The sequence below is a fragment of the Micromys minutus genome (genome assembly GCF_963924665.1).
Source record: "Micromys minutus genome assembly, chromosome: 25".
NCBI classification, from domain to species: Eukaryota; Metazoa; Chordata; class Mammalia; order Rodentia; family Muridae; genus Micromys; species Micromys minutus.
In genome coordinates, this window is record NC_137960.1 from 1,831,569 (window position 1) to 1,953,753 (window position 122,185).

The following is a 122,185-nucleotide window of genomic DNA, read 5'->3' on the forward strand; positions in this document are numbered from 1 at the left end:
TGTGACCATTCTCCACTGTACGGAGAGAAATGGGGCATGGAAGAAATGCAATCCCCAAAGACAGGGAAGGATCTGCAAGAATGTATTCTCTGGAAAGTTCTAGAAACTGGAGAAACCAGTCTTATGTAGTGCAGCCCATGTCTCCTATCAGAGAAAGGAGACTTCCGGTCCTGAGGTGTAACACACTCAGCAGGACAGGAGTCAGTGTCCACACACAGCTGTGGGGAGAGAAGCTGGCCTGGGAGAGGCCATGGTTGACAGCAGGGAGCCCCCGCTGTTCTGTCAGGAAACTCTCTCCTTCCCCCTGAGACAGACTTGAACTCTGCAGGGAGAAGGCTGAGCCCTGGGAATCAGTGCAGTCACTGAGAGGAGGGATCAGGAGACCCAGGGACACTCTTTCCCTCTGAGACAGGGGCATCACCCCAGCTGAGGGTTTCTTCTTCCCCAGGACTGAGCCCCAGCCCGAGGGCAGAGGGAGGAGCTGCCCGCGGCCCCAGCACCTGAGCGCAGCAGCGTCTCCTTCCCGAGCTCCAGGTATCTGCGGAGCGACTGCACGCACTCGCCCTCCAGGTAGGCCTTGTAATAATCTGCATAACCAGCCTGCTCCCACTTGCGTCGGGTGATGAGCGCCGCCGTGTCCGCCGCCGTCCACGTTTTCAGGTCTCCGTTCAGGGCGATGTAATCGAGGCCGTCGTAGGCGAACTGATTATACCCGCGGAGGAAACGCTCTTCCGACCCCAACTCACAGCCAGTCATCCACTGGAGTGTGTGAGAACCTGTGGGACCCCGCGGTCAGCCCCGCCCACCCGCCCCGCCCCGCCCATCAACTTTGGTAAAACGAAAGGAAAACGGGTCCGGGTCAGTTCTGCTCTTGAACCTCGGACTTGGGACCCCGGACGTCTTTGTCCTGTGTGTTGGGACGTGGAGGGGTCGTGACCTCCGACCCGGGGTCACTCACCGCCCTCGCTCTGGTTGTAGTAGCCGAGCAGGGTCTTCAGGTTCCCTCGGAACCACTGCTCATTGCTCTTGGCTCTCTGAGTCTCCCGCTCCCAATACTCCGGCTCCACCTGCTCCATCCACTGCGCGCGCGGCTCGTATCTCGGATTCTCCGCGTCGCTGTCGAAGCGCACGAACTCCGTGTCGTCCACGTAGCCGACTTCCATGTACCGGGGCTCCCCGAGGCCGGGCCGGGACACGGCGGTTTCGAAATACCGCATCCAGTGTGAGCCTGGGGGCGTCGCGCGGTGAGACCCCGACCTCCTCCCGGGACCCCGGGCGGTGCGCGGGCCGGGAGGGGAGCAGGGCGCGGGGTCGGGACGCGGGTGGAGAAGGGCGGAGGGTCAGGTGGGCGACGTGGGGACGCGGCTTCCCCGGTGCCGCCCCCGCCCCTCCCCGCAGAGGCCGTTTCCCTCCCGACCCCGCACTCACCCGCGCGGCTCTGGGTCGGGGCCAGGGCGGCCGCCAGCAGCAGGAGCAGCGTGCGCGGCGCCATCGCCCACATCGGTGATCACCCGCGTCTGAGTCCCGTGGGCTGCGGGGAACTTTATAGTCAGTGCCCGTGGAGATCCTGATTGGTTTCCCGGGATCTCACCACCCAATAGGTATGAGAGGAGCCTTCGCATCATCAGTGTCCGGGCAGAAGGGCTTGACACCTGTTAGGAGCAGAAGTGAAACTGAGGAGATGGGGAATCCCCAGCCCTGAGCTTCCCTGCCCCTGACCTCACTGCCTGGTGACTGAGACTTTGCCTGAATCCTGTGCTGTGGACAGAGCACTGTTTGTCATGGTGTCTGTCTTTCTAACCCAGAAACTGTCAGACGACAGGAGAGACCCGCAGGCCAGACTCTGTCTGTCCTCTCCTCCACCCTTCCTCTTCCTTCTTCTCTTCAGAGTCAGACCCTGGAGTCTTCTAGAATAAAAACCACTTCCGGGTATACCATGGCTACACAAGCCCCACAAGGACCCCACAGAGACCAAGCTCTGTTCTCCTCAGAGGGCGGCTCACACTTCCAAGCTTGAGTGCAGGACCTCCATCTGTAAAGAGGAGACTTTGCCTCTTCCCCCAGGATCTGTCTTCTCACCCTTGGGCTTAGACCCAGACTCCTGTTTATTCACAGAAGAAGCTTCTGTAGCTCCAGATGGGTGTTTGATTTACAAGGATCTTCATTCCCGGTCCTGAGATTGTCTGTGTGGACTTGGGTCATTGTCTCTGCACAGTAGACCCCCTTGTCTTCTGGGAAGAGGATTTGGTATCAAAGGGAACATAAATTTTATGAATCCCCCCCCCCATTCTTCACAGTTTGTTCCAAGGTTCTCCACTGTTTATCCAAACATGGTTACCATCAGGAATGTAGGGTTGTGTACATCTGTCCTGTGGTATGTCCCATGCTCCGTTTTTTAACCTACCTGACCAATAGGGACATCCTCCATAGGTATTAACGTTCCTAAGACATGGCTTGTCTGGTTGTCAAGGAAACAAGCAAAGGAATCAGCAGTGGCATTGGTGTACAGGGGTCATGATGGGTTTCTGACATCTGCTAGTGAGCAGTCTCCAGTCCTGAGTATCTGGTTCCTCCCAGGAGGCTTCCCTGACATTAAACAAGCATCAGGAGGGGTGCAGCTAGCCATGGAGGTCAGCAGGGTAACAACAGTCATGAGAATGGCGGAGAAGGAGTGTCTCGGGGGTTTAGGGGGAACAGCTACATCGAGCAGTTTTCAACAAAAGATCTGCAGGCAAATGATGACCAGTAAGAAATGGCCAGGTACCAATATCTGCTTCTTCCACCGTCTGATGGGTCACATTTATATTCCTTCTTAATTAACGTTGTGGGTCCTTTCACATGCTTGCTTTAGGAAAACATCCTCTCACCTGTGTCTGCTGTGGTGAAACATTCCTTCACGTGTCGGCTTTAGGAAGCACAGGCACCAGAAGAGCCTGTTCCAGTCACTGCACCAAAATGTAAGTGTTTCTACTCAGATGGAGAATGTCCCAGGAGTCAGAAGCCCAGGATCACACAGCTCTGAGGGAGAAGGTATCCCAGTGGAAGGGCACCAGAGACACAGGACCTCAGGAACCTCATAGCCCCAAGAGGAAGCCTCCATGGGTGACAATGGATAGCTCTTCCCAGATGTCACCAGCCTTTCTGAGGTGACATGAAGTTGAAACTTCAGGTTTCTTTAGAAAGTCACTTGTGTTCAATGGTGTTTTGTTGTGACAACATGTGAAGGAATGTTTTCCTGGAGCAAACACAGTGGAAGGATGTTCTGCTAAAGCAAGCCTGTGAAAGAACTTATGATCAAGGGTTATTTGATGAAGACACACAGGTATTGCCTCACCTTACATTGTTTTGTGGAACTCTGTTTGTTGGCCCTCCATAGAGAGACAAGCACCATTATCTACATGGGTGCTGTTGTCTCCTTGCTGCCTCTGTGGACTCAGGCTGAATGGCAGAGTGACATCAATCTGTGGGTGATACAGACTTGTGTGGAGTTTTACTAAGACAGACTCACATGCTGAGGCAGGGCACGTGGTAAGACAGGACCCGTGGAGACCTGTGATGTTTGCAGGGAGTATAAATAGGACCCAGTGGACAGAGACGGGAGGCTGGGCTTGCTTGCATAGCTTGCTTTTCAATGCTTCTTGGTCTCCTGTCTTCACTGATTTTCACTTCCATGAGAGAGGCATGGCAAAGAACCTCTAGTGTGTCTGCTGGTCCTAATCCCTCTGCTGACTCATGCCGATTCAGCTGACTTGTTCCTGCTCCTGTCCCAACACCGATGACCTGGAGTGCAGGTGTATCCACGGAGTCATCGGGAGTGGATCAAGCTGCCGCTGCTGACCTGTGAACAGAACTGCTGAGTTCCTGACAACACAGATGGGATTTGCTGCAAAGAACAATTCCTAAACAGATCCACATGCCCCCTTTCCAGGCAGATGCCAAAAAAAATCTGTTTCTCCTACAGCAAAAACATCCTCTCATAAGACAGTTTCCAGAAACCATCAGACGACTGAACAGGGTCCACAACGAATTCAGAAATATCCACTACAGGTCTGCTTCTCTGAGATTAGGTCCTCAGATCTAATTGGCTGCTTGGCCAAGTGCTTCTTGTAGTCCACCATGTCTTTCTCTAACAGGTAGTCTCTAATTCCATCTCTAGACAAAAGCTTTAGTACTGGCCTTTGAAATAACAGAAAACCCTTGTCTTCTGACTGGTTTTCAAACATTGGAAATATTGCTCGGTGACTAGAATTCCCAACTTGTACACCACAGGCCCTGGGTTCAAATTCTCAACACCTCCATAAAGTTGTCTTCTGGCTCCCTCTGCCCCGAACACATACCCCACAGCTGGGGAGTGCCCTTCTTCACACACTGTACACATACAGCGACAGTTTACACACACTACACATAAAATAGTTTAAAATCATGTGATTTTCCTTGCTCGGATTGCCCTTCAAATCCTTCTGGAAGCTTCTCATCACAATGTGGGTTTTGGACACAGGAAAATTTGCACATTGGAAAGTCTGGAGGCAAATTGGACACAACTTACACATATGTGTTTCTATGTCCTTCAACATGAAGCCATCATGGTTTGTTTTTATTTTTATTACAACAATTTAATAATTATGTGTAAGGATGTGTGTGATGCTCGTGTGAGGCTCAGAGGAGAACTTATGGGAGTCAGGTCTCTCCATTCACCATGTAGCTTCTGTGGATCAAACTCAGGGAGCCAAGCATGGTGGCAAGAACGTTTACCCTCTGAGCCATCACAGTGGTCCCCTTGGAGAGGATGGATTTGAAGTTTCCTTTGGAAAGTTTCTTTATTCCTGTGCCAACCATGACATTAGTTAGCATTTTGGCCAGTTGGGTACAGGCATTGCCATGGGAGACTCTGGAGAACCAAGCCTTCCTGCCCAGGTTCCTCATGTGGCAGTGTCAGCCAGATGCTGCCTGTGAGAGGCCAAAGTTAAATTCAGACTCCATTTTACAGAACTGAACTCAGGCAAACTGACAGAAAGCTTCTGAGAATTAGTTCCAAAGTTACCTCTCAACAACTCCTGAGCATGACTCTCTAGGTTAAACCCAAACAGGACCTGTATTTCCAAATTACACCCCCCAACAAACCTGCACCCCAAGATTACAAGCCCACCTCTGTCTAATGACCACCAATGAAGACGGAAACAGAAATTAAGTTTATAATATGACCCCCAGCTCCAGTGAATTATGTTAAAGGCCCTAGCAACTTCCCAATTTGATGATTATGCACTTACCCCCCACTTGTTGCTTACTATACAACCTTCCCCGATACATATTTGGGCTCCTCATCTCTAAAACACTCCTGCATGACTACGGTGCATTGATGGGCCCGAGACAGATCAAATAAAAAGGCTCTACTGTGATCACATCAGATCAGCTCCTGTCTGGGTTTGGGGGATCACTAACATTTCCCTGGCACTACACCTGGAAGATCCCATGTTTGCACTGCGAGCTTGGGGGTCACTGTATTAGTTACTGTGCTCCTTTGAATAAGATGAACCCTGTATTCATGGTCATTTGAATACTTAGTTCCCAGTTGGCTCTGTTTGGGCAAGCTTAGGGTGTGTGGCCTTGCTGGAGGAAGTGTGTCACTGGGGACATGGTTGGAGGTGTGAGCTCTCAGCGTTGCTGATGTCATGCCTGGTGCCTGCTGTCATGATGCTGATGGACTCTTAACTCTTTGGGACCCTAATCCCCAGATGAACCTTCTATAAGTTATCTTGGACATGTGTTTAATCACAGCAATAGGAAAGTAACCAATACTGTTTCATTTTCCATTGCTGTAGCTTAATACCTGACAAGACACAGCTCAGGGAAAGTTTCTCCTTGGTCACTGTGGTCTCTAAAGCTAAAGACCTCAAAGTGGTGGCAGGCCCTTACTTCATGCTCCAGCCTAGAGGCCACCTCAGTAAAATGTGCCACAGGAGCTGTCCAAAATGGGGGCACCAGTTAAAATGGCGGCTCCATGATATCTCCTCAGCCTGCAGGCAAAACAGGAGCAGTCCATGGTGGGACACCTTCTTTCTGCTGCCCTGGAAACAGAAACACCTCAGGAGCTGTCCACAGTGGTGACACCTCTCCAGTCCCCTCCAGTCCTCACAGAAAGGGCACCTCAGCAAAAGCCAGCTGCATCTGGAAGTTCTTCCCACTCTAATCCATAGCTCTGATGCCAGGAAAAAGGAGATGAAAAAAGCCACCAATCCCGGAACAAAAAAATCCCATACCAGTGTCATTGGTCAGCCTGCCAAGGGTGTATAGTCGGAGCTAGACTTCTTTATAAACATCTCTTTCTCTCTCTCTCTCTCTCTCTCTCTCTCTCTCTCTCTCTCTCTCTCTCTCTCTTTCTCTTCTCAGCCTTGAGAAGAATCTCTATGGAAGGAGCTCCAGGTAAGTGATAGCAGTTCCTCTCAGCCCTTGCAGGAACCACAGAGAAGCATAAAAGTTTCAGGGGTGGTACCCAAGTTACAGGAGAGAGAAGCATCTCTGTTTTTGAAGTGGAAACTTCTTGTTTCTTTGGAAAGTCTGTTGTGTCGATGAGGTTTTGCTGAAGCAGACACAGGATGTTGTGTCAAAGCAAACACGTGAAAGGGCAAATGATGTTTGAAGGAATATAAATAAAACCCAAGAGACAGTACACACGGTGCCTTAATATGGTTTATTGATCGCAGTTTCCTGTAATTCCATAGAGAAATGTAGCAAAAAGTTCTGGTGATGTTCTGGTGGCTTCTTGCTTCTCTGCGGTGGGCTGATGGGCAGACTCTGGATATGTCAGCTCATACAGACCCAAGTGGAGTTTGGCTGAGACAGTCTCACATGGTGTTTTGCAGAGACAAGGCTTGTGGAAGGCAAGACTCATGTGAGGACAGGTGACGTTTGGAGGGAGAATAAATAGGACACAGTGGGCAGCGATGGTGGCTTGCTTAGGTGGCTTTGTAACAGTGTGTGGGTCTTGAGTCTTCACCTTCACTGATTTTCATTGTATTGAGAGTCATGGCAGAGAACTTCTCCTGGTTTCCCTGCTGGTCCTGGTCATTCCTGCTGACTCATGCTGATTTGGTGAAGGCCTGGCTGTTTCTGCTGGGTTGTGTCACAGCTGCTGACTCATGGTTGCTATCCTGACACTACTGACGTAACTGCGGGTGTCCTGTCAATTGGAGACTGAAATCACCCCAAAAACCTACTTCTAAACAGCAAACAGCTGAGCCTCCTGACTTCTTCTGAACTCACCAGTGATTGCTTACCTGACCAATAGGGACATCCTCCATAGGTATTAACATTCCTAAGACATGGCGGGTTTGGTTGTCAAGGAAACAAGCAAAGGAATCAGCAGTGGCATTGGTGCACAGGGGTCATGATGGGTTTCTGACATCTGCTACTGAGCAGTCAGTCTCCAGTCCCGAGGATCTGGTTCCTCCCAGGATGTTTCCCTGACATTAAATAAGCATCAGGAGGGGTGCGGCTAGCCATGGAGGTCAGCAGGGTAACAACAGTCATGAGAATGGTGGAGAAGGTTTGTCTGGTGGGTTGAGGCGGAACAGCTACATCGAGCTGTATCCATGAGGACAGGAGCGTCCTTCCAGGTGATTGATGTAGAAAACAAAGTTTTAAGGGGCTCTGAGACTTTTCTAAAACACCTCATTCTTAGAATGTGAGACTCCAAAGACACAGAAATGGCTGAAGTCAGATGCAGAGACTTTCTAGTCATCCCAAGGCTATGAGATCCTGCCTGTGCCTGACAAATAAAAACAATGGCCCAGAGTAATTCTCAGAAAAACCACAGAATATACCGACTGATAGACACCTGGCCTCTAGAAAGCCCTAGATAAGGTCCTGACACATGTCATAAATTAGCTCATGCTCCAATCACCCAATTCTGAGAAACAAAACAAGGACACAACCCCTCAAAGTTTTGAAATATATAAACAAGGTTCTGAAAATGTAAAAACAAAGTTTTAGTGGACAGATCAGGCTATGCTGAGCAAGTTGAGTTAAGACAAAACAAAAATGACTGCTTTAGGAACAGCTCCCCTACCCCTCCCTGTACTGAATTCCAAGGAGAATGCAAACTGTCAACAACCTTACTGCCAAAGTTTCTCCCCCTTTTCCTCCCCCGTCCTCTCCTCTTTCTAAAATTTATACTGCTGACCAATGGTAAAATAGTAGTTCACTCTCCTCACAAAAAAGTATTAAAGATGTGTACTTTTTGAGTTCGGGGTTGACTCTCCGTGTGAGGATGAGCAACCCCATGTACATGGAATAAAAACCTGTTGTTATTACAGCAGTCTGTTGTCTAATTGTGTTCTGTGGGTCGAGCTCCTGAGCTAAGACTCCACAGGGTCTAACAACATGACCTGGTTGTGTGCCCTTGGGTGCCTGCATGGTCTCCTCTTTGTTTTCTCTGTGATTCCTCAGGTGCTCCGTCCTTCTGACTGAAGGGTTCTCATCGGACATTGCAGGCAGGGACCCAGACAGGGTGATGTTGGACCTGTGGAAAGATACAAACAAATGCCCTTCCTGTAGTCAATAGGGAATCTGTCCCCTCCAATACCTGTCAAATGGGTTTGTATTGGTATATGTGGTGGTGGACTCCTGTAGATTGTTCTGAAGCTGTTTGTATTTTAATGTTAATTCCACTTCCCCAAGAAGGGCTGCCCAGTCACCTACTCAAGAGGTGACTATCTGAACCTTTCCATTTTAATTAGTAAAATAAAGGAAAGCCAGTGACTGGCAGGGGAGAGAGAGGTGGAGAGAAGGGAGGACTAAGAAGTCAGAGGACAAGAGGTTAGAGGACAAGAAGTGGTCGTGGTAAGATGGAGGTTCCCAAGGACGAGCTAGACCCAGGTGATATTGATTGGTGTTAAATACCTATGAACATTAAAGATTGTATAGGTCTAATATCTCATAAAGAAAGACAATTTGTTTTTTTTCTATTTGATGCAATGTTGTTGTGTAGAGGATTTGTGGATTGAGAGTTGAATATATAAACCTGTATGAAAAGCTATTGGGCTGTAGAGTTGTGTTTGTGAGATTTTGGGGTACCGAAGCACCCCAGAACAGAGGCGGAGAACAGACGGTAGTAAACCACCAAGGGAAGGGAGTTGTGAGAATGGAGTGAGATCCAGGTGGTGACTACCAGGTGTGCACACTCCATATCAGGGCGGGGCCTGAGGAGTGAGACCTCAGGCCTGATAAACAGATAAACAATTCTTTATGTTTTAATATTTACTACAACAAACTCCCGTGACAGACAAGGGGAGGTTTGTCTTTGGCATAGATGTTGAACACATTCAGTGTGAATAGTGCAAGGTTTAATTCAGTATTTGGTGGTAGGAAGCCTTGTGTTTAATTAATTACTTTTTTAAGTGTTTGATTTCTTCTTTCAATGACAGCTTGGCCCTGAGGGTTGTGAGGAACACCAGTATGGTCGACAATTTTCCACGTCTTGCAGAAATTTTATAATATAATATAATATAAAATTGAATGCCGGTCCAATATCAGTTTTGCTATGGAGAGGGACCCCATGATACAAAAGTGGAAAATGTTATTAATTACGTTTTGTTGGGATGGGTACCAATGGTAACAAATACAAATTTTTGTGTACCAACTGATGGGATGTGGGCAACATCATTCTTGGAAGGGAGCATTAGCCTTAGGGCTTCTGGGTTTGGTGCCCAGTTGTATAGCAAGGGTGGGAATTAGGGAGGCACAGAAGGAGCAAGTTCTGAAGATGCATTTGAGGTATTTCATGAAGGAATTGGGGAACTGAGCTGAAGGTCTTTCAGGTAAATATGGGTCAGCGGATGGGAGTTCGTTAGCGGTCTTACTTTCAGGTTAACATGGGTCAGCTGATGGGAGTTCGTTAGCGGTCTTACTGGCTGATGTGTTGCCATCAGAGAGGAGTCTGATGAGGGATGAGTGTGACCACACATGGCTGATTAAAAATGGATATGTTCTAGTTTATAGTATTTTTGAAATCTTAATGAATAATAGGGAAAGATGGTTCCCACCAAGTCTGACATGGGAGCAGGCTAGCCACGGGAGGAAGTTGACCGCATAAGTGTCGTCTGAATATAGATTAGATGGTTCTTTCAGGTGTGTTAGGACCAGGATGATGAAATACAGTTCTTTAAAGTGGGGAGATTTATCTGTAAGAGGGAAAACTGTGACTCAGAGCCGGTGTGTCTTTGGTATGCTGTGTAGACAGCATCCTGTGGTTCTCCATCTGTAAAAGCTGTGGGGCCCATGGGATAGAGACCAAGAGGAAGCCAACCAAAGACTGGTGTGTTGGAAGGAATTTATCTTGTGAATAACGGTTGTTTGTCTGTCCTGGAAAGCCAATGAGGCTATTAGGAAAAGAGGTGTGGTTTCTCAGGAGTCATTGGATGTCAGGGAGTGGGGGAGGGTAAAACACCTACATCAGGTTCTTTACCTTTAATTTTTAAGGTACACTCTCTTAATAGTTGAGGTCCTCCCACTATTAGCACATGGAGCTGTTCTAGGTTCCCCTGAGACTGAGACTCCACCCACTGTGGGGAAGAACTGAATGTAAGGACCTGGATTAGGTGGTGAGGATCAGAACAAGCCAGGTGCTTCTATACTGTGATTTTTATTACAACAAAGGGTCTCTCTGCCTCTGGCATCAGGAAGAGAGGAGAGAGGGGATCCTTGTCACCCTGTAATAAATCAAATAGAGGCTGTTATTTCCTGGTTGTATGGGAGCCAAGACCTACAGCAATTAACATTGCCTAAGAAGCTTTGAAGGGTATTTAGAGTTAGTGGGTTGGGAAGTCACCGACAAGTCTAGCTTCCAGCCTGAGGATACGCTAATTTCTTTCCCTAAAAATGGGAGGAACAAGTTGAATCTTTTTTTAGATTTATTTTATTTTATGAGTACACTGTAGTTCTCTTCAGAGACACCAGAGTAGAGTATTGGATCCCGTTAAATATGGTTTTTACCCACCGTTTGATTTCTGGGAATTGAACTCAGGAAGAGCAGTCAGTGCTCTAACCACTGAGACATCTTTCCATCCCAAAGAAATTGAATCTTAACTTTGGATAATAATCAGCCTCTTTCTGTTAGGGCTTTTATGGCTTGTTGTTTAAGATTCTCTGAGGTAAGTTGTTGGTCTTGCCTTTTATCTCGTCATATTAACTGGTCCTCCATTTAATGAACTATACGAAGGCCTGAGTTAAAAGGGGTTTTAATGCACATGTACAGCTTTACAGCTTCTTAACAAATGGTGGAGCTGTTAACCAGGCCTCCTGCAAGTGCCCTTCACTCAAACCTACCAGCTAGTTCTGGGGTATTGACTTTAGGTGCTGAGAAGGCAAAGCTCTTGCAATCTTGTTCATGTGGTGACACTGAAAAGAAGCATCTTTAGTGACTAATAGCGAGGTATTTACAGCTATGGCAGAGGCAAGGGGAAGATCACATCGAGGTGAGCCCCAAATTTTTATGGCTTTATGAATTGCTCTTACATCCTCAGGAGCCTCCATGTCCCAGGCTTCTTTTTCAATTTAAAATCCTGGACATTCCAGGGGCTCCTAGAGGGATGACTGATCCTCATGTCTCACTGGTGTTTAACTAATGGTGAAATTGTTCAATTTCTCCCCATTTTAAAGGCCATTGTTCAGTCAGGATTCTTCAGTCATCCCTTCCAGTCAGGGGGTAAAGAATCAACAGCAGCTCTTAGAATTTGGGATGCTTTTGATTTTAATATATTTGATTGTCTTCTATTTGGAGACATTCTTTTTCCTCTCCACTAGCAAGGACCACATTTAGATCCTCTAAGATATCTCTGCTGAGCAAATTTGAGGCCCATTGGCCACCAGGGGTCCAATGGTCGCATTTGGTCCATCTGGGTTTTACCCTGTGTAAGTCTTGAGTAATAAAGGCTCAAGACCATCAGGTGAGGCCCTGGTAGGATTTGCAGTTGAAGGGACTGAGGTAGCAGAATAAACTCCATTTTGTTCTTAGGACTCCATTGGATGTTACCTTGCCCTGGGAGAGGCATGGCCACCACCCTTCAGGTCTGAGAAAATCATGAAATGTCCCTGGCATTAGTAAAAATAGGCACAGCAGCTGCCGCTGGCTGATAACAGCAGAGTGGGATAAGAAATCTTAAGTCTTTCCCAGGTCAAGATGCTCCTTTTTGATGTGTGCTCCCTCCTTGTGATTTAACCAGGTGCCGGTACCAATTAGCTTAAAGACCAACATGCCTTTACCTCTCCTGCAATGCCAAGGCTTGGGAACCTTGCAGCTTTTTCCCATTTCTGTGAAGCAGGACTAGTGAAGGACTTCCCCAGCTTGCCTTGGCAAAGCTCACCAGTCATCTTCCTGCGTGTTCTGTGTGTCCACTGTTAGGACAACATGCTGTGTGCAGGAGAAGAAGGGCAGGTTTGGCTGGTGCCTGGCTTTGCCACATTTGAAGCAAACTCCACATGGAGGTTCTTTGAAGCCCATCATCCTCTCTGAAGTAGAACAGGGGTGTGGCCAGGTCAGTCATGTCTCACTGTTATGGAAAGCCTCGTGTTAATGAAACGTTTTGAATGCCATACCCTGTAGATCTCTGGAATTTTGAAGACCACCCATCTATCTGTAGTATATCAGAATAGGCAAAGGCTGCTTGTGTCTAGCCATCTGCTATCTCTTCAACTTTGGAAACCTCCACGAGAGGCTAAAGAAAACCTCTTTCTGTAATTAACACAACTAGTATCTAACAGGTCCATAGATTGACTGACCGTCTACCAACCTGCATTTATTTCTTAATTATCTTGCACTGTTTGCCACAGCTTTTTCAAGCACTAGAACTTTGCGATACATTTTAAAATGAGTTCCACAGGTGCAATACCTTTTTTAAAAAGGTTTTTAGACTTTGTTTTATGGTATTTGACATTGACCTGGAGTTAGTAACAACATACTGTGCAGCTCCCTTTAACCTTGGATCACCAACACTGGGTAACATTGGGTCTTTGATGGATGAAGGTTTAATGAAGGGCCCCCTCAAACCCAACAGCCCCCTCCTGCTCAGGGACACAGTTATCATCTATAACACATTAATTACACACAAACAGGTCCTAGAAATGGCCCAGGAGACCCAATGGACCAATACAAGTGGACAGGTAACAACATACAGTGCAAGGGGCAGAGGCACGGTACCTTAGGCAGAGGAGTGTGTCCTAAGGTCATCTTCGAAGGCCAGGGCTCTCGGTGCTATGGTCTACTTGAGTCCCTCAGCACCACTTTGTCTCTGCAGCACAGCTGCCTGGATGGAAAGGAGGCCAGGACAGCCGTCGATCTGGACAACATGCAGTCAAGAAAATCATATAAAAATGCAACATGTTTACAAAAATAGAGGATAATTACAGTAGGGAAGACGGCAACTCAGGGAGAGAGGCAGGGTCTTAGCTCTGGTTTGGTGACAGCGACCTCCAGCAGATGCAGCTGCAGACAGCCCACAAAACATGTGCTTGGGGTGAGCCTGCCCCACAGGAAGCTTCTGCAGGCCTTCAAGCCACAGAGCTCCATCTGTGTCCAACTGTGTGGCACCCAATGGGGAAGAGCCAGTCACAGGGGTTTTATTGCCAACATGAAGGGAACCTTCCCTGTGCTCCCTGTGAGCCCTGACTCGAAGTCACCAGATGGTGTTGATCTTCTGACTGGGATGCTACGTTATAGCTCAGTTGTAGGTGCCCATCCACAATGGCCAGAGCCATGTTTTCTGCAGGTTCTGTGGCCTTGCCAAGACAATCCCCGAGTGGCCTCCATGTGTAAGCTCAGTTCAAAGTGGTTGCTCTGCAGCGCCTTCTGACTCTCAATCCCAGCATTGAGGTATTCAGTGTAGCTCTGCCCATCAAAGGCCAGTGTTTCTAGGTCCCCCACTGACTTTTCAACTAGCCCCTTCTCACAGTGCAGCACAGAGAAGCCCCCAGGTCACAGGCATTCATAAGTGGCTTCCCTCGGGACACATGAGCTCCCATTAAGACAGGGGTTGCCCAAGGTCTGGGGACAAGGGTGGTCTGCAGAAGGTGAGACATCTACTGCCCACAACACATGCTCCGAGTCAGCAGTTGATGGCCGCTTAGGGAGTCAGAGAAGCCATTATGTCAGCTAGGAAGGGCCCAGGACTGTCTGACAGAAGGTACCACTGCGTCCCAGGGACACTCACACTTGACTCCACCTCTGGAAAGCACACGGCAGGGGCTGCTCCATGACAGGGATTTGGCTGGCAGGGGCTCTTTTTATCTGCACAAGTTGTGCCAAAGCGGTCAGGTGGGCAGACAGAGGAACATGCCAGCCTCCCGTGCCTGGCATAGGGCCCCACCATGGCAGGGATTAGGTAAGCACGGATGGTCTCCATATTCTCCCACACCAGAGCTTTGAACCACAGCCCTCTGCCCGTTGCTAAGCTCAGGCTGCTGGTTGTTGATGTCCAGCATAGGAATGTATCCTTCAGGCCGATGACCACAGAGGTCTGATCAAGGACCCTGAACTGCACATGCCCATCCAACAGAGTCAGAGCCAGGAAGTCTGCCACGTGCATTGCCATTGTAGAGTAGCAGTCCCTCTGTCTCCAACACCCGGAATCTAGGTACAATACCTTAAACAAGAGTTGAAGCATGTATACAGTATGTTGTAGCAAAATATAAGCTTAAATTTCTCTCAATATCCAAAAATCTAAACTAATGTAAAATATAGAGACATAAGTATATATTATGTCTAAACGTAGATTCAACAATCTATCCATTTATCCTATCATTCCCTTCTAGTCCTGACGTGGAAACTTCCAGTTTATTTGAAAGTCAGTTATGGCAAATGATGGTTGGCTGGAGCACACACGTGAAAGAGTGTTTCCCTGAAGAAGACACAGGGGAAGCATGTCTTGCTAAAGCACATATGTGAAAGAATGTTTTCCTGCAGCAGACACAGGTGAAAGGATGCTGTGCTATAGCAGACACATGGAAGGACCTGTGATGAATAGAATGAATGTGACCCCACAGACAGGCGGGATGAGCACTGAGCTTCCGTCTGGTTTGCTCAGCCTTGCTGTTCCTCACGAATGACAGGAGTGTATTGTTTTTTTTTTTTTTTTCTTACATCATTGTGTTGAGATCCACTTGTGGTGATGCTGCCATTGAGAGAAACTCTCCAAGACCTGCTTGTGAGGTTCCTGCAGCTTCTTGGTTGGTGAGCCTTGCAGTTTCTTCGGGATTGATCTATAGTTGCTGTTTCAGGCATGGTGTCTGTCTGCCGAGAGGACAGGATTGTAGCTGCTGGTTCCTGTGTGGGGACTGCCGGCCGAGAACATTGTAGTGCAGCTGTTAATTTGTATTTGGTGTTTGCTTTAGGACTGAACTCCTGACAAGAAGACTGGGCTTGTCACCAAAGAACTATGATGAAACAGGTCTGCTTCCCCCATATTTTAATAACTTTTCTCTTTCACCACCTCTTCTGAGTGGTGGGCAAAAGGAGAGGCTGTACACATATTTAATGTTCATTATTATTAAACATTTATTAAGTAGGTTGGATAATTTATGTTTGTATTGCTTGCTTTTTCTTTTCATCCCTTCTCAAGCTTCAACCCTAACATCAGAGAGTAGAGAAAGACAGAAGAAAGAAAAGGAGAGGAAGAAATTCCTGAATCCAGTCTCCTTTCCTTTGTTTGCTCTCTGACCAGGACCTTTAAGGACTTGTGAAAAACCACACTTTCACAACAACGAACATTCATCACCCACTCGATAACCAAATACCTATCGCCCCAAACCTTGGGAGTGAGGACTTAGTGTTCTTTATTTTACATTTGATATGCTTTGTTGGAAGGTGACAAGCAGAGCAGATAAACACAGGGACAGTGGGACATGCGCAGAACAACCTGTGCAACCTAAACAATAGTTACCTTCCTCTATTGTACAAATTCACTACACTACATACACAAATATACAACAAGCGAAACAACCTTCATATAGGACAGCCTAGGTCCCAGCTACCTGCCACCCTTGTGTCTCTAACAGTTTTGTGTCTTCTGGTGTTTCTGAAAAGAGGGACAGTACTGTAGTGTTCTGTAAGCTTTGGTGACAGTTGTCGGTTTTGTAAAAGGACTGCACCTCCCCCCTGCAGTCTTGTTTCTGGCCTCTCAAGTTCTCTGAAGGGAAGGAGAGGAGTCCACGAGATCCAGGAGCGGCCCACTTACTGAGCCCCAGAGCTCTTGGAAGCAGGGTGGGAGGCTGGGGAGGGTCGAAAAGGCACACAGTGCCTCAGCGTCAATTAAACCATTCCTCAGACATCTGCCTCGTGGTACAGAGTACATCCACGCCCACTCTGATAAAACCTTAAATTCACTCAACTAGTATATTTCTTCATGCCAAAAGCATTATGAGTGCTTAATACTGGGGAGAAAGCAAGAACAGCATGTGTGAGTCTCACGTCTCTCGTAGACAGCAATGAAATGGGTGACTGTGGAGGTGGCTTCTCACTAGCACATCTCTTTGTCTGTCCAGTTCAGACAGCAGCAGCCAGTTCTGTTGGGGCATAGCAGGCTATGCCGTTGATCCTGAGCCCTGGGATGCTGGCTGTTCGGGGGTGGGGTGGGGAGAGGAAGGCTGTGTGGTCCCCTGTGGCTGTGTGGTGGCCGGAGGGGAGCCAGTCTGCAGCTGTCCTGAAACTGGGCGAGCTGCTCTGGACTGGCCCGTGTCTTCAGCAGATTGTTCTCCTGCTCCAGCGGGGAGTTTTTCTCTGTTAGTTCTTTGATCTGCTCCCTCAGCACCTCCACTTCCTCTCTAACTGCACACATCCACTGACTTTTCACCAGATTCATAGCTTGCTCTATTTTGGTGTCGATGGCTACCATGCTTGCACCAGAGCTATTGTCAAGTCTCACGGAAGCGTTTTCAGTTCCCAGCAAAGACAAGAAAGAAATTGAGAAATGTCCTAGTTGGTAAACTCCTAGATGCATCTGTGAAAACACAAATTTTTACAAGTAATATGCATATCTGGATTAACACGTGCATGGAATACACAGTGTGCACAGATCTGTTACAGCTGATTCTCTTCTATGTGTGAGAAGGAAAGGCATTAGTCTCTATAAGTCTGTTTGTGCTATATACCCAAGCTGCACTGTGAATCCACCCACGCCATATGCAAGGGTGGCCGGAGAAGCCATGAGGACTTTGTAGCCAATAAGATTTACTGGTTATGAGTAGCTGACATCCTGGCTGGAAACATTTGTGTCTCAGCCAGTCTCAGAGCCGTATGCTGTAGAGGGACAAGAATTCATGCTTTGTCTGGTTCTTCTTTTCTTTCTTCTTTTGTGCATGAGGTCTCCCCTGGTCAAATGTAAGGTTTACTAACTTTGAAGGAATTTATAGCTTTTCTTCACTTGTTGAAACAAAGGCAAAGCATCTCCCTGAACTCGACACATTTCCTGCCTTCCTCTCTGAGGTTCTCACGTATGTCTGCCGGTCTGTCCAGCAGTCCTTTCTCACTCCAGTGTTTTTCAGCAGCTCTGTTATCTGACTCCAGACCTGAAACCAGACTTCAGACAAAGTAGATTCCAGGAGGGAAGGAAGAACGTGTAGTCCACGAGGAGGAGCCCTACACTTCTGTGCACACATGTAAGGAGCTAGATGAGTTTGCTAATTCATTAAGCAGAAGTCTGGGGAGTGAGTGGGAATGGACTTTGTGGGTGTGGGATATTTGAAAGAACATAAAACTGGGGCAGACTGTGTTTTGGGATATGGTGCTGCTGCATGGATATTGTAGCTTTCCTGTGGAAGATATTACATTTAAAAAGGTGTCAAGACTATGTTTGAAACATGGCTGAAATATTTATCAGGAGATGGTCTACTGAGAAGGAGTAGAAGATGCCTAATATAAGTGGAAAAATGGTCAACAATGAGATGAAGGCTACATAATTGCGGTAAAAGAACATCTCGGCCCATGAATCAGTTTCTAGACTTGAGCAGTTTACAGACCCAGATCCCTGAATGAACAAATAGCCAGGTTCCCCTGAGTAAGTACCTTATAAAATACCTAAAATATTTACTGCTAACCTTTCTCCAGTCCTATTCTAGTTTGACCTAAAGGATTTCTCCAGGGTATCCATATGCTGTGGGAAAAAAAATAATCAGAATTTCCAGGGTCTACTGGATACTGGTGCAAATTAATGGGGATTGTTTGAGATCCTAAGAAACATTATGGCCCTTCCGTTAAAGCAGGCTCTTATGTAGGGCTTGTGATTAATGATGTTTTGGCAGAAGTCTGATTCACATTAGGTCCAGTGAGTTCCGGAACTCATCAGAGGTTCTTTTCCAGTCCCAGAATGTAGAAATGGGACAGATAGAGGTTAGCAGAATTCTCACATTGGTTCTGTGGCCCGTGGAGTGAAGATGTAATCAGAACCAGTTTGGACTCTGGTAACACATATGTGCTTCAGAGGGTGGGAAATAAAACCAAACAAACATTCAAGATCCTTCTAAATCAGTGAAATTAAGGAATGCAGAGGTATAGGGCATGCAGAGATGTTCCATCCAAGATGAAGGAGAAGTTACTGACCTGTATCCTCCTACAAACAAGAACAGAACACGGTGCTTAGTTTTAGACCATGTGACCTGTGCTGTCTGCAGTGAGTTTATCTGATGTATGAAGTCATAACGTAGGACACACACAGCACTAACCAATCATTACATAGAAAAGGTATATAAGGAATAGGCCTGCACAGGTCCTATAGGTACAAGGAAGTAACATGAAGACTTTGCTCAAATGCCTACAGTGTCTACTGTTACAGTGTCATCTGCTGACAATCATGCACCTACAGCCTCATGAGGTGTGCCTTATATTGGAAGACTAAGGAAGAAGAGACTGGGCCTGTCGTGCTGATGGTCCTGCGTGTCCTGCAGGCATCACCAGAAGAGGACAGCTCGGCATTCCAGCTCCTTCCTTGGACAAACCTGAAAGACTCTTGTGAAGGGAAATCTTCATGGTGGGTAGGAGTTCAGGCCATACATATGTTAATGTATTTGATCAGGAAGGGGAAATGCCTGGACCTATGACTGTTCTCTAATTCAGGACTAGTCAGTGGTTTGGCTGGATGGTCAGGGACTTGGAAAGAGCATGATTGGAATCATCTGGGAAGAGCATGCACATAGAGCTCTTCAAACAGGGGAAAGGCGTGAAGATATTCGTGCTCCACTTACATGCTCATCAAAAGGTGAGGTCAGCTGTGGAGAAGGCCAATAATCAGGTAGATAGGTGACCCGTCCTATGGACAGTCAATCTCTTTATCAGCCATCTCTGTCATTATCCAATAGGTACAAGAACAAAGTGGCCATGGCGACAGAGATGGGGGCTATGGTTGCTCTTGATAATATGGATTTTCCCTCACTAAGGCTGACTGACTATAGCTGCTCCTGAAAGCCAGATCTGCCAACAGCAGAGGCCAACACTGATGCCCAGGTGTGGCACCTATCCTCGAGGTGACCAGTTAGCATCCTGCTGGTGGATTGATCACATTGATCCAGATCCTTCACGGGAAGGACAACACTTGGCACTAACTTCAGTGGATTCTCATTCTGACTGTGGATTTGCTGTTCCTGCATTTGATGCTACTGCTGAAGCCACCATCAGGGACCTTACACGCCTTGTCCACCATCATGCTATTCCACACAGAGCTCCACGTGGTATTCTGACCGAGGAACTCACTTCACAGCAGGGGAAGTGTGACGGTGGGCACACGGCCACGGAGTCCTCTAGTCTTTCCATGTTCCCACCAACCTCAGGCCCCTGGCTTGACAGAAAGATGGGGTGACTGTCTGAAGACTCAGTTTCAGTGCTAATTGTGACAGCAGCCTGGAGGCCTTCGTCGGGTACAGCAGGACATTCTTGCTTCTGACTTGCAGAAGAGCATCCTGAGACACAGGCAGCTTTGACTGAGGTGCCTTCTCTGAAATTGATGTGGAGGATGGAAAGGTGTTGCTGCCACCACGGACAGCTCCTGTGGGACAGTTCCTGTGGAGTTGTTTCACCAATACTGTAGATCAAGGCAGGAAAGGTGATGCCAATGCCCCTGTGGGACAGCTCCTGTGGGACAGCTCCTGTGGTGCTGTTTCACCAATACTGTAGACTGAGGCAGGAAAGGTGATGCCATTGCCCCTGTGGACAGCTCTTGAGGGGCAGCTCCTGCTGAGACTGGGAAGGTGACGCTGCACTGTGGACAGCTGTTGTGATCCTGCAGGCTGAAGAGATGTCCAGGTGCTGCCATTTTCACAGGAACCACCATTTCGACAGCTCCTATGAGGGCAGCTCTCTGGAGTGGATAAATTTCATCTAAATTGTTGATATTAGGGCTGTGGGGACCTTTGAGAAGCTTTGGACCACTTCTTTATCATATCTGCACCCAGAGGCTGAGAGTGGAGAGTGTACCCTCTGTACTTTCATTGTGTCTGATGGGGACTGTGGGAAATGCTGTGCTCAAATTTATCAGCGACCCCATCTCCCATCTGGTGACATGCGTCATAATTACAATATAAGAGATTTTTGGGTCATTTGTTTGGGCAGTGACAGAAGGTGCCATTACTGAAAATCAGGCATGAATATTTCAGGCCTTTGAACTACAATCTGAGTCAGTGGAGGAAGAGAGAAAGGGCCGCAGAATGAACTGGGAGGAGTTTCTACAGGCATATTCTAAATTTGGAACCAAGTATGGTAGGTGGCAGAGGCCAGCAGAGACACATGATCTGTCAGTCCGTATTTGACTTAGTTTGTAAAATTTAGGGGTGGGCACAGGTGAAGGCTAACAGTGGGTGAATAAAATGTTAACTCTCTCTCTCTCTGTTAAAGATTTTTTTCTTTATTTTATTTATTTGAGTGCACTGTAGCTAGTGCGTCTAGCACACCTGAAAGAGGCATTAGAGCCCTTCACAGATGGCTGTGAGCCACCATGTGTTGCTGGGATTTGAACTCAGGACCTCTGGAAGAGCAGTCAGTGCTTTTCACTGCTGAGCCATGTCTCCAGCCCCCAAAGCTTAACCCTCTCGATCTGCATTGAGGAAGTTCAGCTGCAGCCGGAGTGTGCAGACAAGGAGCCTATTCCTGTGTATCACTGTCTCATTTGGGGGGGCACAAAGGAAGATCCCAGATGGTGACCCCAGACTCTGAGAGAATATCCCTCTATTTCAGTGGCACCGAGAGAGAAGGTGCAAATTAAGTTTGGAAGGTGTAGGGCTGGAGCCTCAGGGGAGCCTAGTGGAGTGTAGCCAAGGACTTGGTAATGGGAAAAGGAGTGGCTCAGGACAGGGGCCATTGGCAATGAGGCTTTCTCCCTGGGGGTCCCGAGGAAAATATAAGACACCTAAAAGTTCCTGGACCTAGAGGAGCTGTGGGATAGGCAGCTCTGACGGGAGGGTGAGCTAAGGGAAGGTGGGGGTGTGGAAAATATTTTAAAAAGGGGAGCCTGGGAGAGGGACCCATGTAGGAAGGGCAGGGAGCAAGTCTGGGAGCCACGGTCATGAAGCATTTTTAAATCTTTAACCGCCTCCGCGGTTCCCACGTTGGAGTTCAGTTCCTTCCCTATCCCAGGCTCAGCGCCAGGATCAGCCCGATAGCTGGGCCAGAAGACGCGGCCGGCACTGAGGCCAGAGCCCGTGGGTCCATCGGAACTTTGTGCTGTCCCATGCAGCCTCTGGTGGCTGGTGCCTGGTGGCTGCCTAGACCATGAGGATCCACTGGAAAGCACCTCTCCCGGGTGGCATCCAAGACAAAAATGAAAAGAATAGGCCATCCTTGAAATCCCTGAAAGCTGATAGTAGACTGGGAAAACTGCTTTAAGGCAAATATTTTAGCTTGACTTGCCTTCTATCACCATTTGTGGAAAACTACAAAAAGATATAAAGGAACTTGGAGGGTGAGTTGAGGAATTTCTCAGCAAATTTATCAGTTACCTGGTTTCCAATAAAAAGGAAGCACCGTGTGCACAAACATTGGGTCGGACTTCTCCTGTACCAAGTCCAGGATCCGCACAGGCTGCGGAAACCACCTGTCCTCATCCCAGCCATGATGGAAGTTCCTTTAAGTCTCCAGACAGTGTTCAAGACCAGGAAAATTGTTAGCTGAAAAAGCTGTCAAGGATCATGATTTTATTCCTGCCAATAGTATATTATCGAATGCCTTATCATGGGGAGTAAAGATTCTTCATATTGATGACAGTCAATACTCCATTGAACAGAAGAAGAAAGCATCGGGTGCACTCAAGAAATCAAGTACTTCTGGCAGGGATGGGGGAGGGAAGCTGGTGCTGGAACACAAAAGGCAAGAACAGGGAGACTCAAGAAGCCTTTTTTAGAGTTGGGGGGGGGAACCCGAGTAGCCCACGGCCTGTGGAGCAACACGCCTAAGGTTTATTGCGACTACTGTGATATGTATCTTACCCACGATTCTCCATCTGTGAGGAAGACACACTGCAGTGGTTGGAAACACAAAGAGAATGTGAAAGACTATTACCAGAAACGGATGGAAGAGCAGGTCCAGGGCCTGACTGATCAAACAACGGCTGCTTTTCAACAAGGAAAGACCCCTCCAGCTCCATTCTCAGCACGTCCACCTGCAGGGGCCATGATTCCACCTCCCCCAAGTCTCCCCCGTCCTCCTCAGCCTGGCATGATGCCTGCACCCCACGTGGGAGGCCCTCCCATGATGCCAATGATGGGCCCTCCTCCTCCTCCTGGGATGATGCCTGTGGGACCAGCTCCTGGGATGAGACCACCCATGGGAGGCCACATGCCCATGATGCCCGGGCCTCCAATGATGAGACCTCCCGCCCGCCCTATGATGGTGCCCACACGGCCTGGCATGACCCGGCCACAGATAAGAGCAGAAGCACTCACTCTTTATCATTTCGTTGTTCTTGCTGTTTCACTAGGAACTCTTGGTGCTGAGCCTGAGGGTTTAGTAGTTGCAGGACAAAGAACTTCCTTCCTAACAGAATGCTCCTGGAGAGAAGTGACAAAAAAGTGCAGTTTTTACTTACACTGTGAACTGTGAAAATAAAATCCTCAGCTCTTTTGAATATAAAAAAAAAGAAGTCTTTTTTAAAGGTTGAAGGTGTGAATCGGTCTTACAGGCCATTTCACCTTCAGCTCCTAGTACACCTTGTATAAACTATTTCCTTCAAAGCCTTGCAGTCCGTTTGATATAGAGAAGTCATCCAGCATTCAGAAACAAGCTCAGCCTAAACTCACAATCCTTACGGATGGCGATACGTGTGTAACCCCACTTCAACTCCAGCTGAAGGAAAAGAGACAAAAAGGGTAATGTGAATGTGGTTTACAGAAATATGAAGATCTTGAAACTCACCTTCTGAGTGAGAAACACAGGAGCTTTGCACGGAGTAACGGGTATCAAGTTGTTGATGATATTGTATCAAAGTTAGCTTTTAATTTTGTAGCCTATGAAAGACACAGGCCTAAAGAGAAAAGAATAAGATACAGTGTTGGGTCCCTTTCTTCTGCTTCTGCAAATGTCCTGAAAAACACTGAACCAGAGGAGAAGCTACTATGGGAGCCCAGTTTCCAGAAGGATGTGGGAGAAAACAATGGGCAGCTGCTCCAGCAGAATTTTCAGTGTGAAGAAACCCAGAAAACTGAAGAGAAGCTTGTGTTTGCTTCAGAACCCACAACCTATTCTTCAACTGGACAGAAAGGGTGTGATGGGGAACCACGGAGCATGGTAAATGAAGTGAAAGAGAGCAGGAGTGAGCACAGCCACCCCTGTGTGACAACCCACAGGAAGGAATGCGCAGTGGGTGTCAACGTCAAGTAACCATAGGTAGAAATGATGTAGAACAGAGGGCAGGTGCCATGTCAAGGGAGCCACAGCTGTGCAGACAAGTTTCCCATCTCAGTACAGAAAGAAATCTACCCCAACCAAAATTAACCACAGACATTGCACAGTTTTCAGCGAAAGATCTACAAGCAGAGGACCTTCATGTTGTGATTGGTCATGATTCTGACCCAGTGACATTACACACACCGAAAGAACACCTAATAACGAAGGCAAGAACTCCACCTTTTCATCCTCAGGAAACTCGTGAGTATGGCACTGAGAAAAGAGAGAATTTGCCTCGTGGTAAGATCCGGCGAAAAGTGAGACTGTTATTAGGTAAAAAGAAAGCAGATGTTGAATGGGGCGCTGATCTGGATGAAGAGAGCGGAGTGTCTTCCTGCACACAAAGACAGAATGTGGGGGTCACCGGTACAGTCTCTCGTGGGACTTTTTCAGACAAGCGGGAGAAATCAGAATTTTGGGTTTTACAAGCTACACTGAAAACAGTGGAATATGTGGTGTTCAGATATTTGGAAGGAAGATAATTCAAGTAGCCTTCTGTCAACAATTTTTTCTTCCCCTTCAACTTCTGCATTTGTTGGATTTTAGTATTTAATGTTCTTTTCAGAAGTGAGTGCTTTCCTGAAGTTTTTATAAATACATATATAATTAGGAATTGTGGGGGGTTTGTTTTTGTCAACTTTGTTTATGAAACTGTCTGTAAATGTTAATTAAAATGATGTTTGTAATTTTTTACAGGATTGAGTAGCTGTTACAAATTATACAATAAACACTTGTTACTTATTTTATTAAAAATAAAGAAAGTTCAGGTTTACTGGTTTACCGGCAGCACTTTATGGTCTCTCTCTGACCTACTCTGTGCTGCCGACTCTGGCTTCCTCTGGAGACTGGTTCCCAGGGGCACTGCTCTGTGTTCCCGCCCCGCCCCCGCCGCTTCTAACCCGGTTGGTCCATGAGCTGCAGAGCCTCCACCCGCTCCAATGTGGCACCTCAATGTGCTGTTCCCTGTGTGAGTTCCGGCTCCTGTGGATCATGTACAACTTATGTTACGTTAATTCACGTCAGCAGAGGCCTCTCCCCTCAGGCATCTCTCTCCAGGCAGAGGGCCAGCCACGAACTCAACCTACACTCCAACCAGCCCGACAAATTCAAAGCTCTAGAAACTTGTAATTAAACAATGGCCTCCTCTCAGATTTTCTCAGTAAATTTTACACTCCACAAAGCATCCACATCCAGAGCCAAATGATAATTTTCCCATGTAGACAAGACAAATCATCCTATACAAATCCATCCCATAAAATATTCATTACAACCTGTGGCTGTGCAGAGACATGCAGCAGGGTGTCTTCCTCTCTCTCTTCTTGCCTCCTTCTTCTCTCCCTTCTCTATTCCTCATTCTAAAACTTTGCTCCTGCCTACCCTTCTGCCTTGTACAGTGACAGCCTTGTGCCTGCCCCCGTTTAATTTCAACCACAGGGAGTAATGGCCCAGGAGACCTAAGGGAACTGCAGAACAGCAGCTCCAATGGTAGAAGAATGGGCTCAGGTAAAGAGGGCCAGCCGTAGACTAAAGACTGTGGCTAGAGGTGTCTCCACCTATAAGAGTACCGGAGGGATGCTGGACACTCAACAGGCACTTCCTCAGAGACAGTGAAACCTTTACACTGACCAGAAGATGTAGGCTTTGACTTTTCAAAAGTTACTTTTAATAAGGGTTCTTAAATGCTTTAACCTTCCTTCTGGGCCACTACCAAGCAGAGGAAGTGGGAAAGAACATTTACTAGGATATGGGGGAAGTGGACCTGTTTAGAAACATTCTTTGGAACAATTTCAATCTGCATTGTTCAGTTCACAGGAATCAGCAGCAGCTCAATCCATCACAAACACCTCCCAAACTCTTGGTGTTTAGGAGTCATTCCTTGGGCTGATTTCAGTCTCCAGTTGCCAGGACAGCAGCAGTGCAGTTCGGTGTTTTCAGGACAGCATCAGGATCAGCAGAGGTGGCACACAACTCAGCAGACACAGGCAGACTTCGCTGAGTCAGCACCAGCCAGTGGGACTGACCAGGACCAGCAGGGACGCCATTAGACTTGCTGCTGGACTCTCTCAATGAGAGGGAAGATCAGGGAAGACAAATACTCGACACCAGGTAAGCATTGCACAGCTAGTTATGCAAGCCGCCATCAGTGTCACTGTGTCCTGTTACACTCCCTCCAAGAATCCCGTGTCCTCCAACAGCTCAGACCTCGTGCCTCTGTCTCATGAAAACCCCATGTGAGTCTGTGTCAGGTGACATATCCAGAAACTTCCACCTTTCTCTGCCAATTTTCCCAATCCACAGAAGTGACAAGAAGCCTCCAGACACCACCATTTCTATCTATGAAGTCACGGCAAAAGAGCAGTAAGGAATGACCAGGTGCCAATACCTGTGTCTTCCACCATCTGTTGGGTCACATTTATATTCCTTCTTAATTAACATCTTGGTCCTTTCACATGCTTGTTTTACCCAAACATCCTCTCACCTGTGCCCCAGCAGAACCTCATTTGACATAACCAACTTCCCAAAGGAAGAGGATGTTTCTTATTCACAAAGAGGAATCTTACCTAATTGATACTGGCACATGGGGTGTCAAGCAATCAGGGAGCCAGGAGGAAGGACTCCTGCAGGCAAACTGGAGATGGGGATAGGGTCCTACTGGGGTTCAGACCCATGACTAGGAAGAGCACAGTCACCAGAAGAGCCTGTTCTAGTCACTGAACCAAAATGTAAGTGTTTCTGCTCAGATGGAGAATGTCCCAGGAGTCAGAAGCCCAGGATCACACAGCTCTGAGGGAGAAGGTATCCCAGTGGAAGGGCACCAGAGACACAGGACTTCAGGAACTACATAGCCCTGAGGGGAAGCCTCCATGGGTGAGGGTGGGAAGTTTTTCCCAGCTGGCACCAGCCTTTCTGAGGTGACATGAAGTTGAAACTTCAGGTTTCTTCAGAAAGTCAGTTCTGTTGAATGGTTGTTTTGCTGGGGCAACCATGTGAAGGAATGTTTTCCTGGAGCAGACACAGTGAAAGGATGTTTTGCTAAAGCAAGCCAGTGAAAGGACCCGAGATGAAGGATTATTTGATAAGGACACACAGGTATTGCTTCACCTTACATTGTTTTGTGGAACCCTGTTTGTTGGCCCTCCATAGAGAGACAAGCACCGTGAACTACATGTGTGCTGGGGGCTCCTTGCTGCCTCTGTGGACTCAGGCTGAATGGCAGAGTGACATCAATCTGTGGATGATACAGACTTGTGTGGTGTCGCGCGCCCTACTTCCCGCCGGCAGGAAAAAGCTTGCAACAACGGGATTCTTCCTTGAACAACCTTTATTGTACAGCACTCTGAGCAGGGGACTCCCCTGTGGGAGAGAAATGCACTGCTTATATATGCCTAAGAGACTTGTGTTGCTACCTGATTGGTGCATCCTCCAGTAGCTCATTAGCGTGCCCTTAGAGTGGGCTATGACATATGTGGTATAATGTGAGCACTGAGGGGAAAAGGCTATGTTGGCTGAATATAGGCGGGAAGCTGGCGCCATCTATTGGCACCAACGGCTCCCTACAGTGTGGACTTTATCTAAGACAGACTCACATGCTGAGGCAGGACACGTGGTGAGGCAGGACCCATGGAGACCTGTGATGTTTGCAGGGAGTATAAATAGGACGCAGTGGACAGTGAGGGGAGGCTGGGCTTGCTTGCATAGCTTGCTTTGCAATACTTCACTGATCTTCACTTCCATGAGAGAGGCATGGCAAAGAACCTCTAGTGTGTCTGCTGGGCCTAATCCCTCTGCTGACTCATGCCAATTCAGCTGACCTGTTCCTGCTCCTGTCCCAACACCGAACCTGGAGTGCAGGTGTATCCACGGAGTCATCGGGAGCCAATCAAGCTGCTGCTGCTGACCTGTGAACAGAACTGCTGAGTTCCTAACAACACAGATGGGATTTGCTCCAAAGAACAATTCCTAAACAGATCCACTTCCCCCACATTCTAATAACCTTTCTTCTCTACTACCTCTTGTGGGTAGTGAGCTAGTAGGGAGGTTAAAGCATTTAGGAACCTGTATTAAAAGTAGGGCTGAGAAAATACAACACTACAGCGCCATCTCTGTGGAGCTGCTGTGGGGGGCTGCGGAGGAGGTGCTGTCACTGTGGCCATCACCTGAGGGACAGCTCCTGGGGTGGTATTTTACCAAGTCTACAGGCTAAGTCATGAAAGGTGTGACCATTGTGGATAGTTCCTCATGACAGCAGTAGCTGAGGTAGGAAAGGTGGTGCCCAACCATGGACAGCTCCTGTGATGGCTGCAGGCTGAGGAGATGTCAGGTCTCTGCCATTTTGTCAGCTTCTGTGCTGGTATCTCAGTGTAGGCTGGGGCAGGGAGGAGAGACTGGATGTAGCCTTGATGATTGGCAGCTCACAGATTGGGGACCAGAGAGCTGATTACTGTTTGGACATAAAGCACACATTGTATAAGTGGTGCCAGTGTAGGGCGCTGCAGTATGGGAGATTTGATTTCTAGTACCATTGAGCAAAAGGCAATAAAGGAGGGATGGATACTTTGTTTCCAAAACCATCAGTGTGTTTTCTGAGGTTGTTCTTGGGAAGTACCCTGTGTTATTTTCACCAGCAGGCTTTTTTCCTTTTCTTCATTTTATGTTATTTTGTTTATAAAAGGTTGAAAGCATGCTAGGTTTTCCTATTCACAGATTGAATGTTGGTGGGGTCTGGTGGTTTGGTTTTGGATTTGCACAGAGATTGGTAGAATTTTTTTGTCTGTCCCTCACCTCCCTTGCATCGGGTCCCTGAGTGAAAAATCTTTCCTGGCCACAGGTGGCTTTTGCTGAGGTGCCATCTTTGTGGAGCTTCTGGGAGAGGATGGAGAGGAGCTGACCCACCATGTCCTGCTCCTGAGGGGCAGCTCCTGCTTAGGGGAACGGAGATGAGCCACCATGGACAACGACTGTGATGGCTTCAGGCTGATTGATGCCGTGGTGCAGCCATTTTCTCAGGGGCTACCAATTGTGACAGTGTCTGTGGAAGCATCTTAAAGCTGGGGCTGAAGGAGGGACCTGCAGCTCCTCTGAAGGTTCTGCAGTGCGCTGCTTAGAAAATACAGGTTACAGTTTGGAGCTGTTGGTACTGGGAACACTGGGAGAAGGGAGTGTTTAGGAAGACTGTTGGGGACTGAGGGAGGAATGGTGGGGAGAAATGTTTGAAGACACTGGGCTGAAAACTGGGAGTACGGATGGCAGTCAGTTAAGAGAACTGGTTACTGTTGTAAACACACACACACACACACACACACACACACACACACTCTAAAACGGTGTCCTAAGTGGGCATTGCAGAATGGGAGCTTTCATTTCCAGTACCGAACAAAAGGCAGGAAAAAGAGGGATGGATACTTTGTTCCAAAAAGCAAAGTGTTTACTGAGGCTTTTCTTGGGCCACGCCCCACCTGAGTTTCAGCTGCAGTTTTTTTTTCTACTTTCCCTCTCCTGTTGACTACTTTGTTTATACGAGGGACCGCCTACTTGACTAAGCAACTCGAATGAATACAGGAAGCCTGTGACTCTGAATCTAACAACATCAACAAAAGAAAAACTAAAGCTCCGATGTGGGGGCTGTGCCGGGGATGCCAGGTTCCTCAGTGTGGCCCTTCTTCAGTGTGACCTGGGCAGTTTCCGGGGCACGTGAAGCTGGCCAGCAGTTCCTGTACTCTGCAGTCTTCAGTCTGGAGGGACATTGGACTCAGTCCAGTCTGTCCTTAAGACCCCAGGGACCTGTGATACCGCTGAAGGCCACCAGGGGGCAGCAGGACACAGGAGAAGGAGCCGGTCTGGTACAGGATCACCTAAGGGGCTGTGAGCTTTGAATGCTGGGGAAGGCAGGGAGTCTCCTATGACCTCTTCATGCCTAAGCAGCCAAGGATTTTCCCTTCAGCCCCATATCCTCTGTTCTGTGGTTTTCACGGGTCCTTCTGATCTTCGGGCTGAAACACAACTTTTGAGTGAGATTGTAGGCTTTTCCCCAATTGTTGCTCTACCACACACTGCAGTCAATTGACATAGACACACACTGACACACACAGAAACACATCACACAACACCACACGTGTGATCCCGGCCCCTGGCATGCTAAGGTGAGGCAGGAGGATCAAGAATTCAGATCAGGACTGGAGAGATGACTCAGAGGTGGAGAGCACTAACTGTACTTCCTTAGGTTCTGAGTTGAATTCTCAGAAATCAAGCTGTGGCTCACCAACATTTGTAAAGACATAGGACGCCCTCTTCTGGCAGACAAACATATGCAGGCAGAACATTGTAGATAATAAATTAAAAAAAAAGAATTCAAGGTCAACATGAGCTACAACAAGACACAACAACACAAACAGCACAAATGAACACACACTCTACATAGAGCAGTAGCATTAGAGCCACTCTTTGGGGACTTGTGTCGATTTTTCCTTCTGTTGCCAAATCCCTAAGACCAGTGTGTACATCAAGTGCAGAGAATCCCAGAGTCCTGCACTAGGGTTTGGGGGTGATCCTACTGCTGTAATGACCCCAATATTGTTCAGGAATCTCTTTGTGTATAGAAATCTTATTTACCTCCATTTCTTTTAAATTCTTTAAAAAAATTATTTATGTATGTGGGTATTTTGTCTCCACATGTCTGTACTCCACGTGCATGGAGTGCCACAGATGGCCAGAAGAGGGCGCCCTATCCCCTCTGAGATGGAGTTACACGTGGGTGAGAGCAGGGAACTGAACACAGGTCCTCTGGGACAGCAGTAAGCATTCTTTACCTCTGAACAATTTCTCCAGTGCCATATTTTACTCAGAATTGACACCATTTTTATTTTCATGCTTTGGCTCTCTGTGATTCTTTTTTCTATAGCATTTGGCCTCATTTAGGCCTGAGCTTCCTAACTACCCTGCAGAGGTTTGGGTGGGAGAAGCCATGGATTCCTTAGGGTCACAGAGTCCAAAGAATGAGCTTCCCATCTGTTCCCTCAGTGCTCAGTCTATCCAAACATCGGATGTCCTCCAGCACCAATGCAGCACTGGTCACATAACCCACACAGAGAACAGTCCTGATGCCCTGTGTGGGTTTATATTTGCCCAAAAGTTCTTTAATCAATTTACTTAAATGTTTTAATCTTACTTCTATCCCACCAACCACCAGAGGTAGTAGAAAGAAAGGGTTAATACAACAAAGGAAGATGTGGACCTGTATAGAAATAGTCCTTTGGGGAGATTTCTGTGTTGTCAGAATTTCAGCAATTGAGTTCACACAATTGTGAGCAATGGCCTTTCAGTCCAGAAGCAACTCTGAGGCTCTACCAATCGGCCTCAGTCTGCAGGAGCAGGAAGAAGCTGCTGGAACACCACCAGAATTCTTTGGTTCTTTTCTCTCCTCAAAGTCAGAACAAATGATCAGCAAAGAAGTCAAGGCTGACCAATGTCTGGGCATCACCAGTGAAGACCAGCCTTGGCAAAGCCCAAGGAAGAGCAGCAAAGAAGGCAAGGTGAACCAATGCCACACAGCATCATCAGCGGTCTGCTGGGTTATATTTATACCTTTTCCAAATATGATGTGTTCTCTCAAGAGGGACATCTCTCAAACTCTAGCAAAACATCACATGCCCCCTTTCCAGGCAGATTCGAGAAAAATCTATGTTTCTCCTAAAGCAAAAACATCCTCTCATAAAACAACTTCTAGAAAAGCATCACACGACCCAACTGAGTCTGCAAGGTGTGGGGCGCCGCCCACACATTCCCACGCATTCGCCATTACAAGATGGCGCTGATATCTGGCTGGAGTTAGCAGTAAACAAGCCATGTGCGCACAGGCTGGGTAACTTCCGCTTCATGAGTTCCGCCTCTTCCGTGGCGTCATAGGGCCTGGTGAGTTTCAACCAATCAGGGGGCTCCGCGTCCAAGGCAAGGACTGATCCCTTTATAAGGGGGCGAGCTGGATAGCTCTCTCTCTCTTCTTCCTCTCTTCTTCCTCTCTTTCTCCCGTTGGTTTTCGGCCGTCTCGTGGAGCTTGTTCGTCCTGTTCGTCTTCTTGGATTTCTTGGTTTTCTCCGTCTTTTTCGTCACGTGAAGCAAGTACTGGTTTTCCAGAGCAATAAAGTTTACCGCAGAAGGATTCTATTTCGTGTGCCGCGTCGTTCTTGCAGGCGAGACGGTTGCGCGGGACATCTGGTGCCGAAACCCGGGAAATTCTACCACTCCATCGTCTGCACCACGGAAGACCCTCTGTCCCTGGGCAGGGAGAATTCAGAACTGCGGGGAGATTAGTTCGGCAAGGTATGTCTGATCCTGGATCTTTCTTTAATTTGGTTTAAATCTTCCACGGCCGTGTGAAGGGTCCGTAGAGGCTCTGGTATTCATCAGTGCAGTTTTTATTCTCTTCCTCTTAATTTCCTCTTGTGTCCAACGGGGCTGGTGTTAATTTTGTGCTTAAGTCGGACGTAGATAAGCAGAGGCACCCCTGCGTTCCATAAGTCTTTGTAGATAAAAAAAGCAGGAACGCGCTGAGACTTGCCTTTCAGTTTCGCCTTGGGCCGCCACGCAAATAAGCCGCGGGCATTACATCGCTGTGATGGGCTCTTCACACTCGACCATTACAGCCCTGCAGTCAATTCTTAAGCAGAGAGATTTAGAATTGCCCACCCGCATCTTGTAGCGTTTTGTAAGAGAGGTTGAGCGAACAGCCCCTTGGTTTGCAGTTTCTGGGTCTCTCTCTTCAGCCTCATGGAACAGATTGGGTAGAGAATTAAACTGTGCGCAGAATGCCGGAGACCTCGGGCCCGGAACCATGGCCATTTGGACGATGGTACAAAATTGTTTAAGAGATGAGAGTTGTAGGCCCGCCGTCGCTGCGGGGCAAGAGGTATTGAGTGAAGCGCAGGATAGGCTATCAGAAGCCGAACAGAGTGAGAGAATGGGCGCGCGCAGGAAAAGGTATTATCCCCCTAAGGAAAAAGGACCTCCAGATGCGCTGTACAGCGGGAGAGTAGTAACCCAGAAACTCTCAGATTTTCATTCCCTTATGCCCTCTAATGTTAGGAAAAGGGGAGTCAGTTTGTACCCTGTAGAAGACTTTGAGGCTCTTGACATTGATAGCCCCGAGACTTCAGATGATGATTATGAGCGAGAAGGCTTAGACCCAGAAGAGGAGGCAGGGGTAGATGAAGGAGCAGCTAGTTATGAGGAAAAAGGATATTATCCTGACGAGCAGTATAGGCCCACGCGCTTGTCCCCAGTTGTCCCGACAGCGCCTCCTTTACCAGTGGCCCCCCCTCCATATGCAGCACGCACGCCTGTAAAATCCTTCTCGTTCCTCCCGGAAAGGGTGAGAAGGCAGATGTGTCTTGCTTTCCCTGTGTTTGAGACAGCTGAGGGTGGCCGCGTTCATGCCCCCGTAGAATATAATCAAATAAAAGAATTGGCGGAGTCAGTCAGAAAATATGGGATAACCGCCAATTTTACCATCGCTCAGCTTGATAGATTGGCTATCTCTGCCTTAACTCCCTCTGATTGGCAGACAATCGCCAAGGCTGTTCTACCGAGCATGGGACAGTATATGGAGTGAAAAGCTCTTTGGTATGAGGCTGCCCAAACCCAAGCAAGAGCCAATGCTACAGCGTTGACTCCTGAACAACAAGAATGGACATTTGATCTGTTGACGGGCCAAGGTCGCTATGCGGCAGATCAGACAGCTTATCATTGGGGTGCCTATGCCCAAGTGTCAAGCACAGCCATTAAGGCCTGGAAGGCACTTTCAAAAAAGGGAGGGGCCGATAATCAGCTTACAAAAATCATTCAGGGACCCCAAGAGCCTTTTTCAGATTTTGTAGCCCGCATGACCGAGGCGGCAGGTCGGATCTTCGGGGATCCCGAGCAGGCTGCCCCTCTTATTGAACAGCTTATTTTTGAGCAGGCCACCCAAGAATGCCGAGCCGCTATCGCCCCTAGAAAGGGCAAAGGTCTTCAAGACTGGCTTCGAGTCTGTAGAGAACTGGGAGGGCCACTTACTAATGCAGGTCTCACGGCAGCCATTTTGCAGTCCCAGAGGGGCCCTCCACAAGCCCCTGATAGACGGGTCTGTTTTAGATGTAGAAGATCTGGACACTTAAAAAAGGATTGTCGGATGGTCGCTAGGGACCCTCCGCCCCTTTGCACAAGATGTGGCAAGGGGTACCATAAAGCTGAACATTGCCGCTCTGTTAGGGACCTCAAAGGCCGGCTCCTTCCCCCGCTAGAGAGTCAGACTGCCCAGACCAATGAGATGCCAAAAAACGGGTCACTGGGCCCCCGTTCCCAGAGCCCTCAAAGATATGGGAGCAAATTTTCCAAACCCCTAGGCGAGAGCAAGGTGAGCACACAGACAGGCCAACAAGAATGGACCTGCGTGCCTCCTCCTCACTGGTATTAATGCCTCAGATGGGCGTTCAGCCCATCCCTGTAGGAGCGGTCACCTTGCCTCCAGAAACCCTAGGACTGATCCTCGGACGGGGATCCCTTACAGCGCAGGGACTGATAATCCACCCAGGCATAGTAGATAATGACCACTCCTCTGAAATACAGGTACTGTGCTCCAGCCCAACGGGCATATTCTCTGTAACTCAGGGTGACAGGATTGCACAGTTATTGCTCCTCCCTGATAGCTCTAATAAAAGGACTAAGGAAAAGGCAGAAAAACAGATGGGTTCCTCTGGGACCAACTTAGCTTATTTAGCGGTATCTTTGAATACCAGGCCAAGGCTTAACTTGTGGGTTAATGAAAAGAGATTTGAGGGCATCCTTGATACAGGGGCTGATAAGAGTATTATATCCACTCATTGGTGGCCCAAAAATTGGCCGGTTGTAGAGTCATCACACTCCTTACAAGGATTGGGTTATAAGTCCTGCCCCACCATTAGTGCAGCCTCGCTCACCTGGAAAACCCCTGAAGGCCAATGTGGGCAATTTGTCCCCTATGTACTTCCTCTTCCAGTTAACTTATGGGGGAGAGATATAATGCAACAGATGGGGCTAGTTCTGTCCAATAAATATTCTGCACAGGCTTATGATATTATGGATAAGATGGGATATAAAGAGGGAAAAGGCTTAGGACGCTATGAACAGGGACCCCTAGAGCCTGTCTCGCCTAACCCTAACAAAGAAAGGCAGGGTCTGGGTTTTTCCTAAGCGCCATTGAGGCAGCACGGCCCATACCTTGGAAAACAGAGGATCCGGTATGGGTTCCTCAATGGCCTCTTACCTCCAAAAAGTTAAAAGCTGTTACCCAATTAGTTAGAGAACAACTACAATTGGGTCATGTAGAACCCTCTACTTCCCCTTGGAATACCCCCATTTTTGTGATTAAAAAGAAATCAAGAAAATGACGATTGTTGCATGACTTGAGAGCCATTAATAAACAAATGCATTTGCTTGGCCCTGTACAACGTGGCCTACCGGTTCTCACGGCGCTCCGAAAACATTGGCCTTTAATGATAATAGATATTAGAGATTGTTTCTTTTCCATACCTTTACATTCTCAAGATAGGCCCAGGTTCGCCTTTACCCTTCCTTCTATTAATCATACAGAACCTGACAAGAGATTCCAATGGAAGGTCCTGCCTCAGGGCATGGCTAACAGCCCGACTATATGTCAGTTATATGTTTACCAAGCCCTTATCCCTGTCAAAAGACATTTTCCATCATTAACCTGGGTTCTTTATACAGATGACGTCCTAGTATGTGACAAAGATTTATCAATCTTAACAGAGGCTTTTCCTCTATTGCAACAAGCGTTAGAAAAAATGGGCCTACGTATCGCCACAGAAAAAGTCCAGATTTCTGATACTAGTCAATTCCTAGGGTCTGTGGTATTCCCTGATAGGATTGTCCCTCAAAAGCTCGAGATAAGAAGGGATCACCTCCACACTCTTAATGATTTTCAAAAATTACTGGGAGACATTAATTGGCTTAGACCTTTTCTTAAGATTCCTTCTGCTGAACTTAAACCCTTATTTGATGTTCTAAAAGGAGATCCGCATGTCTCCTCACCTAGAAGTTTGACCCCGCAAGCAGAAAGAGCATTACAGTTGGTAGAAGAAGCTATACAGGATGCACAATTGGTTCGCATAGATTATGATAAACCTTTTTCATTATGTGTTTTTAAAACAAACAGGCTTCCTACTGCTGTGCTTTGGCAACAAGGACCCTTATTGTGGGTACATCCTAATGCCTCGCCAGCTAAAATAATTGACTGGTATCCAGATGCTGTGGCACAATTAGCGCTGAGGGGGCTAAAATCTGCCATCACGCATTTTGGCATTGAGCCACAGCTGTTAATTGTTCCCTATAATGCCATGCAGGTTTCCACTCTTGCTGCCACTTCGAATGATTGGGCTATCTTAGTCACTTCCTTTTCGGGAAAAATAGATAATCATTACCCAAAACATCCAATTTTACAGTTTGCTTTAACTCAACCTATAGTTTTTCCCAAAGTAACGTCCTGTAGTCCCCTAAAAGAAGGGTTAGTTATTTATACTGACGGTTCCAAAACTGGGCTGGGGGCTTTTGTGGTTAACGGTCAGGTCTATTTGAGGCAGTATACAGAAACCTCTCCACAGGTGGTAGAATGTTTAGTGGTTCTTGAGGTTTTACAACGTTTTTCAGAGCCTATAAATATAGTGTCTGATTCATCTTATGTTGTTAATGCTGTCAATTTGCTTGAGGCGGCTGGCATTATTAAACCGTCTAGCAGAGTTGCCTCAGTTTTTGCGCAAATTCAAAACTGCCTTCTAGCCAGAAGATCACCCTTTTATATTACTCACATTAGAGCTCATTCTAGATTGCCAGGACCTATGGCTCAAGGCAATGATTTGGCAGACAGGGCTACAAAAATAATCGCTATAGCCATGTCTTCGCCTCTAGAGGCTGCTAAAAGTTTTCACAAAAACTTTCATGTAACTTCTAAAACTTTGCGGCGCCGCTTTTCCATTTCCAGAAAACAGGCTCGCGATATTGTTGTCAATTGCCAAAATTGCAGTCAGTTTCTGCCTGCGCCTCACTCGGGGGTTAATCCTCGGGGCATCCAGCCTCTTCAAATATGGCAAATGGACGTTACCCATGTCCCCTCCTTTGGTAAACTGCAATATGTACATGTATCCATTGATACCTGTTCGGGAATAATTGCAGCCACTCCCTTATCTGGAGAAAAGGCCTCACATGCCATCCAACATTGCTTGGAGGCTTGGAGTGCCTGGGGTAAGCCAAAGTTCTTAAAGACAGACAACGGGCCGGCTTTTACCTCACAAAAATTTCAACAATTTTGTAGCCAGATGGCTGTGACTCATCTTACAGGTTTGCCATATAATCCACAAGGACAAGGTATTGTGGAACGTGCTCACCGCACCCTTAAATCATATCTAATAAAACAGAAAGGGGGAATTATGCAGGCTTTGCCCCCTGTGCCTAGGACCGCAGTATCCATGGCACTGTTCACCTTAAATTTTTTAAATCTTGATGACCATGGCCATACGGCAGCTGAAAGGCATTGCCTACCCATAGATAAACCAAAAGAGATGGTAAAATGGAAAGATGTCATAACTAATAAATGGAAAGGACCGGATCTTGTGTTGATAAGATCCAGGGGAGCTGTTTGTGTTTTTCCTCAGGATGAAAATAATCCTTTCTGGGTTCCCGAGAGGCTCACGCGAAAAACGGCAGAGACTCCTGATGACAGCCCTGCTCCTGATGCTGTGGAACCAGAGTCAGAGAAGAGACGAGATGGGCGATTCTGTCAGCATTCCTGAAACCAATTCCAGCGGAACTTGATGCTATAGTCTTCCCTAACCTTTTCACCCCCGATATTAACTTGGGTGGGGGTGGGACTCTTGGGAGCAATCCTTTGCTGCGGACTTGCGTTGCTTCTCTGGCTGGTTTGTAAGCTCAAGGCCCAAACAAAAAAGAGACAAGGTGGTTACTGCCCAAGCGCCTGTCGCTCTAGAACATGCAGCATCAGCCAATATCTAGCTGTCTTTCCTTAAGCAGTAGGTCGCCGGCCAGACAGCTCTTGCACTCCTAGAACTTCGGTTCATTGCACAGGATTAGAGTGTCTGGTCTGAGCAGCCCATGAGGGATGCCGAGCTTAGCATCGCACTGAGAAACCCCTTGTCGCGGGGCATTCTCCGGGAGATAAGTCATTTGTATGAGGGTTTCCTGCCCCAGTGTCCCTCCCTCAGGAAAACGGCAGAGTGACAGGTCAGGAGTACTGCGGGCTACAAAAAGCCTAGCGGTTACTCCTGTACATGGTCTTTATACACCTTAATGAGGATTTGACCTCTATCTCCGCCCTCCTAATATGGGTGTCCTACTTTGCTCAAAGTATAAAAGATAGGGGGAGATGTGGGGCGCCACCCACACATTCCCACGCATTTGCCATTACAAGATGGCGCTGATATCTGGCTGGAGTTAGCAGTAAACAAGCCATGTGCGCACAGGCTGGGTAACTTCCGCTTCATGAGTTCCGCCTCTTCCGTGGCGTCATAGGGCCTGGTGAGTTTCAACCAATCAGGGGGCTCCGCGTCCAAGGCAAGGACTGATCCCTTTATAAGGGGGCGAGCTGGATAGCTCTCTCTCTTCTTCCTCTCTTCTTCCTCTCTTTCTCCCGTTGGTTTTCGGCCGTCTCGTGGAGCTTGTTCGTCCTGTTCGTCTCCTTGGATTTCTTGGTTTTCTCCGTCTTTTTCCTCACGTGAAGCAAGTACTGGTTTTCCAGGGCAATAAAGTTTACCGCAGAAGGATTCTATTTCGTGTGCCGCGTCGTTCTTGCAGGCGAGACGGTTGCGCGGGACAGCAAGGAATTCAGAAATATCTACTTCAGGCCTGATTGTCCAAAATTAGGTGCTCAGACCAGCTGGCTCAATTACTAAAGCTCTTCTTGTAGTACATCCATGTCTGTTCTAACAGGTAGTCTCTAATTCCATCTCTAGACAAAAGCTTTAGTGCTGGCCTTTGAAATAAGAGAATACCATTGTCTACTGACAGGATTTCAACATTGGAAATGTGGCTCGGTGACTAGAATTCCCACCTTGTCCACCACAGGCCCTGGGTTCCAATTCTCAACACCTCCATAATCAGGACGGTGGCACACAGGCCAGGAAGGTGAGGTGACTCCTCATGGAGAGAGAGAACTGGATCCCCAATGTTGTCTTCTGACTCCCTCTGCCCCAACACACACCCCGCAGCTGGGGAGTGCCCTCCTTCACACACTGTACACATACAGCGATAGTTTAAATATGTAACATGTAAAATAATTTAAAATCCTGTGATTATCCTTGCACAGGTTGCCCTTCAATCCTTCTGGAAGCTTCTCATCACAATGTATGTTTTGGAGACAGGAAAATTTGCCCTCTGGAAAGTCTGAAGGCAAATTGGACACAAGTTACACATATGTGTTTTTGTGTCATTCAACATGAAGCCATCATGGTTTCTTTTTATTTTTATTGCACTGATTTAATAGTTATGTGTAGGGATGTGCGTGATGCCTGTGTGAGGCTCAGAGGAGAACTTACAGGAGTCAGGTCTCTCCATTCACCATGTGGCTTCCATGAATCAAACTCAGGGAGCCAAGCTTGGTGGCAAGAACGTTTACACCCTGAGCCATATTGATGGTCACCCTGGAGACAATTGGGTTTGGATGTTTTCTTTGGAAAGTTCCTTCATTCCTGGACTTGGCACAGACAAGGGCTGCCCACCATGACATTAGAAAAAGCATTTACTGGTCAGATAGGTGCCAGCATTGCCTTGGGTGACTCTGGAGAACCAAGAATCCTGCCCAGGTTCCGCCTGTGGCACTGTCAGCCAGCTGCTGCCTGTGCGAGGCCAAAGCTTTTAAATTCAGACTCCATTTTCAGAGAACTGAACTCAGGCAAACTAACAGGTTCCAAGCATTAGTTCCCAGGTTATCTCCTAACAAAACCTGAACATAGCTCCACTCTCTGGGCTAACCCCAAACAGGACCTGTATCTCCAAGTTACACCCCCAGCAAACCTGCACCCCCAGGTTACAAGCCCACCCCTGCCAAACGACCACCAATGCAGAGGGAAGTAGAAATTAAGGTTATGATATGACTTCCAGCACCATCCAATTATGTTAAAGGCTGAAAAAAACTTCCAATTAGATGCTTGCACACTTACCCCCCACAAGCTGCTGACTATAAAGTCTTGCCCAATACATATTCCGGATCCTCATCACTAAAACAGCCTTGCTTTGCCGTGGTGCACTGATGGGCCCGAGGCAGATCAAATAGAAAGGCTCTACAGTGACTACATCAGACCAGCTTCTTTCTGGTTTGTAGGATCATTAACATTTCCTCGCTGAGCTGCAGGATTTTTCATTAGTTGATGCCTCCTGTGTCTTTATTATTTTAAATATGAGATGATTTAAATGGTACAGGCCTATGAGCAGGACTTTGCTCTCCTGTAATACAGAGCCATCCACAATGCAAAGCAACACTGAAAAAAAAAGCAGAAATCTCCACACACACCAAAAAAAATCTATTCTCTATCCATTAATTTAACAATCAATCAACCCTCAAGCCAAAGATGTTAACAATCACGTTCACATTCAGAGTTTTGTTCTGGGTGTGAAGTGACGAGCTGCAGCTCAGGGTAGCATGGAGCTCAAAGGATACAGATGTCCCCAGTGTTTTGCTGGACCAGGAAGGTTGGCTGAGGAAGGGAACACAGGCAGTGCAGGGACAGGGTCCTGTTGGGCAGGGCAGTCTAGGCTCCATATTTCTTCACACTGAGCCCATAGGCTCACAGGGAACATCAGACAAGGTTGTCTAAGAAAACTGAGGGCTCTGGATGTCACAGGAGAGACCTAAACACACCGTCTGTCACTCAGTCCCCTGCAGGCAGCTGTCTTTATGCTAGAGAAAAAGAGTCACGAACCATCAGTGTGAAGTCAGCATCCCAACAACCCACCACTCACAGGGGATTCTGGGAGTTCCTGAAACCCAATCATGTCCACATTGCCCCTCCCTATTCGGTCCCACAGTGTCACCTTTACAATCTGGAAGAGACAGGTCAGAGCTCTGGGGCCTGTCCCTGCCTAGGTTAAAACAAAATAATGTGTATGTGTTTATGTATGTGTATATGTATGTATATATGTATATGTATATGTATGTGTATATGTATATGACGTATATATGTATATTTATGTATTCATATCACAGTGCAACCCAGGCCCCTGAGATTTCTCTGGAGGAGCCTTTGTGGGTTCCCAGAGCTCCCAACATCTCCAGCTTCACTCCAATGGCCTCAGGACAACCTCACCCCCACACTAACTAGAGCTGGGGTGTAGTCTCCTCTTCCACCGGTGAGAAGAAAAGCTGTGAGAGTTCAAGGAAGATCTTGACACAAGCAAGTTTCAAGAACTGACATCAAACCCAGGGCCCAGCACCTCAGGGTGACTTCACCCTCAGATCTGGGGTGATGGGTCACATGGGCCTTTGTGGGATCTGTGTGGAAGATTCAAGAATTCACATCGTTAATAAGATCAACTGAGATCTACATAAGACACAGTTAAATCAATGATGACACTGAATTGTGTGTCTCACACTTCAACTGTCATCGCACTAGTGACTTGCAGGTAGAGCTGGTCCCCTCAGCACAGAACTGCACATTTTCCTGAGAGACTCAGAAACTAAGAGAGAATCCACAGGAGCCAGTGGATCAACATGGCCGTCCTCATGTGATGCTCTATAGCATGAGACAGGGAGCCCAAATGGAAGATGGAATGGAAAATAAATAATATGTTTGACTCCACATGTGCAGGATAATAGAGAATGCAGTTAAACGGTCCACACGCTCCGTCATTCACACGAAGGTTTGCTCGTTTCCCTCATCTTCATCAGAGCCGGGCCGCTCCTTCTATAATTTTTGTTAGTTTCTTTGTTCTTTGTTTTTGGCAATGATGTTCACCACAAGTGTGACAGCTGATGTGACATGGTATCCCCCTGGCTCAGCTCTGATCCTCACTCCAGAGTCTGGTGGGAAGAACTTGTCCAGAGCTGGGTGATCACTCTGGTGATCTCGTCAAATGTAAGCTTTGTATCTTCAGGTCCAGGAGAGCCGCCACCAATATCAAGCAGAGACCTGCTGAAACCAGCTTCTGTTCCCATGTCAGAGGCACAGCTGGCATCCGACACTGTCTGCAGGAAGGTCGCAGGGTCAGCACATCCACTGCCCACATGGACGCTGACAGAAATGACGTCAATATTTAGCTCTTCTGCCTGTTCCAAGAGCAGCCTGCTGGTGTTGAGTGTGACACCAAACTGAACACTGAGGTGACAAATGGCTTTGGAGTCTCAGTGTCAATCCCCAAAACCACCTTTGCCTTTGGGTGATCTGTCGACTTTCATCAGTTCAACTTCACTGTCAAAAGTCATCACTGGGACTCTATTACTGGCAGCAAACTTGATCTGAGACACTTGTTACAAGGGTTTGCATAGAGAATCCTCTCTGGAGGCACCCAGTCCCCTGCACCAACTGTACGTCAGTCTGGTTTGCTCAGTCCCAATGGCAGCCAGGGTGCTCACTATGGCTCTGCTGTCATTACACATGACTGTGTGAAAGGGAGTAACTCGGGGAAGAGCTTTCAGCCACCTCAGATGCTTCTTCAGAATGTGTCCAGAGGCCTGCAAAATAGAGCATTCTTATGGTCAGAGGAAGATACTTCTGGATCCCAAACTGCAACAAACTTACAGAGCCATGGATGGTAACTTAGAAACCAGGATGTTTACATTGTGTGATGGTAGGGGAGAGACAAACAGTTTGTAGGAAGGAGAAATTGGGAATAGGGAAATCTCCATTTCTGTAATTTCTCCTAGTATTTGTAAAGATGCTGAATAATATCAGGATCAAGGGTGCCATTGGGTGGTTGTTCATATTATTTAATTCAGGTAAATTGAGGCCAATTTTGATTTACAGGTGAAGAAATTTATGGCTCCTCGGGTTTGGTTTCAGATGTACCGGGTGTATGTTTCTAAGAAACATCCATCACAAAGGAATGTGAGGGTTAGAAAGATTCTGCTCCCCAGGGGGACAAAGGGGAAGCAGGATGTCATGGCAGCCATGGGTGCCCCCAGAGTCAGGGACAACAAAACGAGGACCAAGCCATTCAGTGGGTCATCACACAACTCAGCAGCCAGCAGTGTAGCCGGGCTTAGCTTAGGAATCTCAGTGCCTGGTACCAGGACTTGTGTAGAAGCCAGAAGTAGAACAAGAACCGAGCTCTCATAGAGGATCTTGTCCAGAGGAAAGGGGTGAGAATGGAGTGTCAAATGCAGTGAGGGCCTAGAGATATTTAAGGTTACAGTTGCAAGTTACAGTCAGCTCCAAAGTGAGAGTGGTCGGAGAGGGCAGGAAGGGTCACAGTTCCACTAGGGCCTAGGGAAAAAAACCACAAGGGCCCAGAGGAGCTGTGGGATCTCAGCTCTGAAGGGAAGGTGGGCAAAGGGCCGTTAGGAGCGCCACGGCCATAGGACCCCCTTTCGGGGACCCCCACTCAAGTCTCAGGACATGGGGTTACCCAATGAAATTCGAGAGACTTTTTGCTACAAAAGCTCGAGGTAGTTTAATGATGGAGCTCCGGGTCGATACATATCTCACTCAGGAGACAGAGGCATAGACCCTGAACTCAATTAGGGGAACATATTTATAGGGAAAATTACATAAGCAGTTAGCAACAAGCACATAATAATTTCATTGGTTCATTCAAATTGGCACTCTCTGTCTAATTTTGGATATGATTCAACTCTAGATCACTCTGTTTTGGGGCACACTGACCTACATACTAGTTTTTCTTAGGACTGCAGAGTCAGATCTTACCAAGACCAGGTGGTCTGCGGTTTTTGTTCTCAGCCTTGAGACATATTTGTTCTCAAGGCAGGGTTTGTGGGGGCTAACTTGAAACTTTAACTCTTTCAGGCCCAGGAGACATAAGAGCAGAATAGCAGTTGCAATGGCAGGAGAATGGGGTCAGGTGATAAGGGGCAGATGTGGCCTTAAAGACTGTGGCTGAAGATTCCTCCACCTCAGAGAGAACCAGAGGGGGGCTGGACACTCAACAGTCACTTCCTCAGAGTCAGGAAGCATTTACACTGACCAGAAGACTTAGGCTTTAAACTTTCAAAAACCACTTTTAATAAGGGTTCCTAAATGCTTTAACTGCTAGACAATCACCCATCAAGGTAGTCGAGAAGACAATTTATTAGGACACAGGGGAAACAGCCCTGTTTAAAATAATTCTTGGTTGCAAATCCAATCTATGTTCAGTTCACACAAATGAGTAGTGGCTGCTCAACCCACTCACAAACACCTTTCAAGAATTGGTGTCAGAAATACTTCCTTGGGAGACTCCAATGTTCAGTTTCCAGGACACCCACAGTCCAGTTCAGTGTTTTCAGGACAGCAAACAGGAACCAGCAGCAGTGGCATGACCCAGCAGAAACAGTCAGAATCTGCTGAGTCAGCATGACCCAGCAGAAACAGTCAGAATCTGACGAGTCAGCATGAGTCAACAGGGTGACCAGGACCAGTGGAAACACCAAGAGAAGCTCTCGCTGTGACTCTCTCAATGAGAAGAAAGATCAGGGAAGACAGAGACTGGAGATAACCAAAGTGTTGCAAAGCTCATTATGCAAGACCGCCATCAGTGTCACAGCGTCCTGTTACACTTCCTCCAAGAATCCCGTGTCCTCCCATAGCTCAGCAAACACTTGGTGAGTCTGTATCATCAAAACTCCATGTGAATCTGTATCAGGTGACATATCCAGAAAGTTCTACATCTCTCTGACTATTAGCCCAAATCCACAGAAGGAACAAGAAGCCTCCAGACACCAGCATTTCTTTCTATGAAGTCATGACAAACAATGACAAATAAGGAACGGCCAAGTGACAATGCCTGTGTCTTCCACCATCTGTTGGGTCTCATTTATATTCCTTCTTAATTAACATCACGGTCCTTTCACATGCCTGCTTTACCCAAACATCCTTTCACCCTTGTGTCTGCTTCAGTGAAACATCCTTCAGGTGTCTGCTTTAGGAACACATCCTCTCACCTGTGTGCCCCAGCAAACCCTCATTTGACATAACTAACTCCCCAGAGAAAGCAGAGACTTGCACTTCATGAAGAGAAAGCTTTCCTAACTGTCACTAATGGATGAAATTGTAAGCAATCAGTGAGACAGAAGGTGACTCCTGCTGGCCGACTGGAGATGAGGGAGAGGTTCATAGTTGGGCTCAGACCTCAGGACTAGGGGAGCACATGCAGCAGAGAGCCTAAAAGAGTCACTGCACCAGAATGTGTTTCTGCTCACATAGTAGGGTATCCTAGATTCAAGCCCAGGATCACACAGCTCTGAGGGAGAAGGTATTCCAGTGGAAGGGCACCTGAGACACAGGACCTCAGGAACCACATGGCCCTGAGGGGAAGCCTCCATGGGTGAGGGTGGGAAGTTCTTCCCAGCTGGCACCTGACTTTCTGAGGTGACATGAAGTTGAAACTTTTGGTTTCTTTAGAAAGTCACTTTTGTTGCAGTGTGTTTTGTTGTGGCAAACATGTGTAGGAACGTTTGCCTGCAGCAGACACAGTTGAAAGGATGTTCTGCTAAAGCGAGCACGTTAAAGATCACGTGATGAAGGATCTTTACACAGGTGTTGGTTCAACTTACATTTCTGTGAAGCTCCATTTGTTGGGGTTCTATAGAGAGACACGCACCAGGAAACTTCTTGTGGTGAGCTGGCAGATCTTTGCTGCCTCAGTGGACTCAGGCTGATTGGCAGGTTGGCATCAATCTGGGAATGATACAGAATTACATGGAGCTATTCTAAGACTGACTCACACATGCTGAAGAAAGACACAGGTAAGACTTGTGATGTTTAGAGGGAGTGTGAACAGGACCCAATGACACTGACAGGAGGCTTGGCTTGTTGCATAGTTCATTTGGGATGCTTCTTGGTCTTGCATTTTCACTGATCATTGAGAGAGGCATGGCAAAGAACTTCAGTGTCTGCTGGTCCCAATCCCTCCTGCTGACTCATGCCAATTGGGCAGAGGCTGGGCTGTTACTGCAAGTTTGTGCCACAGTTGCTGCTGTCCCAACACCAATGACCTGGAGTGCTGGTGTATCCATGAAGGCACTGGGAGTGGATCGAGCTGCTGCAGCTGACCACTTCAAACAATAGGATTTGCTCCAAAGAACAATTTCTGTACAGGTCCACTTCCCCAGTAGCCTCATAAACTTTCTTTTCCACTACCCCTGGTGGGTTGTGGCCCAGAAGGGTGGTTAAAGCATTAAGAACCTGATTTAAAAGTAATGCTGAGAAAAATATAACATTACAGTGCCATCTCTGTGGAGCTGCTAAGCAGGTTGGAGAGAATGGGCTGCCACTGTGGACAGCTCCTCTGGGACAGGTCCTGAGGTGGCTTTTCATCAAGGCTGAGGCAGGAAAGGCGCCCCATGGTGAATAGATCCTCATTACATGGCTAGGCTCAGGTGGGAAAGGTGATGTCTAACCATGGACAGTTCTCATGATGGCTGCAGGCTGAGATGTTATGGCCCCACCATTTTGACACCAGTTTAGACAGGTCCGGGGGGCGGGTCATCTCATGGTCTGCTGGGGCAGGAAGGAGACCCTCGCTGAAGCTTGGATGGGCTGCAGCTCACAGCATAGGGACACCAGAACTAAGTACTGTTTGGAAATAAAACACAAATTTTATAAGTGCTGCCCAGAATCTGGCAAAGCAGAATGGGAAGTTTCAATTCAAGTACCTTAGAGCAAAATAAGGCAGGCAGAGGAGGGCCGGATACTTTGTTTCAAAAAGCCAAACACTAGTTTGTAGAGGCTTCTCTTTGGCCATGCCCCATAAGGATTTTGGCAAGAGTTTCCCTTTCCCCCTCATATCAGATACTTTGTTTATAAAAACAATGAAGGACTTGACTGAGCAACAGGAAAAAAATACGGAAGAAATGGAGAAGCTTGTGAATCAAAACATGGAGGAAAAAGGAAAAGAAGTGAGTTCCTTGTTCTTCTTTCTGAAAAAGTACAAGAGTTGGTTGTGCAGGTAGAAAAATTAGAGTAGAGGTAGACAAGTTTGACAAATATCAAATACAAGAAAATGGAGAACAAAATAGGTTCATTCCCAGTGACTGAACCAGACAGAGGGAGTTTCCCTGGGTAGAAAGAGGGGAAGGAACTGGGTCAGAGGGCAGTCACATCAATGTGAAACACAGGAGGAAGGTCGGATGAGACAGCCATGTTCAGGAGACAGAGATAAACCCACAGCACCTTTTGAAGACAGGCTGTCCTGGGTCACAGAATCACCAACAGCATTCCAAGTAGTGGCACAGCTTATGCCCACTAATGGAGAGGATCCACAGGGTTCTGACAGCATAGGATGGGGTGCTATAGAAATGATGGATGTAAGGCATTTGGAAGAGGCAATGGTGTCTTATGGGATGCACTCGCCCTATGTGAAACAAAGTAAAAAATTAGACTCCTCATAATAGAATTGTTTCCCAGGAATGAGGAGGGTTGGTAACAGCTGATCTCCAGGCTGGTCCTCAATTGCAAAGCTTGCCATGACAGAAGAAGCCAGGGATTTGGAACAGCACAGAGGGAGGGGAAGGAACACAGCACAGGTCGGTTGATAGGTGCTACATGCTGCTCTACAAGATCAGGTTTGATCTGAAGATACACTCTTAGAACAAGGTTGTTTAGCAGCTTTAAGAGGTAGGAACAAAGTTTAGGAACCTCAAAAGAAGCCCACATCACTTAGAGAACTTAAGCAAGTCTCAGGAGAAGTCTTTGTTGAATTTAGTTTTTGTTGTTTTGCAAAGATTAATTTCAGCTGTGAACAAGGATTTGTCAGACTCTGATGCAAAACAAGTGCTAATTGAGACCCTGGCATTTGAAAATGCCAATGTGGAATGTAGAATGTTGTCAGGCCATTAAAGTTGAGGACAGCACTATGGAACCGTGGACCACAGAGAAGACCAGTATTGGCTTTAGCATCTGTAATGCCACAATAATTGAGCAGTTCATATCTAAAGAGTTTAGATTTCAAAATCTGTGGTGCTTTAACTGTGGAAGACATACTAAAAAAAAAACTGTGAAAAAGATGGTAAAGTTCTCAGATCTCAAAATGTCCCCAGCTTTAACTGTGGGAAGTGTGCTCATCTGAAACAAAATTGTGACGAAGGCATCTCTAAGTGCAATGGATTTTCTGAATATAAACCAGAAAGAAGGCCTAGGCTTCCAGGGGTGAGCAGGCACTGTGAGAAGGGCTGCCACTGGACCAATGAGTGTAGGTCCAAGAGAGATATCCAAGACAATTTCTTGCCAACAGAAAAAAAAATGGGACCAACTTGAGACCTTATAGCAAAAAGTATGAGCTGTTTGCCTCAGGTCAGCTAAGTTATAAGAAACAAGCAGAAAAGCCTCAACTAAGGAAAGCTTGTCTTCATACTACATACATATAATAATGCTCAACCTGTAAAATGGTACCAGTGGAAAATTCTTCACGGGGAATGTCAAACACTCCAACACCGTGTCAGTATTTAATGCAACAACTACTAGAAATACTTTGTAGGCAGTTTCTTCAATTTGTTATTTACCACTACACGGATGATATGTTGGTGGCTGATTCAGATGCAGATACTTTAGGAAAAATATTTGTTGAAAAACTAAAAGAAATTTGCCTTGTTGAGGTTTGCAGATTGCTTCTGAAGAAACATTACAGATAGGATATTCTGTTCACCATTTGCATTATAAATTAAGCCAAAAAATTCAACCCCAGAGGATACACATTGGAAAGTATCCATTGTAAAATCTCAATGAGGTTCGTAACTTAATGGGAGGTTGTCTGTGTCTCCTCAATCTAGCTTTTCTGTTTCAGTTCTGCTTTCCTTTTGGTTTGTGCTTGCAGGCTTCAGAGAGCCACAGTATGGGGGAGGGGAGTGGGCGGGGACGGCCTGGAGGACGCTCCAGCCTCTCAGGCTCCAGTTCTGGCATGAGCTAGTGGAGCCACCAGGTAACTCTGGATCTAACAGCAACAACTACAGTAAAAGAAGCTAACGCTCCGATGTGGGGGCTGTGCAGGGGATTCCCGCTTCCTTAGTGTGGCCCTACTTCAGTGTGACCCAGACAGCTTCAGGACACGTTAAGCCGGCCAGCAGTTCCTGGACTCTGCAGTCTGCAGTCTGGAGAGACATTGGACACAGCCCAGTCTGTCCTCACGACCCCTGAGAGCCGCGATACCGCTGAAGGCCGCCAGGGGGAAGCAGGACACAGGAGTAGGAGCCGGTCAGGATCAGGATCACCTAAGGGGCTGTGAGCTTTGAATGCTGGGGAAGGCAGGGAGTTTCTCCTCTGCACTCTTCATACCTAAGCAGCCAGGGATTTTCCCTTCAGCCTTAGATCCTCTGTTCTGCGGTTTTCATGGGTCCTTCTGATCTTCGGGCTGAAATACAACTTGTGATTGAGATTACACCTCAGGCTTCTTCCCAGTTTGTTAACCACACCACACTCTCCAGTCACTGTGACATAGACACACACACACACACACACACACACACAAACACACACACACCAACAATGTGATCCCGGCACTTGGCATGCTGAGGTGAGGCAGGAGGATAAGAACTCAAGGTCGGGACTGGAGAGATGACTCAGAGGAGGAGAGCACTAACTGCTCTTCCTTAGGTCCTGAGTTGAATTCTCAGAGATCATGTGGTGGCACAAAACCATCTATAATGAGATCTTGCGCCCTCTACTGGCGGCAACAACATATGCAGTCAGAACAATGTATGTAATAAATAAATCTTTAAAAAAAGAATTCAAGGTCAACCTGAGCTACAAGACATAACAACACAAACAGCATAAGTGAACGAACACAAAGTCCTCATAGAGGAAAAACATCCCCTCATAAGACAGTTTCCATGAAAATATCACACGACTCAACTGAGTCTCAAAAAAAAAAAAAAAAAAAAAAAAAAAACCCAGAATTTTCCATTTCAGGCCAGATTTCGTCCTCTGATCAGCTGGCTGCATGGCCAAAGTGTTTCTGACTCCCTCTGCCCCAACACACACCACACATCTGGGGAGTGCCCTCCTTCACACACTGTACACATACAGAAATAGTTCAAATACTTAACATGTAAAATAATTTAAAATTTTGTGATTATCCTCTCACAGGTTGCTCTTCAATCCTTCCGGAAGCTTCTCATCACAATGTGGGTTTTTGACACAGGAAATTTCACTCTCTGGAAAGTCTGGAGGCAAATTGGACACAACTTACATGTATGTGTTTCTGTGTCCTTCAACATGGAACCATCATGGTTCCTTTTTATTTTTATTGCACTGATTTAATAATTATGTGCACTGATGTGTGTGATGCCCGTGTGAGGCTCAGAGGAGAACTTACGGGAGTCAGGTCTCTCCATTCACCATGTGGCTTCCGTGAATCAAACTCAGGGAATTGAAATTGTTGGCAAAAACGTTTACACTCTGAGCCATCTTGATGGCCACCCTGGAGACAATTGGGTTTGAATGTTTTCTTTGGAAAGTTCCTTCATTCCTGGACTTGGAACAGACAAGGGGTGCCGACCATGACATTTGAAAAAGGATTTACTAGTCAGAATGGTGCCTGAATTGCCTTGGGTGACTCTGGAGAACCAAGCCTTCTGCCCAGGTCCCACCTATGGCAGTGTCAGCCAGCTGCTGCCTGTGAGAGGCCAAATCTTTTAAATTCAGACTCCATTCCAGAGAACTGATTTCAGGCCAACTAACAGGTTCCAAGTATTAGTTCCCAGGTTTTCTCCTAACAAATCCTGAGAATAGCTCCAGTCTCTAGGCTAACCCACAACAGGACCTGCATCTCCAAGTTACACCCATGACAAACATGTGCCCCAAGGTTACAAGCCCACCCCTGCCTAATGACCTCCAGTGCAGAGGGAAACAGAAATTATGTTTATGATATGACACCCTGCACCAGTCAATTATGTTAAAGGCCGTAGCAACTTTTTAAATAAGATGCTTGCACACTCTACCCCTCAACTGCTGCTTACGATAAATCCTTCCCTGATACATATTTAGGAATCCTCATTGCTAAAACAGACCTGTGTGACTGTGGTGCATTAATGGGCCCCAGCTAACTCAAATAAAAACACCCTACTGAGATCACATCAGATCAGCTCCTGACTGGGTTTGGGGGATCACTAACATTTCCCTGGCACTACACCTGGAAGATCCCATGTTTGCACTGCGAGCTTGGGGTTCACTGTATTAGTTACTGTGCTCCTTTGAATAAGATGATCCCCGAATTCTTGGTCATTTGAATACTTAGTTCCCAGTCGGCCCTGTTTGGGCAAGCTTAGGTTGTGTGGCCTTGCTGGAGGAAGTGTGTCACTGGGGACATGGTTGGAGGTGTGAGCTCTCAGCTGTTGCTCCTGTCATGCCCGGTGTCTGCTGTCATTATGCTGATGAACTCTTAACTCTTTGGGACCCTAATCCCCAGATGAACCTTCTATAAGTTTTCTTGGACATGTGTTTTATCACAGCAACAGAAAAGTAACCAATACAGTTCTATTTTCATCACTGTGGCTCAATATCTGACGAGACACAGCTCAGGGACAAAGGGCTTATCCTGGCTCACTGTGGTCTCTAATGCTAAATCCCTCAAAGTGGCGGCAGGCCCTTCCTTCCTGCTCCAGCCTATGGACCACTTCAGTAAAATGTCCCACAGGATCTTTCCAAAATGGGGCTCCCGTTAAAATAGCAACTCCATGACATCTCCTCAGCCTTCAGACATCCCAGGAGCTGTCCATGGTGGGAAACTTCTTTCGTGCTTCTGCCTGCTGCCTTGGTGAAACACCTCAGGAGCTGTCCACAGTGGTGACACCTCTCCAGTCCCCTCCAGTCCTCACAGAAATGGAACCTCAGCAAAAGCCAGCTACATCTGGAAAAGATGACCCACTCTAATCCATGGGCCCAATGCCAGGGGAAAGGAGGTGAAAAAGCCACCAATCCCTGAACAGAAAAATCCCATACCAGTGTCATGGCTCAGCCTGCCTAGGGTGTATAGTCGGAGCTAGACTTCTTTATAAAGAATTGAACCTTGGACAGAGCTCTCTCTCTCTCTCTCTCTCTCTCTCTCTCTCTCTCTCTCTCTCTCTCTCCTCTGCTTTAAAGAGACTCTATAACCGGCTTCTTTTCGGCCCCAACCAGTGCGCTGCTGTTGCTGTCATGCTCTCTGCTGCCCTCCGTCGCTGTACCCTTCCTGCAGCCACCCGAGGCCTCCAGCACCCGGTCTCGGGTCCCAGCCCTGCCGCTGCTGTCTCTTCCATTCGCTGCTATTCTCATGGGTCACACGAGACAGATGAGGAGTTTGATGCTCGCTGGGTGACATACTTCAACAAGCCAGACATTGATCCCTGGGAATTTGTAAAGGGATGAATACACTTGTTGGCTATGATCTGGTTCCTGATCCCAAAATCATTGATGCTGCCTTGTGGGCATGTAGACGGTTAAATGATTTTGCTAGTGCTGTTCCCATCTTGGAGGTTGTTAAAAACAAAGCAGGACCTCATAAGGAAATCTACCCCTATATCATCCAGGAACTTAGACCAACTTTAAATGAATTGGGAATCTCCACTCCAGAGGAACTGGGCCTTGACAAAGTGTAAACTCCCTTTGATGGGCTTCCCAAGGACTTAACTGCTATTGCTACTTGATTGAAAGAGTTGCCTGGAAATGTTTTATTTGAACAAATTTTCCTTTGAGTATTAAAACATGTAATAGTAACTTGGACATTAATAAAGGGAAATGAGTTTGACCTGAAAAAAAAAAAAAGAGAGACTCTATAGAAGAAGCTCCAGGTAAGTGATGGGATTTCCTCTCAGCCCTTGCAGGAACCACAGAGAAGCATCTGACAGGACACAGGTACAACAGAAATCTAGGAGAGAGAGCTGAGGAGCCATCTTAGATTTAGAGGAGGTCAAGAGAAACTCAGCCGAGCTCAGAAGACTGACCCAGAGAAAGGATTACCAAAGAGATGGCAGTTGAGTTGTAGCTTCAGGCTTATGAATAGATATCTCAGATAGAGTTAAGGAAATAACGTTTCCTCGCTGAGCTGCAGATTTTTCCTCAGTTTATGACCCTGTGTCTTTATTCCTTTAAATATGAGATGTTTTAAATGTTTACAGGCGTATGAGCAGGATGTTGCTCTCCTGTAATACAGAGCCATCCACAATGCAGAGCAACATCACTGAAAAAAAGCAGAAATCACCACACACACCAAAAAAAAAATCTATTCTCAATCCATTAATTTAACAATCAATCAACCCTCAAACCAAAGATGTTAACAATCACGTTCACATTCAGAGTTTTCTTCTGGGTGTGAAGTGAGGAGCTGCAGCTCAGGGCAGCATGGAGCTCACAGGATACAGATGTCCCCAGTGTTTGGAGGACCAGGAAGGTTGGCTGAGGAAGGGAACACAGGCGGTGCAGGGACAGGGTCCTGTTGGGCAGGGCAGACTAGGCTCCATATTTCTTCACACTGAGCCCATAGGCTCACAGGGAACATCAGACAAGGTTGTCTAAGAAAACTGAGGGCTCTGGATGTCACAGGAGAGACCTGAACACACCATCTGTCACTCAATCCCCTGCAGGCAGCTGTCTTCATGCTAGAGAAAGAGAGTCACAAACCATCAGTGTGAAGTCAGCATCCCAACAACCCACCACTCACAGGGGATTCTGGGAGTCCCTGAAACCCAATCATGTCCACATTGCCCCTCCCCGTTCAGGTCCCACAGTGTCACCTTTACAATCTGGGAGAGACACGTCAGAGCTCTGGGGGCTGTCCCTGCCTAGGGTAAAACAAAACAAATGTATACATATATGTATGTGTCTATGAATGTGTATGTATCTGTGTATATGTATGTATTCCTAGCAAGGTGAAACTCAGGCCCCTGAAGATTTCTGTGGAGGAGTCTTTATGAATTCCCAAATTCCCAAAACCTCCAACCTTACTATGTTGGCCTCAGGACAATCTCACCCCCACACTCACCTGGGGCTGGAGTGTAGTCTCCTCCTTTCCCCCCTGTGAGAAGAAAAGCTGTGAGAGTTCAAGGAAGATCTTAACAGAAGGACGTTTCCAGAACTGACATCAGACCCACTTGGAGACAGTAGCGATGTGGGTGTGGCTGTGTTTCCCATAAATGAGCAGAGCACTGTTCTAAAGGAGGCTGAGATAAAACTCAGACCCTCTCTTTCCTACCTGTGTTTCTCCTCCTCCTCATCACAACAGCCACCACAGCTCCAATGGCGACCACAGCTCCAAGGACAACCAGAGCAGCAATGATCACCATGTTAGAGTCAGTGGATGGAGGAGGCTCTGGGAAGGACAGGTGCAGGAAAGGAAGGTGAGGGTCATGACCCCAGCTCTCAGCCCTGAGCACCTCAGGGTCTGCAGAAGGTTCTAGCTTTCCCTGACCCCAGCTCTGCACCCACGCCCTCCTTACCCCATCTCAGGGTGAGGGGCTGAGGCAGCCCCTCATGTTCCACATGACATGTGTATCTCTGTTCCTTCCCAGAAGGCACCACCACAGATGCCCACTTCTGGAAGGTTCCATCTCCTGAAGGCCTGGTCTCCACAAGCTCCATGTCCTGGGTCAGGTCCTCGCCATTCAACTGCCAGGTCAGGGTGATGTCAGCAGGGTAGAAGCCCAGGGCCCAGCACCTCAGGGTGACTTCACCCTCAGATCTGGGGTGATGAGTCACATGGGCCTTTGGGGGATCTGCGTGGAAGATTTAAGAAGTCACACAGTTAATAAGATCAACTGAGGTCCACACAAGACATATTTAAATCAGTGATGACACTGAATTGTGTGTCTCACACTTCAACTGTCATCACACTAGTGACCTGCAGGTAGAGTTGGTCCCTCAGCACAGAACTGCACATTTTCCTGAGGGACTCAGAAGCTAAGAGAGAATCCACAGGAGCCAGTGGATCAACATGGCCGTCCTCATGTGATGCTCTATAGCATGAGACAGGGAGCCCAAATGAAAGATGGAATAGAAAATAAATAATTTAATATATGTTTGAGTTCACATTAAAATTACAAATTAGGGCCATGTGCTACTGGAAGGCTGCCACCACAGAGTCTAACACTGTGGTCATCTTGCTGACCAGCATTAACTGTTGGTCTAAGTGATCAACATCAGGATGTGTGTAGCAGAAATGTGGTGAATTCTGACTATCAGAGAAAATGACTCCCAGATCCTGACTCTGGGGTGAGAAGGTACAGGTGTGTCACACAGGATCCCTGGTGTGTGCTTGGAACCCAGTGCAGCACTCACTGGAACACAGTGGGCTCACAGGGTGTGTGGATCTTCCCTCTCACTCCAGCCCTGGATTGTAGAAGACCCTGTCACTCAGAAAGTCCAATTCCTGATTCACTGTAGGGAGAACTGTGACTTGTGGGGGCAGAGGAAGAGCAGGAGGCTTCTGGATATTTAGTTTTGACAGGAAACAATCTAAGTTCACAAGAATCTCTCCTTTAATGAGAACCCTGATTTAACCTGTCTAATTATCCAGGTTAGCAGTTATCCCTGGCACATGGGAGACTGATACCAATGCTAATACAAGGGCGCAGAGAAACTGGATCAATGCAGTTCAGACAAAAACTGAGTAAACCCAAAATAAGACATTCAAAAAAAAAAAAAAAGTAAATAAAAAGGAAAGTAAAAAATAAGAGGAAAAAATTAAAAAAAAATTTTTTTTAATTCCACAATTTACATTATCACCGGTACCCCAAAGGGTTCATGTGACCATTCTCCACTGTACGGAGAGAAATGGGGCATGGAAGAAATGCAATCCCCAAAGACAGGGAAGGATCTGCAAGAATGTATTCTCTGGAAAGTTCTAGAAACTGGAGAAACCAGTCTTATGTAGTGCAGCCCATGTCTCCTATCAGAGAAAGGAGACTTCCGGTCCTGAGGTGTAACACACTCAGCAGGACAGGAGTCAGTGTCCACACACAGCTGTGGGGAGAGAAGCCAGCCTGGGAGAGGCCATGGCTGACAGCAGGGAGCCCTCACTGTTCTGTCAGGAAACTCTCTCCTTCCCCCTGAGACAGACTTGAACTCTGCAGGGAGAAGGCTGAGCCCTGGGAGTCAGTGCAGTCACTGAGAGGAGGGATCAGGAGACCCAGGGACACTCTTTCCCTCTGAGACAGGGGCATCACCCCAGCTGAGGGTTTCTTCTTCCCCAGGACTGAGCCCCAGCCCGAGGGCAGAGGGAGGAGCTGCCCGCGGCCCCAGCACCTGAGCGCAGCAGCGTCTCCTTCCCGAGCTCCAGGAATCTGCGGAGCCACTGCATGCACGCGCCCTCCAGGTAGGCCTTGTAATAATCTGCTTCACCAGTCTGTTCCCACTTGCGTCGGGTGATGAGCGCCGCCGTGTCCGCCGCCGTCCACGTTTTCAGGTCTCCGTTCAGGGCGATGTAATCGAGGCCGTCGTAGGCGAACTGATTATACCCGCGGAGGAAACGCTCTTCCGACCCCAACTCACAGCCAGTCATCCACTGGAGTGTGTGAGAACCTGTGGGACCCCGCGGTCAGCCCCGCCCACCCGCCCCGCCCCGCCCATCAACTTTGGTAAACCGAAAGGAAAACGGGTCCGGGTCAGTTCTGCTCTTGAACCTCGGACTTGGGACCCCGGACGTCTTTGTCCTGTGTGTTGGGACGTGGAGGGGTCGTGACCTCCGACCCGGGGTCACTCACCGCCCTCGCTCTGGTTGTAGTAGCCGAGCAGGGTCTTCAGGTTCCCTCGGAACCACTGCTCATTGCTCTTGGCTCTCTGAGTCTCCCGCTCCCAATACTCCGGCTCCACCTGCTCCATCCACCGCGCGCGCGGCTCGTATCTCGGATTCTCCGCGTCGCTGTCGAAGCGCACGAACTCCGTGTCGTCCACGTAGCCGACTTCCATGTACCGGGGCTCCCCGAGGCCGGGCCGGGACACGGCGGTTTCGAAATACCGCATCCAGTGTGAGCCTGGGGGCGTCGCGCGGTGAGACCCCGACCTCCTCCCGGGACCCCGGGCGGTGCGCGGGCCGAGAGGGGAGCAGGGCGCGGGGTCGGGACGCGGGTGGAGAAGGGCGGAGGGTCAGGTGGGCGACGTGGGGACGCGGCTTCCCCGGTGCCGCCCCCGCCCCTCCCCGCAGAGGCCGTTTCCCTCCCGACCCCGCACTCACCCGCGCGGGTCTGGGTTGGGGCCAGGGCGGCCGCCAGCAGCAGGAGCAGCGTGCGCGGCGCCATCGCCCACATCAGTGATCACCCGCGTCTGAGTCCCGTGGGCTGCGGGGAACTTTATAGTCAGTGCCCGTGGAGATCCTGATTGGTTTCCCGGGATCTCACCACCCAATAGGTATGAGAGGAGCCTTCGCATCATCAGTGTCCGGGCAGAAGGGCTTGACACCTGTTAGGAGCAGAAGTGAAACTGAGGAGATGGGGAATCCCCAGCCCTGAGCTTCCCTGCCCCTGACCTCACTGCCTGGTGACTGAGACTTTGCCTGAATCCTGTGCTGTGGTCAGAGCGCTGTTTGTCATGGTGTCTGTCTTTCTAATCCAGAAACTGTCAGACGACAGGAGAGACCCGCAGGCCAGACTCTGTCTGTCCTCTCCTCCACCCTTCCTCTTCCTTTTTCTCTTCAGAGTCAGACCCTGGAGTCTTCTAGAATAAAAACCACTTCCGGGTATACCATGGCTACACAAGCCCCACAAGGACCCCACAGAGACCAAGCTCTGTTCTCCTCAGAGGGCGGCTCACACTTCCAAGCTTGAGTGCAGGACCTCCATCTGTAAAGAGGAGACTTTGCCTCTTCCCCCAGGATCTGTCTTCTCACCCTTGGGCTTAGACCCAGACTCCTGTTTATTCACAGAAGAAGCTTCTGTAGCTCCAGATGGGTGTTTGATTTACAAGGATCTTCATTCCCGGTCCTGAGATTGTCTGTGTGGACTTGGGTCATTGTCTCTGCACAGTAGACCCCCTTGTCTTCTGGGAAGAGGATTTGGTATCAAAGGGAACATAAATTTTATGAATCCCCCCCCCCATTCTTCACAGTTTGTTCCAAGGTTCTCCACTGTTTATCCAAACATGGTTACCATCAGGAATGTAGGGTTGTGTACATCTGTCCTGTGGTATGTCCCATGCTCCGTTTTTTAACCTACCTGACCAATACGGACATCCTCCATAGGTATTAACGTTCCTAAGACATGGCTTGTCTGGTTGTCAAGGAAACAAGCAAAGGAATCAGCAGTGGCATTGGTGTACAGGGGTCATGATGGGTTTCTGACATCTGCTAGTGAGCAGTCTCCAGTCCTGAGTATCTGGTTCCTCCCAGGAGGCTTCCCTGACATTAAACAAGCATCAGGAGGGGTGCAGCTAGCCATGGAGGTCAGCAGGGTAACAACAGTCATGAGAATGGCGGAGAAGGAGTGTCTCGGGGGTTTAGGGGGAACAGCTACATCGAGCAGTTTTCAACAAAAGATCTGCAGGCAAATGATGACCAGTAAGAAATGGCCAGGTACCAATATCTGCTTCTTCCACCGTCTGATGGGTCACATTTATATTCCTTCTTAATTAACGTTGTGGGTCCTTTCACATGCTTGCTTTAGGAAAACATCCTCTCACCTGTGTCTGCTGTGGTGAAACATTCCTTCACGTGTCGGCTTTAGGAAGCACAGGCACCAGAAGAGCCTGTTCCAGTCACTGCACCAAAATGTAAGTGTTTCTACTCAGATGGAGAATGTCCCAGGAGTCAGAAGCCCAGGATCACACAGCTCTGAGGGAGAAGGTATCCCAGTGGAAGGGCACCAGAGACACAGGACCTCAGGAACCTCATAGCCCCAAGAGGAAGCCTCCATGGGTGACAATGGATAGCTCTTCCCAGATGTCACCAGCCTTTCTGAGGTGACATGAAGTTGAAACTTCAGGTTTCTTTAGAAAGTCACTTGTGTTCAATGGTGTTTTGTTGTGACAACATGTGAAGGAATGTTTTCCTGGAGCAAACACAGTGGAAGGATGTTCTGCTAAAGCAAGCCTGTGAAAGAACTTATGATCAAGGGTTATTTGATGAAGACACACAGGTATTGCCTCACCTTACATTGTTTTGTGGAACTCTGTTTGTTGGCCCTCCATAGAGAGACAAGCACCATTATCTACATGGGTGCTGTTGTCTCCTTGCTGCCTCTGTGGACTCAGGCTGAATGGCAGAGTGACATCAATCTGTGGGTGATACAGACTTGTGTGGAGTTTTACTAAGACAGACTCACATGCTGAGGCAGGGCACGTGGTGAGACAGGACCCGTGGAGACCTGTGATGTTTGCAGGGAGTATAAATAGGAAGCAGTGGACAGAGACGGGAGGCTGGGCTTGCTTGCATAGCTTGCTTTTCAATGCTTCTTGGTCTCCTGTCTTCACTGATTTTCACTTCCATGAGAGAGGCATGGCAAAGAACCTCTAGTGTGTCTGCTGGTCCTAATCCCTCTGCTGACTCATGCCGATTCAGCTGACCTGTTCCTGCTCCTGTCCCAACACCGATGACCTGGAGTGCAGGTGTATCCACGGAGTCATCGGGAGTGGATCAAGCTGCCGCTGCTCACCTGTGAACAGAACTGCTGAGTTCCTGACAACACAGATGGGATTTGCTGCAAAGAACAATTCCTAAACAGATCCACATGCCCCCTTTCCAGGCAGATGCCAAAAAAATCTGTTTCTCCTACAGCAAAAACATCCTCTCATAAGACAGTTTCCAGAAACCATCAGACGACTGAACAGGGTCCACAACGAATTCAGAAATATCCACTACAGGTCTGCTTCTCTGAGATTAGGTCCTCAGATCTAATTGGCTGCTTGGCCAAGTGCTTCTTGTAGTCCACCATGTCTTTCTCTAACAGGTAGTCTCTAATTCCATCTCTAGACAAAAGCTTTAGTACTGGCCTTTGAAATAACAGAAAACCCTTGTCTTCTGACTGGTTTTCAAACATTGGAAATATTGCTCGGTGACTAGAATTCCCAACTTGTACACCACAGGCCCTGGGTTCAAATTCTCAACACCTCCATAAAGTTGTCTTCTGGCTCCCTCTGCCCCGAACACATACCCCACAGCTGGGGAGTGCCCTTCTTCACACACTGTACACATACAGCGACAGTTTACACACACTACACATAAAATAGTTTAAAATCATGTGATTTTCCTTGCTCGGATTGCCCTTCAATCCTTCTGGAAGCTTCTCATCACAATGTGGGTTTTGGACACAGGAAAATTTGCACATTGGAAAGTCTGGAGGCAAATTGGACACAACTTACACATATGTGTTTCTATGTCCTTCAACATGAAGCCATCATGGTTTGTTTTTATTTTTATTACAACAATTTAATAATTATGTGTAAGGATGTGTGTGATGCTCGTGTGAGGCTCAGAGGAGAACTTATGGGAGTCAGGTCTCTCCATTCACCATGTAGCTTCTGTGGATCAAACTCAGGGAGCCAAGCATGGTGGCAAGAACGTTTACCCTCTGAGCCATCACAGTGGTCCCCTTGGAGAGGATGGATTTGAAGTTTCCTTTGGAAAGTTTCTTTATTCCTGTGCCAACCATGACATTAGTTAGCATTTTGGCCAGTTGGGTACAGGCATTGCCATGGGAGACTCTGGAGAACCAAGCCTTCCTGCCCAGGTTCCTCATGTGGCAGTGTCAGCCAGATGCTGCCTGTGAGAGGCCAAAGTTAAATTCAGACTCCATTTTACAGAACTGAACTCAGGCAAACTGACAGAAAGCTTCTGAGAATTAGTTCCAAAGTTACCTCTCAACAACTCCTGAGCATGACTCTCTAGGTTAAACCCAAACAGGACCTGTATTTCCAAATTACACCCCCCAACAAACCTGCACCCCAAGATTACAAGCCCACCTCTGTCTAATGACCACCAATGAAGACGGAAACAGAAATTAAGTTTATAATATGACCCCCAGCTCCAGTGAATTATGTTAAAGGCCCTAGCAACTTCCCAATTTGATGATTATGCACTTACCCCCCACTTGTTGCTTACTATACAACCTTCCCCGATACATATTTGGGCTCCTCATCTCTAAAACACTCCTGCATGACTACGGTGCATTGATGGGCCCGAGACAGATCAAATAAAAAGGCTCTACTGTGATCACATCAGATCAGCTCCTGTCTGGGTTTGGGGGATCACTAACATTTCCCTGGCACTACACCTGGAAGATCCCATGTTTGCACTGCGAGCTTGGGGGTCACTGTATTAGTTACTGTGCTCCTTTGAATAAGATGAACCCTGTATTCATGGTCATTTGAATACTTAGTTCCCAGTTGGCTCTGTTTGGGCAAGCTTAGGGTGTGTGGCCTTGCTGGAGGAAGTGTGTCACTGGGGACATGGTTGGAGGTGTGAGCTCTCAGCGTTGCTGATGTCATGCCTGGTGCCTGCTGTCATGATGCTGATGGACTCTTAACTCTTTGGGACCCTAATCCCCAGATGAACCTTCTATAAGTTATCTTGGACATGTGTTTAATCACAGCAATAGGAAAGTAACCAATACTGTTTCATTTTCCATTGCTGTAGCTTAATACCTGACAAGACACAGCTCAGGGAAAGTTTCTCCTTGGTCACTGTGGTCTCTAAAGCTAAAGACCTCAAAGTGGTGGCAGGCCCTTACTTCATGCTCCAGCCTAGAGGCCACCTCAGTAAAATGTGCCACAGGAGCTGTCCAAAATGGGGGCACCAGTTAAAATGGCGGCTCCATGATATCTCCTCAGCCTGCAGGCAAAACAGGAGCAGTCCATGGTGGGACACCTTCTTTCTGCTGCCCTGGAAACAGAAACACCTCAGGAGATGTCCACAGTGGTGACACCTCTCCAGTCCCCTCCAGTCCTCACAGAAAGGGCACCTCAGCAAAAGCCAGCTGCATCTGGAAGTTCTTCCCACTCTAATCCATAGCTCTGATGCCAGGAAAAAGGAGATGAAAAAAGCCACCAATCCCGGAACAAAAAAATCCCATACCAGTGTCATTGGTCAGCCTGCCAAGGGTGTATAGTCGGAGCTAGACTTCTTTATAAACATCTCTTTCTCTCTCTCTCTCTCTCTCTCTCTCTTTCTCTTCTCAGCCTTGAGAAGAATCTCTATGGAAGGAGCTCCAGGTAAGTGATAGCAGTTCCTCTCAGCCCTTGCAGGAACCACAGAGAAGCATAAAAGTTTCAGGGGTGGTACCCAAGTTACAGGAGAGAGAAGCATCTCTGTTTTTGAAGTGGAAACTTCTTGTTTCTTTGGAAAGTCTGTTGTGTCGATGAGGTTTTGCTGAAGCAGACACAGGATGTTGTGTCAAAGCAAACACGTGAAAGGGCAAATGATGTTTGAAGGAATATAAATAAAACCCAAGAGACAGTACACACGGTGCCTTAATATGGTTTATTGATCGCAGTTTCCTGTAATTCCATAGAGAAATGTAGCAAAAAGTTCTGGTGATGTTCTGGTGGCTTCTTGCTTCTCTGCGGTGGGCTGATGGGCAGACTCTGGATATGTCAGCTCATACAGACCCAAGTGGAGTTTGGCTGAGACAGTCTCACATGGTGTTTTGCAGAGACAAGGCTTGTGGAAGGCAAGACTCATGTGAGGACAGGTGACGTTTGGAGGGAGAATAAATAGGACACAGTGGGCAGCGATGGTGGCTTGCTTTGGTGGCTTTGTAACAGTGTGTGGGTCTTGAGTCTTCACCTTCACTGATTTTCATTGTATTGAGAGTCATGGCAGAGAACTTCTCCTGGTTTCCCTGCTGGTCCTGGTCATTCCTGCTGACTCATGCTGATTTGGTGAAGGCCTGGCTGTTTCTGCTGGGTTGTGTCACAGCTGCTGACTCATGGTTGCTATCCTGACACTACTGACGTGACTGCGGGTGTCCTGTCAATTGGAGACTGAAATCACCCCAAAAACCTACTTCTAAACAGCAAACAGCTGAGCCTCCTGACTTTTTCTGAACTCACCAGTGATTGCTTACCTGACCAATAGGGACATCCTCCATAGGTATTAACATTCCTAAGACATGGCGGGTTTGGTTGTCAAGGAAACAAGCAAAGGAATCAGCAGTGGCATTGGTGCACAGGGGTCATGATGGGTTTCTGACATCTGCTACTGAGCAGTCAGTCTCCAGTCCCGAGGATCTGGTTCCTCCCAGGATGTTTCCCTGACATTAAATAAGCATCAGGAGGGGTGCGGCTAGCCATGGAGGTCAGCAGGGTAACAACAGTCATGAGAATGGTGGAGAAGGTTTGTCTGGTGGGTTGAGGCGGAACAGCTACATCGAGCTGTATCCATGAGGACAGGAGCGTCCTTCCAGGTGATTGATGTAGAAAACAAAGTTTTAAGGGGCTCTGAGACTTTTCTAAAACACCCCATTCTTAGAATGTGAGACTCCAAAGACACAGAAATGGCTGAAGTCAGATGCAGAGACTTTCTAGTCATCCCAAGGCTATGAGATCCTGCCTGTGCCTGACAAATAAAAACAATGGCCCAGAGTAATTCTCAGAAAAACCACAGAATATACCGACTGATAGACACCTGGCCTCTAGAAAGCCCTAGATAAGGTCCTGACACATGTCATAAATTAGCTCATGCTCCAATCACCCAATTCTGAGAAACAAAACAAGGACACAACCCCTCAAAGTTTTGAAATATATAAACAAGGTTCTGAAAATGTAAAAACAAAGTTTTAGTGGACAGATCAGGCTATGCTGAGCAAGTTGAGTTAAGACAAAACAAAAATGACTGCTTTAGGAACAGCTCCCCTACCCCTCCCTGTACTGAATTCCAAGGAGAATGCAAACTGTCAACAACCTTACTGCCAAAGTTTCTCCCCCTTTTCCTCCCCCGTCCTCTCCTCTTTCTAAAATTTATACTGCTGACCAATGGTAAAATAGTAGTTCACTCTCCTCACAAAAAAGTATTAAAGATGTGTACTTTTTGAGTTCGGGGTTGACTCTCCGTGTGAGGATGAGCAACCCCATGTACATGGAATAAAAACCTGTTGTTATTACAGCAGTCTGTTGTCTAATTGTGTTCTGTGGGTCGAGCTCCTGAGCTAAGACTCCACAGGGTCTAACAACATGACCTGGTTGTGTGCCCTTGGGTGCCTGCATGGTCTCCTCTTTGTTTTCTCTGTGATTCCTCAGGTGCTCCGTCCTTCTGACTGAAGGGTTCTCATCGGACATTGCAGGCAGGGACCCAGACAGGGTGATGTTGGACCTGTGGAAAGATACAAACAAATGCCCTTCCTGTAGTCAATAGGGAATCTGTCCCCTCCAATACCTGTCAAATGGGTTTGTATTGGTATATGTGGTGGTGGACTCCTGTAGATTGTTCTGAAGCTGTTTGTATTTTAATGTTAATTCCACTTCCCCAAGAAGGGCTGCCCAGTCACCTACTCAAGAGGTGACTATCTGAACCTTTCCATTTTAATTAGTAAAATAAAGGAAAGCCAGTGACTGGCAGGGGAGAGAGAGGTGGAGAGAAGGGAGGACTAAGAAGTCAGAGGACAAGAGGTTAGAGGACAAGAAGTGGTCGTGGTAAGATGGAGGTTCCCAAGGACGAGCTAGACCCAGGTGATATTGATTGGTGTTAAATACCTATGAACATTAAAGATTGTATAGGTCTAATATCTCATAAAGAAAGACAATTTGTTTTTTTTCTATTTGATGCAATGTTGTTGTGTAGAGGATTTGTGGATTGAGAGTTGAATATATAAACCTGTATGAAAAGCTATTGGGCTGTAGAGTTGTGTTTGTGGGATTTTGGGATACCGAAGCACCCCAGAACAGAGGAGGAGAACAGACGGTAGTAAACCACCAAGGGAAGGGAGTTGTGAGAATGGAGTGAGATCCAGGTGGTGACTACCAGGTGTGCACACTCCATATCAGGGCGGGGCCTAAGGAGTGAGACCTCAGGCCTGATAAACAGATAAACAATTCTTTGTTTTAATATTTACTACAACAAACTCCCGTGACAGACAAGGGGAGGTTTGTCTTTGGCATAGACGTTGAGTGTGAATATTGCAAGGTTTAATTCAGTATTTGGTTATAGGAAGCCTTGTGTTCAATTAATTTTTTTTGGGGTGTTTGATTTCTTCTTTCAATGACAACTTGGCCCTGAGGGTTCTGAGGAACACCAGTGGACAATTTTCCAAGTCTTGCAGAAATTTTATAATTGATGGCCCTTGAATGCCGGTCCAATATCAGTTTTGCTATGGAGAGGGACCCCATGATAGCAAAAGTGGAAATTGTAATTAATTACAGTTTTTTGGGATGAGTACCAATGTTAACAAATACAAATTTTTGTGTACCAAATGATGGGATATACGTGACATCCTTCTTGGAAGAGGGCATTAGCCTTAGGGCCTCTGGTTTTGGTGCCCGGTTGTATAGCAGGGGTGGGAATTAGGGAGGCACAGGAGGAGCAAGTTCTGAGGGTATGATTGAGCTATTTTATGGAGGTATTGGGGAATTGAGCTGAAGGCCTTTGAGGTTAACATGGGTCAGCTTATGGGAGTTCGTTAGCGGTCTTACTTTCAGGTTAACATGGGTCAGCGGATGGGAGTTCTTTAGCAGTCTTACTGGCTGATGTGTTGCCATCAGAGAGGAGTCTGATGAGGGATGAGTGTGACCGCACATGGCTGATTAAAAATGGATATGTTCTAGTTTAAAGTATTTTTGAAATCTTAATGAATAATAGGGAAAGATGGTTCCCACCAAGTCTGACATAGGAGCAGGCTAGCCACGGGAGGAAGTTGACTCTGAATATAGATTAGATGGTTCTTTCAACCAGGATGATGGAATACAGTTCTTTAAAGTGGGGAGATTTATCTGTAAGAGGGAAAACTGTGACTCAGAGCCGGTGTGTCTTTGGTATGCTGTGTAGACAGCATCCTGTGGTTCTCCATCAGTAAAAGCTCTGGGGCCCATGGGATAGAGACCAAGAGGAAGACAACTAAAGACTGGTGTTGTGGCAGAAATTCATTTTGTGAATAACGGTTGTTTGTTTGTCCTGGAAAGCCAATGAGGCTATTAGGAAAAGAGGTGTGGTTTCTCAGGAGTCATTGGATGTCAGGAGGCGGGGGAGGGTAAAACACCTACATCAGGTTCTTTACCTTTAATTTTTAAGGTACACTCTCTTAATAGTTGAGGTCCTCCCACTATTAGCACATGGAGCTGTTCTAGGTTCCCCTGAGACTGAGACTCCACCCACTGTGGGGAAGAACTGAATGTAAGGACCTGGATTACGTGCTGAGGATCAGAACAAGCCAGGTGCTTCTATACTGTGATTTTTATTACAACAAAGGGTCTCTCTGCCTCTGGCATCAGGAAGAGAGGAGAGAAGGGATCCTTGTCACCCTGTAATAAATCAAATAGAGGCTGTTATTTCCTGGTTGTATGTGAGCCAAGACCTACAGCAATTAACATTGCCTAAGAAGCTTTGAAGGGTATTTAGAGTTAGTGGGTTGGGAAGTCACCGACAATCTAGCTTCCAGACTGAGGATACACTAATTTCTTTCCCTAAAAATGTGATGGGAGGAACAAGTTGAATCTTTTTTAAAGATTTATTTTATTTTAAGTATATGAGTACACTGTAGCTCTCTTCAGAGACACCAGAGTAGAGTATTGGATCCTGTTAAATATGTTTTTTACCCACCATGTTGTTTCTGGGAATTGAACTCAGGACCTCTGGAAGAGCAGTTAGTGCTCTTAACTAATAAGACATCTTTCCAAGCAATAGAAATTGAATCTTAACTTTGAATAATATAAGTCTTCTTTCTGTAAGGGCTTTTATGGCTTGGTGTTTAAGATTCTCTGAGGTTAGTTATTGGTCTTGCCTTTTATCTAGTCATATTAACAGGTCATCCATGTAATGAAATATATGAAGGCCTTAGTTAAAAGGGGGTTTTAATTCACAAGTACAGCTTCTTAACAAATGGTGGAACTATTATCCAGGCCTCCTGGGAGTGCCCTTCACTCAAACCTACCAGCTGGTCCTGGGGTATTGACTTTAGGTGCTGAGAAGGCAAAGTTCTTGCAATCTTGTTCATGGGGTAGCATTGAAAAGAAGCATCTTTAGTGACTAATATCGGATTATTTACAGCTATGGTAGAGGCAAGTGGGAGACTACATTGAGGTGAGCCCCAAATTTTCATGGTTTTATGAATTGCTCTTAGATCCTCAGGAGCCTCCAGGTCCCAGACTTCTTTTTCAATTTAAGAAACCTGGATATTCCAGGGGCTCCTAGAGGGATGAATGATCCCCCATGTCTGACTGGTGTTTAACTAATGGTTGTGAAATTGTTCAATTTCTTTTCATTTTAAAGGCCATTGTTCAGTCAGGATTCTCCTGTCATTTCTTCTACTCAGGGAGTAAGGAATTCAACAGTGGCCGTTAGAATTTGGGATGCTTTTGATATATATGTTTGGTAGTCTTCTATTTGGAGACATTCTCTTTCCTCTCCACTAGCAAGGACTACATTTAGATCCTCTAAGATATCTCGGCTGAGCAAATTTGTGGCCCATTGTCCACCACAGGTCCAATGGTCCCATTTGGTCCATCCAGGTCCAACCATTTCTAAGTCTTGAGTAATAGAGGCTCAGGAGAGACCATCAGGTGAGGCCCTGATAGGATTTGCAGTTGAAGGGACTGAGGTAGCAGAATAAACTCCATTTTGTTCTTAGGGCTCCATTCGAAGTTAACTTGTCCTGAGAGAGCCATGGCTGCCACCCTTCAGGTCTGAGAAAATCATGAAATGTCCCTGGCAGTAGTAAAAATAGACACAGCAGCTGCAGCTGGCTGATAACAGCAGAGTGGGCTAAGAAATCATAAGTCTTTCCCAGGACAAGATGCTCCTTTTTGATGTGTGCTCCCGCCTTGTGGTTTAACCAGGTGCTGTTACCATTAGCTTAAAGACCAACATGCCTTTACCTCTCCTGCAATGCCAAGGCTTGGGAACCTTGCAGCTTTTTCACATTTTTGTGAAGCAGGACTAGTGAAGGACTTCCCCAGCTTGCCTTGGCAAAGCTCACCAGTCATCTTCCTGCGTGTTCTGCGTGTCCACTGTTAGGACAGCATGCTGTGTGCAGGAAAAGAAGGGCAGGTTTGGCTGGTGCCTGGCTTTGCCACATTTGAAGCAAACTCCACATGGAGGTTCTTTGAAGCCCATCATCCTCTCTGAAGTAGAACAGGGGTGTGGCCAGGTCAGTCATGTCTCACTGTTATGGAAAGCCTCGTGTTAATGAAACGTTTTGAATGCCATATCCTGTAGATCTCTGGATTTTCAAAACCACCCATCTGTCTGTAGTATATCAGAATAGGCAAAGTTTGCTTGTGTCTAGCCATCTACTATCTCTTCAACTTTGGAAACCTCCACAAGAGGCTAAAGAAAACCTCTTTCTGTAATTAACACAACTAGTATCTAACAGGTCCATAGATTGACTGACCGTCTACCAACCTGCATTTATTTCTATTTATTTATTTATTTATTATCTTGCACTGTTTGCCACAGTTTCTTTCAAGCACTAGAACTTTGCGATACATTTTAAAATGAGTTCCACAGATACAATAGCTTTTTAAAAAAGGTTTTCAGACTTTGTTTAATGGTATTTGACATTGACCTGGAGTTAGTAACAACATACTGTGCAGCTCCCTTTAGCCTTGGATCACCGACACTGGTTAACATTGGGTTTTTGATGGATGAAGGTTTAATGAAGGGCCCCCTCAAACCCAACAGCCCCCTCCTGCTCAGGGACACAGTTTTCATCTATAACACATTAATTACACACAAACAGGTCCTAGAAATGGCCCAGGAGACCCAAAGGACCAATACAAGTGGACATGTAGCAGCATACAGTGCACAGGGCAGAGGCACGGGACCTTAGGCAGAGGAGTGTGTCCTAAGGTTGTCTTTGAAGCCCAGGGCTCTCGGTGCTATGGTCTACTTGAGTCCCTCAGCACCACTTTGTCTCTGCAGCACAGCTGCCTGGATGGAAAGGAGGCCAGAACAGTCATCCGTCTGGACAACATGCAGTCAAGAAAATCATATAAAAATGCAAGAAGTTTACAAAAATAAAGAATAATTACAGTAGGGAAGATGGCAACTCAGGGAGAGAGGCAGGGTCTTAGCTCTGGTTTGGTGACAGCGTCCTCCAGCAGATGCAGCTACAGACAGCCCACAAAACATGTGCTTGGGGTGAGCCTGCCCCACAGGAAGCTTCTGCAGGCCTTCAAGCCACAGAGCTCCATCTGTGTCCAACTGTGTGGCACCCAATGGGGAAGAGCCAGTTACAGGGGTTTTATTGCCAACCTGAAGGGAACCTTCCCTGTGCTCCCTGTGATCCCTGAGTTGAGGTCACCAGATGGTGTTGATCTTCTGACTGGGATGCTACGTTATAGCTCAGTTGTAGGTGCCCATCCACAATGACCAGAGCCATGTTTTCTGCACGTTCTGTGGCCTTGCCAAGACAATCCCTGAGTGGCCTCCATGTGTAAGCTCAGTTCAAAGTGGTTGCTCTGCAGCGCCTTCTCACTCTGAGTCCCAGCATTGAGGTATTCAGTGTAGCTCTGCCCACCAAAGGCCAGTGTTTCTAGGTCCCCCACTGACTTTTCAACTAGCCCCTTCTCTCTGTGCAGCACAGAGAAGCCCTCAGGTCACAGGCATTCATAAGTGGTTTCCCTCGGGACACATGAGCTCCCATTAAGACAGGGGTTGCCCAAGGTCTGGGGACAAGGGTGGTCTGCAGAAGGTGAGACATCTACTGCCCACAACACATGCTCCAAGTCAGCAGTTGATGGCCGCTTAGGGAGTCAGAGAAGCCATTATGTCAGCTAGGAAGGGCCCAGGACTGTCTGACAGAAGGTACCACTGCGTCCCAGGGACACTCACACTTGACCCCACCTCTGGAAAGCACACGGCAGGGGCTGCTCCATGGCAGGGATTTGGCTGGCAGGGGCTCTTTTTATCTGCACAAGTTGTGCCAAAGGAGTTAGTTGGGCACAGACAGAGGAACATGCCAGCCTCCCAAGCCTGGAATAGGGCCCTACCATGGCAGGAATTAGGTAAGTACGGATGGTCTCCACATTCTCCCACACCAGAGCTTTGAACCACAGCCCTCTGCCGGTTGCTAAGCTCAGGCTGCTGGTTGTTGATGTCCAGCATAGGAATGTATCCTTCAGGCCGATGACCACAGAGGTCCGATCAAACACCCTGAACTGCACATGCCCATCCAACAGAGTCAGAGCCAGGAAGTCTGCCACGTGCATTGCCATTGTAGAGTAGCAGTCCCTCTGTCTCCAACACCTGGAATCTAGGTACAATACCTTAAACAAGAGTTGAAGCATGTATACAGTATGTTGTAGCAAAATATAAGCTTACGTTTCTCTCAATATCCAAAAATCTAAACTAATGTAAAACATAGAGACTATAACTAGATATTATGTCTAAAGGTAGATTCAACATCTACCCATTTATCTTATTACTTTTTAGTCCTGACATGGAAACTTCCAGTTTATTTGAAAGTCAGTTATGGCAAATGATGGTTGGTTTGGAGCACACACGTGAAAGAGTGTTTCCCTGAAGGAGACACAGGGGAAGCATGTCATGCTAAAGCACACAAGTGAAAGAATGTTTTCCTGCAGCAGACACAGGTGAAAGGATGCTGTGCTATAGCAGACACATGGAAGGACCTGTGATGAATAGAATGAATGTGACCCCACAGACAGGCGGGATGAGCACTGAGCTTCCGTCTGGTTTCCTCAGCCCTGCTGTTCCTCAAGAATGACAGGAGTGTATTGTTTTTTTTTTTTTTTTCTTACATCATTGTGTTGTTGAGATCCACTTGTGGTGATGCTGCCATTGAGAGAAACTCTCCAAGACCTGCTTGTAAGGTTCCTGCAGCTTCTTGGTTGGTGGGCCTTGCAGTTTCTTCGGGATTGATCTACAGTTGCTGTTTGGGGCATGGTGTCTGTCTGCCGAGAGGACTGGATTGTAGCTGCTGGTTCCTGTGTGGGGTCTGCCGGCCGAGAACATTGTAGTGCAGCTGTTGATTTGTATTTCGTGTTTGCTTTAGGACTGAACTCCTGACAAGAAGACTGGGCTCGTCACCAAAGAACTATGATGAAACAGGTCTGCTTCCCCCCATATCCTAATAACTTTTCTCTTTCACCACCTCTTCTGGGTGGTGGACAAAAGGAGAGGCTGGATACATATTTAATGTTCATTATTATTAAACATTTATTAAGTAGGTTGGATAATTTATGTTTGTATTGCTTGCTTTTTCTTTTCATCCCTTCTCAAGCTTCAACCCTAACATCAGAGAGTAGAGAAAGGCAGAAGAAAGAAAATGAGAGAAAGAAATTCCTGAATCCAGTCTCCTTTCCTTTGTTTGCTCTCTGACCAGGACCTTTAAGGACTTGTGACAAACCACACTTTCACAACAACGAACATTCATCACCCACTCGATAACCAAATACCTATCGCCCCAAACCTTGGGAGTGAGGACTTAGTGTTCTTTATTTTACATTTGATATGCTTTCTTGGAAGGTGACAAGCAGAGCACATAAACACAGGGAGAGTGGGACATGCGCAGAATGACCTGTGAAACCTAAATAATAGTTACCTTCCTCTAGTGTACAAATTCGCTACACTACATACACAAATATACAACAAGTGAAACAACCTTCATATAGGACAGCCTAGGTCCCAGCTACCTGCCACCCTTGTGTCTCTAACAGTTTTGTGTCTTCTGGTGTTTCTGAAAAGAGGGACAGTACTGTCATGTTCTGTAAGCTTTGGTGACAGTTGTCGGTTTTGTAAAAGGACTGCACCCCCCCTGCAGTCTTGTTTCTGGCCTCTCAAGTTCTCTGAAGGGAAGGAGAGGAGACCACGAGATCCAGGAGCGCCCACTTTCCGAGCCCCAGAGCTCTTGGAAGCAGGGTGGGAGGCTGGGGAGGGTCGAAAAGGCACACAGCACCTCAGCGTCAATTAAACCATTCCTCAGACATCTGCCACGTGGCACAGAGTACATCCACGCCCACTCTGATGAAACCTGAAATTCACTCAACTAGTATATTTCTTCACGCCAAAAGCATTATGAGTGCTTAACACTGGGGAGAAATCGAGAACAGCGTGTGTGAGTCTCAGGACTCTCGCAGAAAGCAATGAAATGGGTGACTGTGGAGGCGGCGTCTCACTAACACATCTCTTCGTCTGTCCAGGTCAGACAGCAGCAGCCAGTTCTGTTGGGCACAGCAGGCTATGTGGTTGATCCTGAGCCCTGGGATGCTGGCTGTTCGGGGGGTGGGGGGAGGAAGGCTGTGTGGTCCCCTGTGGCTGTGTGGTGGCCGGAGGGGAGCCAGTCTGCAGCTGTCCTGAAACTGGGCGAGCTGCTCTGGACTGGCCAGTGTCTTCAGCAGATTGTTCTCCTGCTCCAGCGGGGAGTTTTTCTCTGTTAGTTCTTTGATCTGCTCCCTCAGCACCTCCACTTCCTCTCTAACTGCGTACATCCACTGGCTTTTCACCAGATCCATAGCTTGCTCTATTTTGGTGTCGATGGCTACCATGCTTGCACCAGAGCTATTGTCAAGTCTCACGGAAGCGTTTTTAGTTCCCAGCAAAGACAAGAAAGAAATTGAGAAATGTCCCAGTTGGTAAAATCCTAGATGCATCTGTGCAAACACAAATATTTACAAGTAATATGCATATCTGGATTTACACGTGCATGGAATACACAGTGTGCACAGATCAGTTACACAGCTGATTCTCTTCTATGTGTGAGAAGGAAAGGTATCAAACTCTATAAGTCTGTTTGTGCTATATACCCAAGCTGCACTGTGAATCCACCCACGCCATATGCAAGGGTGGCCGGAGAAGCCATGTGGACTTCGTAGCCAATAAGATTTACTGGTTATGAGTAGCTGACATCCTGGCTGGAAACATTCGTGTCTCAGCCAGTCTCAGAGCCGTATGCTGTAGAGGGACAAGAATTCATGCTTTGTCTGGTTCTTCTTTTCTTTCTTCTTTTGTGCATGAGGTCTCCCCTGGTCAAATGTAAGGTTTACTAACTTTGAAGGAATTAATAGCTTTTCTTCACTTGTTGAAACAAAGGCAAAGCATCTCCCTGAACTCGACACATTTCCTGCCTTCCACTCTGAGGTTCTCACGTATGTCTGTTGGTCTGTCCAGCAGTCCTTTCTCACTCCAGTGTTTTTCAGCAGCTCTGTTATCTGACTCCAGACCTGAAACCAGACTTCAGACAAGGTAGATTCCAGGAGGGAAGGAAGAACGTGTAGTCCATGCGGAGGAGCCCTACACTTCTGTGCACACGTGTAAGGAGCTTGATGAGTTTGCTAATTCATTAAGCAGAAGTCTGGGGAGTGAGTGGGAATGGACTTTGTGGGTGTGGGATATTTGAAAGAACATAAAACTGGGGCAGACTGTGTTTTGGGTTATGGTGCAGCTGCATGGATATCGTAGCTTTCCTGTGGAAGATATTACATTTTAAAGGTGTCAAGACTATGTTTGAAACATGGCTGAAATATTTATCAAGAGATGGTCTACTGAGAAGGAGTTGAAGATGCCTAATATCCCCTGGCTTTCTGTTGATGGAGGGATTTTAAGGCTCAGAGAAATTGCAATGGTAGAGTGGTTATCTGTGTAAAACCTAATTCTTTGCCATAGGAAGGCTCATAGGACATGCCCTTCACTGGTCCTATAAGACACAAAATATAAGAAGGGCACCAGCACAGGAAGAGCTTTGTCATTGTCCTTTCCTTTGTGTCAGACCTGAGGGATGGAGATGCTGCTGAACTGGATGAGTTAAATGCGGTGGGTTTAGTTGTTAACAGGGGCCAGGTTGCAGTGGACAGTTGCTAAAGGCAGGAAGAGCGTAACAACCATAATGGGACGTAGACAAAGCAATGTCCACACTGGACAACCCTCCTCACTAATGTTCATTACAGGCAAAGTGAAGTTCATGTGGTTTGAATTGTATGGAAGTTTGTTTGGTTTGCCAAGCAGTTGTGGTGTTTCTGTGCATGAAATACATAAGAAAATGTTTTAGCCAGAGTTTATTGCTATAAAGAAACATCACAAACACACGGAAACCCTATAAAAGAAAGCATTTAATCAGAGCTTGCTGTCGGTGTCAGAGGTCAGTCTGTTCTCATTATGGTGGGAATCATGGCTTCATGCAGGCAGCTATGGGGCTGGGGACAGAGCTGAGGTTTCTACATATGGATCCACAGGCAGCAGGAAGATAGAAAGAAAAAGAAAGAAAGAAAGAAAGAAAGAAAGATAGATAGATAGATAGATAGATAGATAGATAGATAGATAGATATTGGCCTTTTGAAAACCATAGCCTCTTCTCTGACTCATGTCCTCAAACAAGGTCACATTACTCTAACAAGGCCATAGAACCTCATTTTTTGTCAAGTAGTGCTATTTCTTGATGATGCAGATTTCAATATATGAATCTATGGGGCCATTCATATTCAGACCCCAGCATCCCACATCCAGGCCCCATAGGCTTGTACCAATATCGTAAGGCAAAAATGCATCCAGAACTTTAAAAGTCCCCATAGTCTAACAGTCTATAACAATCTTAACACATTATAAAATGTGAAGTTCTGAGTATCTTCTAAATTCATGCAATCCCTAAGCTGTAACCCCTGTAAAATCAAAATTAAAAAGCAGATAGACCACATTTATCCCCGATACCCTGGCATAGGACTCACTGTTTCAAAACGAACGAAAGGAACCATAGTGAGGGAATACTGAACCAAAGCAAGACCAGAGGTCAGCTGGGCAAACTCCAAACTCTGCATCTCTGTGTCTGATGTTAAAGCTCTCTCCAGATCTCTAACTCCTGTCAGTTCTGTTGACAGCAACACACTTGTACTGACTGGTTTTGTGTCAACTTGACTCAATGTCGAGTTATCACAGAGAAAGGGGACTCAGTTGAGGAAATGCCTTCATGAAATCCAGCTGTAAGGCATTTTCTCAACTAGTGATCAAAAGGGGGGGTGGGGTGAGGGAGGGCCCAGCCCATTGTGGGTGGAGTCATCCCTGGGCTGGTAGACATGGGTTCTATAAGATAGCAGGCTGAGCAAGCCAGGGGAAGCAAGTCAGTAATATCTCTCCATGGCCGCTGCATCAGCTCCTGATTCCTGACCTGCTTGAGTTCTAGTCCTGACTTCCTTTGGTGATGAACATCGATATGGAAGTGTAAGCTGAACAAACCCTTTCCTCCCCAACTTGCTTCTTGATCATAATGTTTGTGCTGGAAGAGAAACCCTGAATAACAGAACACTTTTCTCTCTTGGCCTCTCCGTTTCTCTCCTCTTAGCACCTGCCTTTGAGAGGTTCCCCTGACTGTGGTGTCCCGTGACTGTGGTGTCCCATGCCTGTGGTGTCCCCAGTATTTGAGGTCTCAGTGAAATCCAGGCTTCATTTTCATAGCTTCACGCTGAGGCCTCTCTAGGCCTCAATGCCTTACACCCCACCTCATGCCTGCCCTCAGTGGCAATTCTTAGCCTCAGAGGGAGATTCCATAATCTCTTGCTAGTATTTTTGGCTCTGAAGACACCAGAACCATGTGGCTGAAGTTGCAGCTTTGGCCCTCGTTCAAATATGTTTTCAACAGCCTGCTGTTTTTGATAGTTTCCTTCATTGCTTAAAATGCATTTCCTTTCATGAGTTGGAAGCTAAGCAGTTTGTGCTGTTGTCCAGAGGTATGCACTCCCTTTCTGTTGATTATCAGGGATCTTTATTAAATTTTCTCTCCGTGAGCCCTGGACTCAGCTCCATTACATTTTACGGTGCCTCTTTTCCCCTCAAACTGTACATGTTGTGCTTTCCTTGATTAGCTGCTCCTTTTCATTGTAGATCTGCGTAAGAGTGACCAGTAATAACCCCAGGACAGAGTCAGGATGAGGCTGTCTTCAAATCTCCTCTGCCAATACCACACACCCAAAATTCTTCAATTTATTAACCTCTGACAGATTTTTCAGACAGAGGCAAATGCAGCCACATTTTTTTTGCCAAAGCATCACAAAATTGTCTGTGTACTAACAGTTATCCCCTCTGACACTACTTCAGCTTGCCCTCCCCCAAGTCTGAATCGTCCTCAGCACTGTCTTGCACGCTCCTACAGCTGCTCCATTATGTCTGCCTGAAAGCACTTAGTTACATTCCAAATCCGACCTGATTTCCACCTACAAGCAGGACTGTCAGCTGGTGACAGCCTTGCCATGCTCCTTGGTACCAAACTTCATCTTAGTCAGTGTCCCACTGCTGTTAGACAAAACATGATCATGGCCACACTATGAAATAAAGCATTTAATTGGAACGTGCTTACACCGTGAGACGTTTGTTTCATTACTATAATGGTGGGCAGCACGGTGGCACACGGGCTTACATGGTGATGGAGAAGTAGGTGAGAGATCTACACCTGGGTCCGCAGGCAGCGGGGGGGGGGGGGAGAGACCTGGGGGGGGAGAGGGAGGGAGGGAGGGAGAGAGGAGGCTCTGCAGCTCTCTTGCACTTTTTGAGCCTTAATTCCCACCCAGTGACAGACTTTCTCTTGCAAGGCCACATTCCCTAATTGCCCCCAAGTACTTCCACTCCCTGAAGACCAAATATTCTAGTTTATGAGCTTATGGAACTGAATATTGAATATGTTTTCCCTTCCCTTTTTTGTTTTCTTTTTTATGTGTTTCTCTAGTGTGCTTTATCTTGTGCACCTGGCCCTTTAAAGGTACCCAGTCAGCTGGCCCTTTAGAATTCTTAGCGGTTAGAACTGGTTGACACCTGACCTTAAATGCTGTTGCCTCTTGTATTTCTTAGAACAGCATTGTTTATTTAAATGTCAACTGAGGATAGAGCATTTGTCACAATTTGGAGCCTCTGGTATTGAGAAAAATGAGAGAAGAAAGTGTTTAAGCAGACTGTTGGGGAACTGAGAGAGAAAAGGTTGGGAGAAACATTTGAAGGCTGGAAACTGGGAAGAATGGTTGGGAGAGAAATTAAATTGAGATTCTATCAATCTGTCTGTCTCTCTGTCTCTCTGTCTGTCTATCTATCTCCTTTCTTTTTTCCTATTGCATCATAGGAGGTGAAATCAGGAGGATGTAGGGTGAGAAAATAGAGCCAACCAAGTACTAATGACCAGAAATAAAAACAACAAAGTAAGAAAGACCAGCTACAGGTCTCTCTGTGTAGCCCTGGCTCCCTGGAACTCATTCCATACATTAGGCTGGTCTTGAACACAGAGATCTGCCTGCCTCTGGGTATGCACAAGTATAGGGAGCTGTTCCCCAACCACGCCCGCTAAGATGGCACCTACATCCGGCTCGCACTGTGGTAAACAAATGTACTGTGCATGTGCAGTACTGCTCTTGGCGCCAGGCGGCGCTATGCTAATTTGGTGTTCCCTGCTCCGCCAATACTTGAGGGACAAATCTTTCTTTCCCCCATTAGAGAAAGATAAATAGAGAGCACTCAGGGTTCCCCACAGTCAGCATCAAGGTGTTCCTGAATAAAGGCTGTTGAGAGGAATCCAGAGTGTCCTTTCTTCCTTGCCAGTCAAGTAGGGTGCGAAACACAACCAAGGCCTGGCAAAAACTCTTAAAGAAATCATCACAGAAGCCAGCTGAATTTTTGTTTGATCATGTAAGTGGAAAAATGGTCAACAATGAGATGAAGGCTGCATAATTGCGGTAAAAGAACATCTCGGCCCGTGAATCAGTTTCTAGACTTGAGCAGTTTACAGACCCAGATCCCTGAATGAACAAATAGCCAGGTTCCCCTGAGTAAGTACCTTATAAAATACCTAAAATATTTACTGCTAACCTTTCTCCAGTCCTATTCTAGTTTGACCTAAAGGATTTCTCCAGGGTATCCATATGCTGTGGGAAAGAAATAATCAGAATTTCCAAGGTCTACTGGATACTGGTGCAAATTAATGGGGATTGTTTGAGATCCTAAGAAACATTATGGCCCTTCCGTTAAAGCAGGCTCTTAAGTAAGGGCTTGTGATTAATGATGTTTTGGCAGAAGTCTGATTCACATTAGGTCCAGTGAGTTCCTGAACTCATCAGAGGTTCTTTTCCAGTCCCAAAATGTAGAAATGGGACAGATAGAGGTTAGCAGAATTCTCACATTGGTTCTGTGGCCCGTGGAGTGAAGATGTAATCAGAACCAGTTTGGACTCTGGTAACACATATGTGCTTCAGAGGGTGGGAAATAAAACCAAACAAACATTCAAGATCCTTCTAAATCAGTGAAATTTAGGAATGCAGAGGTATGGGGCATACAGAGATGTCCCATCCAAGATGAAGGAGAAGTTACTGACCTGGCTCCTCCTACAAACAAGAACGGAACACGGTGCTTAGTTTACTATGTGACCTGTGCTGTCTGCAGTGAGTTTATCTGATGTATGAAGTCATAACGTAGGACACACACAGCACTAACCAATCATTACATAGAAAAGATATATATAAGGCCTGCGCAGGTCCTATAGACACAAGGAAGTAACATGAAGACTTTGTCCAAATGTCTACAGTGTCTACTCCTGTTACAGTGTCATCTGCAGACAAGCATGCACCTACAGCCTCATGAGGTGTGCCTTATTTTGGAAGACTAAGGAAGAAGAGACTGGGCCTGTCCTGCTGATGGTCCTGTGTGTCCTGCAGGCAGCACCAGAAGAGGACAGCTCTGCATTCCAGCCCCTTCCTTGGACAAACCTGAAAGACTCTTGTGAAGGGAAATCTTCACGGTGGGTGGGAGTTCAGGCCATACATATGTTAATGTATTTGATTAGGAAGGGGAAATGGCTGGACCTATGACTGTTCTCTAATTCAGGACTAGTCAGTGGATTGGCTGGATGGTCAGGGACTTGGAAAGAGCATGATTGGAATCATCTGGGAAGAGCATGCGCACTGGGAAGAGCATGCGCATAGAGCTCTCCAGACGGGGGAGGGGTGTGAAGATATTCGAGCTCCACTTACATGCTCATCAAAAGGTGAGGTCGGCTGTGGAGAAGGCCAATAATCAAGTAGACAGGTGACCCGTCTTATGGACAGTCAATCTCTTTATCAGCCGTCTCTGTCATTATCCAATAGGTACAAGAACAAAGTGGCCATGGCGACAGAGATGGGGGCTATGGTTGGTCTTGATAATATGGATTTTCCCTCACTAAGGCTGACTGACTATAGCTGCTTCTGAAAGCCAGATCTGCCAACAGCAGAGACCAACACTGATGCCCAGGTGAGGCACCTTTCCTCGAGGTGACCAGTTAGCATCCTGCTGGTGGGTTGATCACATTGATCCAGATCCTTCATGGGAAGGACAACACTTGGCACTAACTACAGTAGATTCTCATTCTGACCATGGATTTGCTGTTCCTGCATTTGATGCTACTTCTGGAGCCACCAACAGGGACCTTACACGCCTTGTCCACCATCATGCTATTCCACACAGAGTTCCTCGTGGTATTCTGACCGAGGAACTCACTTCACAGCAGGGGAAGTGTGACAGTGGGCGCAGGGCCACAGAGTCCTCTAGTCTTTCCATGTTCCCACCAACCTCAGGCCCCTGGCTTGACAGAAAGATGGGGTGACTGTCTGAAGACTCAGTTTCAGTGCTAATTGTGACAGCAGCCTGGAGGGCTTCGTCGGGTACAGCAGGACATTCTTGCTTCTGACTTGGAGAAGAGCATCCTGAGACATGGGCAGCTTTGACTGAGGTGCCTTCTCTGAAATTGATGTGGAGGATGGAAAGGTGGTGCTGCCACCACGGACAGCTCCTGTGGGAAAGCTCCTGTGGGACAGCTCCTGTGGGACAGCTCCTGTGGTGTTGTTTCACCAATATTGTAGACTGAGGCAGGAAAGGTGATGCCATTGCCCCTGTGGACAGCTCTTGAGGGGCAGCTCCTGCTGAGACTGGGAAGGTGACACTGCACTGTGGACAGCTGTTGTGATCCTGCAGGCTGAAGAGATGTCCTGGTGCTGCCATTTTCACAGAACCCACCATTTTGACAACTTCTATGAGGGCGGCTCTCTGAAGTAGATAAATTTCATCTAAATTGTTGATATTAGGGCTGTGGGGACCTTTGAGGAGCTTTGGACCACTTCTTTATCATATCTGCACCCAGAGGTTGAGAGTGGAGAGTGTACCCTCTGTACTTTCATTGTGTCTGATGCGGACTGTGGGAAATGCTGTGCTCAAATTTATCAGCGACCCCATCTCCCATCTGGTGACATGTGTCATTAATTACAATATAAGAGATTTTTGGGTCATTTGTTTGGGCAGTGACAGAAGGTGCCATTACTGAAAATCAGGCATGAATATTTCAGCCCTTTGAACTACAATCTGAGTCAGTGGAGGAAGAGAGAAAGGGCCGCAGAATGAACTCTGCTGGGGGGAGTTTCTATAGGAAGATTCTAGAATTTGGAATCAAGTATGGTAGGCGGCAGGAGCCAGCAGAGACACATGATCTGTCAGTCCGTATTTGACGTAGTTTGTAAAATTTAGGGGTGGACACAGCTGAAGGCTAACAGTGGGTGAATAAAATGTTAACACACACACTTTCTCTCTCTGTGTTAAAGATTTCTTTCTTTATTTTATTTATTTGAGTGCACTGTAGGTAATGCGTCTAGCACACCTGAAAGAGGCATTGGACCTCTTCACAGATGGCTGTGAGCCACCATGTGGTTGCTGGGATTTGAACTCAGAACCTCTAGAAGAGCAGTTTATGCTATTAAGTGCTGAGCCATGTCTCCAGCCCCCAAAGCTTAACCCTCTTGATTTGCATTGAGGTTCAGCTGCAGCCGGAGTGTGCAGACAAGGAGCCTATTCCTGTGTATCACTGTCTCATTTGGGGGGGCACAAAGGAAGATCCCAGATGGTGACCCCAGACTCTGAGAGAATAGCCCTCCATTTCAGTGGCACTGAGAGAGAAGGTGCAAATTAAGTCTGGAAGGTGTAGGGCTGGAGCCTCAGGAGAGCCGAGTGGAGTGTAGCCAAGGACTTGGTAATGGGAAAAGGAGTGGCTCAGGACAGGGGCCATTGGCAATGAGGCTTTCTCCCTGGGGGTCCCGAGGAAAATATAAGACACCTAAAAGTTCCTGGACCTAGAGGAGCTGTGGGATAGGCAGCTCTGACGGGAGGGTGAGCTAAGGGAAGGTGGGGGGTGTGGAAAATATTTAAAAAAGGGGAGCCTGGGAGAGGGACCCATGTAGGAAGGGCAGGGAGCAAGTCTGGGAGCCGTGGTCATTAAGCATTTTTAAATCTTTAACCGCCTCCGAGATTCCCACATCGGAGCTGCAGCTCCTTCCCTATCCCAGGCTCAGCACCAGAACCGGCCCAATAGCTGGGCCAGAAGACACGGCCGGCACTGAGGCAGGGCGGATGGGCCCATCGGAACTTTGTGCCTTTCCATGCAGCCTCTGGTTCGGACCCAGCAGACAGGTGCCTGGTGGTTGCCTAGACCATGAGGATCCACGGGAAAGCACCTCTCCTGGGTGGCATCCAAGACAAAAATGAAAAGAATAGGCCATCCTTGAAATCCCTGAAAGCTGATAGTAGACTTGGGAAACTACTTTGTGGCAAATATTTTATCTTAACTTGCCTTCTATCACCATTTGTGGAAAACTACAAATAGATATAAAGGAACTTGGAGGGTGAGTTGAGGAATTTCTCAGCAAATTTATCAGTTACCTAGTTTCCAATAAAAAGGAAGCACCGTGTGCACAAACATTGGGTCAGACTTCTCCTGTACCAAGTCCAGAATCTGCACAGGCTGCGGAAACCACCTGTCCTCATCCCAGCCATGATGGAAGTTCCTTTAAGTCTCCAGACAGTGTTCAAGACCAGGAAAATTGTTAGCTGAAAAAGCTGTCAAGGATCATGATTTTATTCCTACTAATAGTATATTATCGGATGCCTTATCATGGGGAGTAAAGATTCTTCATATTGATGACAGTCAATACTCCATTGAAAAGAAGAAGAAAGCATCGGGTGCACTCAAGAAATCAAGTACTTCTGGCAGGGATGGGGGGGGAGCTGGTGCTGGAACACAAAAGGCAAGAACAGGGAGACTCAAGAAGCCTTTTTTAGAGTTGGGGGGGGAACCCGAGTAGCCCACAGCCTGTGGAGCAACACACCTAAGGTTTATTGCGACTACTGTGATACGTATCTTACCCACGATTCTCCGTCTGTGAGGAAGACACACTGCAGTGGTTGGAAACACAAAGAGAATGTGAAAGACTATTACCAGAAACGGATGGAAGAGCAGGTCCAGGGCCTGACTGATCAAACAACGGCTGCTTTTCAACAAGGAAAGACCCCTCCAGCTCCATTCTCAGCACGTCCACCTGCAGGGGCCATGATTCCACCTCCCCCAAGTCTCCCCCGTCCTCCTCAGCCTGGCATGATGCCTGCACCCCACGTGGGAGGCCCTCCCATGATGCCAATGATGGGCCCTCCTCCTCCTCCTGGGATGATGCCTGTGGGACCAGCTCCTGGGATGAGACCACCCATGGGAGGCCACATGCCCATGATGCCCGGGCCTCCAATGATGAGACCTCCCGCCCGCCCTATGATGGTGCCCACACGGCCTGGCATGACCCGGCCACAGATAAGAGCAGAAGCACTCACTCTTTATCATTTCGTTGTTCTTGCTGTTTCACTAGGAACTCTTGGTGCTGAGCCTGAGGGTTTAGTAGTTGCAGGACAAAGAACTTCCTTCCTAACAGAATGCTCCTGGAGAGAAGTGACAAAAAAGTGCAGTTTTTACTTACACTGTGAACTGTGAAAATAAAATCCTCAGCTCTTTTGAATATAAAAAAAAAGAAGTCTTTTTTAAAGGTTGAAGGTGTGAATCGGTCTTACAGGCCATTTCACCTTCAGCTCCCAGTACACCTTGTATAAACTATTTCCTTCAAAGCCTTGCAGTCCATTTGATATAGAGAAGTCATCCAGCATTCAGAAACAAGCTCAGCCTAAACTCACAATCCTTACGGATGGCGATACGTGTGTAACCCCACTTCAACTCCAGCTGAAGGAAAAGAGACAAAAAGGGTAATGTGAATGTGGTTTACAGAAATATGAAGATCTTGAAACTCACCTTCTGAGTGAGAAACACAGGAGCTTTGCACGGAGTAACGGAGTAACGGGTATCAAGTTGTTGATGATATTGTATCAAAGTTAGCTTTTAATTTTGTAGCCTATGAAAGACACAGGCCTAAAGAGAAAAGAATAAGATACAGTGTTGGGTCCCTTTCTTCTGCTTCTGCAAATGTCCTGAAAAACACTGAACCAGAGGAGAAGCTACTATGGGAGCCCAGTTTCCAGAAGGATGTGGGAGAAAACAATGGGCAGCTGCTCCAGCAGAATTTTCAGTGTGAAGAAACCCAGAAAACTGAAGAGAAGCTTGTGTTTGCTTCAGAACCCACAACCTATTCTTCAACTGGACAGAAAGGGTGTGATGGGGAACCACGGAGCATGGTAAATGAAGTGACAGAGAGCAGGAGTGAGCACAGCCACCCCTGTGTGACAACCCACAGGAAGGAATGCGCAGTGGGTGTCAACGTCAAGTAACCATAGGTAGAAATGATGTAGAACAGAGGGCAGGTGCCATGTCAAGGGAGCCACAGCTGTGCAGACAAGTTTCCCATCTCAGTACAGAAAGAAATCTACCCCAACCAAAATTAACCACAGACATTGCACAGTTTTCAGCGAAAGATCTACAAGCAGAGGACCTTCATGTTGTGATTGGTCATGATTCTGACCCAGTGACATTACACACACCGAAAGAACACCTAATAACGAAGGCAAGAACTCCACCTTTTCATCCTCAGGAAACTCGTGAGTATGGCACTGAGAAAAGAGAGAATTTGCCTCGTGGTAAGATCCGGCGAAAAGTGAGACTGTTATTAGGTAAAAAGAAAGCAGATGTTGAATGGGGCGCTGATCTGGATGAAGAGAGCGGAGTGTCTTCCTGCACACGAAGACAGAACATGGGGGTCACCGGTACAGTCTCTCCTGGGACTTTTTCAGAGAAGTGGGAGAAATCAGAATTTTGGGTTTTACAAGCTACACTGAAAAAAGTGGAATATGTAGTGTTTAGATATTTGGGAGGAAGGTAATTCAAATAGCCTTATGTCAACATTTTTTCTTCCCCTTCAACTTCTGCATTTGTTGGATTTTAGTATTTAATGTGCTTTTCAGAAGTGAGTGCTTTCCTCAAGTTTTTATAAATACATATATAATTAGGAATTGTGGGGGGGTTTGTTTTTGTCAACTTTGTTTATGAAACTGTCTGTAAATGTTAAAATGATGTTTGTAATTTTTTACAGGATTGAGTAGCTGTTACAAATTATAAAATAAACACTTGTTACTTATTTTATTAAAAATAAAGAAAGTGCCGGGTTACTGGTTTACCGGCAGCACTTTGTGGTCTCTCTCTGACCTGGGTGCACGTCCTACTCTGTGCTGTAAACTCTGGCTTCCTCTGGAGACTAGTTCCCAGGGTCACTGCTCTGTGTGCCCGCCCCCACCACTTCTAACCCGGTTGGTCCACGGGCTGCAGAGCCTCCACCCACTCCAATGTGGCACCTCAATGTGCTGTTCCCTGTGTTAGTTCCGGCTCCTGTGGAACATGTACAACTCATGTTAATTCAAGTCAGCAGAGGCCTCTCCCCTCAGGCATTTCTCTCCAGGCAGAGGGCCAGCCAAGCACTCAACCTACACTCCAACCAGCCCGAAAAATTCAAAGATTTAGAAACTGGTTATTTAACAATGGCCTCCTCTCAGATTTTCTCAGTAAATTTTACACTCCACAAAGCATCCACACCATAAACCCAGAGCCAAATGACATATAATTTTCCCATGTAGACAAGACAAATCATCCTATACAAACCCATCCCATAAAATATTCATCACAACCTGTGGCTGTGCAGAGACGTGCAGCAGGGTGTCTTCCTCTCCCTCTACTTGCCTCCTTCTTCTCTCCCTTCTCTATTCCTCATTCTAAAACTTTGCTCCCACCTACCCTTCCTTCTTGTACAGTGACAGGCCTTGTGCCTGCCCCCGTTTAATTTCAACCACAGGGAGCAATGGCCCAGGAGACCTAAGGGAACTGCAGAACAGCAGCTCCAATGGTAGAAGAATGGGCTCAGGTAAAGACGGCCAGCCGTAGACTAAAGCCCGTGGCTAGAGGTGTCTCCACCTCTAAGAGTACCGGAGGGATGCTGGACACTCAACAGGCACTTCCTCAGAGACAGTGAAACCTTTACACTGACCAGAAGATGTAGGCTGTGACTTTTCAAAACTTACTTTTAATAAGGGTTCTTAAATGCTTTAACCTCCCTTCTGGGCCACTACCAAGCAGAGGTAGTGGGAAAGAACATTTACTAGGATATGGGGGAAGTGGACCTGTTTAGAAACATTCTTTGGAGCAATTTCAATCTGTGTTGTTCAGCTCACAGGAATCAGCAGCAGCTCAATCCATCACAAACACCTCCCAAAGTCTTGGTGTTTAGGAGTCGTTCCTTGGGCTGATTTCAGTCTCCAGTTGCCAGGACAGCAGCAGTGCAGTTCGGTGTTTTCAGGACAGCATCAGGATCAGCAGAGGTGGCACAACCCAGCAGACACAGGCAGACTTCGCTGAGTCAGCACCAGCCAGTGGTACTGACCAGGACCAGCAGGGACGCCATTAGACTTGCTGCTGGACTCTCTCAATGAGAGGGAAGATCAGAGAAGACAAATACTCGACACCACGTAAGCATTGCAAAGCTAGTTATGCAAGCCGCCATCAGTGTCACTGTGTCCTGTTACACTCCCTCCAAGAATCCCGTGTCCTCCCACAGCTCAGACCTCGTGCCTCTGTCTCATCAAAACTCCATGTGAGTCTGGGTCAGGTGAAACTTCCACCTTTCTCTGCCAATTGGCCAAATCCACAGAAGTGACAAGAAGCCTCCAGACACCAGCATTTCTTTCTGTGAAGTCACAGCAAAGGAAGAGCAGTAAGGAATGGCCAGGTGATAATACCTGCTTCTTCCACCATCTGTTGGGTCACATTTATATTCCTTCTTAATTAACATCTCAGTCCTTTCACATGCTTGTTTTACCCAAACATCCTCTCACCTGTGCCCCAGCAGACCCTCATTTGATATAACTGACTTAGGAAGAGGATGTGTCCTATTCACAAAGAGGAATCTTACCTAATTGTTACTGGCACATGGGGTGTCAAGCAATCAGGGAGCCAGGAGGTAAGACTCCTGCAGGCAAACTGGAGATGGGGATAGGGTCCTACTGGGGTTCAGACCCAGGACTAGGAAGAGCACAGGCACCAGAAGAGCCTGTTCTAGTCACTGCACCAAAATGTAAGTGTTTCTGCTCAGATGGAGAATGTCCCAGGAGTCAGAAGCCCAGAATCACACAGCTCTGAGGGAGAAGGTATCCCAGTGGAAGGGCACCTGAGACACAGGACCTCAGGAGCTACATAGCCCTGAGAGGAAGCCTCCATGGGTGAGGGTGGGAAGCTCTTCCCAGATGTCACCAGCCTTTCTGAGGTGACATGAAGTTGAAACTTTAGGTTTCTTTAGAAAGTCAGTTGTATTCCACCACAGATGCCCACTTCTGGAAGGTTCCATCCCCCGCAGGCCTGGTCTCCACAAGCTCCATGTCCTGGGTCAGGTCCTCCCCATTCAACTGCCAGGTCAGGGTGATGTCAGCAGGGTAGAAGCCCAGGGCCCAGCACCTAGGGTGACTTCACCCTCAGACCTGGGGTGATGGGTCACATGGGCCTTTGTGGGATCTGTGTGGAAGATTTAAGAAGTCACACAGTTAATAAGATCAACTGAGATCTACAAAAGACACATTTAAATCAATGATGACACTGAACTGTGTGTCTCACACTTCGACTGTCATCACACTAGTGACCTGCAGGTAGAGCTGGTCCCTCAGCACAGAACTGCACATTTTCCTGAGGGACTCAGAAACTAAGATGGAATCCACAGGAGCCAGTGGATCAACATGGCCGTCCTCATGTGATGCTCTATAGCATGAGACAGGGAGCCCAAATGGAAGATGGAATAGGAAATAAATAATTTAATATATGTTTGAGTTCACATTAAAATTAGAAATTAGGGCCATGTGCTACTGGAAGGCTGCCACCACAGAGAGTCTAACACTGTGGTCATCTTGCTGATCGGCATTAACTGTTGGCCCAAGTGATCAACCATCAGGAACTGTGTAGTAGCAGAAATGTGGTGAACTCTGACACTCAGCCAGAGAAAATGACTCCCAGATCCTGACTCTGGAGTGACAAGATACAGGTGTGTCACACAGGATCCCTGGAGTGTGCTGTGGAACCCAGTGCAGCACTCACTGGAACACAGTGTGCTCACAGGGTGTGTGGATCTTCCCTCTCACTCCAGCCCTGGATTGTAGAAGACCCTGTCTCTCAGAAAGTGCTATTCCCTTTTCATTATGGGGAGCACTGTAACTTGTGGGGGCAGAGGAAGAGCAGGAGGCTTCTGGATGTCAATTCTGACAGGAAACAATCTAAGATCACAAGAATCTCTCCTTTAATGAGAACTCTGATTGAACTTGTCTAATTTTCCAGGTTAGCTGTCTCCCTTTGTACTTGTAGAAACTGATACATATACCAACTCAAGGGCGTGGAGAAACCGGATCACTCCAGTGCTGACAAAACTGACTAGAACCAAAATACACCTTGAAAAAAAAAAGCCAGTAAATAAAAAATAAAGTACAAAATAATTAAAAGAAAAAAAGAAACAGAAATTTGCTATTTATATTACTTCAGGTACCCCCTAAGGTCTCATGTGACTTTTCACCAGCATTGGGATAGAAATGGGGGAAGTCAAAGAAATGCATTAAGAGAGAGATCTCTGAGAATGTATTCTTTGGAAAGTTCTAGAAACTGAGGAAACAGCCCAGTGTAGTGGAGCCCATGTCTCCTCTCAGGTAAAGGAGACTTCCAGTACAAAGGTGTAAGGGCTGACACACTCAGCAGGACAGGGGTCAGTGTCCACAGACAGTGGGTGTGGGCAGCAAGGCGGCCTGGTAGAGGCCATGGCTGACTGAGGCTGAAGACTTGCAGGGGCTACTGTTGCTAAGTCCACAGAAATTCTCTCCTTCCCCCTGAGACAGACTTGAACTCTGCAGGGAGAAGGCTGAACCCTGGGAGTCAGTGCAGTCACTGAGAGGAGGGATCAGGAGACCCAGGGACACTCTTTCCCTCTGAGACAGGGGCATCACCCCAGCTGAGGGTTTCTTCTTCCCCAGGACTGAGCCCCAGCCCGAGGGCAGAGGGAGGAGCTGCCCGCGGCCCCAGCACCTGAGCGCAGCAGCGTCTCCTTCCCGAGCTCCAGGTATCTGCGGAGCCACTGCACACACTCGTCCTCCAGGTAGGCCCTGTCTCTCTCTGCAACACCAGCCAGCTCCCACTTGCGTCGGGTGATGAGCGCCGCCATGTCCGCCGCCATCCACGTTTTCAGGTCTCTGTACAGGGCGATGTAATCGCCGCTATTGTAGGCAAATTGATTATATCCGCGGAGGAAACTCCCCTCTGACCCCAAGTCACACCCAGACATCTTTTGAATCGCGTGAGAGCCTGCGGGACCCCCCGCCCGGCCCCGCCCACCCGCCCGGCCCCGCCCACCGCGGACTCCCCCAAACTGAAAGGGAAACCGGTCCGGTGTTGGTTCTGCTCCTGAACCTCGGACTTGGGACCCAGGAGAACTCCGTCCCTGATGTCCAGACGTGGAGGGGTCGTGACCTCCGACCCGGGGTCACTCACCGCCCTCGCTCTGGTTGTAGTAGCCGAGCAGGTTCCTCAAGTTCACTCGGAAACTCTGCTCATCGTCCTTGGCTCAACGTGTCTGCTCCTCCCAATACTCCGGCCCCTCCTGCTCCATCCACCGCGCGCGCGGCTCCATCCTCGGATTCTCCGCGTCGCTGTCGAAGTGCACGACGTGTCGTCCACGTAGCCGACTTCCCTGTACCGGGGCTCCCCGAGGCCGGGCCGGGACACGGCGGTTTTGAAATACCGCAGCGAGTGTGAGCCTGGGGGCGGCGCGCGGTGAGACCCCGACCTCCTCCCGGGACCCCGGGCGGGTGCGCGGGCCGGGAGGGGAGCAGGGCGCGGGGTCGGGACGCGGGTGGAGAAGGGCGGAGGGTCAGATGGGCGACGTGGGGACGAGGCTTCCCCGGTGCCGCCCCCGTCCCTCCACGCAGAGGCCTTTTCCCTCCAGACCCCGCACTCACCGCGCGTCTGGGTCCTGGCCAGGGCGGCCGCCAGCAGCAGGATCAGCGATCACTCGGATTGGTTCCCTAAGAGCCCCGCCCAATGTACCTGAGACCTGCTTCCTTAGGAGGTCAGAGAGGGCATCAGAGCCCCAGGAGCTGTATAGGTAGGTGGCTGTGAGCAGCCTTGTGGGTGCTGCTCCAGGACAAGGAAAGGACAGGACTGTGCTGCAGGAGAAGGTGGTGTCTGAGACACATCAGAAGAGGGCATCAGATCTCATTACAGATGATTGTGAGCCATTTCCTGGTTGCTGGGATTTGAACTAGGACTTTTGGAATAGCAGTCAGTGCTTTTAACCACTGAGCAAGTCTCCTGCCCAACTCTAACCTTTTAAGATCTTAACATAACAATAGTATAGAGAGAGAAACAATCTGACCCATTTTTCATTTTTACATAACACCTTCAATCGCTTTCATATAACTTTACAAATTGCCTTTACAGACCTTAAAACACCTCCTTAGACCCTTATAAACTGCAGTAAAAGCACCTTAGACCTTTAAAACTCCCATTCGCAGATCTCAAACCACCTTTTTTAAAGATCCTGCAACTTGCTTAACCTCTCATATCCTTAGAGGTACATGAACATTAGTTGTTTCTATCCAATTATTCACCACAAGACACAGCTGGTTGGATACTGAGAGCAGTCCTGTAAAACAACTTCCTTTACACAAAGGAATAGTAAAAAGTTACATTCACATCTGTTGTAGGAATGTATCTCTTCTTAGATTCTGGTAACAATGTGATTAGTGTCTAGACCTATAGCAATTCTAGGAAAGGGTCCCATGATTTTCACACAGGAAGAGAACTGAGAAACACCTGAAGCCTGTGTTGTTGCTGGTGGTTAAACTGACAAAGCTCTCCCTTGTCAACACCAACGGAGATCTTAGAAGAATGAATTTCACCTGAGTCAGCAGGAAGTATGGACCAAGCAGCTTCAAGATTTATTAAAACTGACAGACGTGTCTGTTTCCTAGACAATCACTGATGGCTCCTCTGGGGTAGTCTTGATTTCATTGGGGACAGAGGAGCCAGGGCAGCATGAATCTTCCCTGCCGGGTTCAAAAGGTCCAAATACTGTTCATTAATGGAGGACCCTGGGGGATCAGCCCATCTTGTCCAAGTAAAACAAGGCAATCAGTTCCCCAGGTCCTGCTTGTCCACAGTTTGGACAAGATCCTTGTGACACACAAGATGAAGGGCAGATTTTCACACAATGACTGATTTGTCACATTTAAAGCAACCTCAAGTGGAGTTCTCTATCCCATCATCGTCTGTGAAGACCTGGGGGTCACTTCTAGTAGCTGGGGAGGGGGGTTGTCTCTGGCATAGCAAGCTATTTCCATAAATATTTTAAATGTCACATTCAGCAGATCTCTGAAATGTTTGGGGACTGTTGGCTGCTAAGGATGTCTACACTAAACAACCTTTCCTTGTTTCTAGTAATTTTGCAAACTTATACAGGAGGGTAAATAAACTTTTTTCTGTTCTTAACTTGCATGTACTAATTGTCCTCAACAGTTTACAGTAAGTCAGTAACTTTCCTAAGATTAAGATTTTGCAACTTTAGCTCTCTTAAGTTTGAGGCTTAGTAATTTGAGGTGAAGATCCTTTATGTCTAAATAAACCATAAATGCAGGAAACTTTAGTCCACAGGAGCCTGGTATCTTTCTTTTATACTGTGCCATTATAAATTACCACAGTTTTTGTTTTACTCAGTTTCTCCAAGTAGCTGAGACTTAAGAAGGGGAGCAAGGACAAAAAGCTAGACAAATCTCACTGTGAAGCTGAATGAGCCTTAGAAATATATAACACAAATCAGTATAACTTATTTATCAAATATAACAGGTTGGTGAGATGTCTGAGGAGTTACACGCACTGGCCTCTCTTCCAGAGGACCCAGGTTCAGTTCTCAGCAACCACACTGCAGCTCACAATGGTCTGTAACTATGGTCCCAGGGCTCTGACACAGTCAGGAAGACAAGAAAGCATGTGATGCCCATAGACTCTAACATGACATTTTATACTAAATCCTTATTCTACCAACATGTGCTTATCTATATTTTATAGCAGCCATTCCTGAGTTTTCCGTAGCTCAGAAATTGGTGGATTTCCTGATCAGGGAATGGTAGCTTCTTTTCATCCCTTTCCCGGCACTGGACCCTTGGAGATGGCTGTCAGCAAAGATGCCTCCATGGTGATGAGGAGACGGTGGCTAAGATGGCCACAAGCCACACATTTAAAGATCTCTATGTTCCTACCCTGTAACTATCTACCCTGATGTTACAAGTTTCTTTTCTCTTGTTGAATTTATTACAGGAAGTTGACAGCAGAATGCTGTGTGATATTTCCCACGGTCACTAGGCGGTGATGCAGTGAAGGCAAGGGTGGAGGGAACAGTCAGGGTTTCTGCAGATAAGGTTCAAACTACCTCAGATGTCCTCCTTAGGACATGGCCAGGCCCACAGGTCACTAGGCAGTTGACATTCCTTAACAGACTCCAGGCACCAAGTCCACAGCCAACTGAAACCCCTTGGGATGGGCTGAGCGCACTGATCTACAGAGGGCACAGCCCCGGGCCTTCCACCTCTCCTGTGCTGGGCTGGGCGAGACTAACTGTGATACAGCAGCCTGTGCAGAAGTGTGTGCCTTCTTTAAGGGATACTTGCAAACATTCCCAGATGCCCAGTTAGTTCAACATACTTTATTTCCAAATGGGTCACAACGTAAGCTTTTGGCCCATTCTACAATATACAAGCCATAAATGCCTGCTCAGCACATGGATAGTAGCAGAAGCACAGGCTGCGGGTGACGGTCCATCCCGCTCTCCTGGGCACAGGACATGGGCAGAGTGCCAACTTCCTGCTCCTGCTCTTCCTGCGGGAAGCCATGGCTCTGGATCTGTGTCATGAGCTGCCACAGTGGCTGTGACATTACATAGTAGATGTTTGGACTCTGGAAGCCATTGAAAGTAGGAGCAGCAGCAATGGTGTGTGCGCCATGTTCTCAAACAGCATCCACTCACCCACATGCACTGCAGGCAGGGCACAGCCCTGAGGATTCCATCAAGGCCGTCACACGCTGGCCCCAGATGCTGCATGAGTGATACTTCTCCTCTGGCGTGGGTCTCTTCTGCAGCAGGGCCTCCACATGTGCAGGATCATAGAGAATGCAGTTAAACGGTTCACACGCTCCATCATTCACACGAAGGTTTGCTCATTTACCTGAACTTCATCAGAGCCGGGCTGCTCCCTCTATAATTTTTTCTTAGTCAGTTCCTTTGTTCTTTGTTTGTGGCAATGATGTTCACCGCAAGTGTGACGGCTGATGACATAGTATCCCCCTGGCTCAGCTCTGATCCTCACTCCAGAGTCTGGTGGGAAGAACTTGTCCAGAGCTGGGTGATCACTCTGGTGAACTCTTCAAATGTAAGCTTTGTATTTTCAGGTGCAGGAGAGCCACCACCAATTCAAGCAGAGACCTGCTGAAACCAGCTTCTGGTCCCATGTCAGAGGCACAGCCGGCGTCCGACACTGTCTGCAGGAAGGTCGCAGGGTCAGCACATCCACTGCCCACATGGACGCTGACAGAAATGACGTCAATATTTAGCTCTTCTGCCTGTTCCAAGAGCAGCCTGCTGGTGTTGAGTGTGGCACCAAACTTAACACCGAGGTGACAAATGGCTTTGGAGTCTCAGTGTCAATCCCCAAAACCACCTTTGCCTTTGGGTGTTTTGTCGACTTTCATCAGTTCAACTTCACTGTCAAAAGTCGTCACTGGGACTCTATTACTGGCAGCAAACTTGATCTGAGACACTTGTTACAAGGGTTTGCGTAGAGCATCCTCTCTGGAGGCACCCAGTCCCCTGCACCAACTGTACGTCAGTCTGGCTTGCTCAGTCCCAATGGCAGCCAGGGTGCTCACTATGGCTCTGCTGTCATTACACGTTACTGTGTGAAAGGGGGTAACTCGGGAAGAGCTTTCAGCCACCTCAGATGCTTCTTCAGAATGTCTCCGAGGCCTGCAACATAGAGAGCATCCTTATCGTCAGAGGAAGACACTTCTGGATCCCAAACTGCAACAAACTTACAGAGCCATGATGGTAACTTAGAAACCAGGATTTTACATTGTGTGATGGTGGGGGAGAGACAAACAGAGTTTATAGAAAAGAGAAATTGGGAATAGGGAAATCTCCATATCTGTAATTTCTGCTAGTATTTGTAAAGATCCTGAATAATTTCAGGATCGAGGGTGCCATTGGGGGTTGTTCATATTATTTAATTCAGGTAAATTGAGGCCAATTTTGATTTACAGGTGAAGAAATTTATGGCTCCTCAGGTTTGGTTTCAGATGTACCGGGTGGAGGTTTCTAAGAAGCATCCATCACAAAGGAATGTCAGGGTTGGAAAGATCCTGCTCCCCAGGGGGACAAAGGGGAAGCAGGATGTCATGGCAGCCATGGGTGCCCCCAGAGTCAGGGACAACAAAATGAGGACCAAGCCGTTCAGTGGGTCATCACACAACTCAGCAGCCATCAGTGTAGCCTGGCTTAGCTTAGGAATCTCAGTGCCGGGTTCCAGGACTTGTTAGAAGCCAGAAGTAGAACAAGAACTGAGCACTCATAGAGGATCTTGTCCAGAGGAAAGGGGTGGGAATGGAGTGTCTAAGGCCCTGAGTGCCTAGAGACGTTTAAGGTTACAGTTGCACGTAATAGGCAGCTACAAAGTGAGAGTGGTCAGAGAGGGCAGGAAGGGTCACAGTCCCACTAGGTCCTAAGGAAAAAACCACAAGGGCCTAGAGGAGCTGTGGTATCGCAGCTCTGAAGGGAAGGTAGACAAAGGGGCGGTAGGAGCGGCATGGCCCAGGAGACATAAGAGCAGAAGAGCAGCTCCAATGGCAGGAGAATGGGGTCAGGTGATGAGGGGCTGATGTGGCCTTAAAGACTGTGGCTGAAGATTCCTCCACCTCTGGGAATATCAGAGGGGGGATGGACACTCAATGGTCATTTCCTCAGAGTCAGGAAGCATTTACACTGACCAGAATATGTAGGCTTTAAATTTTAAAAAACCACTTTTAATAAGGGTTCCTAAATGCTTTAACTGCTAGGCAATCACCCCCATCAAGGTAGTGGAGAAGACAATTTATTAGGACAGAGGGGAATGTGTTTCTGGGCATATAGTAGAGTATCCTAGGATTCAAGCCCAGGATCACACAGCTCTGAGGGAGAAGGTATCCCAATGGAAGGGCACCAGAGACACAGGACCTTAGGAACCACGTAGTCCTGAGGGGAAGCCTCCATGGGTGAGGGTGGGAAGTTCTTCCCAGCTGTCACCAGCCTTTCTGAGGTGACATGTAGTTGAAACTTTTGGTTTCTTTAGAAAGTCACTTTTGTTGCAGTGTGTTTTGTTGTGGCAAACATGTGCAGGAACATTTGCCTGCAGCAGACACAGGTGAAAGGATGTTCTGCTAAAGCGAGCACGTTAAAGATCACATGATGAAGGATCTTCAATAACAATACACAGGTGTTGGTTCATCTTACATTTCTGTGAAGCTCCATTTGTTGGGGTTCTATAGAGAGACATGCACCAGGAAACTTCTTGTGGTGAGGTGGCAGCTCTTTGCTGCCTCAGTGGACTCAGGCTGATTGGCAGGTTGGCATCAATCTGGGAATGATACAGAATTACATGGAGCTATTCTAAGACTGACTCACACATGCTGAGGAAAGACACAGGTAAGACTTGTGATGTTTAGAGGGAGTGTGAACAGGACCCAATGACACTGACAGGAGGCTTGGCTTGTTGTATGGCTCATTTGGGATGCTTCTTGGTCTTGCATTTTCACTGATCATTGAGAGAGGCATGGCAAAGAACTTTAGTGTCTGCTGGTCCCAATCCCTCCTGCTGACTCATGCCAATATGGCTGAGGTTGGGCTGTTCTGGCAAGTTTGTGCCACCGTTGCTGCTGTCCCAGCACCAATGACCTGGACTGCTGGTGCATCCTTGAAATCACTGGGAGTGGATCGAGCTGCTGCTGCTGACCTGTGACCTGAACTGCTGATTTCCTGACAAGGCAGAAAAAATTTGCTCCAAAGAACAATTTCTATACAGGTCCACTTCCCCTGTAGCCTCATAAACTTTCTTTTCCATTACCCCAGGTGGGTGTCAACCCAGAATGGTGGTTAAAGCATTAAAGAATCTATATTAAAACTAATGCTGAGAAAAATACATTACAGTGCCATCTCTGTGGAGCTGCTAAGCAGGTTGGAGAGAATGTGCTGCCACTGTGGACAGCTCCTCTGGGACAGGTCCTGAGGTGGCTTTTCCTCAAGGCTGAGGAAGGAAAGGCACCCCATGGTGAATAGCTCCTCATTACGTGGCTAGGCTCAGGTGGGAAAGGTGACATCTAACCATGGACAGTTCTCATGATGGCTGCAGGCTGAGAGGTTATGGCCCCACCGTTTTGACACCAGTTTAGACAGCTCCACGATTGGGTCATCTCACGGTGTGCTGGGGCAGGAAGGAGGCCCTTGCTGCAGTTTTGATGGGCTGCACCACACAGCATAGGGACACAGGAACTAAGTACTGTTTGGAAATAAAACTTATAAGTGCTGCCCAGAATCTGGCAAAGCAGAATGGGAGGATTCATTTCATGTACCTTAGAGCAAACAAAACACAGGCAAAGGAGGGCTGGATACTTTGTTTCAAAAGCCAAACACTTGTTTGTAGAGGCTTCTCTTGGGCCCTGTCCCACAAAGATTTTGGCAAGAGTTTTCCTTTCCAATTCTTCTCCTATCAGATACTTTGTGTATAAATGATGAACGACTTGACTAAGCAACAGGAAAAAAATATATGGGGGAAATGGAGAAGTTTGTGAATCAAAACATGGAGGAAAAGGGAAAGGAAGAGGCTGTCCTGGGTCACAGAATCACCAACAGCATTCCAAGTAGTGACACAGCTTATGCCCACTAATGGAGAGGATCCACAGGGTTCTGACAATATAGGATGGGGTGCTATAGAAATTATGGATATAAGGCATTTGGAAGAGGCCATGGTGTCTTATGGGATGCACTCACCCTATGTGAAACAAACTCTAAATATTTAGACTCCTCAGAATAGAATGATTTCCCAGGACTGAGGAGGGTTGGTAACAGCTGATCTCCAGGCTGGTCCTCAATTGCAATGGCTGCCATGACAGAGAAGAAGCCAGGGGTTTGGAACAGCACAGAGGGAGGGGAAGGAACACAGCACAGGTCGGTTGATAGGGGCTATGTGCTGCTCTACAAGAACAGGTTTGATATGAAGATACACTCTTAGATTAAGGTTGTTTAGCAGCTTTAAGAGGTAGGAACAAAGTTTAGGAACCTGGAAAGAAGTGCACATCACTTAGACAACTTAAGCAAGTCTCAGGAGAAGCATTTGTTGAATTTGTTTTTTGTTTTGCAAAGACTAATTTCAGCTGTGAAAAAGGCTTTGTCAGACTCTGATGCAAAACAAGTGCTAATTGAGACCCTGGCATTTGAAAATGCCAATGTGGAATGTAGAATGTTGTCAGGCCATTAAAGTTGAGGGCAACACCTTTGGAACTGTGGATCACAGAGAAGACCAGTATTGGCGTTAGCATCTGTAATGCCACAATAATTGAGCAGTTCATATCTAAAGAGTTTAGATTTCAAAATCTGTGGTGCTTTAACTGTGGAAGACATACAAAAAAACTGTGAACAAGATGGTAAAGTTCTGAGATCTCAAAATGTCCCCAGCTTTAACTGTGGGAAGTGTGCTCATCTGAAACAAAATTGTGAACAAGGCATCTCTAAGTGCAATGGATTTTCTGAATATAAACCAGAAAGAAGGCCTAGGCTTCCAGGGGTGAGCAGGCACTGTGAGAAGGGCTGCCACTGGACCAATGAGTGTAGGTCCAAGAGAGATATCCAAGGCAATTTCTTGCCAACAGAAAAAAAATGGGACCAACTTGAGACCTTATAGCAAAAAGTATGAGCTGTTTGCCTCAGGTCAGCTAAGTAATAAGGAACAAGCAGAAAAGCCTCAACTAAGGAAAACTTGCTTCATACTACATACATATAATAAAGCTCAACCTGTAAAATGGTACCAGTGGAAAATTCTTCACAGGGAATGTCAAACACTCCAACACCCTGTCAGTATTTAATGCAACAACTACTAGAAATACTTTGTAGGCAATTTCTTCAATTCATTATTTACCACTACACAGATGATATGTTGGTGGCTGATTCTGATGCAGATACTTTAAAAAATGTTTGGTGAAAAACTAAAAGAAATTTGCCTTGTTGAGGTTTGCAGATTGCTTCTGAAGAAACATACAGGATATTCTGTTCACCATTTGCATTATAAATTAAGCCAACAAAAATTCAACCCTCCAGTGTACACATTGGAAAGTATCCGTTGTACAATCTCAATGAGGTTCATAACTTAATGGGAGGTTGTCTGTGTCTCCTCAATCTAGCTTTTCAGTTTGAGTTTTGCTTTCGTTTTGGTTTGTGCTTGCATGCCTCAGAGAGTCACAGTTAGGGGGAGGGTATTGGTATTGCAATTCAGGGTATTGCATCTGGAGGGACATTGGACACAGCCCAGTCTGTCCTCACGACCCCTGAAAGCCGCGATGCCGCTGAAGGCCGCCAGGGGGCAGCAGGACACAGGAGTAGGAGCAGGTCCGCTTTAGGATCACCTAAGGGGCTGTGAGCTTTGACTGCTGGGGAAGGCAGGGAGTTTCTCCTATGCCCTCTTCACACCTAAGCAGCCAGGGATTTTCCCTTCAGCCCCATATCCTCTGTTCTGCGGTTTTCACGGGTCCCTCTGATCTTCGGGCTGAAACACAACTTCTGAGTGAGATTGCACCTCAGGCTTTTTCCCAGTTTGTTACCCACACCACACTCTCCAGTTACTGTGACATAGACACACACACACACACACACACACACACACACACACACACACACACCAACAAAGTGATCCCGGCGCTTGGCATGCTGTGGTGAGGCAGGAGGATAAGAACTCAAGGTCGGGACTGGAGAGATGTCTCAGAGGTGGAGAGCACTAACTGCTTTTCCTTAGGTCCTAAATTGAATTCTTAGAGATCACGTGGTGGTTCACAACCATCTATAATGAGATCTTGCGCCCTCTACTGGCGGCAACAACATATGCAGTCAGAACACTGTATGTAATAAATCTTTAAAAAAAGAATTCAAGGTCAACCTGAGCTACAAGACATAACCACACAAACAGCATAAACGAACCAACACACAGTCTTCATAGAGCAAAAACATCCCCTCATAAGACAGTTTCCATGAAAATATCACACGACTCAACTGAGTCTCAAAAAATACCAGAAATTTCCATTTCAGGCCAGATTAGGTCCTCTGATCAGCTGGCTGCATGGCCAAAGTGTTTCTGACTCCCTCTGCCCCAACACACACCCCACAGCTGGGGAGTGCCCTCCTTCACACACTGCACACATACAGCAATAGTTTAAATACTTAACATGTAAAATAATTTAAAATCTTCTGATTATCCTCTCACAAGTTGCCCTTCAATCCTTCCGGAAGCTTCTCATCACAATGTGGGTTTTGGACACAGGAAATTTCACTCTCTGGAAAGTCTAGAGGCAAATTGGACACAACTTACATGTATGTGTTTCTGTGTCCTTCAACATGGGACCATCATGGTTTCTTTTTATTTTTATTGCACTGATTTAATAATTTTGTGCAGGGATGTGCGTGATGCCCTTGTGAGGCTCAGAGGAGAACTTACGGGAGTCAGGTCTCTCTATTCACCATGTGGCTTCTGTGGATCAAACTCAGGGAGCCAAGCCTGGGGGCAAGAACGTTTACACCCTGAGCCATATTGATGGTCATCCTGGAGACAATTGGGTTTGAACTTTTCTTTTTTGGAAAGTGTGTATATTCCTGGACTTGGCAAGACAAGGGGTGCCCACCACGACATTAGAAAAAGCATTTGCTGGCCAAAATGGTGCCAGCATTGCCTTGGGTGACACTGGAGAACCAAGCCTTCCTGCCCAGGTCCCACCTATGGCAGTGTCAGCCAGCTGCTGCCTGTGAGAGGCCAAAGACTGACCCAGAGAAAGTATTTCAAAGAGCTGGCAGTTGAGTTGTAGTTTCAGGTTTATAAATAGATATCTCAGATATAGTTAAGGAAATAAAGTTTCCTCGCTGAGCTGCAGATTTTTCCTCAGTTTATGACCCTGTGTCTTTATTCCTTTAAATATGTGATGATTTAAATGGTTACAGGCCTATGAGCAAGACTTTGCTCTCCTGTAATACAGAGGCATCCACAATGCAGAGCAACAACACTGAAAAAAAGCAGAAATCACACACACCAAAAAAAATCTATTATTAATCCATTAATTTAACAATCATTCAACCCTCAAGCCAAGATGTTAACAATCACGTTCACATTCAGAGTTTTGTTCTGGGTGTGAAGTGAGGAGCTGCAGCTCAGGGCAGCATGGAGCTCACAGGATACAGATGTCCCCAGTGTTTGGAGGACCAGGAAGGTTGGCTGAGGAAGGGAACACAGGCAGTGCAGGGACAGGGTCCTGTTGGGCAGGGCAGACTAGGCTCCATATTTCTTCACACTGAGCCCATAGGCTCACAGGGAACATCAGACAAGGTTGTCTAAGAAAACTGAGGGCTCTGGATGTCACAGGAGAGACCTGAACACTGTCTGTCACTGTGTCCCCTGCAGGCAGCTGTCTTCATGCTAGAGAAAGAGAGTCACAAACCATCAGTGTGAAGTCAGCATCCCAACAACTCACCGCTCACAGGGGATTCTGGGAGTTCCTGAAACCCAATCATGTCCACAATGCCCCTCCCCGTTCAGGCCCCACAGTGACACCTTTACAATCTGGGACAGACACAACAGAGCTCTGGGGGCTGTCCCTGCCTAGGGTAAAACAAAACAAATTTATACATATATGTATGTGTATATTAATGTGGATGTATCTGTGTATATGTATGCATTCCTACAAAGGTGAAACTCAGGCCCTTGAAGATTTCGGTGGAGGATCCTTTATGAATTCCCAAATTCCCAAAACCTCCAGCTTCACTCCAATGTCCTCAGGACAATCTTACCCCTACACTCACCTGGGGCTACAGCGTAGTCTCCTCTTCCACCTGTGAGAAGAAAAGCTGTGAGAGTTCAAGGAAAATCTTGACACTGGGAAGTTTCCAGAAGTGACATCAGACCCACTTGGAGACAGTAGCAATGTGGGTGTGTCTGTGTTTCCCATAAATGTGCAGAGCACTGTTCTAAAGGAGACTGAGAGAAAACTCAGACCCTCCCTTTCCTACCTGTGTTTCTCCTCCTCCTCATCAGAACAGCCACCACAGCTCCAATGATGACCACAACTATGACAACCGGAGCAGCAATAATCACCATGTTAGAGTCAGTGGATGGAGGAGGCTCTGGGAAGGACAGGTACAGGAAAGGAAGGTGAGGGTCATGACCCCAGCTCTTAGCCCTGAGCACCTCAGGGTCTGCAGAAGGTTCTAGCTTTCCCTGACCCCAGCTCTGCACCCACACCCTCCTTACCCAATCTCAGGGTGAGGGGCTCAGGCAGCCCCTCATGTTCCACATGGCACGTGTAATTCTGCTCCTTCCCAGAAGGCACTACCACAGATGCCCACTTCTGGAAGGTTCCATCCCCTGAGGGCCTGGTCTCCACAAGCTCCATGTCCTGGGTCAGGTCCTCCCCATTCAACTGCCAGGTCAGGGTGATGTCAGCAGGGTAGAAGCCCAGGGCCCAGCACCTCAGGGTGACTTCACCCTCAGATCTGGGGTGACGAGTTACATGGGCCTTTGGGGGATCTGTGTGGAAGATTCAAGAAGTCACACAGTTAATAAGATCAACTGAGATCCACACAAGACACATTTAAATCAATGATGACACTGAACTGTGTGTCTCACACTTCAACTGTCATCGCACTAGTGACCTGCAGGTAGAGCTGGTCCCTCAGCACAGAACTGCACATTTTCCTGAGGGACTCAGAAGCTAAAAAAGAATCCACGTGAGCCAGTGGATCAACATGGCCTTCCTCATGTGATGCTCTATAGCATGAGACAGGGAGCCCAAAATGGAAGATGGAATGGAAAATATATAATTTAATATATGGTTGAGTTCACATTAAAATTAGAAATTAGGGCCATGTGCTACTGGAAGGCTGCCACCACTGAGAGTCTAACACTGTGGTCATCATGATGACCGGCATTAACTGTTGATCCAAGTGACCAACCATCAGAAAGTGTGTAGTAGCAGAAATGTGGTAAACTCTGACACTCAGCCAGAGAAAATGACTCCCAGATCCTGACTCTGGGGTGAGAAGGTACAGGTGTGTCACACAGGATCCCTGGAGTGTGCTGTGGAACCCAGTGCAGCACTCACTGGAACACAGTGGGCTCACAGGGTGTGTGGATCTTCCCTCTCACTCCAGCCCTGGATTGTAGAAGACCCTGTCTCTCAGAAAGTCCAATTCCCTTTTCATTATGGGGAGCACTGTAACTTGTGGGGGCAGAGGAAGAGCAGGAGGCTCCTGGATGTTTAGTTCTGACAGAAAACAATCTAAGTTCACAAGAATCTCTCCTTTAATGAGAACCCTGATTTAACTTGTCTAATTATCCAGGTTAGCAGTTAACCCTGGCACATGGGAGACTGATACCAATGCTAATACAAGGGCGGAGAAACTGGATCAATGCAGTTCAGACAAAAACTGAGTAGACCCAAAATAAGACATTAAAAAAAAAAAAAAAGTAAATAAAAAGGAAAGTAAAAATAAGAGGAAAAAAAATTTTTTTAATTTTTTTAATTCCACAATTTATATTATCACCAGTACCCCAAAAGGGTTCATGTGACCATTCTCCACTGTACGGAGAGAAATGGGGCATGGAAGAAATGCAAATCCCAAAGACAGGGAAGGATCTGCAAGAATGTATTCTTTGGAAAGTTCTAGAAACTGGAGAAACCAGCCTTGTGTAGTGGAGCCCATGTCTCCTATCACAGAAAGGAGACTCCGGTCCTGAGGTGTAACACACTCAGCAGGACAGGAGTCAGTGTCCACACACAGCTGTGGGGAGAATAGCTGCCTGGGAGAGGCCATGGCTGACAGCAGGGAGCACCCGCTGTTCTGTCAGGAAACTCTCTCCTTCCCCCTGAGACAGACTTGAACTCTGCAGGGAGAAGGCTGAGCCCTGGGAGTCAGTGCAGTCACTGAGAGGAGGGATCAGGAGACCCAGGGACACTCTTTCCCTCTGAGACAGGGGCATCACCCCAGCTGAGGGTTTCTTCTTCCCCAGGACTGAGCCCCAGCCCGAGGGCAGAGGGAGGAGCTGCCCGCGGCCCCAGCACCTGAGCGCAGCAGCGTCTCCTTCCCGAGCTCCAGGTATCTGCGGAGCGACTGCACGCACGTGCCCTCCAGGTAGGCCCTGAATCTGTCTGCTTCACCAGCCTGTTCCCAGTTTCGTCGGGTGATGAGCGCCGCCATGTCCGCCGCCGTCCACGTTTTCAGGTCTTCGTTAAGGGCGATGTAATCGAGGCCGTCGTAGGCGTGCTGATTATACCCGCGGAGGAAACGCCCGTCCGACCCCACGTCACAGCCATACATCCGCTGGATTGTGTGAGAGTCTGCGGGACCCCGCGGTCAGCCCCACCCACCCGCCCCGCCCCGCCCCGCCCACCAACTTTGGTAACCCGAAAGAGAAACCGGTCCTGGTCGGTTCTGCTCCTGAACCTCGGACTTGGGACCCTGGACGTCTCCGTCCTGAGTGTTGGGACGTGGAGGGGTCGTGACCTCCGACCCGGGGTCACTCACCGCCCTCGCTCTGGTTGTAGTAGCGGAGCGCGTTCCTCAGGTCCCCTCGGAAAACCTGCTCATAGCCCTTGGCTCTTCGTGTCTCCTCCTCCCAATACTCCGGCTCCACCTGCTCCATCCACCGCGCGCGCGGCTCCATCCTCGGATTCTCCGCGTCGTTGTCGAAGCGCACGAACTGTGTGTCGTCCACGTAGCCGACTTCCCTGTACAGGGGCTCCCCGAGGCCGGGCCGGGACACGGCGGTGTGGAAATACCGCATCGAGTGTGAGCCTGGGGGCGGCGCGCGGTGAGACCCCGACCTCCTCCCCGGACCCCCGGCGGGTGCGCGGGCCGGGAGGGGAGCAGGACGCGGGGTCGGGACGCGGGTGGAGAAGGGCGGAGGGTCAGGTGGGCGACGCGGGAACGCGGCTTCCCCGGTGCCGCTCCCGCCCCTCCCCGCACAGGCTGTTTCCCTCCCGACCCCGCACTCACCCGCGCGGCTCTGGGTCGGGACCAGGGCGGCCGCCAGCAGCAGGAACAGTGAGCGCGGCGCCATCATCCCAACTGGGATCCGGAAAGTCTGGGTCCCGCGGGCGTAGACGCTGATTGGTTCCCTGGGATCTCCTCACCCAATGGGGGTGAGAGCTTTCTGTGCGTCATCAGTATCCAGGCGGAAAAACTAACACAGGTTAGGAGCAGAAGTGAAACTGGGGATTTGGGGAATCCCCAGCCCTGGGCTTCCCCGCCCCTGACCTCACTGCCTGGCAACTAAGACTTTGCCTGAAACCCTGTGCTGTGGACAGAGCGCTATTCCTCTTGATGTCTCTGAGTTCTAACCCAGAAGCTCTGGGACAGGAGAGACCCGCAAGCCAGACTCTCTCTGTCATCTCCTCCATCCTCTTCCTTCTTCTCTTCAGAGTCAGACCCTGGAGTCTTCTAGAAGAAAAGCCACTTCCGGGTATACCATGGCAACACAAGCCCCACAAGGACCCCACAGAGTCCAGGCTCTGTTCTCCTCAGAGGATGGCTCACACTGCCAAGCCTGAGTGCAGGACCCTCATCTGTAAAGAGGAGACTTTGCCTCTTCCCCCAGGATCTGTCTTCTCACCCTTGGGCTTAGACCCAGACTCCTGTTTATTCACAGAAGAAGCTTCTGTAGCTCCAGATGGGTGTTTGATTTACAAGGATCTTCATTCCCGGTCCTGAGATTGTCTGTGTGGACCTGGGTCATTGTCTCTGCACAGTAGACCCCTTGTCTTCTGGGAAGAGGATTTGGGATCAAAGGGAACATAAATTTTATGAATTACCCCCATTCTCCACAGTTTGTTCCAAGGTTCTCCACAGTTTGTTCCAAGGTTCTCCACTGTTTATCCAAACGTGGTTACCATCAGGAACTGTAGCTTACTGTACATCTGTCCTGTGGGATGTCCCATGCTCCGTTTTTTAACCCACCTGACCAATAGGGACATCCTCCATAGGTATTAACGTCCCTAAGGCATGGCGGGTCTGGTTGTCAAGGAAACAAGCAAAGGAATCAGCAGTGGCACTGGTGTACAGGATACATGATGGGTTTCTCACATCTGCTAGTGAGCAGTCAGTCTCCATCCCGAGGATCTGGTTCCTCCCAGGAGGTTTCCCTGACATTAAACAAGTATCAGGAGGGGTGCGGCTAGCCATGGAGGTCAGCAGGGTTACAACAGTCATGAGAATGGCGGAGAAGGAGCCTCTGGGGAGGTTGAGCGGGAACAGCTACACCAAGCAGTTTTCAGCAAAAGATCTGCAGACAAAGGACCTTCATGTTGTGATTGGTCATGATTCTGACCCAGTGACATTACACACACCGAAAGAACACCTAACAAAGAAGGCAAGAACTCCACCCTGTCGTCCTCAGGAACCTCGTGAGTGTGGCACTAAGAGAGAATTTGCCGCGTGGTAAGATCTGGCGGAAAGTGAGACTGTTATTAGGTAAAAAGAAAGCAGATGTTGAACTGGGCGCTGATCTGGATGAAGAGAGCGGAGTGTCTTCCTGCACACGAAGACAGAACATGGGGGTCACCGGCACAGTCTCTCCTGGGACTGTTTCAGACAAGCGGGAGAAATCAGAATTTTGGGTTTTACAAGCTACACTGAAAGCACTGGAATATGTGGTGTTTTAGATATTTGGGAGGAAGGTAATTCAAATAGCCGTCTGTCAACATTTTTTTCTTCCCCTTCAACTTCTGCATTTGTTGGATTTTAGTATTTAATGTGCTTTTCAGAAGTGAGTGCTTTCCTCAAGTTTTTATAAATACATATATAATTAGGAGTTGTGGGGGTTTGTTTTTGTCAACTTTGTTTATGAAACTGTAAATATTTATTAAAATGATGTTTGTAATTTTTTACAGGATCGAGTAGCTGTTACAAATTATACAATAAAAACTTGTGACTTATTTTATTTTTAAAAAAAGGTGCCGGTTTACTGGTTTACCGGCAGCACTTTGTGATCTCTCTCTGACCTGGTGCACGAACGTCCTACTCTGTGCTGCCAACTCTGGCTTCCTCTAGAGACTAGTTCCCAAGGTCACTGCTTTGTGTGCCCGCCCCACCCCCGCCACTTCTAACCCAGTTGGTCCACGGGCTGCAGAGCCTCCACCCACTCCAATGTGGCACCTCAATGTGCTGTTCCCTGTGTTAGTTCCGGCTCCTGTGGACCACGTACAACTTATGTTAATTCACATCAGCAGCGGCCTCTCCCCTCAGGCATCTCTCTCCAGGCAGAGGGCCAGCCACGAACTCAACCTACACTCCAACCAGCCCGAAAAAATCAAAGATTTAGAAACTGGTTATTTAACAATGGCCTCCTCTCAGATTTTCTCAGTAAATTTTACACTCCACAAAGCATCCACACCATAAACCCAGAGCCAAATGACATATAATTTTCCCATGTAGACAAGACAAATCATCCTATACAAAACCATCCCATAAAATATTCATTACAACCTGTGGCTGTGCAGAGAGACATGCAGCAGGGTGTCTTCCTCTCCCTCTTCTTGCCTCCTTCTTCTCTCCCTTCTCTATTCCTCATTCTAAAACTTTGCTCCCACCTACCCTTCCATCTTGTACAGTGACAGGCCTTGTGCCTGCCCCCGTTTAATTTCAACCACAGGGAGCAATGGCCCAGGAGACCTAAGGGAACTGCAGAACAGCAGCTCCAATGGTAGAAGAATGGGCTCAGGTAAAGAGGGCCAGCCGTAGACTAAAGACCGTGGCTAGAGGTGTCTCCACCTCTAAGAGTACCGGAGGGATGCTGGACACTCAACAGGCACTTCCTCAGAGACAGTGAAACCTTTACACTGACCAGAAAATGTACGCTTTGACTTTTCAAAAGTTACTTTTAATAAGGGTTCTTAAATGCTTTAATCTCTCTTCTTGGCCACTACCAAGCAGAAGTAGTGGGAAAGAACATTTACTAGGATATGGGGGAAGTGGACCTGTTTAGAAACATTCTTTGGAGCAATTTCAATCTGCATGGTTCAGCTCACAGGAATCACCAGCAGCTCAATCCATCACAAACACCTCCCAAAGTCTTGGTGTTTAGGAGTCGTTCCTTGGGCTGATTTCAGTCTCCAGTTGCCAGGACAGCAGCAGTGCAGTTTGGTGTTTTCAGGACAGCAAACAGGATCAGCAGAGGTGGCACAACCCAGCAGACACAGGCAGACTTCGCTGAGTCAGCACCAGCCAGTGGGACTGACCAGGACCAGCAGGGACGCCATTAGACTTGCTGCTGGACTCTCTCAATGAGAGGGAAGATCAGGGAAGACAAATACTCAACACCAGGTAAGCATTGCATAGCTAGTTATGCAGGCTGCCATCAGTGTCACTGAATCCTTTTACACTCCCAACAAGAATCCCGAGTCCTCCCACAGCTCAGACCTCGTGCCTCTGTCTCATCAAAACTCCATGTGAGTCTGGGTCAGGTGAAACTTCCACCTTTCTCTGCCAATTGGCCAAATCCACAGAAGTGACAAGAAGCCTCCAGACACCAGCATTTCTTTCTGTGAAGTCACAGCAAAGGAAGAGCAGTAAGGAATTGCCAGGTGATAATACCTGCTTCTTCCACCATCTGTTGGGTCTCATTTATATTCCTTCTTAATTAACATCTCTGTCCTTTCACATGCTTGCTTTACCCAAACATCCTCTCACCTGTGCCCCAGCAGACCCTCATTTGACATAACTGACTTAGGAAGAGGATGTTTCCTGTTCACAAAGAGGAATCTTACCTAATTGTTACTGGCACATGGGGTGTCAAGCAATCAGGGAGCCAGGAGGTAAGACTCCTGCAGGCAAACTGGAGATGGGGATAGGGTCCTACTGGGGTTCAGACCCAGGACTAGGAAGAGCACAGGCACCAGAAGAGCCTGTTCTAGTCACTGCACCAAAATGTAAGTGTTTCTGCTCAGATGGAGAATGTCCCAGGAGTCAGAAGCCCAGGAATCACACAGCCCTGAGGGAGAAGGTATCCCAGTGGAAGGGCACCTGAGACACAGGACCTCAGGAACCACATAGCCCTGAGAGGAAGCCTCCATGGGTGAGGGTGGGAAGCTCTTCCCAGATGTCACCAGCCTTTCTGAGGTGACATAAAGTTGAAACTTTAGGTTTCTTTAAAAAGTCAGTTGTACTCCACCACAGATGCCCACTTCTGGAAGGTTCCATCCCCTGAGGGCCTGGTCTCCACAAGCTCCATGTCCTGGGTCAGGTCCTCCCCATTCAACTGCCAGGTCAGGGTGATGTCAGCAGGGTAGAAGCCCAGGGCCCAGCACCTAGGGTGACTTCACCTTCAGATCTGGGGTGATGGGCTACATGGGCCTTTGGGGGATCTGTGTGGAAGATTTAAGAAGTCACACAGTTAATAAGATCAACTGAGATCTACACAAGACACATTTAAATCAATGATGACACTGAACTGTGTGTCTCACACTTCAACTGTCATCGCACTAGTGACCTGCAGGTAGAGCTGGTCCCCCAGCACAGAAGTGCACATTTTCCTGAGAGACTCAGAAACTAAGAGAGAATCCAAAGGAGCCAGCGGATCAACATGGCCGTCCTCATGTGATGCTCTATAGTGAAAGACCCCCACTTAGCAACAATAAATGCCATGTACACACGGTAGGCTAGGTCAGGGTCCCAGGTGGCCAAGCAAGATACCGGTTGGTGGCTAGCTTACAATAGACAAAGAAAGGAAGACACTCAGACAAGCCCAGCTTTCAGATAAGCTGCAGCCCCCAACTGGTACTAGGAGTTACTTCCTTGGAGCCATATTTCTGTCACCGTTCCCACACTTAGATAAGCCCAAAGCAATTATCCTTGGAAGCTGCATCCCCAACTGGTACCAGGAGTTGCTTCCTTTGAGCCATATTTCTGCCATAGTTCCCACACTTAGATAAGCCTAACACAACTAATCTCGGAAGCTGTAACCCCGGCTGGTACCAGGAGTTGTGTCCTTAGAGCCATATTTTTGGGCTCACTCCCTGGCCACATTTAAACTAGCCAATTAGAACCCGGTTACTATGTTTCTGCTTTTGTACTTTGCTTCTGCCCCCCAAACCCTATAAAAAGAAACTGTCCCTTGGTCTAGCGCGCCAGTCCTCTGAATAGGCTGTCGCCCACGGACGTCTGTGACCAATAAAACCCTCTTGCGACTTGCATCCAGTGGTCTCGGCTGATTCTTGGGTCCTGGGGTCTCCTCAGCTAAAGGTCCTCTCAACGAGGGTCTTTCAATAGCATGAGACAGGGAACCCAAAATGGAAGATGGAATGGAAAATATATAATTTAATATATGCTTGAGTTCACATTAAAATTAGAATTTAGGGCCATGTGCTACTGGAAGGCTGCCACCACAGAGTCTAACACTGTGGTCATCTTGCTGACCAGCATTAACTGTTGGCCCAAGTGATTAACTATCAGAAAGTGTGTAGCAGAAATGTGGTGAACTCTGACACTCAGCCAGAGAAAATGACTCCCAGATCCTGACTCTGGAGTGACAAGATACAGGTGTGTCACACAGGATCCCTGGAGTGTGCTGTGGAAGCCAGTGCAGCACTCACTGGAACACAGTGGGCTCACAGGGTGTGTGGATCTTCCCTCTCACTCCAGCCCTGGATTGTAGAAGACCCTGTCTCTCAGAAAGTCCAATTCCTGATTCACTGTGTGGAGAACTGTGACTTGTGGGGTCAGAGAAAGAGCAGGAGGCTTCTGGATGTTTAGTTCTGACAGGAAACAATCTAAGTTCACCAGAATCTCTCCATCAATGAGAACCCTGATTTAAGTTGTCTAATTATCCAGGTTAGCAGTTAACCTTGGCACTTGGGAGACTGATTCTAATGCTAATACAAGGGGGTGGAGAAACCGGATCACTCCAGTGCTGACAAAACTGACTAGAACCAAAATATACCTTGAAAAAAAAAAGCCAGTAAATAAAAAAGAAAGTACAAAATAAGAAGAAAAAAAGAAAAAGAAATTTGCTATTTATATTAGTTCAGGTACCCCCTAAGGGCTCATTGACTTTTCACCAGCATTGGGATAGAAATGGGGGAAGTCAAAGAAATGCAATTCTTACAGAAAGAGATCTCTGAGAATGTGTTCTTTGGAAAGTTCTAGAAACTGAGGGAAACAGCCTAGTGTGGAGCCCATGTCTCCTCTTAGGTAAAGAGGACTTCCAGTCCTGAGGTGTAAGGGCTGACACACTCAGCAGGACAGGGCTCAGTGTCCACAGACAGCGGGTGTGGGCAGCAAGGCGGCCTGGGAGAGGCCATGGCTGACTGAGGCTGAAGACTGGCAGGGGCTACTGTTGCTAAGTCCACAGAAATTCTCTCCTTCCCCCTGAGACAAACTTGGAACTCTCTAGGCTGAGCCCTGGGAGTCAGTGCAGTCACTGAGAGGAGGGATCAGGAGACCCAGGGACACTCTTTCCCTCTGAGACAGGGGCATCACCCCAGCTGAGGGTTTCTTCTTCCCCAAGACTGAGCCCCAGCCCGAGGGCAGAGGGAGGAGCTCTGCCCGCGGCCCTAGCACCTGAGCGCAGCAGCGTCTCCTTCCCGAGCTCCAGGTATCTGCGGAGCCACTGCACGCACTCGCCCTCCAGGTAGGCCTTGTAATAATCTGCATAACCAGCCTGCTTCCACTTGTGTCGGGTGATGAGCGCCGCCGTGTCCGCCGCCGTCCACGTTTTCAGGTCTCCGTTCAGGGCGATGTAATCGAGGCTATTGTAGGCAAATTGATTACATCCGTGGAGGAAACTCCCCTCTGACCCCAAGTCACAGCCAGACATCTTTTGTATTGTGTGAGAGCCTGCGGGATCCCACGGTCGGCCCCGCCCACCCGCCCGGCCCCGCCCACCCGCCCGGCCCCGCCCACCGCGGATTCCTGCAAACTGAAAGGGAAACCGGTCCGGTGTTGGTTCTGCTCCTGAACCTCGGACTTGGGACCCAGGAGAACTCCGTCCCTAACGTCAAGACGTGGAGGGGTCGTGATCTGCGACCCGGGGTCACTCACCGCCCTCGCACTGGTTGTAGTAGCCGAGCAGGGTCTTCAGGTTCCCCCGGAAACTCTGCTCGCGGCCCTTGGCTTTCCGTGTCTCCTCCTCCCAATACTCGGGCCCCTCCTGCTCCATCCACCGCGCGCGCGGCTCCATCCTCGGATTCTCCGCGTCGCTGTCGAAGCGCACGAACGGTGTGTCGTCCACGTAGCCGACTTCCATGTACCGGGGCTCCCCGAGGCCGGGCCGGGACACGGCGGTGTGGAAATACCTCATCCAGTGTGAGCCTGGGGGCGGCGCGCGGTGAGACCCGACCTCCTCCCGGGACCCCGGGCGGGTGCGCGGGCCGGGAGGGGAGCAGGGCGCGGGGTCAGGACGCGGGTGGAGAAGGGCGGAGGGTCAGGTGGGCGACGCGGGGACGCGGCTTCCCTGGTGCCGCCCCGGCCCCTCCCCGCAGAGGCTGTTTCCCTCCCGACCCCGCATTCACCGGCGCGGGTCTGGGTCGGGGCCAGGGCGGCCGCCAGCAGCAGGAGCAGCGATCACTCTGATTGGTTCCCTAAGAGCACCTTCCAATGTACCTGAGACTCCCTTCCTTAGGAAGTCAGAGAGGGCATCAGAGCCCCAGGAGCTGTACAGGTGGCTGTGAGCAGCCTTGTGGGTGCTGCTCCAAGACAAGGAAAGGACAGGACTGTGCTGCTGGCGACGGTGGTGTCTGAGACACATCAGAAGAGAGCATCAGATCTCATTACAGATGATTGTGAGCCATTTCCTGGTTGCTGGGATTTGAACTAGGACTTTTGGAAAAGCAGTCAGTGCTTTTAACCACTGAGCAAGTCTCCTGCCCAACTCTAACCTTTTAAGATCTTAACATAACAATAGTATAGAGAGAGAAACAATCTGACCCATTTTTCATTTTTACATACACCTTCAATCGCTTTCATATAACTTTACAAATTGCCTTTGCAGACATTAAAACACCTCCTTAGACCCTCATAAATTCCAGTAAAAGCACCTTAGACCTTTAAAACTCCCATTTGCAGATCTCAAAGCACCTTTTTTAAAGATCCTGCAACTTGCTTAACCTCTCATATCCTTAGAGGTACATGAACATTACAGTTTTTTCTATCCAATTATTCACCACAAGACACAGCTGGTTGGATACTGAGAGCAGTCCTTGTAAAACAACTTCCTTTACACAAAGGAATAGTAAAAAGTTACATTGACATCTGTTGTGGGAATGTATCTCCTCTTAGAATCTGGTAACAATGTGATCAGTGTCTAGACCTGTGGCAATTCTAGGAAAGGGTCCCATGATTTTCACACAGGAAGAGAACTGAGAAACACCTGAAGCCTGTGTTGTTGCTGGTGGTTAAACTGACAAAGCTTTCCCTGGTCAACACCAACGGAGATCTTAGAATGAATTGCACCTGAGTAAGCAGGAAGTATGGAACAAGCAGCTTCAAGATTTATTAAAACTGACAGATGTATCTGAATCCTAGACAATCACTGATCCTCCTCTGGGGTAGTATTGATTTCATTGGGGACAGAGGAGCCAGGGCAGCATGAATCTTCCCTGCCTGGTCCAAAAGGTCCAAATACTGTCCATTAATGGAGGACCCTGGGGGATCAGCCCATCTTGTCCAAGTAAAACAAGGAAATCCCAGGTCCTGCTTGTCCACAGTTAGGACAAGATCCTTGTGACACACAAGATGAAGGGCAGATTTTCACACACTGACTGGCTTTGTCACATTTAAAGCAACCTCAAGTGGAGTTCTCTATCCCATCATCGTCTGTGAAGACCTGGGGGTCACTTCTAGTAGCTGGGGAGGGGGGTTGTCTCTGGCATAGCAAGCTATTTCCATAAATATTTTAAGTGTCACATTCAGCAGATCTCTGAAAGGTTTGGGGACTGTTGGCTACTAAGGATGTCTACACTGTACAACCTTTCCTTGTTTCTAGTAATTTTGCAAACTTTACAGGAGGATAAATAAACTTTTTTCTGTTCTTTACTTGCATGTGCTAATTGTCCTCAACAGTTTACAGTAAGTCAGTAACTTTCCTAAGATTAAGATGTTGCAACTTTAACTCTGTTTGAACCTTAGTAATTTGAGGTGAAGATCCTTTATGTCTAAATAAACCGTAAATGCAGAAACTTTAGTCCACGGGAGCCTGGTATCTTTCTTTTAACTGTGCCATTATAAATTCCGACAGTTTTTGTTTTACTCAGTTTCTCCAAATAGATGTGACTTAAGAAGGTGAGCAAGGAGAAATAGCTAGACAAATCTCACTGTGAAGCTGAAGGGGCCTTAGAAATATTTAACATGAATCAGTATAACTTATTTATCAAATATAACAGGTTGGTGAGGTGTCTGAGGAGTTACACGCACTGGCCTCTCTTCCAGAGGACCCAGGTTCACTTCTCAGCAACCACACTGCAGCTCACAATGGTCTGTAACTATGGTCCCAGGGCTCTGACACAGGAAGACAAGAAAGCGTGTGATGTCCATAAACTCTAACATGACATTTTATACTAAATCCTTATTCTACCAACATGTGCTTATCTATATTTTATAGCAGCCATTCCTTAGTTTTCCGTAGCTCAGGAATTGGTGAGTTTCCTGATCAGGGATTGGTAGCTTCTTTTCATCCCTTTCCCTGCACTGGGCCCTTGGAGATGGCTGTCAGCAAAGATGCCTCCATGGTGATGAGGACACGGTGGCTAAGATAGCCACAAGCCACACATTTAAAGATTTCTCTGTACCTACCCTGTAACTATCTACCCTGATGTTACAAGTTTCTTTTCTCTTGTTGAATTTATTACAGGAAATTGACAGCGGAATGCTGTATGATATTTCCCACGGTCACTAGGCGGTGATGCAGTGAAGGCAAGGGTGGAGGGAACAGTCACTGTTTCTACAGATGAAAGACCCCCTCCTGCTTTAGCTGCAGTAAAGCCATTTCGTGCTAGGCCCAGAGCAGGCAGGGATAAAAAATACTGAAACAAAAGTGAGCCAGAGGACAGCCCAGTCTCTGTCAGAACAAAAATATCTGCAGTTGGACCAAGGCAAGGACAGAGCAGGCAGGGATAAAAAATACTGAAACAAAAGTGAGCCAGAGGACAGCCCAGTCTCTGTCAGAACAAAAATATCTGCAGTTGGACCAAGGCAAGGACATCCTGCCACACATGTTGAGGCAAGGACATCCCGCCACACATGTTGAAGCAAGGACGAAAAACAACTCCTTGTCCCAAAGGAGGGGCCAAGGCTGCCCTCCTCTTCCGAGAACTTGTGTCTGTAAGGCTGTGCAGGCTGGGTCGGGGTCCCAGGTGGCCAAGCAGGATACCGGTGGGCAGCCAGCTAGCAATAGACAAAGAAAGGAAGACATTCAGACAAGCCCAGCTTTCAGATAAGCTGCAGCCCCCGACTAGAACCAAGAGTTGTGTCCTTGGAGCCATATGTCTGCCATAGTTCCCACACTTAGATAAGCCCAAGGCAACTATTCTCAGGAGCTGCAGCCCCAGCTGGTATCAGGAGCTGTTTCCTTAGAGCCATGTCCTTGGGCTCACTCCCTGGCCACATTTAAACTAACCAATTAAAACCCTGTTGCTATGCTTCTGCTTCTGTACCTTGCTTCTGCCCCCCAAGCCCTATAAAAAGGAGACTGCCCCTGTATCCAGCGCGCAAGTCCTCCAAGAGACTGTGCGCCCACAGGTACCTGTGTATCTAAATAAACCTCTTGCTACTTGCATCCGAAGTGAGTGGTCTCGCTGTTCCTTGGGACGGGTCTCTTCAGACGGAAGATACCCTCCGGGGGTCTTTCACAGACAAGGTTCAAAATTCCTCAGATGTCCTCCTTAGGACATGGCCAGGCCAACAGGTCACTAGGCAGATGACATCCCTTAAAAGACTCTGGGCACTAAGTCCACAGCCAATTGAAACCCCTTGGGATGGGCTGAGCACACTAATGTAGAGAGGGCACAGCCCCGGGCCTTCCACCTCTCCTGTGCTGGGCTGGGCGAGACTCACTATGATACAGCAGCCGTGCAGAAGTGTGTGCCTTCTTTAAGGGATACGTGCAAACATTCCCGATGCCCAGTTAGTTCAACATTCTTTATTTCCAAATGGGTCACAATGTAAGCTTTTGGCCCATTCTGCAACATACAAGCCACAAATGCTTGCTCAGCAGCCGAGGGGCACGCGTTAGAATCATGTCTGAAAAGAGAATAAAAATCCACATAAATATTTAGAGTTTATATAGGAACACAGTATGACCTCCAACTCCTAGTCTTCCATTCAGCATTGGCGCCAACCCTGCTCTTACAGACATTAAACTAGCAGTAACTAAGTTAAATGGTCCCCCAAATGCCTTAATTCAGGCTAAGCTTGCAGGTAAGAGCTACAAGAATGGCGTCTGCACATGGATAGTAGCAGAAGCACAGGCTGTGGGTGACGGTCCATCCCACTCTCCTGGGCACAGGACATGGGCAGAGTGCCAACCTCCTGCTCCTGCTCTTCCTGCGGGAAGCCATGCTTCTGGATCTGTGTCATGAGCTGCCACAGTGGCTGTGACATTACAGTAGATGTTTGGCCTCTGGAACTCATTGAAAGTAGAAGCAGCAGCAACAGTGTGTGTGCGCCATGTTCTCAAACAGCATCCACTCACCCACATGCACTGCAGGCAGGGCACAGCGCTGAGGATTCCATCAAGGCCGTCACACGCTGGCCCCAGATGCTGCATAAGTGATACTTCTCCTCTGGCGTGGGTCTCTTCTGCAGCAGGGCCTCCACATGTGCAGGATCATAGAGAATGCAGTTAAACGGTTCACACGCTCCATCATTCACACGAAGGTTTGCTCGTTTACCTCGTCTTCATCAGAGACAGCTGCTCCTTCTATAATTTTTTGTTAGTTTCTTTGTTCCTTGTTTGTGGCAATGATGTTCACCGAAAGTGTGACGGCTGATGACATAGTATCCCCCTGGCTCAGCTCTGATCCTCACTCCAGAGTCTGGTGGGAAGAACTTGTCCAGAGCTGGGTGATCACTCTGGTGAACTCTTCAAATGTAAGCTTTGTATCTTCAGGTCCAGGAGAGCCGCCACCAATATCAAGCAGAGACCTGCTAAAACCAGCTTCTGGTCCCATGTCAGAGGCACAGACACTGTCTGCAGGAAGGTCACAGGGTCAGCACATCCACTGCCCACATGGACGCTGACAGAAATGACGTCAATATTTAGCTCTTCTGCCTGTTCCAAGAGCAGCCTGCTGGTGTTGAGTGTGGCACCAAACTTAACACCGAGGTGACAAACGGCTTTGGAGTCTCAGTGTCAATCCCCAAAACCACCTTTGCTTTGGGTGCTCTGTCGACTTTCATCAATTCAACTTCACTGTCAAGGTCGTCACTGGGACTCTATTACTGGCAGCAAACTTGATCTGAGACACTTGTTACAAGGGTTTGCGTAGAGAATCCTCTCTGGAGGCACCCAGTCCCCTGCACCAACTGTACATCAGTCTGGCTTGCTCAGTCCCAATGGCAGCCAGGGTGCTCACTATGGCTCTGCTGTCATTACACGTGACTGTGTGAAAGGGAGTAACTCGGGGAAGAGCTTTCAGCCGCCTCAGATGCTTCTTCAGAATGTCTCCGAGGCCTGCAACATAGAGAGCATTCTTATCTTCAGAGGAAGACACTTCTGGCTCCCAAACTGCAACAAACTTACAGAGCCATGGACGGTAACTTAGAAACCAGGATGTTTACATTGTGTGATGGTGGGGGAGAGACAAACAGTTTGTAGAAAAGAGAAATTGGGAATAGGGAAGTCTCCATTTCTGTAATTTCTCCTAGTATTTGTAAAGATCCTGAATAATTTCAGGATAAATGGTGCCATTGGGGGTTGCTCATATTATTTAATTCAGGTAAATTGAGGACAATTTTGATTTACAGGTAAAGAAATTTATGGCTCCTCAGGTTTGGTTTCAGATGTACTGGGTGTATGTTTCTAAGAAGCATCCATCACAAAGGAATGTGAGGGTTGGAAAGATCCTGCTCCCCAGGGGGACAAAGGGGAAGCAGGATGTCATGGCAGCCATGGGTGCCCCCAGAGTCAGGGACAACAAAATGAGGACCAAGCCGTTCAGTGGGTCATCACACAACTCAGCAGCCAGCAGTGTAGCCGGGCTTAGCTTAGGAATCTCAGTGCCGGGTTCCAGGACTTGTTAGAAGCCAGAAGTAGGACAAGAACCGAGCTCTCATAGAGGATCTTGTCCAGAGGAAAGGGTTGGGAATCGAGTATCTAAAGCCGCAAGGGCCTAGAGGCGTTTCAGGGTTACAGTTGCAAGTTACAGTCAGCTTGAAAGTGAGAGTGGTCAGAGAGGGCAGGAAGGGTCACAGTCCCACTAGGGCCTAAGGAAAAAAACCACAAGGGCCTAGAGGAGCTGTGTGATCGCACCTTCTAAGGGAAGGTAGACAAAGGGATGGTAGGAGCGCCATGCCCCAGGAGACATAAGAGCAGAAGAGCAGCTGCAATGGCAGGAGAATGGGGTCAGGAGATGAGGGGCAGATGTGGCCTTAAAGACTGTGGCTGAAGATTCCTTCACCTCTGATAGGCGATCGCTACAAATGGTGCCGAGATCCCGGGAACAAGAAACATCTGAGGCACACTCAAAGACCCCAGTACGTTGGAGGATTCAGAACTACACAGCGTGGGTATAGTCCGGTAAGTATCACAGAAGGTGTACCGGATTGCTCTGAGAGGTATGCCTCCATTTGGTGTAGATCCGCTGTGCGTTGGGTTAGCTTTCCCTGTCTTGGTCGTTATTGTGCTGCTTATCTGCTATTGTCTCAATTGTCATCGCCCTGGGAAAGAGTGTATTTGTTGGGAATAGAAAAGCTGGTACCACGAGCATAGATAGAGTCGCTAGCCCCGTGTGTAAGTTCTTGTGTAGCTAAACAAGCGACATGGGAAATTCACCATCTAAAGCTATGATATCTGCTCTCGAAGCATTACTAAAAGAAAGGGGGGTTGAAGATTTCGGAATCAAACTTGGGACGTTTTATAAAAGAAGTAGATAAGATGGCACCTTGGTTTGGTTTGTTACCACAGGTTCTCTCAATTTTACAAAGTTGGTCTAAGTTGGGGCGCGATATAGAAAGGGCCACAGAAGAAAGGACTTTAGCCTCGGGGATAAGGCCAATATGGAAGTTGGTAAAAGCTTGCATGCAAGACAAAAAATGTGAGGTACAAGTTAGACAGGGACAAAAGGTGTTATCGGATTACCAGGAGAGCATGTCAGAAACAGAGCGAGAAAAGAAATTAGGAGCGCGAGAGAAAAACCCGTTAAAGGGAAAAGAAAAAAAGAGAGTGCACAAAGAACAAAAAGGACCAGAGGAAGAAAAGCGCGGAGCAAAGCCGCTTTACCCTCTGGCAGAGTTAGAGCTCCTCAAGCTGATGAGTTCTGAGGAGTCTGGGCTTTCTGAAAGTGAAAAGGAGGATTTAGAAAAAGCTGCCACTGAATACGAAGTGGAGCGCTATAGTCCAGAAAGCCTTGTTAAGATGGCGGCTAGTGCGCCACCGCCGCCGCTGTATCATAATAAAGGCGGAAGTGTGTGTAAGTTCTCCTTCTGCTCAGAAAAGACACGTAGAAAATTACAACAAATGTTTCCCGTGTTTGAGGATGCAAACAATGTTAGATTCCACCAACCTTTAGAACTTAAACAAGTGAAAGAGTTAGCAGAATCTGTGAGAACGTATGGCGTTAATGCTAATTATATACAGTCTCAAATTGAGAGGTTAGCAAGTACAGCAATGACTCCTGCTGATTGGATGCAAGTGACAAAGGCCTGTTCATCAATGGGTCAGTACTTAGAATGGAAATCTATTTGGCATGACTATTGTCTAACCCAAGCTCGCGCTAACTTGGCAGCGGGACAAGCTGCTTGGACCTTTGACATGTTAACAGGGCAGGGTCAGTGGTCCAACAATCAAACGGCTTTTCCTTTGCCAGTATATGAGCAGATTAATATGACAGCAGTAAAAGCATGGAAAAATCTGCCAAATAGAGGGGAGGTCAGAGGAAATCTTACAAAAATAATACAAGGAGCTACTGAACCTTTTTCGGATTTTGTTGCTCGCATGATGGAAGCAGCAGGTAGAATATTTGGGGATCATGAAACTGCCATGCCTCTTATAGAACAGTTGATATATGAGCAGTGTACTAGAGAATGTAGAAATGCCATAACCCCATGGAAGGCTAAATGATTACAGGCCTGGATGAAGGCATGCAGAGAGATAGGTGGGCCGCTCCCCAGTGCAGGTCTGGCAGCAGCTGTTTTGGCTGCCCATAAAAGGAAAGAGATCACCTGTTACAAATGTGGTAAACGGGGACATGTACAAAAACAATGTAGACAGGAAATAACTCAGTTCAGACAGGAGAAGACTCCAGGGATGTGTCCAAAGTGCAGAAAGGGAAGACATTGGGCTAATGAATGCAGATTTGTAAGAGATATGCAAGGACGACTGCTTACCCCAAATAATCGAGAGTCAAAAAATGGACAGAGGGGCCCATGTCCCCAGGGCCCACAAATGTATGGGGCAGTTCAGTCTTCTGTATCTCTCCATCCACCGAATCCCCGCGCAGAGCCACTTCAGGTTCGACAGGACTGGACCTCCGTGCCACCACCAGAACAGTATTAACACCCCAGATGGGATGCCAACCTGTCGCTGTAGATTTTAAAGGACCCTTACCAAAAGATACTGTAGGGCTATTACTAGGGAGATCATCTTCTACCTTAAAAGGCTCAGTAGTGCATCCTGGAGTTATTGATCAAGATTATACTGGACAGATAAAAGCTATGTGTTCCTCCCCACGAGGAATCTTTGCCATTTCACCAGGAGATCGGATAGCTCAGTTATTAGTGTTGCCAAGTTGTCATAGAATGTATCCTAGCTCCGATAAAATTAGAGAAAATCAGGGCTTCGGTTCCTCAGGTACAGATGGAGCTTTCATATCATTACAATTAGATCAACCCCCTACGCTCACATTACAAGGGAGATATCCAAGGCAATTTCTTGCCAACTGGAAGCAAAATGGGACCAACTTGAGACCTTATAGCAAAAAGTATGAGCTGTTTGCCTCAGGTCAGCTAAGTAATAAGAAACAAGCAGAAAAGCCTCAACTAAGGAAAACTTGCCTTCATATTACATAAATATAATAATGCTCAACCTGTAAAATTGTACCAGTGGAAAATTCTTCACAGGGAATGTCAAACACTCCAACACCGTGTCAGTATTTAATGCAACAACTACTAGAAATACTTTGTAGGCAGTTTCTTCAATTTGTTATTTACCACTACACGGATGATATGTTGGTGGCTGATTCTGATGCAGATACTTTAGGAAAAATGTTTGGTGAAACTAAAAGAAATTTGCCTTGTTGAGGTTTGCAGATTGCTTCTGAAGAAACATTACAGATAGGATATTCTGTTCACCATTTGCATTATAAATTAAGCCAAAAAATTCAACCCCAGAGGATACACATTGGAAAGTATCAATTGTAAAATCTCAATGAGATTCATAATTTAATAGGAGGTTGTCTGTGTCTCCTCAATCTAGCTTTTCTGTTTGAGTTTTGCTTTAGGTTTGGTTTGTGCTTGCAGGCTTCAGAGAGCCACAGTTAGGGGGAGGGGAGTGGGTGGGGACGGCCTGGAGGACGCTCCAGCCTCTCAGGCTCCAGTTCTGGCATGAGCCAGTGGAGCCCCCAGGTAACTCTGGATCTAACAGCAACAACTACAGTAAAAGAAACTAACGCTTCGATGTGGGGGGCTGTTCAGAGGATTCCCGCTTCCTTAGTGTGGCCCTACTTCAGTGTGACCCGGACAGCTTCAGGACACGTGAAGCCGGCCAGCAGTTCCTGGACTCTGCAGTCTGCAGTCTGGAGGGACATTGGACACAGCCCATTCTGTCCCCACGACCTCTGGGACCCGCGATACCGCTCAAGGCCGCCAGAGGGCAGCAGGACACAGGAGTCGGAGCCGGTCAGGTTCAGGATCACCTAACCGGCTGCGAGCTTTAACTGCTGGGGAAGGCAGGGAGTTTCTCCTATGCCCTCTTCATACCGAAGCAGCCAGGGATTTTCCCTTCAGCCCTAAATCCTCTGTTCTGCGGTTTTCACGGGTCCTTTTGATCTTCGGGCTGAAACACAACTTCTTACTGAGATTACACCTCAGGCCTCTTCCCCGATTGTTACTCGACATCACATTCTCCAGTCTCTGTGACATAAACACACACACACACATACAAACACCCACACTAACAATGTGATCCTGCACTTGGCATACTGAGGTGAGGCAGGAGGATCAAGAACACAAGGTCAGGACTGGAGAAATGACTCAGAGGTGGAGAGCACTAACTGCTCTTCTTTAGGGGTCAACCACAGATGCAGTCACAATACTGTACATAATAAATAAATAAATATTAAAAGAAGAATTTAAGGTCAACCTGAGCTACAAGACATAACCACACAAACAGCATAAACGAACGAACACACAGTCTTCATAGAGAAAAAACATTCTCTCATAAGACAGTTTCCATGAAAATATCACACGACCCAACTGAGTCTCAAAAGAAACTAGAAATTTCCATTTCAGGCCAGGTTCTCCTAGATTAGGTCCTCAGAACAGCTGGCTGCATGTCTGAAGTGGTTCTGACTCCCTCTGCCTCCAACACACACCCCACAGCTGGGGAGTGCCCTCCTTCACACACTGTACACATACAGTGATAGTTTAAATACACAACACATAAAATAGATAAAATCCTGTGATAATCCTTGAAGGGGTTGCCCTTCAATCCTTCTGGAAGCTTCTCATCACAATGTTCGTTTTGGACACAGGAAAAAAATGCCCACTGAAAAGTCTGGAGGAAAACTTGACAAAATTTACATGTATGTGTTTCTGTGTCCTTCAACATGGGACCATCATGGTTCCTTTTTATTTTTATTACAACGATTTAATAATTATGTGTAGGGATGTGCGTGATGTACCTGTGAGGCTCAGAGGAGAACTTACGGGAGTCAGGTCTCTCCATTCACCATGTGGCTTCCTTGGATCAAACTAAGGGAGCCAAGCTTGGTGGCAAGAACGTTTACACTCTGAGCCATCTTGATGGTCACCCTTAAGACAGTTGGTTTTGGACGTTTTCTTTAGAAAGTTCCTTCATTCCTGGACTTGTCACTGACAAAAGGTGCCAACCATAATATTAGTAAAAGCATTTACTGCTGAGATAGGTGCCAGCATTGTCTTGGGTGACTCTGGAGAACCAAGCCTTCCTACCCAGGTACCATCCATGGCACTGCCAGCCAGCTGCTGCCTGTGAGAGGCCAAATCATTTAAATTCAGATTCCATTCCAGAGAACTAAATCCAGAGAACTAAATTCAACAGGTTCCA

General features: G+C 47.5%; 4 protein-coding genes and 10 pseudogenes across 15 annotated transcripts in view; 4 read left to right on the forward strand and 10 right to left on the reverse strand.

The window, feature by feature from the left end:
* Window positions 1–1,492, reverse strand: part of LOC308436731 (H-2 class I histocompatibility antigen, L-D alpha chain-like) — a gene marked incomplete at both ends in the record, with an annotated part of 3,878 nt that extends 2,386 nt beyond the window's left edge. The window contains 3 exons of the mRNA XM_080937718.1: window positions 501–776; window positions 959–1,284; window positions 1,425–1,492. Coding sequence (XP_080793844.1) covers window positions 501–776; window positions 959–1,284; window positions 1,425–1,492 — 670 coding nt within the window. The remainder of the gene's footprint in view (window positions 1–500; window positions 777–958; window positions 1,285–1,424) is intronic.
* Window positions 1,493–16,569: 15,077 nt separating this feature from the next.
* On the reverse strand, window positions 16,570–16,847 carry LOC308437059 (TSC22 domain family protein 1-like; annotated as a pseudogene). Its single transcript has one exon. The product of its transcript is annotated as a TSC22 domain family protein 1-like (transcript).
* A 4,892-nt stretch (window positions 16,848–21,739) lies between these two features.
* Window positions 21,740–23,065, forward strand: LOC308436732 (protein DBF4 homolog A-like; annotated as a pseudogene). The gene has a single exon. The product of its transcript is annotated as a protein DBF4 homolog A-like (transcript).
* Window positions 23,066–40,576: 17,511 nt separating this feature from the next.
* Window positions 40,577–57,305, reverse strand: LOC308437025 (H-2 class I histocompatibility antigen, L-D alpha chain-like; the record flags this gene model as incomplete). 2 transcript variants are annotated; one of them, XM_080938069.1, is made up of 8 exons in its annotated part: window positions 53,596–53,663; window positions 53,799–53,846; window positions 54,047–54,079; window positions 54,257–54,373; window positions 54,501–54,776; window positions 56,305–56,580; window positions 56,763–57,088; window positions 57,229–57,296. In XM_080938069.1, the coding sequence occupies 8 exons, from the start codon at window positions 57,294–57,296 to the stop codon at window positions 53,659–53,661; spliced, it is 1,149 nt and encodes a 382-aa protein (XP_080794195.1). The 2 variants fall into 2 exon arrangements, with proteins under 2 accessions (XP_080794196.1, XP_080794195.1); XM_080938070.1 differs by lacking the exons at window positions 53,596–53,663; window positions 53,799–53,846; window positions 54,257–54,373 and adding an exon at window positions 40,577–40,641 and having other exon boundaries at window positions 56,763–57,032; window positions 57,233–57,305.
* LOC308436681 (ornithine decarboxylase-like) lies at window positions 41,621–45,668 on the reverse strand (annotated as a pseudogene). Its single transcript has 2 exons — window positions 45,651–45,668; window positions 41,621–42,614 (listed from the first exon to the last, which is right to left on the reverse strand). The product of its transcript is annotated as an ornithine decarboxylase-like (transcript).
* On the forward strand, window positions 52,225–52,780 carry LOC308437054 (cytochrome c oxidase subunit 5A, mitochondrial-like; annotated as a pseudogene). The gene has a single exon. The product of its transcript is annotated as a cytochrome c oxidase subunit 5A, mitochondrial-like (transcript).
* Window positions 57,306–72,332: 15,027 nt separating the features above from the next.
* Window positions 72,333–72,648, reverse strand: LOC308436733 (TSC22 domain family protein 1-like; annotated as a pseudogene). The gene has a single exon. The product of its transcript is annotated as a TSC22 domain family protein 1-like (transcript).
* Window positions 72,649–81,566: 8,918 nt separating this feature from the next.
* Window positions 81,567–82,215, forward strand: LOC308436734 (protein DBF4 homolog A-like; annotated as a pseudogene). Its single transcript has one exon. The product of its transcript is annotated as a protein DBF4 homolog A-like (transcript).
* Window positions 82,216–82,226: 11 nt separating this feature from the next.
* LOC308436736 (uncharacterized protein) lies at window positions 82,227–85,794 on the forward strand (the record flags this gene model as incomplete). Its single annotated transcript, XM_080937720.1, has 4 exons — window positions 82,227–82,796; window positions 83,935–84,106; window positions 85,186–85,254; window positions 85,643–85,794. Coding segments are annotated over 4 exons (963 nt in total), but the record flags the coding sequence as incomplete, so codon positions are not given.
* An 892-nt stretch (window positions 85,795–86,686) lies between these two features.
* Window positions 86,687–89,417, reverse strand: LOC308436737 (H-2 class I histocompatibility antigen, D-P alpha chain-like; annotated as a pseudogene). The gene is made up of 4 exons: window positions 89,369–89,417; window positions 88,902–89,167; window positions 88,440–88,715; window positions 86,687–86,894 (listed from the first exon to the last, which is right to left on the reverse strand). The product of its transcript is annotated as an H-2 class I histocompatibility antigen, D-P alpha chain-like (transcript).
* A 2,760-nt stretch (window positions 89,418–92,177) lies between these two features.
* Window positions 92,178–95,900, reverse strand: LOC308436738 (ornithine decarboxylase-like; annotated as a pseudogene). The gene is made up of 2 exons: window positions 95,813–95,900; window positions 92,178–93,480 (listed from the first exon to the last, which is right to left on the reverse strand). The product of its transcript is annotated as an ornithine decarboxylase-like (transcript).
* A 3,893-nt stretch (window positions 95,901–99,793) lies between these two features.
* LOC308437033 (H-2 class I histocompatibility antigen, D-D alpha chain-like) lies at window positions 99,794–103,798 on the reverse strand (the record flags this gene model as incomplete). Its single annotated transcript, XM_080938078.1, has 7 exons — window positions 99,794–100,156; window positions 100,540–100,569; window positions 100,747–100,860; window positions 100,988–101,263; window positions 102,798–103,073; window positions 103,261–103,530; window positions 103,732–103,798. The coding sequence occupies 7 exons, from the start codon at window positions 103,796–103,798 to the stop codon at window positions 100,152–100,154; spliced, it is 1,038 nt and encodes a 345-aa protein (XP_080794204.1). The 3' UTR covers window positions 99,794–100,151.
* A 4,089-nt stretch (window positions 103,799–107,887) lies between these two features.
* LOC308436739 (H-2 class I histocompatibility antigen, Q10 alpha chain-like) lies at window positions 107,888–111,028 on the reverse strand (annotated as a pseudogene). The gene is made up of 3 exons: window positions 110,770–111,028; window positions 110,290–110,565; window positions 107,888–108,095 (listed from the first exon to the last, which is right to left on the reverse strand). The product of its transcript is annotated as an H-2 class I histocompatibility antigen, Q10 alpha chain-like (transcript).
* A 4,119-nt stretch (window positions 111,029–115,147) lies between these two features.
* LOC308436740 (ornithine decarboxylase-like) lies at window positions 115,148–117,963 on the reverse strand (annotated as a pseudogene). The gene is made up of 2 exons: window positions 117,843–117,963; window positions 115,148–116,449 (listed from the first exon to the last, which is right to left on the reverse strand). The product of its transcript is annotated as an ornithine decarboxylase-like (transcript).
* Window positions 117,964–122,185: the final 4,222 nt, after the last annotated feature.